Source organism: Pelophylax lessonae (assembly GCF_965119305.1).
Source record: "Pelophylax lessonae genome assembly, chromosome: 1".
Lineage (NCBI taxonomy): Eukaryota > Metazoa > Chordata > Amphibia > Anura > Ranidae > Pelophylax > Pelophylax lessonae.
The window spans coordinates 76,995,538-77,105,278 of record NC_138768.1 but is presented as its reverse complement, the minus strand read 5'-3'; the positions used below and the strand labels follow the sequence as shown (position 1 = coordinate 77,105,278).

Here is a 109,741-nt window from a genome sequence, read left to right as displayed (position 1 = left end):
TCCTCACACTCTCTCCCAGCTCTGTGCCCGGCCGATTGCCGGCACTTGCCTTCTGGTTCCCTTCCCTGCGAGCGCTGCGACGCAGGGGGGTGGAACCGGCGGCAAATTCAAACGTGTAAATACACAAATTACATGATACAAAGCTATGATCCTAACGGATTACACTGTATCATGCCATTACAGCACAGGATTGCACCTGGTGACTTTTCCAGTGCCCTGCCTGTGCTTTTCCAGTTCTTTGTGCCTGGAAAATTTTGAGCGACCATGGCCTCCAAAAATCGTTCTTTTTGCGCAAAAGCACCTTTAGACGAACTGGAAAACAGCGACAGCGAAACAGAGTTACTTGAAGAACTGAGCGATAGCGAGTCGTGAGAAAATTTGTCATCAGGTACGGAAAGTGACGACAGCGATGATTCTGATGTCTCTTTCTGGCACATAGCTTGTGGAATTAGGAAAGTATATCAAATGATTCTTCAGAATTTCCAACGGAGCTATGTGCCAGAAAGAGACATCAGAATCGTCGCTGTCGTCACTTTCTGTAGCTGATGACGAATTTTCCCACGAATCGCTATCACTCAGTTCTTCAAGTAACTCAGTTTTGCTGTCACTGTTTTCCAGTTTGTCTAAAAGCGCTTTTGCGCAAAAAGAACGCTTTTTGGACGCCATGGTTGTTCTCAATTTTCCAGGCACAAAGAACTGGAAAAGCACAGGCAGGGCACTGAAAAAGTCACCAGGTGAAATCCTGTGGTGAAATGGCATGGTACAGTGTAATCCGTTAGGATCACAGCTTTGTATCATGTCATTTAGTGTATTTACATTTTTTAAATTGCCGACGGTTCCACCCCCCTGCGTCACAACGCTCGTAAGGAATGGAACCGGAAGACAGGTGTCGGCATCGGCCGAGCACACAGCGGGAGGACGGCGGGGGATCGCAGGGGAAGGTGAGATTTAAAATGTAAAACAACAGATTTCCATGCAAACAATGTACCGCTTTTAGCACAGATATCTGGACATGGTCTGATTAAAGGAGGGAGGTTAAAGGAGCAGTATCCATTTTTATTTTCTTTTTAGGTTAACAAATGCTTTAAGTGCATGGATTAATTAAAATCTCAGCGTAGTGTCATATATGTTAGAGGCAATAGGAAAAAACCATAGTGCAGATTGCCCATACAATATATTTATTAAGCGTAAAAATACCACTCACAATTCAGAAGTCAAATTGAGGCATATTTTATTGCTATCCTCTGCTTGCACAGCTTCACTTGGCTCTGACCAGCATGATTGCGTCACCGCCCACCTCATAAGTAGCGCCAATGGACTTTCTCAAAGGTCTAGGGTAGCCTAGCCCTTTTTTATTCCAACCTGGCCTGGAAGTTTTTAAGTGACGTCATGACTTCTCTCCTGTCCTCCAAGGCCTTAGAGTATTAACTCTTTGGATCGCCTATAGGAGCAGCCTTCCGCACTGTTTGATCGTTTCTTGGGGGGAATCCCACCGGTTTTTTCTCTGGCTTACCATTTCCGCTGGTTAGCCCAAGAAATTATCCGCTACGGAAACCGTTCTAGAGACTCATGAGCAGCTCAGACCAATTTCATGAGAAAACCGGTTGCCTCCTGAAAAAAATGGAACCAGGGTTATGTCTGATATCTTCAGCCATAACCCTGGTAAGCCACTTGCAAACCACAATGTATATATATATATATGTATTGTGGTCAACAAGTGGTTAAAGTGGTGCACACAGAATCTGGTAAGGGGAATCGGTGGGGTAACAAATAGCAATAGAAATCGAATAAAGATTCTAACCTTTCCTCTTTTCATACAAAGCTGTGGCTAGTTTTGGGCTAGTTGGGCTTTAACTCTACAACTAGAAAAATAAAAAGTTGTTTCAATTTAATTAGTGGAAATAGCAGTTCTCCTAGGCTAGCCATACATTGATAGCTCATCTAACAGATTTCTCCATCCACGCTATATAGCCAGGATGCATGAGTCCCTTCTGCTGGCTAGATGGGTCACCCACAAAGAGAATTCTGTCCAAAATTCATGCAAGGTTTTGCCAGCTTTACTCCCATCTAGTAGCCATTTAAGGTTCTCTTAACCACATCTCTACTGCTATATTGTAAAAGAATGGCATGACATGCCATTTATTAATTCTTTTCTCAGGAACCTGCACAGTATTGCACCCAGGATCAGGGGATCGTGAGCGCAATGTCAAGCTTCTGCACACTCTCCCCCTTCAGCTTTGCGCCCATTCCTCCATATGGGCTTTCAGCCACAAAGCTGGAGGAAGAGTGAATGGACAACAAGGGGACTCATTATCACCTTAGCAGCCTGTTAGGAACTACAAACCATCTGCAGCAGTGGCAGACGGGACTTGTAATCTATTTATTCACATATTGCTGCACTTTTAAAATGTGACAGTGGGTGCCAGAAGAGGGTCCCCTGCCCGCTGTCACAGCGGGATATCAGGGGGTGGAGAGGGGGGATTTCTGCATTGTTACATGTTACACCCTATATACGTGTTTAACATGTTACCAAAGGTGAACTTATTCTTTAAATGTCAGCAGGTAAAATGCTGAGCTATTTAGAGCAGTGGTTTTCCATAACCTTTCATGCACCAAAAGTGAAAAAAAAAAATACACAATAAAGGTATGAGAATGCACACAATAAAGGTATGAGAATGCACACAATAAAGGTATGAGAATGCACACAATAAAGGTATGAGAATGCAAAATATGTATTGAAATGCTGGAAGGATCTGGATGGGACTGGGTGTCACTGTGGAGGTATGGGGTTCTGGATGGAGTTAGGGGACTCTGTAGCAGACCAGGTGGCCCTGTAAAGAATTAGGTTTCTGAAGGAAGCTGGGGGCAAATGTGGGAGTTGGGGTCTCCTTGGGAGGCTTGGGGCTTCACAGAGCACTATGGGAGACTGTGGGACCTTACTGAGCCTGGAGGACACTGTTGCAGGTTTGGGGGCTCTATGGGTGTGTCTGGATGCTCTGCAGCAAGCTATGGGGTACAGCAGGGTGTTGGGTTTCACTGTGATAGGCTGTGGGCGCTGAGAGCTCTCAGGGGGTCTAGTGACACTTTGGGAGGTTGCAGGGCATTATGGGAACTGGAGGGCACTGTGGGAGGTTAGAGGTTATTCAGCTGGCTGGAATGCCCAGATTGAGGGAGACTGCAGCCCAGCCGCAGTCATAGCATGGTGGTTGAGAACCATTGATCGAAAGAACCTGTCATTTTGCCTTGGGGGTTCATTATAAGGAACAGCACTCAATCAGCTCAGAGCAATGCAGTAAAGTCTTAAAAGCCCAAAAAAAAAAAAAAAAAAGGCAGAGAGATTACTAACCCTGCTCTGCATTACACTGAATCTAACTGAACAACTGCTCAGTGATGGTAAAGGCAGCGTTACCTCTATGGGCTGTGATTGTAGGCATAATGACAAGGTTTCTTGTACATACATATATCTATCAGTTTATATACAATATTCTCTATTATACTTTTTACCTTGCTGATTGGGATTTGTTCAACCAATTAATGTGACTCTTTTAACTCACTATTGTATTTATTTGTCCAGAATTTCTGTGATTTTTGGTAATTGCTTTTTTATTGTGATCTGTCTATGTTTATGAAATAAAATTGCCAACTGTCAATAAAAATCCCAGTGAGAATGGTCTCTATCACTGTGCAAGCAGTAGCATTCTGATATCTTAAGAACAGCATTAATATATGGCCAGAGCTCATGCAATATCTGTGTGACTTTTATATTATTATATATATTCCTGTTACAACAGCCTCCCTTGGAGGATACATAGGGAATAATCTTATGAACAAGTGGAAATCAGCCTTCTGCTGACCATACACCTTACAACTTGATTGTACAATTTCCTTAACCTCCTCCCATCAGTGTAATGCACATATGTCAGCATGGGAGATGCTCCTTAATGATGGCTTTATGCATTTATCGTCAGCTGCCTGCACTGTTGTGACAACAGTCGCCAAGCTGTCACCATTTACAGTCAGGGGCAGCTGTCAGTATGAGGGCCCACTAGCGTTACAGGAGGAAGTGCTGTCCTTTTCCCAAGGGCCATGTTTGTGCAGTCTACTCTCTTCCCTTCCATCTTGGATGAGTTTAGTGGCCACAGCAGGAGTGAGAAATATCACAGGTCCTTGGGAAAAGGACGGCGCTCCATCCTGTGCTCTGGGGGTGCAGGTCTCAACAGCTGTAAAAAGACAGAATTTAGCCATGTAAAGCAGTAGCATTTTTTCCAGCATGCTTTTGTTATCGCAAATATGGTGCCCAGGTGTGTTACTAGAGGAGAGGTCCCTGACTCCTACCACCGATTGCCCCAACGTGGTCTATCTGTAACCACTGTAGCAGGTTAACTGATGCAACTCTGTAAAATTGTTGTATATACCAGATTTTTTAGGAAGCGGGCACACAAATGGCCATAAAAACACAGTTTTTACGCTACCATTGAGCTGAGACACCATGACATGTCACAATTGGTGGAGGATGCGGGAATCAAATGGTGGTGGAGTTCTAGATCCTCGCATACCAAAAAAACATGAGTTTTCTCCACACCAGATATAGTTTTTAGGGCTTTCCTACCCACTTTCATTTAAACGAACATCAAGAACTTTAGTACCTTTGTTTGGTCCACTTGACTATGAAACAGGTCCCAGTGTTTATGCACAGACGCTGCACCTCAGCTTTCTTTTACAGCTTGCTAGTTGTTCTTTCTGGCCCTCATTGGACTTTCTCTCAGGCTTGGGCCATGATGCATAGCAGCACCTCACACGGCTCCCTTCACACACACTGACCTCCATCTCTGACTCTACTATGAAGCCAGCACACACCTGAGCCATTAGTGTGCCTGCTTCCTACAAAATCTGCCATAAACCACCATTTTATAGAGTATCATGGGGTCACCCTGCTACACCACACATTTACCACTCACGGAATCCCTCCATCCTACTCACAGCCTTTCCCTATGTTGGGGAACCCCAACTTTCTTCCTGGATTGCAAGACAGGACATTTTCCTTGCTTTAGTCTGCAATCCCCCCAATTTCTTAGCCTTGGCTAACCCTCGAAGAAATGTTGCTTGACTGTTTGACTGGCAATAGCTTTGCCATGTTGAAGATATGAAAATCATGGAAGACCTGAAAGGTACCTTTAAGGGCAGAAACTCTAATGTATATACCACCTGGACTGGTTCTAATGGATAGACTTCCCCTTTACTAAGGATTACAAACAACTCCTCTATTTCCACCCAGCCTTTCACATCTTGGAGGACTAAGAACTCTACAGATGCCCCACTGCCAGACATCCTCCGGGTCTAACTTCATATCCCACCCTCTTCCCTACACCACCTCTCCCTTATAGGTCCCAAACTGTACATATCACCCCCCTTCTGCATACAGTGACATTAACAAGCAAATGTTTTGTATGTTATGTTTTATTATCACTGTCCATATCTATCAAAGTGCATAAGACACATAAGAGGATATATAAACATTTTACATAATATAGGTTATAGAAAATAGAATCAAGCAATTTAATACAATTTTAAACAAATGCATTTCATACTTTTAGGTATACATTACATTCATGATACGGTATAGCGTGTGGTTATACAACAAAATACTATTTTTATGCAATCCAGCATTACTAAGAATATATAAATTAAAACAAAAGTTGTAGCCATATTCTAAGGTCAGAGTCATTGAGTTTCTTATTTGCTACAATGTATTTAAAGGTTTAGTCTGCTAGTGCGACTTGTCATGCAACTTTGGACACATCAAGTCACACAAGCCGCAGCCTGTTGATTTCAATGATACCTGTTCCAATCCATGTGACTTAAAGTCTCAGCGGCTTTGAAAAGATTCCTGCACTACTTTGATGTAACTTGAGTGCCAGAGAGTATAAAGTCACACTCCAAAGTCGCACTGGAAATCGTGCATCTTTGGAGTCACACTAGTGTGAACGAAACCTAAAGACATTTAAAAAAAAAAAAAATCGCTGTGCATTACAGCATCCTCAGTACATTATTATTCAGGCCACTGTTGTATAAGGCTGAGTTCACCCTACTGTGATCTGATTTTGATTCGACTTTCAAGGCGATTACGTATTGCAACTTGGTTGCATTTTGGATGGGCTTTTCATATTTTTGGGTCCAAAATCATGCTGGAATCACAGCAAAGTAGTGCAGGAACCTTTTCCAAAATAGGCACCATTGAAAACAATGTGATTTCTTTTGTCATGTAATTCTGTGTGACTCAAATCACATCTGAAATCGCATCAGGCCTGTGTGAATGGGACCTAAGAGAATGCTTTCATTTCAAGCTGCTTTTTTCTTCAATGCCCTCCCCTGTTCATCCTGAAGATGGCTACGTTCCCTATCCATGCCTGTGAATTCCCCTCTTTCTCGCAGCTCAGCATTCTGCGAGAGTTGAATTGAAAGGACTGCACATGTGTGGGAAGGGAACAGAGCCCAGTGCGTGTTTGTTAGTTGCCTGGGCCACGCATTCAACACTCTGCAGGACGGAGAAGGAAGGGCAATAGAATAAGTTTGGAAATTAAGCAATATTTTACAAGGAAGAGTTCTGCCTATTAATGTACTGAGGATGCTCTAATGCAGAGTCTCCAAACTTTTCAAACACTGGGCCAGTTAACTACCCTTCAAACTTAAGGGGGGCCAGACTGTGGCCAGGGGGAGTAGAAAATGCCCTGGCATCAGTGGGAAGAAACAATACCATAGGCTTGGTGGTCAGTGGGAGTAAAAAAAGTTGCATCATTGGTGTCATTGGGAGGAATAGTGCCCCATAATTGGTGTCAGTGGGAGAATTAGTTCCCCATCTCTGGTGTCAGTGAGAGGAAAAGCACCCCATTCTTGGTGTCAGTGGGAGGAATAGTGCCCCATCAGTTGGGTCAGCGGGAGAATTAGTTCCCCATCTTTGGTGTCAGTGAGAGGAATAGCACCCCATTGTTGGTGTCAGTGGGAGGATTTGCACCCCATTGTTTGTGTTAGTGGGAGGAATAGTGCCCCGTCTTTGGTGTCAGTGGGAGGAATAGTGCCCCATCATTGGGGTCAGCGGGAGAATTAGTTCCCCATCTTTGGTGTCAGTGAGAGGAATAGCACCCCATTCTTGGTGTCAGTGGGAGGAATAGTGCCCCATCATTGGGGTCAGCGGGAGAATTAGTTCCCCATCTTTGGTGTCAGTGAGAGGAATAGCACCCCATTGTTGGTGTCAGTGGGAGGATTTGCACCCCATTGTTGGTGTCAGTGGGAGGAATAGTGCCCCATCATTGGTGTCAATGGAACGAATAGTGCTTCGTATTAGTGGAAGGAATAGTGCCCCATGGGCAAGATAAAAGCAGGCAAAGGGCCACATTTGGCCTATGGCCCACAGTTTGGAGACCCCTGCTGTATTGCAAAGAAATATTTTTAGAAAACGTATTTAAAGGTGAACTAACCCTTTAAAAGAAACATGCAGCTTTTCCCCTTTTGCACACAGAATGGGGGTTTCTCTTCATTGTGAAAGTACAGTATGTGTGAGGGGGCAATCCATTCCAAAAAACTCTCCCTCTCCCTTAAATCCTGAGCAGCAATAAATGTATAAAGCAGCGATTGTTTTGTGAAAAATCTACAGCTTTGATAAATGTCATTGCTGTTGACTGTAGCAGCTTTTGTGTATGTAGGTGGTTGAAGCTCTCAGTTTGTACAAAATATGCCACAATGGCATAGAAAATATGGCTACGTACCATAAATCCGTCAGTTACACTATTGCACAGAATTAAGTGGTGTTGGTTCCTTTATGGATGACAAACCACGGAGGAACCAAACTCTCACCCTACCCTTTGTGGTAGGGTTTACTTTATGTTCTCTACTTTTCTTACAAATAACAAGACTTTCTGTAATGTTGAAAATGTTTAACCACTCATCTAAGTAGGCTCTTTAGTTAAAACAAGTGCCAGGAACATAACCCAGCAAGATCTCTGCTATTACCCTTGGCCACAAAAGCTTTGAATCTATTCTTTGATTTTGTTTCTTTGTTCCCATGGCCTGCCTTTCAATAGCTAAGTCCTGCCAACTGATATGGATCTGTCCAATAACAGTGTCTTTAAAGAAGAACCCCAGGTATGGATATTTTTAAATAGTTACATTGGTCCACCAATGTAACTATGCATATAGCATACATGTGAGATCCCAACTGAAGTGGGAAATAACTGTAGTAGGCACCCTGACTAGAGTGATCCCCATTAGCTTCTGGGTCTTATGCCATGCAGCTGGTCCTGTAGCATTGCAAGAAGAGATAGCCCGGTCACCGCACACCTCCCCCGGCCTGAGTGGTTAGCAGGTAAAAGCAGACCACAACTTCAACATGTTTTGCCTCGCCCTCGGGGCTTAATCATGAAGATTTTTGCAGTATGCTTTGAATCTGGACAGACCTTTCCTTAGCCTGCACCCTCACTAGCCAGCGGCATCCAAATTATCAGGCCTTGACAGCCTGAGGGGGGACCCTTAAGCATTTATCATGGTTTGCAGTATTGTAAACACAGAAGGTTGGCCTCTGAGCACATGTACCATTCAGGGAATTATTTGCATTTTCTCAAAAAGTGCAAAGCATTCTTTGATGGAACAAGGTGGAGAGTGACATTACTGTCCAACTCCCACCTCTGCAAAGCAGAGCAAAGCATTCTCTAAATGGCCCCCATGACCAGCAGCTGTGCTCATGGCAGCCGCCTGGAAAGAGACCCTGAAGCTAGTGGAGATTATTGTAGTAGCAACAAATACTAGTAGCAGTGATACTACTACTGTTGTAGGCAACTACATTGATTTCTAGAGGGATCCCACAGGTATGGTACATGCATAGTTACACTGGTCCAAGCTGGACCAATGTAACTATGTAAAATATCCATACCTGTGGAATTCCTCTTTAAAGTGGTGTTCTAGCTGTAAAAAAAAAAAAATTCAAAGTCAGCAGCTACAAATACTGTAGCTGCTGGCGTTTAATATATAGAAACTTAACTGCCCAGGGAGCTCACAATGTCAGTACCCCAGCCGATTTTCGGATCGGCTGCGGGGTGCTGCCACCACCATTCACTCTAAGGGAAACCGGCAATAAAGCCTTTCGGCTTCACAGCCAGTTCCCTACTATGCATGCGCGAGGCGCTGCGCATTCTCATAGGCTCGGTGGTGGGGGAAGGAGAACGGGGATGGACCTTCAGAGGGAAAGCGCTGCGGCACTGTCTTCCGTGGGTGGGGAAGGGTACCTGTCAAAAACAGGTACCCATTCCCCCCTCTCCCCTGAAAGATGCCAAATGTGGCATCGGAGGGGGGGGGGGGGGGAGCAGATGAGCGTAAGTTTCACTTTTGGGTGGAACTCTGCTTTAACGTGGCACTGCCTGTCACATTGCCCATGCAGGGACATTGCCCATGCAGCTGTTACTAAAATACTTAGTGTCAACCAGTGTTGGACACTAAAGGGAGCAATGGCACCATTCTCTTGATCATGTGACAGGGTTTGGGGCTTGCGATCAGTTACTAGAGCCAAGCACTGTCACAGGGAAGGAGGTCACATACTCTCCAATCCCTGGATGTACAATGTATTGTTGCTAACTGTCCTAGAGGCAGGAGCAATAAGTATTTGGCTTGCACTGAACATTTAGCTGTTAGTGCAAATTAAAAAGTATAATGGACAGAACTCAACTGTGTTGTCACTTTGCCCTAAAATCATCAAGTTGTCTCTGTAATGGAATCACATGGACAGGGAGAAGGCAGTTAGTGGAGTTTGGCCATAGAATCGGACATACGGTCCCTCTGAACAAAACTAAACCAGAACTGAGAGGGGCTCCAAACACAGTCCACACACTAGGTCAGACCACCTGATGCGTTCCACCCTGTTTTGGCTTATCCTACCTCCACAATTTAGCCCAATTGGGGTAAAATGCATCAGTGGTGCATGGCCTACAGTGGGTACTGTGTTTGGAGACAGCTAAATTGATTAGACTCAACAGTTTGACTTCTTTGGAGTGTGGTTCTATTTTTTATTCTTGCTATGCTTGCTTAGCTGGATGAATTCTCATAGACCAGCACCTGACGCGGTGGAGGCAAGAACTATTACAAATCATAGAAGGTGACTGAATACGATTTTTTAGCCAATAAAAGTAGTATCAGGCACCTTGTAGAATATGCACTTAGGCAGCTGGAAATGGCTGTTTGAGCCTTCATCTTAAATCAGACAGAGTGATTGATCGGGAAGGCACTGCCATATATGCTCTACTACAGAGGAAACTAACAACATGTTCACTTTGGCACCTTGGGATGAATGATTACAGATAGGGCTCAGGCTTAAAAGATAACTATACTTGTAGTATAATTATACTATAAAAGGTCCCTCTGCCTCTACTGACAACCCCCCCCCCCCCAGCACTCTTCCCAAGTCCTATACTTATCTGCCCTAGTTCTATCCTATCTGTGCAGAGGGAGCTGCACAGCCTGTTCACTGAAAGTCTCTTAGCCATGCTCTACTTCTTCAGATGTGAACCACATTCTCCCTTCTTTCCTGTGGAAAGACCATATATTCCAACACTGGATGATCTTTCCATGGGTAGGAATAGAGATTGTAGAGCACATGAGTGGAAGAAGAAGAGCGCGGCCAAAATACTTTTTGGAGTCCTGGCAGGTTCCAATGGCCTGAACAGTGAAAATCTTAGAGGAGCAAGACATGGGAAGGGCGCTGGGGAAGGGAGATGGTGAGATACTTTAAAAGGAAAGCTGTAAGAATGATACAGGTATCCTTTAAAACAACTTTCCACCCTAAAAAAATTGACCTGAGAAATTTAAAGCACTAAACAGCCTTCTGGGTGTGTAAGTTTTCCTGGAGAAACTGCTTACGTTCAATACTTCAGAAGTATACATCTATAGAAAATATTAAAGCAACAAACCTATCACAGTCTGTTATAGTGGGAGAGGTGATATAGGTTGTTCAAGAGACTAGATATTATTGGACTATTTTATGGTGCTATTGGGTGTCTTAAAGGCAGACATGGCAATGTACATGGAAATATCTTCCCAGCATAAACCTCTCAATGCGTTGTTTTGCTGCTTCATTGGGTAGGAATAAACAGGAAAGTTCTCTGTTCCAGCCCCATGGGTTTCAGGGCTGTCATTTGGAAAGATGCATGTGGAGCTGGAGTCAGTAGATGGCAACAAAATATTCTCAAGGATTGCAGGCTTCTCCACTGAATTGATCTCACAAATTCCATTAGCAGCCATGTGATCTGAGGGTTCGCTGCACTGTCCACTATGGCTCATGAGAGAGGAAGACTCTTTGTTGTCCACTGCTGGAGATGAGATGTTATTACCACCACTTGTATCAAGTTCCTTTTCTAATTGGGTATCTGTCATGCTGACTTGAAAATTGTCTTCTGTCCTCACTTGTGCTTTCATATAGTCTACTTTATTAATATGATAATTGTCGAAGAAGTCAGGATTAAAGCTTATCTGGATGTACTGCAAGATACAAAAAAATGTAATACTGTAAAAACACCATTACAACTGAAAATGTACTTGATCTCAAGTGAACAATAGTTATGTACAATTTATTTACTGGAATATCTAGGAAGAACTGAGGGCAATATGAAGAGACCTTGTCACCACCTTGCAGAGTTTTTCCCGTTCCATAAACAGTTTCTTAATGTACCTTTGAACTTGCTAGAAAGTATGACTGCAGGAAGAGTTGGTTCTCTAGCACAAACCTGAACAGTCAGGTCCATAAATATTGGGACATCGACACAATTCTAATCTTCGTGGCTCTATACATCACCACAATGGATTTGAAATGAAACAAACAAGATGTGCTTTAACTGCAGACTTTCAGCTTTAATTTGAGGATATTTACATCCAAATCAGGTGAACGGTGTAGGAATTACAACAGTTTGTATATGTGCCTCCCACTTTTTAAGGGACCAAAAGTAATGGGACAGATTAACAATCATAAATCAAACTTTCACTTTTTAATACTTGGTTGCAAATCCTTTGCAGTCAATTACAGCCTGAAGTCTGAAACGCATAGACATCACCAGACGCTGGGTTCCATCCCTGGTGATGCTCTGCCAGGCCTCTACTGCAACAGTCTTCAGTTCCTGCTTGTTCTTGGGGCATTTTCCCTTCAGTTTTGTCTTCAGCAAGTGAAATGCATGCTCAATTGGATTCAGGTCAGGTGATTGACTTGGCCATTGCATAAAATTCCACTTCTTTCCCTTAAAAATGATTTGGTTGCTTTCGCAGTATGCTTCGGGTCATTGTCCATCTGCACTGTGAAGCGGCGTCCAATGAGTTCTGAAGCATTTGGCTCAATATGAGCAGATAATATTGCCCGAAACACTTCAGAATTCCTCCTGCTGCATTTGTCAGCAGTCACATCATCAATAAATGCAAGAGAACCAGTTCCATTGGCAGCCATACATGCCCACGCCATGACACTACCACCACCATGCTTCACTGATGAGGTGGTATGCTTTGGATCATGAGCAGTTCCTTTCCTTCTCCATACTCTTCTCTTCCTATCACTCTGGTACAAGTTGATCTTGGTCTCATCTGTCCATAGGATGTTGTTCCAGAACTGTGAAGGCTTTTTTAGATGTTGTTTGGCAAACTCTAATCTGACCTTCCTGTTTTTGGGGCTCACCAATGGTTTACATCTTGTGGTGAACCCTCTGTATTCACTCTGGTGAAGTCTTCTCTTGATTGTTGACTTTGACACACATACACCTACCTCCTGGAGAGTGTTCTTGATCTGGCCAACTGTTGTGAAGGGTGTTTTCTTGACCAGGGAAAGAATTCTTCGGTCATCCACCACAGTTGTTTTCCGTGGTCTTCCGGGTCTTTTGGTGTTGCTGAGCTCATCGGTGCATTCTTTCTTTTTAAGGATGTTCCAAACAGTTGATTTGGCCACACCTAATGTTTTTGCTATCTCTCTGATTGGTTTGTTTTGTTTTTTCAGCCTAATGATGGCTTGCTTCATTGATAGTGACAGCTCTTTGGATCTCATATTGAGAGTTGACAGCAACAGATTCCAAATGCAAATAGCACACTTGAAATGAATTCTGGACCTTTTATCTGTTCCTTGTAAATGGGATAATGAGGGAATAACACACACCTGGCCATGGAACAGCTGAGTAGCCAATTGTCCCATTACTTTTGGTCCCTTAAAAAGTGGGAGGCACATATACAAACTGTTGTAATTCCTACACCTTTCACCTGATTTGGTTGTAAATACCCTAAAATTAAAGCTGAAAGTCTGCAGTTAAAGCACATCTTGTTTGTTTCATTTCAAATCCATTGTGGTGGTGTATAGAGCCAAAAAGATTAGAATTTTGTCGATGTCCCAATATTTATGGACCTGACTGTATGTCATAGCCCTCTCCTCTTTTGGAACTGTCTAATTACTATCTGTGATGGTCCAGCCTCCCCGCATCTCCCAACATAACTTTTTATGTAACAGCTATGGGAGGTGCAGAAATACTATAGAGTGTTAATTGAGGGACACCTCTGAGCCCCATGGAGCTGCTGACATATCCAAGATGGCGGCGCCCAACATCAGTCTCAGGCTTTTTTGATGTTTTCCTAAAGGAGGCTTGGACAGGTAAATGGCATGCATAAATCACATAACTGCATATATAATATTTTGGAAAGATTGTTGGTAAAGGGAGCAGTCTGGAGACAGGGCCTCTTTAGAAATACTGATAATATGGATGAGTTCTTGCAGGGCAAAGAAACAGGTTAACTTTGATGCAGACATTCACAGACTTATATATATCCTTCACTCTCCTGCTACTCAGTTCAGGGCTCTAATAAAGGGGTCTAATAAAGCAAAACCATTGTTTTGCCAGGAATAAGCAAAGCAAAGGTTTGCTTTACTGGATACTGCAATCTTTATTGGTCATTGATGGGTTGAATGACATTTTATTGTAGTTTATAGAAACCTCAGTGGTGGTGAGCCATTCCTGCTTCTATTCTGTGTCTTCATCATCTTCCATAAGGCCATAACAAGGGTGCCACCCTCCTGACTTAAATATGTATTCTACTCAATGACAAATACATCCGGGAGTGTTACACAGCCTATAGTTGTCAAAGGTTCCTGTCGTGAGGATGTATGGAGGTTGCCATTGCTGACCTCTCTTTCTGACTTTCCTTATCTGTATGCTTGTTTCAAGTCAGTGTTCCAAAGGGCTGAAGCCAAAGACAGCCAGATAATAGCATTTTCAGAATAAGGTCAGCTAGGATTTTAATTTCTATGTCTTGGCTTTTAGTAAAGCTGAGTATATACTAGTAGAATTTTCACATGCTCAGTTTGGTGTGTATTTTTTTTTTTCTTGGGAGGGTGATCAGCACAGGGCCAATCAGCACTGCCCAGAAAGAGGGTTAGGGTCCTGCATCCTCATAGGACAATCAATGGAGAATGAAAACTCCTCCTACACGCTTTAACCAGACACTGATAGAAGTCACAAGACTGCTATATACTGCTGATGAGAAAAGGTATTTTGCAGTTTATTTTTACTAAAACTATTGCATTTCCATGTTCTGTGTACTGTGGGAGACCAGATATAGTGAATGCAGTGTCCTAGGTTTAGTAACACTTTAAAAGCAAACCAAATCTTTAACTACTTTTGAAAGACATTTAAATGTTCTGAGAATTTTCATACTACTTTTCCTAATAATTTTCATATGAATTTTAATTCAAAATTTTACTACTGTATATCCATCTTTACTATACAGGTTTGGGCACTCTGTGTAGTAAGCCTCATTCACCACTGCCCACACACATGGTGTAAATGTGAGATCTAGCTGTTGGTTTGCCATCCAAGCCTTGCTCTTGAGTGTGGGCAGCAGCCCCTGGAGTAAATGAAGCCTGCAAACAATGTTTGCAGACTTTATTTATAAATACATTGTCATAATGTATTTTCACATTGCTTACAGTATGTGCAGATTAAAAACTTCTCCAAACTGCACCTCCTGCACATGATGTCATGAAGGTTCTACAGTTCTGTTGTTCAATTTATCCACACATTTCCAGAGGTAGACCGAGGACGAAAAAAAAAAAACAAGAAGAAAAGCTATTACAATCTGCACACTTTTGATGATGCCTGCTGTCCTAGGTACTGGTCAGCAACAGCTTATAATAAAGTCTCTATTTTTACTGCTATTACTATGGCTACTATTGCTGTCACATTCAATAATATACTTCCCTCTGTTATCACTATTCTTACAATACTATTACTGCTCTAATAGGAAGGGTGAAATAGAGTGGTCGGCTGCTTTGGTGGTTTAAAGGGTATAATGGAGACAGAATGACTCCTTACAGTTCTGGAGGTTCCTTTCAACTATCTTGGACCTGTTCAAAAATATTGTCACTTTCTCTTTTAATATATTTTACCAAATAAAAAAAAAAAAATAAAAATAGGGAGAAAAATGACAATAAACTTTTCCAGCAAGCATGTAGAAATGATGGTGAAATATAAAAAAAAAAAAAAAAAAATCAAAACAAACAAAAAAAACACACAAATACATAGTACCTTAAAAGTAATAAATTAAATGACTATAAATACACCCCAAAAATTCTAATTTCTCCTAAGCAGCTCAATGAGCAAAACTGAGCGCCTTCACTTTGGTGAATTCAGTTTCACCAAAATTACTCCACATTCTTCATTAAATTCAATGGTATAGAGGCATATCAATTTATAGGGAGAAATAATCAGTTTTAAAGGGATACAATTAAAAAAATACATAAATAAATTAAAGCAATTGTTATTTTTGAGCATTGATGGTACCTTTGTTGGTGATATACATAATTTCTCCAGTGCTTTTTTGTGGTCTGGAAGCTCTGGCCAAATGAACGGCTTTATTCTGTGAAAATAACATTAATTTCACTGTGTTTACATGAGGATAATAATATTAAACTGCAGTGCAACAAAAGCCAATAATTCATTTGGTGTATATCAAAGTTAATATTTAAAATGCATCTAAACCGAAGAACAAAAATGTAATCTTTAAATGTTAAGGCTGCTTTAGTTTTCATGTTTTAGTCTTTTTTTTCTGGTGATCCTGCCAGTAACACTTTTCCTTTCCCACTGTGAAAACCCTCACTCACTGTAATATATATATACACAGTATCTCACACTATTGTAAATATTTTATTATATCTTTTCATTTGGCCACACTGAATAAATGACACTTTGCTACAATGGTAAATTTGCTGTCCTCTCAAAATAACTCAACACACAGCCATTAAGGTCTAAACCGCTGGCAACAAAAGTGAGTACACCCCTAAGTGAAAATGTCCAAATTGGGCCCAAAGTGTCAATATTTTGTATAGCCACCATTATTTTCCAGCACTGCCTTAACCCTCTTAGGCATGGAGTTTACCAGAGCTTCACAGGTTGCCACTGGAGTCCTCTTCCACTTCTCCATGACGACATCACGGAGATGGTGGATGTTAGAGACCTTGCACTCCTCCACCTTCCGTTTGAGGATGCCCCCCAGATGCTCAATAGGGTTTAGGTCTGGAGACATGCTTGGCCAGTCCATCATCTTTACCCTCAGCTTCTTTAGCAAGACAGTGGTCCTCTTGGAGGTGTGTTTGGGGTCGTTATCATGTTCCAATTCTGCCCTGCGGCCCAGTCTCCGAAGGGAGGGGATCCTGCTCTGCTTCAGTATGTCACAGAACATGTTGTTATTCATGGTTCCCTCAATGAACTTATCCAAACTCCTTGAACGTCTGGTCTACAACCGACTTGCTGAGAATAGCCTCCTTGATGCCCTTCAGTCTGGATTTCGGCCTCAACACTCCACTGAAACTGCTCTCCTAAAACTGACAAACGATCTACTAAATGCCAAAACCAATGGACACTACTCTGTACTCCTACACCTGGACCTTTCTGCTGCCTTTGATACCGTTGACCATCCCCTCCTCCTTAAAAAACTCTACGCCTTTGGTCTCCGTGACTGTACTCTTCACTGGTTATCTTCCTACTTATTCAACCACACCTTTAGCGTTACTTACAATTCTACTTCCTCCTCTCCTCTTCCTTTTTCTGTTGGGGTCCCCCAAGGCTCTGTTCTTGGACCTCTCCTATTTTCAATCTCCACGTCCTCTCTAGGTCAGCTGATAGCCTCCCACGGCTTCCAATACCATCTCTACGCTGACGATACTCAAATCTATTTATCCACCCCTCAGCTCTCTCCCTCAGTCTCCTCACGTATCACTAATCTACTATCTGATATATCAGTCTGGATGTCACACCATTACCTCAAACTCAATCCGTCCAAAACCGAGCTTATGATCTTTCCTCCACCACGTGCCCCTTCCCCTGATCTCTCTATCAATATTGATGGCATTACTATCAGCCCATTCCCGCATGCCAAGGTCCTAGGTGTTGTTCTGGACTCTGAACTCTCTTTTAAGCCCCACATCCAATCACTGTCCAAATCTTGCCGCCTCAACCTCCGCAACATCTCCAAAATACACCCCTTTCTAACCAAAAACACAACAAAGCTCCTAGTTCACTCCCTGGTCATCTCACGCCTCGACTACTGCAATTCCCTTCTCGTTGGCCTACCTCTACACAGGCTTTCCCCCCTCCAATCCATCATGAATGCTGCCGCCAGGCTCATCCACCTCACCAATTGCTCAGTGTCCGCTGCTCCTCTTTGTCAAGCCCTCCACTGGCTTCCGCTCACTCAACGAATTAAATTCAAAATACTAACAGCATCTTACAAAGCAATCCACAACTTAGCGCCCAGCTACATCACTAGCCTCGTCTCAAAACACCAACCGAATTGCTCTCTTCGTTCCTCTCAAAACCTCCTGCTCTCTAGCTCCCTCATCACCTCCTCCCATGCTCATCTCCAGGACTTTACCAGAGCCTCACCAATCCTATGTAACTCCTTACCCTTATCTCTCCGATTATCTCCTACTCCATTAGCTTTTAGACGATCTCTGAAAACCCTCCTCTTCAGAGAAGCCTATCCTACCCACACCTGACAACTGTACCTCCATTTTCTCCATCAGCTCATCCCCCACAGCTATTGCCTTTTGTTTCACTTGACCCCCCTTCTAAGATTGTAAGCTCTAACGAGCAGGGCGCTCTAAATCCTCCTGTATTGAAATGTACTGTAACTGTATTGTCTTCCCTCATATTGTAAAGCATTGAGCAAACTGTCGGCGCTATATAAATCCTGTATAATAAATCCTGTATAATAATGAACTGTAGCTCCCCAGTGCCAGCAGCACTCATGCAGCCCCAGACCATGATACCCCCACTACCATGCTTAAATGCAGACAAGACACACTTGTCTTTGTACTCCTCATCTGGCTGCCACACACGCTTGACACCATCTGAACCAAATAAGTTTATCTTGGTCTCATCAGATCACAGGACATGGTTCCAGTAATCTTTAGCAAACTGTTTGTGGGCTTTCTTGTACATCATCTTTAGAAGAGGCTTCCCTCTGGGACAACAGCCATCCAGACCAATTTTATGCTGTGTGCGGAGTATGGTCTGAGCACTGACAGGCTGACCCCCCAACCTTTTAACCTCTGCAGCAATGCTGGCAGCACTCATACATCTATTTCTCAAAGACACCCTCCGGATATGACGCTGAGCATGTGCACTCAAATTCTATTGGTGACCATGGTGAGGCCTGTTCTGAGTGGAAACTGTCCTGTTAAATCTCTGTATGGTCTTGGCCACCGCGCTGTAGCTCAGTTTCAGGGTCTTGGCAATCTTCTTATAGTCTAGGCCATCTTTATGTAGAGCAACAATTCTTTTTTTTTCAGATCCTCAGAGAGTTCTTTGCCATGATTTGCCATGTTGAACTTCCAGTGACCAGTATGAGAGAGTGAGAGCGATAACACCAAGTTTAACACACCTGCTCTCCCATTCACATAACACATGATAAGCGCCACTTGCAGTGGTGAAAATACCTGCCTGCATGTGACATATATAAAATTCCCATTAAACACCTTCTTGAAAAGGAATGAAGTAAATGGGTGCTGCAGCTACTTCCAGGTGGAAACCAGTACCATAAGCCAATGTATATGTCACCAGCACACCAAGGATCATTGAAAAAATGTACAAAAGTTTATCAAGTGATTGCATCGCAGTTGTAAAGTGCAACGTTTCGAGGTCAAGCAGGACCCCTTCATCAGGCATTACACGCCTAATAAAGAGGTCTGATGTGGCCTTGAAATGTCAGTACTCCTTTGTGTGCTGGTGACATATACTTTGCCTTCTATATAACACACTCTTCAGTTGTGTAATCTGACCTCTATTTCACGGGGAATCTGTTATCTAAGCCTCTAGAAAGGTGCATTATTCTCATGCTATATTTCATATTTACTAAAATAAAGATTTCCCTCAATTTCATTCGCACTTCCAGTTTTCGCTATGGTACAGGAAGTGGAGTGAAATCTCCCCAGTGGGTCACAGGTAGCAAAAGAAGATTGACTATCTAAAATGAAAAAAAAAAACGTTTTGCCTTTAGTTTTACTTTAAGCATTACAATGAAGAGCCTCATGTATCAAAGTGTCACTTCAGGGCTGGGGGGGGGGGGGGGGAGTTCTTTCTGAGCCACCAAATCCAAAGCTGTCACAGAAGTATACAGCTGGAATCTAAAAGGTTGGGTCTAATTAGCAGCAATAAAGGTAAATTCTTTGTACTATTACGATGTTGCATGAGGCCCTTGAAGGTTATCATCTTACAAATACACTGAACATTATTCTTTAATATGCTTACCTGTCTTTCCAGTACAGCTTAGTCAATACGATGACAAAAATGAAAATGACAATTACAGCGCAGCAGCATAAAATCAATACGAGAAGATCTTCTAATTCTACTTCACCTGGAAAATAGAATCCACAAATAGACACGTGAATTGATCTCTGCCCTATGCCTATTGCCCTATGTTTCCACTATGTTGTCACTCTAAAAACCCCACTAGTAATACTACACTATAACTAAAAAAAGCATGCCTTTTTGCCGAACAATACATTTGGTTTGTGGTAAAATGATCAGTTTTGAGCCTTCACCATCTGCTGATTATTTCTCAGCTCTGCTGCTCAGGTCTCTGCACTGCACACCTGCCCTATTCCAGGAAGCACCTAGTAATACTGCTGGACCCTAAACTGGCCTGATCAGCAGATTATTCTTTCTGCTCATGCCCTGGATTCAGGTCTATGCCCTGGATTATTTCTGCAAACTGTTTGGTCTGAGTTAGTGCTTATCTGTGCTTATCCAAATAATTGGCCTCCTAGCTCTGCTATTGTGCGATTCTGCTACTTTCTTTTGTAGGGATTAGTGTTCTCAGTTGGGGATTATGGCGCAGGGCAGCGGAAATTTGATAATAGCGGAACCAGTCCGCAGGGTTTAGGTGTAGCTCAGAGGACAGCTAAGCTGGAGTTTTCAGGGTATTGTTGGTATATAGGTCGTCTATCATTATGGGTTTAATTGTGGACCAGGTCTCTAGGTGTATGTCAGGGATAATTTGGGAGAGGCTAGATAGGGGAAGCTGTATGACGGATGTTGGTGTTAATGTCCATGTGGCCCTTGTTAGTTTCTGCCATGTGGTAGCCGAAGCTCTGATTGTTGGAGATAAGAAGGAGGATATGTGTTCGTCACATTTCCTGCTACAGAGCCAATTGGATAGGGTGCGGAATGGGATAGATTCTTGTTCCAGCTGCCCCCAGGAGGTATTTGGAATCGGCTGGAACCAATCTTTCAGTTGGGATATTATGGTTGCTCGATAATAATCCTCTAGATCGGGTATCTGCTACTTTCTTTTATTTGTCCTGATCATCTGTCTGAGGATTTACAGTGCTCTAGTCTCTGTTTGTTAGCTGTCATCACTTGTGATATAGTGGGTCTGCCAAACTCCATGACATGTAGGAGGATGACTTACACATGTGACTGAATCATTCGTACATACAAGCTATACTGTATATAGCTATGAGAGCGAGGTATCTGCCTATTTATAAATTGCTAAAAAGAAACATGCGTTAGGCAGCACTATATACAGTACCTCACAAAAGTGAGTACACCCCTCACATTTCTAGCAAAAAATACAGATTTTAACTTGTAAGCAACAAGTGTCAGAAAAAAGGCTTAGTCTTTACGTGGTTAAACTGCCCTCACTTACAGATGGAAGTTCAGTCCTTTGATCTAAAAGAACAAAATTATACATTGTAAAACATGTTTATAGTTACGGTATCTCACAAAAGTGAGTACACCCCTCACATTTTTGTAAATATTTTATTATAGGTTTTCATGTGACAACACTGAAGAAATTACACTTTGCTACAATGTAAAGTAGTGAATGTACAGCTTGTATAACAGTGTAAATTTGCTGTCCCCTCAAAGTAACTCAACACACAGACATTAATGTCTTAACCGCTGGCAACAAAAGTGAATACACCTCTTGGGCATGGAGTTCACCAGAGCTTCACAGGTTGCCACTGGAGTCCTGTTCTATTCCTCCATGAAGACATCACAGAGCTGGTGAATGTTAGAGATCTTGCGCTCCTCCACCTTCCATTTGAGGATGCCCCACAGATGCTAAATAGGGTTTAGGTCTGGAGACATGCATGGTTAGTCCATCACTTTTACCCTCAGCTTCTTTAGCAAGGAAGTGGTCTTCTTGGAGGTGTGTTTGGGATCGTTATCATGTTGGAATACTGCTCTGCGGCCTAGCTTCCGAAGGGAGAGGAACATGCTCTGCTTCAGTATGTCACAGTACATGTTGGCATTCATGGTTCCCTCAATGAACTGTAGCTCCCCAGTGTCGGCAGCACTCATGCAGCCCCAGGCCATAACACTCCCACCACCATGCTTGACTGTAGGCAAGACACACTTGTCTTTGTACTCCTCACCTGGTTACCGCCACACACGCTTGACACCTTCTGAACCAAATAAGTTTATCTTGGTCTCATCAGACCATAGGACATGGTTCCAGTAATACATGTCCTTAGTCTGCTTGTGTTCAGCAAACTGTTTGTGGGCTTTCTTTTGCATCATCTTTAGAAGAGGGTTCCTTCTGGGACGCGAGCCATGCAGACCAAGTTGATGCATATGGTCTGAGCACTGACAGGCTGACCCCCCAGCCCTTCAACCTCTGCAGCAATGCTGGCAGCACTTATACGTCTATTTCCCAAAGACAACCTCTGGATATGACGCTGAGCACGTGCACTCAACTTCTTTGGTCAATCATGGCGAGGCCTGTTCTAAGTGGAATCTGTTCTGTTAAACCGCTGTATGGTCTTGGCCACCATGCTGCAGCTCAGTTTCAGGGTCTTGGAAATCTTCTTAAAGCCTAGGCCATCTTTATGTAGAGCAACAATTCTTTTTTAGATCCTCAGAGCGTTCTTTGCCATGAGGTGCTATGTTGAACTTCCAGTGACCAGTATGAGAGAGTGAGAGCGATAACACAAAATTTACACACCTGCTACCCATTCACACCTGAGACCTTGTAACACTGAGTCACAGGAAAATGGCTAATTGGGCCCAATTTGGACATTTTCACTTAGGGGTGTACTCACTTTTGTTGCCAGTGGTTTAGACATTAATGACTGTGTGTTGAGTTATTTTGAGGGGACAGCAAATTTACACTGTTAGGCCTCTTTCACACGGAGCGGACCGTATTGCGATCCGCTCTGGCACTTTTTTTTTTTTTAACGGACACGGTTGACACTTGTGTCATCCGGTCCGTATGTCCGCATATCATCCCATCCGTTTGCGGATGATATAGGGACATAATGTATGTCTATGGGATTGCGGATGTCAGCGGATGAAACCGCTGACATCCGATTTTGCGTCCTTTCCGTTTTTTAAACGGAAGAAAAAATAGGGTTCTGTTCCGTACCAAAAAACGGAACAGAACTGAAAGGACGCAAATCGGATGTCAGCAGATGGTCATCCGCTGACATCCGCAATCCCATTGATATGCATTATGTCTCTATATCACCTGCAAACGGATGGGGTGATATACAGACATACGAAACGCCTGTGTGAAAGAGGCCTTATACAAGCTGTACACTCACTACTTTACATTGTAGCAAAGTGTCATTTCTTCAGTGTTGTCACTTGAAAATATATAATAAAATATTTACAAAAATGTGAGGGGTGTACTCACTTTTGTGAGATACTATATATATATATATATATATATATATATATATATTTTTTTTTTTTTTTATTAAATTACTTACCTACCTGCACCATTTCTAAACGACTTCAAGTGGAGAGGGATTTCAAACACACTGCTGGGTGCTATAGCAAATAGGAGTGTGCTTAAATCTGTAGAGCGGCCGATGGGCTTTTATGAGAAAGTTAAAAAAGTACTATAAAAAAATAAAACAACACACATGCGGTGGGTGCGCCCTACTATGAAAGTGACAATTGTCAACACATGCTATATATACTTGTGTGAATGCAATATGTGTGAGAGCAATGACACATCAGATTAGAGTTGCTACTTCTCCCATTCAAATATTGAACTTGGTACAAACACAACCCAATTCCAAATTTATCAGCCACATGCTTTATTCCATGTCTGTAACCCAATAAGTGCACTCTAACTCCATAAACATGCACCCCCAAAACACAGTTGTCAATAGCTGTTCCCAGGTTTCTTTCACACATTTTAAAAAGGAAAGCCCATTGTTCCCAGACAACGACAAGTTCTCTTACCTTCATTATCATTCTTCTCTTTGGATTCAATGGTACCGAAGTAGACTATTTCACTCCAGTGACTCCAAGAACCGTCATAGAAAACTCCATTTGCCTTCGATCGAACCTTTGATTCATATGTTGTAGAATATTCTAAATTTCTCTTTGGAATTTGTATGTAGTCATCCCTCCAACACTAAATGGAGAATAATACATTCCAGTTAAAGAGTTCCACTGACCACTGTTTACATTTTTAAATGGTCACATAACCCCCTTTTGATTTAACACATTTCAAACCGTCCTATAGAAATGTTACTGTTACAGAGCGGCATATACTGTACGTGATCCGACACTTCAGGGTAGGGGGCGCGCATGCGCACAGGCAGCAGCTCGCTTCCACTGTCATTATACACAGGTCAATATACATACTCGATTACTGCCGGCACCCGCCAATCATCAGGGAGAGAGACAGAAATACAATATGCCTATGTAAACAAGGCAGATCGCCATTCCGATGGGGGTAAGGGATGGAGTTTGTGTCCCTGCAAAGCAGAGAATAAATTCCATCTTTTCCCCTAGTAAAAGCACCTCACACAGTACACAAAAACACTGGTTAGGCACACAGTAACACTTTGATCACCCCTGATGTCATTAGTACAATGACAGTGCATATTTTTTGCACTGATCACCGTATTAGTGTCACTGCTTCCCAAAAAGTGTCAAAAGTGTCACTTAGTGTAATAATGTTCGCCGCAATATTGCAGTCCCACTATAAGTCACTGATCACCGCCATTACTAGAAAAAATTGATTAATTAATAAAAAAATCCCATAGTTTGTAGACGATATAGCTTTTGCGCAAACCAATAAGTATACTCTTATTGGGATTTTCTTTTTACCAAAAACATGTAGCAGAATACATATTGGCCTAAACTAATGAAGAAATTTGATTTTTTGAGGGTTTTTTTTATGTTGGCTATGTTTTATAGCAGAAAGTAAAAAAATATTGTTTTTTTTTTTGTTTTTTTTTCAAAATAGTCTTTTTTTTGTTTATATCGCAAAAAATAAAAAACACAGAGGTGATCAAATACCACCGAAAGAAAGCTCTATTTGTGGGAAAAATTGACATAATGTTATTTGGGTACAGCTTCGCACGACCGTGCATATGTTAGTTAACCACTTTACCTCCGGCCACTGTGCTGCTACTGCGGCACAGTGGCTCGTTATCGTCCAGGACTCCTCCTCGCGCGCCGCCGGAGGCGCGCTCCCGCTGTTTTCATTCACAGCGGGAGTCGGGCCAGGGGAGGAGCGGATGCGATCGCCGCCGCTCTTCCCCGATCGTTTGGGAATCTAGTTTGGAGATCCGCCCGCTTGTGTAAACAGAGCGGGCGGATCTCCTAAGTGACAGGGAGTGACAGATCGGAGTGTTCAGCATTGCTGAACATCCGATCTGTCACTGGCTCACTCAGTCACCTCCCCCCCCACACGTTAGTAAGCACCAGGCATACATTAACCCCTCCCTCTCCAATAAAATTAACCCCTTCCCTGCCAGTGTCATTTTTACAGTAACAGTGCATATTTATAGCACTGATTACTGCAGTAATGTCACTGGTACCCCCAAAAGTGTCAAAAATGTCAGTCAAGGGTCCGATCTGTCCGCAGCAATGTCGCAGTCCCGCAAAAAAATCGCAGATTGCCGCCATTACTTGTTTAAAAAAAAAACACCAAAAATGACAGAAATTTTTCCCTTAGTTAGTAAACGCAATAACTTTTGCGCAAACCAATCAAAATATGCTTATTGTGATTTTTTTACCAAACATAGGTAGAAGAAAACAAATTGGCCAAAAAATTGAAAATAATTTGATTTTTACATTTTTTGGGAGGAATTTCATATAAAAAAATGTTAAAAATATTGTTATTTTTTCAAAATAAACGCTATTTTTTTGTTTATAGCGCAAAAAGTAAAAATCGCACAGGTGATCAAATACCACCAAAAGAAAGCTCTATTTGTGGTAAAAAAAGGACGTAAATTTTGTTTGGGTACGGCGTCGCACGACCACGCAATTGTCAGTTAAAGTCGCACAGTGCCGAATCGCAAAAAGTGGCCTGGACGTAAGACAGCAAAATCCTCCGGTGGTAAAGTGGTTAAAGTAACGCATGCCGTATCGCAAAAAATAGTCTGGTCATGAGGGGGGTGAACCTTCCTGAGGTCAAGTGGTTAAAGTACATCTAAAATCCCAATTTGTTTTTCCTATTTTGGATAGCATAGAGAATTGTTAAAGCAGTTGTATCCTCATAAACAAAAAAAAAAACCCCTGTAGGAGAAAGGCATAATGAGCTAGTATGCATTGCATACTAGCTCATTATGAAATACTTACTTTAAAACGAAGCCTGGACACCGCTGAAGGAGCCATCAAAGTCATTAAAGTAATGCAGCGCCAAATCGCAAAATAGGGCCTGGTCATTAAGGGGGCAAATCCTTCCGGTCTTAAAGTGGTTAATAAAGGATTAGATAGTTATATCCGAAGTGGGATGTTGACCATTTCTTTATTTCTTGAATAGCAAAAAGAAAAGGTCCACATGAAAGTTAAAGAGTGACTCCACTTTTGTTTAGGGAAAAAAACACTCCCCTCTGGGTGATCAATTTATATTGCAGGGATTTCTAACAAACTTTGTTGCAAATTCTTATCTTTTGTGTTCAAAGCTATTAAAAGGGAAACTGTGGTCTATCAGAATGTTTACGATTTTGGTATATACTTATATACATTTATTATTGCCATGTTAAATTCATATGTATATAAGACACCGCATATGATTATTTTATATTTTTATGTGCTTTCAGCTGGGGGGGGGGGGGGGTTGGGGGGGGGGCTCTTAGCTTTTTTCACATGTTTTCAGTGTTTCTTACTTGCTCTGTAAAAAGCCATGCTGTCTATAGAGCTCACTTGTCAGTGTGTTAATCAATAGGTGAATCAGAGCAAGCTCCCAACAGAGATTTCATTGTTGATAGGGTGTTTGAAAATGAAACAGCTTCTGTTATGCTCTCTCTTTTGAAAACCCATGAGGTCTTGGCAATTCAAGGGTTCAAATATGGTCACGTCTGCAAAAGCACCTGTGAACTTTATTTTAAAAAGACAGTGCGGGCTATTCTCTCTTTAGCAGAAGTGATAGAGGAACTTCTATAAAGCTACCTATCCCTTCCATAGACTGGCACGCAACCTTCCTTCCAACTTCCCCCCTTGTGGTTCCTGGGACTCACCTTGCACCTTTGTGGATCTCTGCAGAGAAGGAGCCTAATGTAAAAATGTGTTGTAATGTATTAAAAAGCTTGCAAACCATCCACAAGGTTTTTGTTAGCCATGGATCGTGTGATTTAGATTTCCAGCATTTTGAACACATGCAGGAGTTTGTAGGCAGGGCCATCTAAATGTGGGCATTCACAGGTACCACTATCAGGCCTCGTTGCCCTTCTCTCTTGATAGTGTGTGTCTCCGCTCCCAAAGGGACCCATTACGTGTACCCCTACCAGCATTTATACAGTTTCATACCCCACACTCAACCACATTTTCTTCTTGGTCGAACTGGTTAATTGTTCCTTAGATAGGCTACAAGTAGTAACAGTACTGGTAGGCAAGTCCAATGCATTTGCAAGACTTTACTTTCCAATTTCAGGGCATGCAACGACAGCACATACAGTACATTTATGACTTCAGTGCATCCAATTCTAACACATAGAATTTCAAAGCACGGTATGTTCTGTACTTAGCTTCTCTCCCTGTTGCTTGACTGCGGTCAGCACTTTTCCCAGTCTGGCACACTGCAAGTCCTGTTTCCAACTTCAGTCCTACTCAGGGTTTGAGGATCTCACCAGGTATTCCCCAGTCGGAGAATACCAGACACAGGAGTTTCATATCTTAGCAGGAAGGGCCCCACTAAGTCTCATGGGGGCCAACTATGGAGAGGAGCTCCTATCTCCTTGCACTATCCACCCCAACTCTTTCCACCCTGCAACTCACTCACTAAATATTATCCAAGGGATGGCGTTACCTAGTGGCTAAATTTGTAAAGATGCTAACACTCCTTTAGAAGCTCAGACACAGTAATTTATGTTTAAACACTTAAGCTTGGAGTTTGCATGTTCTCCCTGTGCCTGCGTGGGTTTCTTCCGGGTACTCCGGTTTCCTCCCACACTCCAAAGACATGATGGTAGGTTAATTGGATCCTGTATAAAAAAAAAAAAATTGGCCCTACTGTGTATGTATGTGAATTAGGGACCTTAGATTGTAAGCTCCTTGAGGGCAGGGACTGATGTGAATGTACAATGTATATGTAAAGCGCTGAGTAAATTGACAGCGCTATATAAGTACCTGAAATAAAATAAAATAAAATAAATAAGCTACTTAGGTGTGTTCTGTATGCCAAGGAATTTAAGTAGTCAGAAGAAACTTATGCCCCATCTGTGGTTCCCGGGCTCTCCCTCTCTTCCTACGAGCCTGGGACCACAGCAAACAGCTTTAAGATGGCGAGCTGAGGACACTAAGCAACATTCGTTCCATAATGTCCTCTGCAGTGTATGGACCAGAAAGTGCTGTCTTCTGAGTAGGGCCAGTGCTAGAATGATTTGCACCCTAGGCAAGACCATTTACTTGCGCCCCCCCCCCACAAGAAAAAAAAAATAGAAAATAATTCTCTTGCTGTCACACAAGACTGCTGCTATTGTATATATATATATATATATATATATATATATATATATATATGTATATATATATATATATATATATATATATATATATATATATATATATATATATATATATATATATATATATATATTATATTTACAGATGATATACAATATTGGGAAAAGGCCTGGGCTGGGGATCACACAAAACTGCTGCTTATATAACAATTTACTGCTGATATAAAATATTGGGGATCACACAAGCCTGCTGCTTTTGTATATATATTATATTTACTGCTGATATATAATATTGGGGATTGGATCACACAAGACTGCTGCTTTTGTATATATTATATTTACTGCTGATATTATATTAGCAGTAAATATAATATATACAAAAGCAGCAGTCTTTTGTTATCTGATCCCCAATATTATATATCAGCAGTAAATATAATATACTGTATACAAAAGCAGCAGGCTTGTGTGATCCCCAATATTATATATCAGCAGTAAACTGTAATATAAGCAGCAGTCCTGTGTGATCCCCAGCCCAGGCCTTTTCCCAATATTATATATCAGCAGTAAATAAAATATATACAAAAGCAGCAGTCTTGTGTTATCTGATCCCCAATATTGCTGTGCCCAGCAATGCAGCCTGACCAGTGCCCAGCAATATTAAAAAAATAAATAAATAAAGCACCCCTATCACCCCTTGCACACATGTACATACACAAATGTGAAAAATCATTGTAAACATTGATTATGCCACACATATTGTGTACAGTGAGAGAAAATTCTAAGTCCCTCATTTATGTTTATTTCTAAACCAATATGCAGTAAAGGCATTTAAATTATTGCCTATTGATAATTTTGGGTACTGCAGTTGTATGGCTTAACATGTTTGTATTTATTTACTAAACAAAACCTTATTTATTACTTTGTACAAAAAATGGGCATTTTATTACGTTTGTGTTCACTAAAATAATATTAGTAGATTTTTTCCTGAAAATATAGATTTTGATGAACATATATCTTATGACATTAAAAAAAAAAATAATTAGCTAGCAATTATTTATTCTAAAGAGCCTCTGCTTTTTGAAAATATATGTGCTGGGGGATTTAAGTAATTTTGTAGCCACAAATGTAGATTTGAATATGTGTGCACAAGAAATTAAACATTTGCTCTGGAGGTAAAGTGGTTAATAATGATAATTAACAGGTATTTTTGGTTCTCAAAAATAATATGATTTATGTGGAGTAAATGTTAATGACAGGTCCTTTAACATTTCTTTTAATATTTTAGTTTTAACACTTACCATCTTGTACTTTTCATGACTAATTTCACTCCACATATTCCTCATTCCACATATCTGCAAAAAATAGTACATAAGACATATTTATTCATTCAAATAAAAAAAAATAAAAATAAAATATATATATATATATTTATATATATATTTATATTTCTATTTTGATAGTTTTACATTTATTTTAAAATGGAAATGCCCTTTTTGAGAGTTGTTAACAAAACAGGTGTTCTCATTGGAAGTTTTATCCACTGTTTCTGTGAAGTCAAAATTTTAGATTTTCACTTTTTCTTTAGTCTGGAGAACATAGGGAGCCGTGAGATACTCCATGAATAGGGTTGAGCGAACACGGACTGTATTGTTCGGGAGCGTACCGGACTTTTGGGTGTTCGGTACCCGGACACGGACCCGAACATTTTACTGTATATTCGGGATACAGTCCGTTGTTCGGTAATTTTATTTCATGTTTTGGCGCAGTTTTAATGTTTTGGCGCGGTTTTAATGGCGCAGTTTCAACAGCTGCAGGGCAGCCAATTAACAGGCGTTTAAGTAGTGTGCCCTTAGAAGCCATCACAGCCATGCCTACTAATGGCATGGCTGTGATTGGCCAGTGCAGCATGTGACCCAGCCTCTATATAAGCTGGAGTCACGTAACGCCGCACGTCACTCTGCTCTAACTACTGTAGGGACAGGTTCATGATGCTGCTGATTTGAGGGAGAGATATGAGATTATTGTAGGGGCAGGCTGGAGATTGCTTTCAGGGAAAGAATAGGACACAGGACAGAAGAATCTTCTTTAATTAGACAGTGATCTACATCGATTTTATAGTGTGGGGGAGCAGTGCACAATCTTTTTGCTCTGACCTAAGCCCAGTGAGGAGGAGGGAGAGAAAAAAAAACTTTTATCAGTCTGTTAGGTGGGCGGCGTGTGGCGTGCATCGGCCATTTAATGCAAGCATATGTGACTGCTTAATCTGGATTTAAAAAAAAAATGTTTTTTCCTTCATATTTTACTGTGACATACAGCGTTTAGACACTGCTGTTCTAATCTACTATTCAAAAAGCACCAATTTAAGGGAAAAATTATTATTTTTCAGTTTTTTATTCATACTTTACTGTGACATACAGCGTTTAGACACTGCTGTTTTAATCTGCTATTAAAAAATCACCAATTTAAGGGAAAAATTATTATTTTTCAGTTTTTAGGGAAAAATTATTGTTTTTCAGTTTTTCATTCAAATGGGTTTTTATTGAATAGCGGAATAGAGCAAGCTCAGTGCATATGTGTCTGCTTAATCTGGATTTAAAAAAAAATATATGTTTCTCCCTTCATATTTTTCTGTGACATATAGCGTTTAGACACTGCTGTTCTAATCTGCTATTCAAAAATCACCAATTTAAGGGAAAAAAAATAATTTTTCAGTTTTTCATTAATATGTTACTGTGACATACAGTCTTTACACACAGTGCTGTTCTAATCTGCTATTCAAAAATCACCAATTTAACCACTTAAGCCCCGGAAGATTTTACCCCCTTCCTGACCAGGGGGTATTTTGCGATTCGGCACTGCGTAATTTTAACGGACAATTGCGCGGTCGTGCAATGCTGTATCTAAACGAATTTGGCGTCCTTTTTTTCCCACAAACAGAGCTTTCTTTTAGTGGTATTTGATCACCTGTGCGATTTTTTGATCACGCGCTATAAACAAAAAAAGAGCGTACATTTTTCAAAAATAGCAATTTTTTCACATTTTTTTATATGAAATTCCCCCCCAAAAAAATGTAAAAATCAAAATTTTTTAACATTTTCGGCCAATTTGTTTTATGCTACCTATGTTTGGTAAAAAAAATCGCAAAAAGTGTATTTTGATTGGTTTGCGCAAAAGTTATCGCGTTTACTAACAAAGGGAAAGATTTTTGTCATTTTTGTTGTTTTTTTTTTAACGCGTAATGGCGGCGATCTGCGATTTTTTTTGCGGTACTGCGACATTGCGGCGGACAGATCGGACCCTTGACTGACATTTTTGCCACTTTTGGGGTTACCAGTGACATTTCTACAGTAATCAGTGCTATACATATGCACTGTTACTGTAAAAATACACTGGCAGTGAAGGGGTTAACTTTTTTTGAAAGGGAGGGGCTATGTGTGTCCCTAGGGGCGTGCTTTCTACTGTGATTGGCTGTGGCTTCAGATGTATGAAGAGTGATCAACGGTTCTACATAGTAGAACCGTATGATCATCCTTCATACACAGGGGAGAATGACAGGCAGCTTGTTTACACAAGCTGCCTGACTTTCTCCCTCTCCCCCGCCGATCGCAGAGTGACCGGCGGACATCGGGTCCGCCGGTCACATGCGCGGGGGGGTCTATGACCACACGAGAGCGGGAGCGCGCCTCCGGCGGTGCGCGCTCGCTCCCTAGACCCTCACAAGCTAGTGACGTAGCCCTACGTCACTTTGCCTGTGAGGGGCTGACCGCCGACGTAGATAGTCATGCGGCGGTCGGCAAGTGGTTAAAGGGAATTTTTTTTTTCATTTTTTCCTTTATATGTTACTGTGAGATAAAGCCTTTAGACACTGCTGTGTTCTAATCTGCTCTTCAAAAATCACCAATTAAAGGGAAAAATAAAAAATTTTCATTCATACGTTACTATGAGATACACCCTTTGGATACTGTTGTTCTATTCCGCTATTCAATAAACACCCATTTAGGGAAAAAAAATTAAATTCCGGCCTAGTCTTCATATTTTACTGTGAGATACACCCATTGGCTACTGTTGTTCTATTCCGCTTTTCAATAAAAACCCATTTAGGGAAAAAAATTTAATTGTGGCCTTGTCTGCATATTTTATTGTGAGATACACCCGTTGGATACTGTTGTTCTATTCCGCTATTCAATAAACACCCATTTAGGGAAACAAAATTGGATTTTTGTAAGATCTTACCGTAAAATCCTTTTCTCTTAGCTCATTGACAGACGTAGTCCTCTTTGATTCACATCAATTGGGTTATGCTGCCTCCGCAGGAGTAGGACTAGGCAGAAAGAAAAACGTTCTGGCTCCACCCTAGGGGCAGTCCCAGAGGGTATATCCTCTTCCTGTCTGCTACAGGGAATCAGTTCTGTTATACAGCAGTGTCAGAGAATTTAACCCAACCCAACTCAGTGATAGAGGGGCGGGTACTACGTCTGTCAATGAGCTAAGAAAAAAGGATTTTACGGTAAGATCTTACAAAAATCCAATTTTCTCTGTCGCTCATTGACAGACGTAGTCCTCTTTGATTCACATCAATTGGGACATCCAGAAGCAGTGCCACAAATGAGGGGTGGGATTGACAGAAATCAAAATCCAATCTAGAAGGCCCAACCGGAGCCAACCAGAAGTATCAAAGGACTTATCGAGCAAACAGATGAGACCTACCCAACAAACCATCGAGGTAGACCAACAGTCTCCTCAAACAGCGGCCTGCAGGAACCTTGCGGCCAGAAGAGGCATCTGACGATGCCATCACATAAACCTTATACAATATTGTAAAGATATGAACCGACGACCAAACAGTCGCCTTGAAAACCTGAACCACTGACGCCTGAAGGCGGAAGGTCCAGGAAACTCTAAGCGCCCGAGTAGAATGCGCCTTAACAGGGAACGGGGATCCCGACCCTTAGATAGAATAAGCCTATACCACCGTCTGTCTGATCCATCTAAAGATGGTCGCGGCAGAAACAGGCAACCCCTTCTTAGGGCCATCCGTGATCACAAACAGTGAATCCGTCTTACAAAATGAATCCGTAGTATTCAAATATATCCTGATCGCCCGAACTACATCCAAGGAATGCAACGCAATTCTCGAGGATGATAGGGCTTAGGACATAGGAAAGACAATACAATGTCCTCATTCAAATGAAACTTTGAAACCACCTTAGGAAGGAAGGATGGATTCGGATGAAGAACAACCTTATCCCTATGAACCACCAGATCTGGGGAACAACAGGATAATGCAGCCAGTTCTGACACCCTGCGTGCAGAAGTGATAGCCACCAAGAAGGCCACCTTCTGGGATAAAGTAAGCAAGGGAATCTCCCTGATATTTTCAAAAGGAGGCTTCTGAAGAACCGACAGCACCAAATTAAGATCCCAGGATGGTAACGGCGCGCGCACTGGCGGAGCCAGGTGTCGCACCCCCTGGATGAAATTCCGCACCAAGGAATGAGTAGCCAAAACCTTCTGAAGAAGATAGCTAATGCTGAAAACAGACCCTTGATAACACTCAAGGCCAGCTTCTGTTCAACTCCCTGTTGCAGAAAGCCAATATTCGGGCTACCGAATAAAGACGTGGAGGGAACCCAAGGGATTCACACCACGCAATATAAGACTTCCATGTACGATGATACATCTTTCTGGAAGTCGCTTTCCTTGCTTTAACTAGAGTAGGAATAACTGAAGCTGACAATCCCTTGTCCTTCAGCACCTGGGTCTCAATAACCAGGCCGTTAAAGCCAGCGATCGTAAAGCAGGATGGAAGATCGGTCCCTGCGACAGCAGATCCTCCGTAAGAGGAAGTCGCCAAGGAACGTCTGTGACCAGCCTGACCAGGTCGGCGTACCAGGCCGACTAGGCCAGTCCTGATCTACCAGGATAATCGGAATTCCCTCCACCTCTATCCTGCGAAGAAGCTTCGGCAGTAACTTGAGAGGAGGGAAGTAGCTGATACTGCCCCCACGGGGCGATCAGCATGTCTGCGGTGTCTGCTAGAAGATCGTGGGAACAAACCACAAACCTCCGCACTTTCCTGTTGAGCTGAGATGCCAACAGCTCCCATTCGGAGTGCCCCAACGGAGGCACAGTTGGTGGAATATCCCTGGATGAAGAGATCATACCCCTTGATCCAGAATCTGACGGCTGAGATAATCTGCCTGCCAATTCATCCCCGGAATGAATACCGCAGAGAGAGCTGGAACATTAGTTCCGCCCTATGAAGAATGCTGGCCACTTCTATGGCCGCCAGGACACTCCTGGTGCCCCTTTGATGATTGACATAAGCCACTGCTGTGGCATTGTCCGACTGGATCTGAACCGGGCTGCCCTGGAGCTGCTCGGTCCAGTGAATCAGACAAAGTCTGATCGCTCTCAGTTTCAATACATTTATCGGTAACCTAGACTCTTCCAGGGACCAAAGCCCCTGAGCCGAGAATTTCTCCTCACCCGGATAGACTGGCATCCGTGGTGATAAGCGTCCAAATATTGGTAGGAATGACTTCCCCTGGCTGAGCATCGGAGACCGAAACCGCCAGACCAGGGACTCCCTGGTCCGCTCGCTCAGCCGGATCCGATTGTCCAGGGAATCTGGATTTCGGTTACACTTGAGAAGAATCTCTCCTAGAAGGATTCGGGTATGGGACTGGGCAACTGGTACTGCTTCAAAGGAAGCCACCATCAAACCCAGAACCCTCATGCAAGCCTTGATGTGTCTAAAATTAGACCCAAATATTCCAGCCTTCTGGTGGGAACCAAAGATAACTTCTGCAGGTTCACCAGCCACCCGAACTCTTGCAAAGAGGTCATGGTGATCTCTAAGTTTAGTAATAGAGTCTGCGGAGACTCCACACGGAGCAGAAGATCGTCTAGGTGACCTAGAATCGATATGTCTCATTGTCGTAACAACGTCAAGACTGGGGCCCACACCTTTGTGAAGACCCGGAGAGTCGAGGCGAGACCAAGGAGTAACGCCAGAAACTGATAATGGTACTCTTTCTACGGAAAAACGCAGGAAACGCTGATGTCCTGCATAAATAAGAAAAGTGAAGATAGGCATCCTAGATGTCTATGGACGCCAGAAAATCCCCCTGATGCAGGGAGGCCGCCTGACAAAAAAGATTAAGTGCTCTTAAGTCCAGAATTGGACGCACTTTGCCCTCTTTTCTGGGTATTGTGAAAAGGTTCGAATAGAACCCTTGAAATGCTCTGTCCAAGGAATGTGGACCACCACTCCTTGTTGCATTAAATCCGTGACTGCCCCCCGTAAGCTCTTAAGCGATCCGGGGATAGTCGAATATTGGAAGGAAGAATCGCACTGGGAGAGATTGACATACAATCTTGCCAGCGCCCCATAAAAAAACCTCCCGAAGGAGTTTTGGAGGACTTTGCTTTTTTTTTTTTTTCGTGGGCTGAAAAAACTTTTATGAGCGGAAAAAGAAGGCCCCCGTCTCTGACGGGATCCTTTACCCTTATTCCTCTAGTGAGATCCTTAATAATCTCATCTAAATTGGCTCCAAGATAGGCGCACACCCTGAAAAGGGAGATTTAACCAAAGCTTCCTTGGAGCCTTGGTCTGCCGACCAATATCTTAGTCACAGTGTACGCCTGAGGACCACTGCTGAAAACTGATGCTCGCTCCAATAGTGGAGTGGCGTCTAGTGCAATGTCGCAGACAAACTGTAACTCTCGTATCATCTGTTCCACCAGATCTGATACCGCCTGGGGGATATCTCTCCCCTCTAAGCCACTTGGTCCATTCTAGACCAATAGCAATTACTGGTCTGAAAGCTGACCCAATTAGGGAAAAGATGGCGCGATCATCTTTAAAGGACGGAGCATCCTCCAATAGGATAACCATAGCTTTGTTCAATCTGGAGATTGAAAAATCCACCACAGATGGTACTATCCATCTCTTGAGGAATAATTCCTCGAACGAATAACGCCTATTAATGCGTTTAGGAAATAGTAGGGGCTCGTCTTGGATGACCCCATTCCTACTTAGTTACCTTACCGAAACACTTGGGTAAGGGAAATACTTTTACCATGTTGGTGCGTTTATTAGTACCAAATGGGATCTCAGTATCAGCTACTTCTGATGGTGTATCCGAACATATACAATTAATGCGTTACTAACGCTTCCTCTCGGGCTATGGTAGATGCCGAAACATCTTCCTCATTGTCTGAAGAGACGGTACCTGAGTCACAAACCCCAGATGAGGTACCTGCAACTGCAGGAATAGGCTCAGGCTGAAGTTTCAGATGAAAAATGGGGATAGGCGGGGGTCGCTTCCTTGCGCCCTGTCCCTGACAAGCCAATTCCACCCGGGATAGACAAAAGATTTCCAAAAACTGCTGACAATGACTCACTATTAAGTGGGGAACTGGAGGGTCCTGCAGCCACTTCGAGGGGATCAGGTGGAGGTACATGTGAGGCAGGGTCCATGTTAATCCAGGACACTTTGCTAGTAAAAAAAAAAAATTTTTTTTTTTTTTTTTATAAATAAAAAAATACTCTTTTTTTTTTTTTAAAAATACCTTTTTTAATTCACCAGCGCAATAGCGCCCCTCAGCGTACCTGCTTTGGACCCCCACAGAGAGAGAGAGACCCCAAGGGCTCACCACCAGATGCAAAGAAGTTTCTTATTAAAACTGCTGTCAGCGTTGTCTTGTGCAGACTGGGAAGTCTTGCACTAGGATTCCCGGGTGAAAGGAAGTGGCTCCGCCCCCTGTGTACGCCTTCCGGCGTTCCCAGCTGCTCCTCGAGGTTTGCTGGGCACATCAAACATGGCCGCCCCCATGCAGGAGACAATAGGCTACGAAAAAATGGCAGCTTGCGTGACCTGCGGGCGGCTTGTGTAGACCATGCAGACATGCGGTCTACAACAAAATGGCGGCAGACTGTCGATCTAGCGTGGCTCCTCCAGTACAGCGCCTGCATGCTTGAAAACAGCTGATGGCGGCCTGTCAGCCTGCGGGAGTATGGCGATCTAAGGTAGGCTATACCTCTTATGTGTTCTATAGCAAATCAAACTCGGCTTCCTTGCTAGAGAACCCAAGGCTTGCTGAAGTATCAGCTCCCAAACCAAGCCTGCTAGAGTGTCAGCTCCTAAACCAAGGTTGCTAGAGTGTCAGCTCCCAAACCGAGGTTTGTTTAAAGTGTTAGCTCCCAAACCAAGCCTGCTGGAGTGTCAGCTCCCAAACCAGATCACACTATCACAGGGGATATGTGAACATGTCATAGGCTACAAGGGGGAACTTTAATGTCAGAAAGGATCCGACCATACACAGAGGGGCCCGTATCCCAAAGACCCCACAGGGGGGAAGGGGGAACATTTACTCACCATACCGGACTGACAGGCACCCTCTCTTCACAATACCCTCTCCACCGAAGTGGGGGGCTGTCGACCAATCCGGACGCCTTGACTCTCTCGTTCCTGTCGTCCAAGCGAGACGTTTAACTCGCAAGGTCAGTCCCTCCAATGGGACTCTGTCGCGGCCGACCCAGCGCAGAGCTATGGTCTGCACGCGCTCTTAGGCTGAACCGGGGTGACCACTGGATCTCAACATCCAGCCCCTCGCCCGGTCCCGCATACTTACTTGAATGTGTCGCGGCCGACCAAGCGTGATGCTATGGTCTGCGCGCGCTCGTAGGCCGGCTGGGGTGACCACTGGATCTCAACATCCAGCCCGTTGCCCAGATCCGGCGTAATTTGCTTGAAGATCTCACAGGAAAAAAACTGGAGAAACTACCTAAAAAAAAAAATATTTTTTCTAAAAAATCTTGCCAGGACCAAAGATCCCAGCAAGGAACTTAGGTCCTTACTCCTGACTAGACAGAAAAAAACTGATTCCCTGTAGCAGACAGGAAGAGGATATACCCTCTGGGACTGCCCCTAGGGTGGAGCCAGAACGTTTTTCTTTCTGCCTAGTCCTACTCCTGCGGAGGCAGCATAACCCAATTGATGTGAATCAAAGAGGACTACGTCTGTCAATGAGCGACAGAGAAAATTTAATTGCGGCCTAGTCTGCATATTTCACTGTGAGATACACCCATTGGATACTGTTGTTCTATTCCGCTATTCAATAAACACCCAATTAGGGAAAAAATATTAAATTGCGGCCTAGTCTGTATCTGTACGTGTGACATACACCCTTTTAGATACTGTTGTTCTATTCTGCTATTCATTAAGCACCCATTTAGGGGAAAGAAAGATATTAAATTGCGGCTTAGTCTGTATCTGCACGTGTGAGATACACCCTTTTAGATACTGTTGTTCTATTCTGCTATTCCATTCACACCCATTTAGGGAAAAAATATTAAATTGCAGCTTAGTCTGTATCTGTACATGTGAGATACACCCTTTTAGATACTGTTGTTCTATTCCGCTATTCAATAAACACCCATTTAGGGGAAAATTAATAATTTTGCAGCGTTTGCTGATTATGTTACTGTGAGATACACCCTTTAAATTTGTTTGGCGCATCTCCTTCCACCACCGAGGATTGCAGGGCGCTTCAGTTTGCCTCCTGTTGCTAGCTCCTCCTACTCCGCTTCCTCATCCTCTACCGCCTCCGCATCCGGAGCAGTGATCATTTCCAAGGCTTTCAGGGCAGTCATTCACAAGTGGCTCCGAGGGTGGGTTCCTGCACCCACAAACGCCAGGTACACAATTGTCCAGTAAGGGCACAGTTCTGGAGGATGACAAGGTGGAGGATGAGGTGGAGGAGATGTAGGAGGAGGAGGAACCATGTTCACAGCAGGGTGGCACCCAGGCCAGCTCGTGGCCATCACTGGTGCGTGGCTGGGGTGATACAGAGGACACGGATGATACACGTCCCAAAGAGGACAGCCTTTCGTTGCCTCTGGGCAGCCTGGCACACATGAGCGATTACATGCTGCAGTGTCTCCGCAACGACCGCCGAGTTGCCCACATTCTAACTTGTGCTGATTATTGGGTGGCAAGACTCCTGACGGGGACATAGGCTTTCCATGGTCTGCCTAGCCAGAAGGCCTGGCAGACCCCGTTCTTCATGGTAGCTGAAGCCACCTCGAATACTAGGTCAGGGGGGCTCTCCCGAAGAGAGACCCCCCCAGGGCAGAGGAGGAAGGAACCTGAGGGCCACACATCTAACCTTCCAAGCCCCCATCACTCCAGCAGTTTTGCATAGCCGCCACCCAACCTTGGTCAGGCCGGATGACAGCACAGTGCCCCCACTGGATAACTGATAACAACAGATACCACACTTGATCTTAGGCAAAAGGTCGAGAAGCAATGCTGGTGGCATTCCCACCTGACAGCGGGGGCACAGTGGAAGCACAAGGCGAAGGCAGAGGATGAGGAGGAGGTCGCCAACGCAGCCAGGGCACCGCCAGCACCTCAGAAGGCAGGGTTAGCATGTATGAAATGTGGAAAAGCTTTGTCAGCACGCCACAACAACCAGGACCACCAGCTGTTTTTTTTTAAGCCTGTGGTGTGTTAACACGCTCAGACTATCACCCGGTGGGTGCATAAAGAAGTGCACATCAAAAAAGTGAAACACAAAAAGTGCACAGGGTGTACACATGGTCCCTGACCCTGATCCCCTGGGGCGCAAGGCTCCTGACAGGGACTGGGGTACTTACACTGGCTAACCTGGCCGAAACCAGGCAGCCCCGTTCTTTAGAAGGTCTGCTGAAACAGACCACCCCAAGTATTAGGTGGGGCTCTCCCGAAGAGAGACCCCATGAGAGAGGGCGAATCAAGCCAGAAGGCCATATCCACCCCCTCCCAAGACTTTCAGGGACAGGCCCAAGGACCTACACCCTACTAATCACGCTGTGCAAAATAAAGTGTACCGCCACAATAAAAAACACAAAATGTGAGACACAAAACACATAGAAGTGGGGAAAGGGACAGTGGAGAAGTTCAAGGTTAGTGCCACGTTGCAATACTATGGCAGGCCCTTCGGCCAGGAATAAAAAATTCCTCTGGTCCTGACTCCTGACCAAAAGGCCTGGCCCTAGAGGCAGGTCTGAAAAACTTGTGTAGGAAGTGCAGTGTCCTTAGTGCCATACTCATAGTGTTGCCATCCACCATGAATTATGGCACCCCTGGACTGCCACTCCAGGGGCACATACACCACAGGCTTTTCAGAATCCTGGTCCCTGGCAAGACCAGTGCAGCCCCGTCCCTACCAGAAGGCCTCAGAACTTAGACAGCTTTGGGAGAGTCCAGGGACACATACCTTTTCCAAGGCCAGACTCAACCCAGGAGGGGGAAACCCCCCCCCCCACCGCCATCACCGTTCCTTACCATATACCATATACAGTTCCTTACCATTCCTTACGTACTATACAAGTACTGAATGACGGGTCTGCCCCCTTCAACTTCTGGGTCTCCAAATTGGGCACATGGCCTGAGCTTGCCCTTTACACCTTGGAAGTGCTGGCCTGCCCTGCAGCCAGTGTATTATCTGAACGTGTATTTAGCACGGCTGGGGGCGTTATCACAGACAAGCGCAGCCGCCTGTCCAGAGCCAATGTGGACAAGCTCACGTTCATTAAAATGAACCACACATGGATCCCACAGGACTTGTCTGTACCTTGTGCAGAATAGACATGTATACCGGCCTTACCCAGCCATTGCTGTATTTTTGATCTTTCTCACTCTTTTGGGGTGTACCCTAATTTAAAAAGAAATAAAATTAAAAACAAAAACCAGTGTTGGCTACCTTGTCCTCCTCCATCGCCGCTTCCACCTACACCGCCACATCCACCGCCACCTCAACCTCCTACTCCATATGGGCCTAGTCCTCCTAGATCAAGATGATTATTTTTTATTTTTATGTTTTTTATGTTATTTTAAGTTTATTTCCCTATCCACATTTGTTTGCAGAGCACTTGCCATGCTCTTAACAAGATTTTGCTGCCATTTTCAGCCCTATTTTTTTTTTTAGAGCCATTTTAGTGCTCAAAAGTTCGGGTCACCATTGACTTCAATGGAATTCAGGATCGGGGTCAAGTTCGGGTTAAGTCCAGGTCACGAACCCAGACTTTTTTTTCAAGTTCGGCCGGACCCGCCGAACCCGGACATCCAGGTGTTTGCTCAACTCTATCCATGAATGCTGAGAAATAAACTGAGGATGCTCTTCACTGTAAAAACGAATTTTCAGGACAGTCCCTCCAGCAAAGAATGTGAAAATGAACAGCATCAGGACACTTTTAGCAATGACCTAGGCAAGCACTTGTATTGATAGCTAGGCATATCAGAAGCAACAGTTACTACGATCCTCCACTTAGGCATGTACTCTCAATGTCCCTTAGATGCCTCACTCCAACATCTAACAGACAATTCCTCAGTGAATCTCCCAGACTGGATCCCCAGTGAAATCTCTTGTTTAGCTTCAGAGATTTTAGCAGGACGGGCTCCCAAGCTTTACTACAGCTGGGACCTCGATGAGCACAGCTGGAATTTTAAGCTGGGCTACTTAGAAGAGCCTGTCAGGCTGGGAACTAGAACAGGTATGCCCCAGGTTCCGAACTATTTATTCACTCCCTAGCTACCTTTTAGGCACCCTTCCCCCAGGGATTGGCTGAAGATACATAAATATTTAGGTTGCTGATCTCCCTCTACCCACCTACTATATTCTGGAATCCTCCAGCAAACAGGGGGAAGCAATCAAACATGCAACCTGCAAAGCACAGAACAGCCCAAAGCAATCACAAACTGCTCCACTGGTTACAATGGAGCCAAACAAGAACTAAATTTACCTAGCTTTCCTAGAAACCTGTCTAGGAGAGTACTATCTCTACTACATTGATTTCCATCTTGATTGTGTCCCAGTGGTAGAGCTGCACGATTAATCATTAATAGATTGTGATCTCGATTTGACCCCCCACACGATCTTAATCTGGGGCTGATTATCATTGTAAATTTCCCCTGTCAGAAGAAGAGCAGCTTATTGGCTTTTATTTCCTCAGACAGTGACAGCGCTGAGGAAAGGAAATGCTGATAACCGACATACGTTTACATGTGATCAGCTGTGATTGGACACATTGTCCAAGGGAAGTTACCAAGAGGTAATAGTTCTGTGTGACAGGAAACAAAGGGTGTACATCCTTTTTTCTAGTAACGACTGCTGATCTGCTGGATGGCCAAATGTTCCATAACCTGTCATGCTCATAAATCACTATACAGCCCTAGCTTGCCATTATACTACCCTAGTTCACCCCTATACTACTCTAGTCTGCCCCTATATTACCTTAGTCTTCCCCTATACTACCCTAGTCTGCCCCTATACTACCCTAGTCTGCCCCCATACTACCCTAGCCCGATCCTATATTGCCCTAGCCTGTCTATATGCTACAATAGACTGTCCATATACTGCCCTAACCTGCCCCTATACAGCCCTATCCCAGTGGCATATCATCCATGGGTGTAACGTGTTCACTGTACATGAGCCTTAAGGGGTGGCGGGGGCCCACTGTGCTGACACAAACATGCACCCATGGATACCCTAGTGCGCCAAGATGGGGGAGTGGTAACACTGTGGTATGTCAAATAATTTTGCATATAGACAAGGTGCTGTTGCATGTAAATATGAATTCCTGATACATTCAATGTTCGTTTTAATTATCATGATTCATGATATCAAATAATGGATGTGGGGGACTTTTGGTGGTTGTGATTTTTTTGTTTTGGCAGGGGGGGTGGGGGCAGCATTTTATTTTTGGACCCAGGCAGGTACAATGTCTTGGGCCAGCCCTGCACCTTGGTGAATATGAAGTCTGTTAGTAACAAAGATGAGTGCAAAGTCTGAATTCAGTTCTTGAAGTCACATATAAGGACTGAATTCACAAAGCTCTACACAAGAATAAGAATCTTTGTTTTTAGCCATGTGACTGTGTTTTTCAAACGTCATTGGGCTAAAAATAATTGTCACTTTTTTAAACTAAAGCTTCTTGTGCTTGATTTTTTTTTTTGTGAATTGCACCTATAGTTATATTGTGCAGCATGTGTCAACAGGCTTTTACATAGCCATACATATTTGGAATGTAAAACCCACTTGAAACAGGAGAAAAGCCAAGGTCAACTGCACCTGTTAATAAATTCTGTTTTACAAAACATTTTTTTTAACATTTTCGAACAAGAAGAACAAAAAGGAAGTAACTGTAAAATATGAGGTACAGAACTAGTATAATACTCATGGGACATAACAAAGTGGGACAAGTCAAAGTAGTATAGGTAATACCAGTAAATAGTACATTGACAAAACAAAATCATGGAGTAGGTGTATAAAAGTATGAGTAACGCAAAGTAAAATGTGAAGGTATAAGAAAGAAAAGCCCTAAAGGGAATTTTTCTTCTGTTAGTCTGCAAGTGGTTTACCCGGACAGAAGGAAGGTAATTGAAATCTAGTTACGAAATGAAGCCATGCGAGCCAAAAGTATTGTAAAGGGATGTAGAAAAGGAAAGAAAGAGAGGTAAAAGAAAAGAGAGAAGAAAGAGAAGGAAAAGGGATAGAAGAAGAATGTGAGAAAAAAAAAAACAGGGAGGTGGGGGGGGACGGAAAGGTCAAGGTGGGGCTGAAGAATAAGTAAATCTGTGTGGTCCAATGTTGGTGACAAAGTATTTGGTTACCGCCTGTGATTAGAGGAAGAGGAGGAAGTGCTCAAAAGTAAGGTGTTCCATATAGTCAAGTCATGGGTCGTCCCAAATTTTAAGTTAATTAGTGTTGGTATCATTGAGAATGGAGATACATTTTTCATGGTACACAGGAGGCGTTGTTTGACTTCAGCAAAGGGTTTGGATGGTGGATTCCAGGCTTTAGCCAGGGTATGCAGGGGCCACCAGGAAGACATTTGCCACCAGCGTCCCTTGAAGTTTATTTAGACATGAAATGGGCTTGTGTGAGAGAGCTCCCCAAGGGTTTTGTGCAAGTGTAATGTGAAGGATTGAACTCCTTCACATTAGATTATATACCTTTTATAGATTATAGACCTTGGACCAGAAACGAGAGGCTATAGGATAAGTCCACCTGAAAAATAAGTTGTGAATGACCTCAGAAGAATCTCATTCTAAATGTCAAACTGATGCTTTTGACACAAGCACTTAGCCCAGGGATGTCAAAACTATGGCCCTCCAACTGTTCAGGAACTACAATTCCCATGAGGCATTGTAAATCTCTGACATTCACAGACATAACTAGGCATGTTGGGAATTGTAGTTCCTGAACAGCTGGAGGGCCATCGACACATGCCATAAAATCTGTTTCTAATAAGAATTTTCCATTAACCACTTATGTTTTGCCATAGTGACCCCACAGTTGCCTATTACGGCTGTTGCCTATTTTTTACCAGTCCTGGAAGCTGAAGATCCACCTAATATTGAATTCTGGCATTAAATATTCTCCTGTAGATATAATTTGATTCTATACATATATGATAGTAGATAGAGACAACTGTGGGAGAGGGATTGGTGTTTTTTTTCACAATGGGACAAGGGGGTCCTTATTTATTGGACAATGGATACAGCAGAACATTTACACCAGCAACACATTTTTAATAAAAGTCCATGATTTAGTACTTTAAGTTTAAAATGCAAAAAGTTCTACTTACTGGCCAGTCGGTACCTTCTTTATGGATGACAACTTCATGAATCAATTTATCCTTTAAGTGTTCTCTTCCTGTATAAGGTGTCGTAATATTAAAAATATATTCCTCTGTTTGGTTATTATAATAGATGAATAGACTGGGGGGATCAGGCATCACTGTGTTCACAAAAGAAAAAAAAAGTATCATGAGTTACTCTACAAATACTGATAATACAATCTAACTTAACAGGAGATTCCAATTCTGGACAAGTCCCTAAGGCTGCATTCACACTTGAGCGTAGCGTTTTCGCGTGTTTTTTACCACAATTTTACCGCAATTTTCAGGCGTTTTTTTCAGGTGTTTTTGGAGGCAGGCATTGACATCTATCAAAAACGCTGGTAATCAGCCCAAAAAGAAGCTCATGTACTTTTTTCAGCTACAGGCGTTTTGCAAAATGCTCAGATGTGAACAGGGGCCATTTAAATTAATGGGGTTTTACTTTTTGGGGGCGTTTTGGAACGTTTCTTTTTAGCGTTTTTGGAGCTGAGAAAACGCTCAAAAACGCCCAGGTGTGAATGGAGCCTAAAGGCCCATTTACACTTGCTTCGACTACCACATCAACATGGTTTTTTTGATGTGTTTTTTTTAAGCTTCTGTAATGCTTCTTTTTGATGCTTTAACTGCTCAGCAACTGCCCCACCTACATCTACTGCCGCAGGGCGTCCTCTGTGCGCTGGATCACATATCTAGTACGTTATCAGCGCTTCCAGGTAAGGCACACGTGCAAGCCCCCGCCTCCCTGGCTTTGCTGTGCTTTGTTACAGAGATTTGTTACAGCGGGTAAACAACACAGAGCTCTATACACTGACAGGCGATCTTGCTGTTTTTTTTTATTCCCTGCAAAGCAGGAAAAAAAAAACCAACAAGATTGCTTAATAAAAGCAACACATATTAAACACATTATACATTGTTAGGCACACAATTAACCCCTTGATCACCCCTAGTGTCATTAGTACAGTGACAGTGTATAGTATTAGCACTTATCACTGTTTTAGTGTAATATTGGTGTCAGTGTATCAGTTAGTGTACCCCCCAGCCAGCGTCAGTTAATGTTAGATTGTCCACCACACTATCCCAGTCCCACTATAAGTCGCTGGTCACTGCCTTTGCTAGTATAAAAAGAAATAAATGCAAATTCCAGTATATACACCATAGTTTCACGCAAACCAAATAATATACACGTATTGGGATTTTTTTTTTTTGTTACCAAAGACATGTAGCAGAATACATTTTGGCCTAAATTCATTAAGAAATTTGACTTTTGTTTTCAAATGTATTATGTTTTATATAAGTATGATGTGTATATAGGGCACTGGCGCTACTCTATATAGGGACGTGAGCTATAAGGATTGAGTTTAACACAACTGAACAAAACTCCAGTAGTGTTAAAAAAGTGACTAGTGCTAAAATATATATGTGTCCCCATGTTTTGAATGCATGTGCATGCTAACCATATGTTCAAACAATAATCAATAGTAAAGCAAAACCAATGAATAAAAAATAAATAATAAATAATAAAATATATAATCAGTGCTTAGTGGTCAACCTTCCACCTAAGAGATGAATAAATGTGCTGGACAATATAATAATTGCCTCTAACAAATGTGAAGTGTTTAGGTGCACACTCTTATACAGTACAGTGATACCAACAAAATTAATATTGTGCAAAAAATATAAAAAACAGTATATAAAATTGTGCCAGAAAATATATATATGGTAAAGTGCCAAGTGCAAAAAAGTCCCCACTGAAGAAATATATATATAGTCCAATGGTATATATGTGCCAAACAGTGGTATTCAGTGTTTATAATCCTATGCCAAATTGTATAAGGTGCTCAGTGCTTCCTCAATTCTTGCCGTGCTCAATAACGATGCTCTGCTCTCCCTATGATGTTGCACTCACCACAACTACTTCCCCATGAAGGGGTATTGAGTCTTTAACAGCAGGTAGGTTCCTGGGTCCCCGTGTGCTTTCCTCTGGATGTTGTAATGGATAATGTACACCTCCTATCCCCTATGGGGGTACTGTTCCTCTAGACAGTAGCCTGGTGACTGGGTCCCCGTAGATCTCAACCGAATGTTATACCGTATGAAAAGACAATTGACATCCTATAGTGTACCTCTGAATAAACTTTTATTGTAAAAAATATATCCACTCACAGTTTAAGCAGCATACAGCAAGCAAGAAACAGCGTTCGTGCCGGATTTCCAGGTCCCGGGTGTGTTTCACGGGCTAAAACCACACTACCGGAAGTGACGAAATGACGCACAGTTCCCACCCTACCCGTTTCGTCAGTCTGATGTCATCAGCAGCGGCACCATTCTGTCTCTCTTTCTGGTTATTTATACCCTGCTCGTAACGAGGCAACCCCTTTATCACATGACTGGCAGCCATGTTAGATTTTAAATCTCATACATTAAATACGTTGCCATAAACAAAACCTCCTGTATGTTGCTAGGGTCTCCGATCTCATGACCCGCGGCCATATTGGATGCTCAGGAGAAATAATTTCTGGTGTCCCGTATTACTCTAGAAATATGAACAGGGTCTGCAGACGTCACTAGCATGTAGTGTATCACATTTAAAATACCTTTATTAAATACATAAAATCACGTCAATATGCTAGCCCATAAAATATAGAAGTTGCATAAATAATAACTAGTGAATAATATTAAAGTTTATACATAAAAAATGGATATATAAAAATATATAATATTAAATCTGATATAAAAAAGTGTAAAATATAGAATATAGATGTTAGGGACACACGCGCCTACCTGATGATACATGTTAATGATGAAAGCTCACATGTGTATTCCCTATTAGGTAAATATGAAGGTACATGATGAAGTCATATATAAAATTACTATAAAATTACTATGAAAGGGACTAGTGGATCTGGAGGGTGTATCCCTGTATATTACTAGTCTGGAGGGACAACTCATATATTCTGGCCAGGTGGCTTATAAAGGTGTGTTTGTCCTAGCATTTAAAGTGGAAGGGGGATTGTTTTAAGGTGGATGTTCCCTATGCATATAGTCCTTAATCCCTTTAATAAGCCTATGTTGTAAAATTAAAACACACAAAATTATGTGTATAACCTACTGTGTCTAACTAGAAGTAATAGAAATACTAATAGGAGGGCATTACAACTGGGCGTATTATATTTATATGGTATAAAATGAAAATGAAAACACACCAAACTGTGTATATAAACTGCTGTGTCTAAAATAGATAAATATTCAGAGGAAGGCATTACAACTGGGTTTGGGTTCATGGTCCATATTGCTATGGGTCAATATCTCTTGCTATCAGAAGGATACTTCATAGTGTCCCATGCGTGATCTAGGAGGTACTGAGTGCTGTACAGCCATTTATGGGTTGCTTAAGAAGCAGTTGAGATCTATATTGATGTTAAGTCCTTCTGATTGGAGGTTATTCAGTAGAAAATCCATTTAGTTTTGTTTTGTGATACCTTAATCCTTTTTTTGTTCCTCTCCAGTGGTCTTTGATTCTGTCAATCCCATAAAAGGTCATTACCCCTGGGTCTCTTGCGTGGGTTTCCCTAAAGTGTCTTGACACACTATGTTTGAGGAAACCTTTCTTGATGTTGTTGATATGTTCCTGTATCCTCTCGTGCAAGGGCCTTGTGGTTCTGCCCACATATTGTAATTTACATGGGCATTCCAAAACATAGGTTATGTGGGTGCTTTTACAGGGGAGGAGTTTCCTGATTTTAAATTCTTTACCCGTTACTGTAGATCTGAAGGAGTTTTTCCTCCGTGGTTGCTTTCTGCTTCTTTTACAGGCTAGGTATGTTTGAGACCTATAGAAACCTTTTATTTCTGGGCATATGTTGATTACTCTTGGGGGGTCAACCACATTGTGGACCAATTTGTTCCTAAGGTTGGGCGCTTTCCTATAGATGAATCTGGGGCCTTTTGGTAAAATCTTTTTCAGAGTTTGGTCTGATTTGAGTATACCCCAATGTTTTCTAATAACCTTTTCAAACTCTTTGTACTGTCTGCTGACACCTGTGACAAACGCTAGTTCCATTCCATTGTCACTTTCTTTCTTCCTATTTGTTAGTAGAGGATCTCTTTCCATATTTCCTATCTTTCTTTTCAGGTTTTCAAGTTCCCTCTTGTCGTATCCCTTTACAAGGAATCTTTCAATGAGGATGTTAGCCTATTCGTCATAGTCTCTGGGATTGCTACAATTTCTTTTAATCCTTAGTAGCTGTCCCTTGGGAATATTTCCAATCCATTTCGGATGGTGACAGCTGTTTGTTGGAATATTTCCATTACTATTGGTTTGTGTGAAAAATGTTTTTGTTCCTATTTTATTGTCTGCTTTATATAGATGGAGATCCAAATAGTTGACTACCCTGTGGTTCCACTCTCCTGTGAAGGTTATGCCATATCTATTGTGATTAATATCACCCATGAATTCTTCAAAAGACTCCATTGTTCCATTCCAGATGAGTATTATATTGTCTATATAGCGACGGTAGAATTTTAACTCATGTCTAGGATTGTGGTAAATCTGTTCTTCCTCCCACTTACTCATGAACATGTTGGCTTTGCTTGGGGCGTATTTGGCTCCCATTACCACGCCCTTAGTTTGTACATAATAGTTCCCCTTGTACCTTGTACGTTGTGGTTAGAAATTCTGCCTTGCAACACTGGATTTGGGTGTTCGAATCCCTGAACTACCTACAACTTTCTCTGTGGTTCTATATAACAAGCAACAATAATAATCTCCCCCCCCCCCCCCAAAAAAAATTAATAAAAATAAAATGTATATGTTTGAAATAATATATTATTTCTGGTACAAGGGGAGCTATTATGTACAAACCAAGGGCATGGCAATGGGAGCCAAATAAGCCCCAAATGTAGCCAACATGTTCATGAGAAAGTGGGAGGAAGAACAGATTTATCACAATCCAAGGCATGAGTTAAAATTCTACCGTCGCTACACGGTATAATACTCATCTGGAATGGAACAACTGAGTCTCTTAAAGAATTCATGGATGACATTAATCACAATAGATATGGCATAACCTTCCAAGGAGAGTGGAACCACAGGGAAGTCAACTGTTTGGATCTCTCTCTTTTCTTTTTTCCTCTCCCCGTCCCCTTCCCTTCCTTTCTTCTTTTCCTTCCCCTCTTCCTTTGGTGCGCCTTCCCTCCTTTTTTTTTTTTTTCCTGTTTTTCTTTTTCTCCCAATTCTTTGTTCCTTTTGTGTTGTTTTCTCCTTCTTCTTGCCTTTTTCTTCTTTTTTCTCCTTCCCCCCCCCTTTTTTTTTTTCCTGCTTCTTTTCTCTTTCTGGTGTCAGGCTTTAGCACCTTAAGCCCTGCTCCAGACCTCTTCAGGTTATCCCGTTTCAGTATCTCCATCTATATAAAGCAGACAATAGAATAGGAACAAAAACATTTTTCAAACAAACCGATAGAAATGAAAATATTCCAACAAACAGCTATCACCATCCGAAATGGATTGGAAATATTCCCAAGGGACAGCTACTAAGGATCAAAAGAAATTGTAGCAATCCCAAAGACTATGACGAACAGGCTAACATCCTCATTGAAAGATTCCTTGAAAAGGGATACGACAAGAGGGAACTTTAAAACCTGAAAAGGAAGATAGGAAATATGGAAACAGATCCTCTACTAACAAATAGGAAGAAAGAAAATGACAATGGAATGGAACTAGCGTTTGTCACAGGTTTCAGCAGACAGTAAAAAGAGTTTGAAAAAGTTATTAGAAAACATTGGGGTATACTCAAATCAGACCAAACTCTGAAAAGGATTTTACCAAAAGGCCCCAGATTCATCTATAGGAAGCGCCCAACCTTAGGAACAAATTGGTCCACAATGTGGTTGACCCTCCAAGAGTAATAAACATATGCCCAGAAATAAAAGGTTTCTATAGGTCTCAAACATGCCTACCCTGTAAAGGAAGCAGAAAGCAACCACTGAGGAAAAACTCCTTCAGATCTACAGTAACGGGTAAAGGGAACACCTCCTGTAAAAGCACCCACGTAACCTATGTTTTGGGATGCCCATGTAAATTATAATACGTAGGCAGACCCACAAGGCCCTTGCACGTGAGGATACAGAAACTTATCAACAACATCAAGAAAGGTTTCCTCAAACATAGTGTGTCAAGACACTTTAGGGAAACCCACGCAAGAGACCCAGGGGTAATGACCTTTTATGGGATTGACAGAATCAAAGACCACTGGAGAGGAACAAATAAAAGGATCAAGGTATCACAAAACAAAACTAAATGGATTTTCCTACTGAATACCCTCCAACCAGAAGGACTTAACATCGATATAGATCTCAACTGTTCCTTAAGCAACCCATAAATGGCTGTACAGCGCTCAGTACCTCCTAGATCACGCATGGGACACTATGAAGTGTCCAGTGTTATATATTTTCTGGCACAATTTTATATACTGTTTTTTATATTTTTTGTACAATATTTATTTTGTTGGTATCACTGTACTGTATAAGAGTGTGCATCTAAACACTTCACATTTGTTAGAGGCAATTATTATATTGTCTAGCACATTTATTCATCTCTTAGGTGGAAGGTTGACCACTAAGCACTGGTTATATATTTTATTATTTATTATTTATTTTTTATTCATTGGTTTTGCTTTACTATTGATTATTGTTTGAACATTTGGTTAGCATGCACTTGCATTCAAAACAAGGGGACACATATATATTTCAGCACTAGTCACTTTTTTAACACTACTGGGGTTTTGTTCAGTTATGTTGAACTCAAACCTTATAGCTCACGTCCCTATATAGAGTAGTCCCTATATAGCGCCAGTGCCCTATATACACCATACTTATCTGCTATACTTCCCAAACTGAGGGAAGTAGACGGGGCCAGTAGCAACTCTAATACCAACTACAAGATATATTTTCCATTGCTTGGGATACCAAACAATCGCTTATGTTTTATAGCAGAAAGTAAAAAATATTTTGTTTTGTTTTTTTTTCAAAATTTTCAGGTTTTTTTTTGTTTAAATAATAAAGGCCCTTTTCTTTTATCCTGAGAGGTTTCATTTTGACTGATTGTCTTTTTATTTATTTTAAAGAGATGCGATTGCTGAACACAGAGATGAGTCATCAAGGCTACTGCAGGCTGGGGACACAGTGGTAACACTATAATTTTTTATAAAGCACATGTAGGCCCACTCACTAAATTGCACCATGAGGTCAATTCACTAAGAGTTAATTAATGGCAAATAAAATGTGGTAAAATAGCGCTTGTGTTAAATCAGTTTTTAAAGTGCAATTCACTAAGAATTTTGTGTTAAATAACAAACGTGGTGTTTTTTCATGCAATAATTTATCGCATTGAGCTGGTTGCTAAGGAGTGGGCCGGGAAGCCAGCCGCCACATCCTTGACATGGGATGACTCATCAGCTGTCAGCGGGTCAGCGGCTGTAAAAACAGCATACTAGCAATTAAACATTATTTCATAAAAAACAAGTAGGGCCCCCCCTTCAGTGCTTACCAGGCACTTCCGGTCTGGTATGGATTTTAAGGAGAAACCCATAGCAAAGTAATAAAAAAAAATCCATACCATACCCTTCTCAGCATGCAGCCCAGCAGGTCGGGGGGGGGGGGAGGAGCAGCGAGCGAACGCCCCCCCTCTCCTGAACGATACTAGGCCACATGCCCTCAACATTGCGCGGGGGGGTGGGAACAGCACATGGGGACAAGGACCGCTTCCCTATAACCCTGGGTTGCTGTTGTGGGGGTCTACGGGCTAGGGGCTTATCAGAATCTGGAGGCCCCCTTTAACAGACCCCCTCCCCCATGTGACTAAGTATGGGGTACATAGCACCCCTTTCCATTCACCAAAAAAGTGTAAAAGTAATTAAAGACAGTAAAAAAGTTTTTGACAATTCCTTTATTAAAAAAAAAATAACTGTCCCCAATGATCAATCATCAATCACGACACCCACTGCCTCCACCATACTTTAAAAAAGGAGAAAAAAAAATGATTAGCCTGCGACGAACGCTCCCACAATCGGCCTGCTCCACCGTTTGACAGTTCTTAAATAGGTAATAGGTGGAGCCACCCAGTGACATCACCTTGTGGCACCACCCCTTTGTGACCCAGCATACACCGGTTGGTGACATCACAAGGGGGCAGTGCCAGCAGGTGACATCACCAAGAGGCCCCACACCTTATCTAAGCTTACAGAGCTTTTGGAAAAAAGAGAAGAAGAATTGCTGAAAATCAGCCATATCTTCAGTGTGCTAGGGCGGGACTTTTCAGGGTACAATAAGCCAAGTGTATACACATTGAATCAAAAAGACATATATAAAAAGTAATTTATTTTATTAACATGTCAAACAATTTAATATAAAAAGAGGAACATTAAGTAATAATATGTCCATCTAGACAACAAGATACAGCAAACACATGTCATTAAAATGTCATATCTCCAAACAAAAAGGGGTTAACAAACCACAATAGTGTGCGTTGCTGATAGGAGAAACCGTAGATGGCAACACTTTTCACCTATTTTAAGTACTGATATTCCTCTACATGTTTCACAGGACAAAGCCTGCTTCCTCAGGAGGGTATATATAACAGTTACTCTTAAAAACACAAAACCACGGTTTAATAAAGGAATAGAGGGATATCAGTATTCAAAATAGGTGAAAAGTGTTGCCATCTACGATATGGCTGATTTTCAGCACTTCTTTGTCTCTTTTTTCCATTATTATATGAGATGTTGGTACTAGTATTCATACTTACCTTTTGAGCTCTCCTTCTCCTGTTCTTACAGAGCTTTTATTTTTCCTTTTTCAAGTCTGGTGGTGCATTGGGGTGGGGGGTCAGGCTGTTTTTTTTATTTTTTTTTATACATTTTAATTGCCGGCATGTTTTTTTTCTATTCAGCTGTCAGTGGGGGAACTGGCTGACAGCTGATGAGTCATCTGTTTTTAGGAATGCAGTAGCCAGCTTCCTTAACAACCAGCTATTGCGAGGGGACCCCCATGCAGCAATTTAATAATCACCAATGCTGAGTGGGTTAGCATTACTACTACTACTATTACTACTACTGACCTACCACTGACCACCAATGCTGGGGAGGGAGGTTATTTTTACAGCTAGCCACTGACCACCAACGTTCAAGAGGGGGGGGGGGGGCGGTTTGGTGGTAATTGTAACATCCTGCGACTGACCGCCAATACTGGGGAGAAAGGTTATTTGTAAAGCTAGCCACTAACCATCAATGCTGGGAGGGGGACATTTTCACAGCTAGCCACTGACCACCAGTGCAGGGGAGGGAGGTTATTTTTACAGCTAGCCACTGACCACCAATGTTCAAGAGGGGGGGGGGGGTTGTGGTAATTGTTACAGCCTGCCACTTACCATACCACCAATGCTGGGGAGGAAGGTTATTTGTAAAGCTAGCCACTAACCATCAATGTTGGGGAGGGAGACATTTTCACGGCTAGCCACTGATCACCAGTGCTGGAAGGGTGGTTATTTTTACAGCTAACCACTGACCACCAATGTTCAGGGGGGTAGGGAGGGTGGGGTTTAGAGGTAATTGTTACAGCCTGCCACTGACCAACAATGTGGGACATTAAAAGCCAGCCACTGAATATTAATGCTGAGAGTTATTTTTACAGCCTGCTACTGAAGGTTTTGGCTGTTCTACAATGGCCTTGCCCCAGTGGTCTCCGTTGCATTCACCATTTCCTTGGGTTTGCCAACTACTATCGTAAATTTATCATTAACTTTTCCTCTTTGGCCAAACCTATCTCAGATCTGCACAAGAAGGGCAGCGATTCCCACAATTGGACACCTGCTGCCATCCAAGCTTTCGAGACCCTCAATTCTGCTTTCGCTTAGGCTCCCATTCTGTCTCATCCCAATCCTGGTTTGCCCTTTGTCCTAGAAGTGGATGCATCTTAGACAGGAGTAAGCGCCCTCCTGTCTCAGCGTCGGACACCTGATGGACCCTTACTTCCTTGTACTCCAAGAAGCTGTCTCCAGCTGAATGCAATTAAGAGATTGGAGACAGAGAGCTTTTGCCCATTATTCTGGCTCTCAAAGAGTGGAGACACTTGCTCGAAGGTTCTGTGGTTCTAGTTCCCATTCTCACTGATCATAAGAATCTGACGTATCTCTCAGAGGCCAAGAGGCTCACACCCTGTCAGGCCAGATGGGCCTTATTCTTGTCTTGTTTTAACTATGTGGTCTCCTATTTGCCCAGCACCAAGAATGTTAAGGCTGATGCCTTGTCTCACCAGTATTCTTAATTTTCCAGGAAGGACTCCGTGCGGACACCGGTCATACCTTCAGATCATATCCTGGCTGCCATCCACACCAACTTAACCTCTCCTCTTGGGGAACAGATCTTAGCTGCCCAACCTGATGCTCCCAATGAGAGACCTGCTGGCAAAAAGTTTTGTACCTGAGGGGTTACGCATCAGACTGTTGCGCACATACCACAATTCCAAGACTGACGGTCATCCTGGTAAGAACCAGATGTCTTGGGCTATTTCCTGTCAGTTCTGGTGGCCATCTCTCCGTAATGATGTTGCTGCATATGTGGCTGCTTGTTCAGTCTGTGCCCAGAACAAATCTCCTAAGCACCTTCCCTTGGGCCTACTGCATCCCATTCCCAATGGGGAGCATCCCTGGTCTCACCTGGCCATAGATTTTATTGTGGTTGTCAACCAGTTCTCCAAAATGTGCCACTGTGTTCTGTTTAAAGCGCATGCCTACCGCTCAGGAGCTTGCCTCGGTGTTTGCCAGGGAGGTCTTCCGTTTACACGGGTTGCCTAAGGAGATTGCCTTGGACCATGGGAGCCAGTTTGTCTCCAGGATCTGGTGTGCCTTTTGCTCACAGTTGGGTATTCGACTCTGCTTCTCCTTGGCTTACCATCCGCTGTCCAATGGTGCCCCTGAGCGTTAAAACCAAGCTCTGGAGCAATTTCTCTGCTGCTATATCTGACCATCAGGACAATTGGGTTGATCTGCTACCCTGGATGGAGTTTGCCAGGAACTCTGCCATCAACTCCTCTTCCGGAATGTCTCTATTCATGGCCAATTATGAGTAGCAACCTGCTTTGTTGCCCGAGTCGTTCTCGCCAAAGGACATCCCGGCTGTGGAGGATCATCTTCGTGCCCTTCGTTCCTCTTGGGTGCAGATTCAAGAGTCTTTACTGGTCTCTGCACATCGTCAGAAATGCATCCCCATGTGTTCTGGTTTCCTGGCACCCTGACAGAAGCAGGCTGATATAATACAAACCCGATTCCAAAAAAGTTGGGACACTGTACAAATTGTGAATAAAAACAGAATGCAATGATGTGGAAGTTCCAAATTGCAATATTTTATTCAGAATATAACATAGATGACATATCAAATGTTTAAACTGAGAAAATGTATAATTTTAAGGGAAAAATAAGTTGATTTTAAATTTCATGGCATCAACACATCTCAAAAAAGTTGGGACAAGGCCCGGTTTACCACTGTGTGGCATCCCCTATTCTTTTTATAACAGTCTGCAAATGTCTGGGGGCTGAGGAGACAAATTGCTTAAGTTTAGGAATAGGGATGTTGTCCCATTCTTGTCTAATACAGGCTTCTAGTTGCTCAACTGTCTTAGGTCTTCTTTGTCGCATCTTCCTCTTTATGATGCGCCAAATGTTTTCTATGGATGAAAGATCTGAACTTCAGGCTGGCCATTTCAGTACCTGGTCCTTCTTCTACGCAGCCATGATGTTGTAATTGATGCAGTATGTGGTCTTGCATTGTCATGTTGGAAAATGCAATGTCTTCCCTGAAAGAGACGACGTCTGGATGGGAGCATATGTTGTTCTAGAACTTGGATATATCTTTCAGCATTGATGGTGCCTTTCAAGATGTGTAAGCTGCCCGTGCCACACGCACTCATGCAACCCCATGCCATCAGAGATGCAGGCTTCTGAACTGAGAACTGATAACAACTTGGGTTGTCCTTGTCCTCTTTAGTCCGGATTACATGGCGTCCCAGTTTTCCAAAAAGAACTTCAAATTCAAAGCTACTCACTTGGGGGGGAACCTCTGGGTGAATCTAAGATGGAAAAGGACCTGGGGGTACTGGTAGACAACAGGCTTGGCAGTGGCATGCAATGGCAAGCAAAGCCAACAGAATACTGGGATGTATAAAAAAGGGGATTCACTCCAGAAATTAAAGAGATTATTCTCCCTCTCTACAACACTCTGGTCCGGCCACATCTGGAGTATGCTGTCCAGTTCTGGGCACCAGTGCTCAGGAAGGATGTGCAGGAACTGGAAAGAGTCCAGAGAAGGGCAACAAAAATAATTAGGGGAATGGAGGACATCAGCTATGAGGAAAGACTACAAGCACTGAACGTATTCTCTCTGGAGAAGAGACGATTGAGGGGGGATATGATATCAATGGTACAAATACTGTACTGGCGACCCTAGCATAAAGGAACAAACTATTCAGAGAAAGGGAATACACGTTTCCACTCACTATAAACTAGAGGAAAGGCGGTTTAACCTTAAAGTACGTAGGGGTTCTTCACTGTCAGAGCAGTAAGGATGTGGAATTCTCTTCCGCAAACAGTCGTATCAGCAGGGAGCATTGATAGTTTCAAAAAACTATTAGATGGGCACCTTAAAGACCACAACATACAGGGGTATACAATGTACGGTTAACAGCAAACACACACACATCATAGGTTGTACTGGATGGACTGATGTCTTTTTTCAACCTCACTAACTATGTAACTATGTAAAAATTTTATTTCGTCTGACCACAGAACAGTTTTCCACTTTGCCACAGTCCATTTTAAATGAGCCTTGGCCCAGAGAAAACACCTGTGCTTCTGGATCATGTTTACTGATAAGCACTGATGAGGTGGTACCGATAGGCAGCACTGAGGTTGCACTGACAGGTGGCACTGATGGGCACTGATAGGCAGCACTGAGGTGGCACTGATGGGCACTGACAGGTGGCATTGATGGACACTGATCAGGTGGCACTCCACGTCCACAGCGGCGGTAAGGAATGGGCGAGCGACCAAGCCTGCAACCTCAAGCCCAGCTGTCAAACTGGGAAGATGATGTCGGAGGTGGGCGGGCAGTGAGAGAAAGCCGCGCTTATCAGAGCACCGACTGCCAGAGTAGGGAACTAGTTCGCAGAAAGGAGCGTGTAGGAGCAGGCTGCAAAGCCGTGGCCTCAATTTTGGCCAGCCCGACCAAAGTTCGCGCACCCATGGGGGGGGGGGGTGGGGGGTGGCAGGACACGTAAGAGGAATCCAGATGGCTGCTGTGGTGTAGCTGGGTGCAGGGCAATGCTAGGTGTTGGTGGGCTGGGAGAGTAGAGCCAGTGGTGGCAGAGTAATAGATCTTCATGGTGGGTAAATAGAGCAGGTGGTAGCAGAGTTAAGGATCATGGTGGTGGGGTGGGAAAGAAGAGCCAGTGGTGGCAGAGAGATAGATCGTGGTGGGGGGGGGGGCAGGGGAGTAGAGCCCGTGGTCACATAGTGATGGATCGTGGTGGTGGGGGGTGGGGGAGTAGAGCCCGTGGTGGCAGAGTGATGGATCATGGTGGTGGGGGGGGGGGTGGAGAAGGAGAGCTGGTGGTGGCAGAGAGATGGGATCATAGTGATGGGGGAGTAGAGCCCGTGGTGGCAGAGTGATGGATCGTGGTGGTGGGGTGTGGGTTGTGGGGTGGGGGAGTGATGGAACAGGAACAATAGTCCAAGGTTTTCCATTAACATGATGAGGGGAGGACAATGTGGCCGTCCAGGGCCCCTAGGGGGCCTGTACTACGATGACCTCAGGAACTAAAGTGAAAGCAGTGCAGACAAGTTCCTGTATGAACCCCTCACAGCTGAGTACCTGACCTCCCCCTCAACTAGTGAATGACTATAAGTCCCAGCATGAACCCGTGAGATCTAAGGGGTCACATTCTTAGATCTCAGGGTCTCATGTTGGGACGTATAGTCCTTCACTAGTTGAGGGGCTGTCATGTCCTCAGCTCTGATGGGTTCATGCTGGGTTTAGTAGTCCTTCACTTTGGGGGGTCATATTCTTAGATCTCAGGGGCTCATGTTGGATCTTGTAGTCCTTCACTAGTTAGGAGGGGGTGTCACATCCTCAGCTGTGAGCAGGTTAATGCTGGGACTTACAGTCCTTCACTTTTGGGAGGGTCATACCCCCAAAAGTGATGGATTACAAATTCCAGCACGAAACCCCGAGATCTAAGGATAAGACCCCCCCCACAAAAAAAGTGAAGGACTACTAGTCCCAGCATGAACCCCTTAGATCTCACAGGTTCATGCTGGGGCCTGTGGTCCCTAACTATTTGGGGGGTGTCACATCCTCAGCTCTGAGGGGTTCATGCTGGGTCATGTAGTCCTTCACTTTTGGAGCAGTCACATCCCCCAAAAGTGAAAGACTACCAGTCCCAACATGAACCCCTCCTCTGTGTATGGGTCCCTTTACAGTGACAGGCTCCCTATTACACATATGATCTATCCCTGGTGCTCAGTTAGCCTCACCTTAGACAAGACAATAGCTCTCGAGTCCTGGCAGTTCTCTTTCTTCTCCCTTCCCTCTGACCATGCCGCCTGAGATGATGGAGGAGATAGGTGGAGCTTAACCACTCGGGACGGAGCAGCGGAGGAGGAGGAAGGTAAATCCTCCTTCTTTCTAAATGCTGGGGCCTCAGGCTCGCTCTGCCTTAGGTCGGGTGATGTGACATTACTGGTTGCTAGACGCCAGGTGGCCCTAGCAACCAGTGAGCAGTAGCGGAACAATGTAAAACGGGCCTCGGCTGCCCGAGATGAGGGACACACTAATGCATGGTTACTTAATCTCATCTGTGAGTAAAGCAGTGATGGCTGCAGCGGCCTTTTTTGGGGGCATCAGATCGGCCTGGGGGAGCAATTGGCACTCTGCCCCCTGGCCCAGTCCGCCCCTGGTTTTTGGCTTACTCCAGAACCTTTTCCATATAACGATCTGCAGGGACACTAGGCTGGCCCTATTATACTGTTCAATCCCCGGCCTATATGCATTACAGGAGAAATTGGCCACATATCCCTTTATCTCAGCTAAATGAGCCATAGCCCATGCATGGAAGACTCCAGGGGGTGAGGATGCGCCTGACCGCAATGATGCTTCATGAACAAATGTCTAGTATTGTGAATGATTCTCGAGATATGAGAAAAGAGGATCTCTTATGAGTTCCCTTCACTCCAACCAGTCTGTTCAGGTGTTGTTTGACCACTCCTCTCAGGGCCTCTGAGTCCGAACAACCCCCCTCCCTACCCCTTCCCCCTTCTCTGTGCTCTTTTCTTTTTTCCCCCACTTATTCTTTCTAATCTCACGCAGTCCCTGACCGGTGAGGTTGGTTGCAGGAGGGGCCTACCCCCAGGTGACTGTAAGTAGATTTTAGGGTCATGGCATTTTTGCATCTCCAGTGTTTTATTAACATCCCCATGTTCCAGAATCCCTTTATCTGAACTGATATATATATATATATATATATATATATATGTATATATATATATATATATACTGTATATATATATATATATATATATATATATATATATATATATACTGTATATATATGTATATTTACTCTTTATAGTTTTTTTGTAATAATTATCTATGATTTAGCCCCTGCGTGGGGGGCAATTGCTATGCTTACTTGATTTTTTTTGTTGTTCATTTTCAAAACAATAAACAAATTGAAACAAAAATATGTATTCATGAACAAAGTATTCTAGTGCTACTGATTGATATAAAACAATCAATAATCTTCGAACCCTGGCCAATCGATTCGGTTTGATTGAATATGATTGAAACTGAGCCTAAATTGATCAGAAGAAAAAGGTAAGGCTACAGTATTTCTTTGTTTGCCAATTCAATCATTTTGATCACATGTCACAAAGATCAGATTTAAAAAAGGGTAGAGGCCTCCTGAATGCCTCCAAGCTGCTGATCTACCGCCCTCGGAAAAGTGTTATACCATAGATCCCACTCAGAGGAGAAGCAGAGACTGACGCATATGGAAATATAACCTAAGAAATATTTTATTACCATCTATCAGCACCTGTCTACACCGCACACCTGATGTAGAAATTACATCTTACCTATATGGAATATATTAGAATAATTCCTACAGTTTAAGTTCGATCCCCGGATACAAGCTTTGTGTTCAGCGTATACCTGGTCAATTTTAAAGGTTTCATTTTCTTTCCGTTTCACACACTTATTGGCTGCACTGTAAATACAAAATATATTCTCTGTTATAATATATCAATAATAATATATTCAATCACTAAAAGCATGGCATTTACTAAATTAAATATTTCTTTTTTTACATAAGAGTGCTGAACTTTGAGATGCCTCATTGGCCAGAGAAGTTCCAGCACTAGACTATTGAATGGCACAACGTTTGGCTTAGTATGGAAGATAGGGCCTTAAAATGTACAAGAACAAAAGTATATATATTGCAGCTTAAAAATCCTTAAGCTGCATGCACACTATACAATTATCTTTAGATTTTTTCCTTACAATTTACCAAAACCATATAATATGAGGTCAAACCTAAACACTTTAAATTTGTATGCAATCGTCTGTTGGTTGGAATGTGCCTAGACTGCACACGAATTCTGTCGTCCGACAGAATTATACTTCAGAAGTGATGTCATGTGTTGGATTGCTTTCTTTGTGTTCTTTCATCTCTGAGCATGCCCAGTCTTGCTCATAAGATTTTTCCCTGTCGAAATCTGTACTGACTGCACGAAAATCGGTCGTGTTTTGACGGTGGACAAAAATTTTATAGCCTGCACACCAGAATTTTTTCGGCCGAAAAGTCGGAGTCGGTTGTCGAGAGCACCATACTAACAAGCCGAAAATCGGCAGATCGGTCGTCGGACTAAAATTCCCTGCCGAATTTCGACTCGTGTGTACAGGCCTTAAGTCTAAAGGAAATCAAACAACAAAAGTTGTATAGTATCCAGCCTTAGATATGGTGTTTTGGTCTTTTTTTCTTCAGTCTTATTTTCACCTGGTGATCCAACCAGTAACACTCTTCCTGTCCTAGGGTGACAACGCTCACTGCTGTGCTGTATCTATGGAAGAGCAGCATTGTCACCCTAGAACAGGACTACAGAACACCTCCCCATAACTTCATCTCTATAACATTGACAGGAGATACAGTGCATCCGGAAAGAATTTACACCGCTTCACTTTTTCCAAATTTTGTTATATTACAGCCTTATTCCAAAATGGATTAAATTCATTATTTTCGTCAACATTTTACAAACAATACCCCATGATGACAATGTGAAAGAAGTTTGTAAAAAATCTTTGCAAATTTATTAAAAAAAAAAAAAATCCCATGTACATACAGTAAGTATTCACAGCCTTTGCCATGGCGCTTAAAATTGAGCTCAGGTATATCCTGTTTCCACTGATCATCCTTGAGATATTTCTAATACTTAATTGGAGTCCACCTGTGGTAAATTCAGTTGATTGGACATGATTTGCAAAGGCACACAATCCTGTCTATATACGGTTCCACAGTTAACAGTGCATGTCAGACCACAAACTAAGCCATGAAGTCCAAGGAATTGTATTTAGACCTCCGAGACAGGATTGTATCAAGGCACAGATTTAGGGAAAGTTATGGAAAAATTTCTGCAGCATTGAAGGTCCCAATGAGCACAGTGGCCTCCATCATTTATAAATAGAAGAAGTTTGGAACCCCCAGGACTCTTCCTAGAGCAGGCCGCCCAGTCAAACTGTGCAAATGGGGGGGGGGGGCATTAGTCAGGGAGGTGACCCATAACCCGATAGTCACTCTGACACAGCTCCAGCATTTTTCTGTGGAGAGAGGAGAACCTTCCAGAAGAACCAACCAACTCTTCAGCACTGTATAGTAGAGTGGCCAGATGCAAGCCACTCCTTAGTAAAAGGCACATGATAGCCTGCCTAGAGTTTGCAAAAGGCACCTGAAGGACTCTCAGACCATAAGAAACAAAATTCTCAATTCTTATATAACAAAAATTGAGCTCTTTGGCCTGAATGGCAAGTGTCATGTCTGGAAGAAACCAGGCTCATCACCTGGCCAATACCATCCCTACAGTGAAGCATGGTGGGGGCAGCATCATGCTCTGAGTGAAAGTTCATCTTCCAACAGAACAACGACCCTAAGCACACAGCCAAGATAACAAAGAAGTGGCTACGGGACAACTCTGTAAATGTCCTTGAGTTGCCCAGCTAGAACCCAGACTTTTTTTATTTTTCGTAACGTCATATTTATTGAGTTTTAAAAGAAGTACATACAACTAACACAAACACAGCCTTGCAGGGCCAAAAATACACAAAAACAATGAAAACCAACCATCTCAACAACCCCAAAACCACCCCCTCCCCCCCTCTCTCAGGCAACCCCACAAACAAGGTCTATGCAGTTAAAGCAAAATAGAGCAGGTCTAAAGGTAAAAGAAAATAAAAGTCCCTCAATGTCAAATGCACAAATCTTACCCATCCAGTTTAATGACACAGGAGGATAAAAGCTATAGCTGTGTGAGAACCACTAATGGAACATAGAGGGGGATAGCAAACAGACAGCTGGCCCGATGGGGGCAAAGTCCAGAGGGCAGAGGTCCGACACGCAAGGAGTACCTAGCCAGGTCAGTCTAGGTAGCCGTTACAGGACTCAAGTCAAGCCTGCCAGACCTTCTCAAATTTTGTTGGGCTTTATACAGCAGCAATGCACTGTTGATCAATCCCTTCCAGTAAGGGAGCTAGGGCGTAGCAGGTTTTTTCCAGTACAGGATCAAAGCCTTTCTAGCATAATAGAGCAATAGGGACAACAGCGTGCGCTAAACCATCTACCAAGCTTAATAAACAGACCGCTACCGTCATCAGGACCTGTATGGAAATTACCACTGAAATACAGTGGAGTATGTCCCTCCAGTAATCTCCAACCAGGGGACTGGACCAGAACACATGCCCGAAATCAGCCGGAGAGCAAGTGCAGCGCCAGCACTCGGCTGACGCCCCCGGGTAGATTCTGGCCAGTTTGGCAGGCGTGTAGTAGATCCTGTGTAAGAATTTAAAGTGGATTAGTCTGTCCCGCACCGACACCAAGTGGTTGAACGGAACTGTCCAGAGATCATCCCACTCCTCACCCCCGAGGTCGGGAACATCCGCGACCCACTGTTGTCTACACCTAACCACTGAAGGGGGGGAAATGGGGAAGAGTTATTTATAGAGTTCCGAAAAAGTCTTCTGTAAGGAGTCATCCAGAGAGACTCTCAAGGCTTGACACTTTGAGCACCACGTCTAGAACCCAGACTTTAACCTGACTGAACTTCTCTGGAGAGATCTGAAAATGGCTGTGCACTGATGCTCCCCATACAACCTGATGGAGCTTGAGAGGTCCTGGGAAGAAGAATGGGAAAAACTGCCCAAAAATAGGTGTGCCAGGCTTGTAGCATCATACCAAAAAAGACTTGAGGCTGTAGTTGGTGCCATAGGTGCTTTAACAAATTATTGGGCAAAGGCTGTGAATACTTATGTACATGGGATTTTTTTTTTTCATTTTTTTTTTTTTTTTATAAATTTGCAAAGATTTCAAACAAACTTCTTTCATGTTGTCATTATGGGGTATTGTTTGTAGAATTTTGAGGAAAATAATGAATGTAATCCATTTTGGAATAAGGCTGTAACATAACAAAAGGTGGAAAAAGTGAAGAGCTGTGAATACTTTCGGGATGCACTGTAATCCTCAGAGACACCTGGAAACAATGTAACTGATATGAATGTAGCACAGGCAGAGAACACAGGAGGTTACAAGTTTTATGGCAGTATCAACAAGTGTTTTATTTTATTGCATTTTAAAAAACGTTCAATATTATATTTAAGACCCCTTTCACACTGTCTGTTTTTCAGACAGATCCAACTGGACTCCATTCTCCTCTATGGAGCGAAGGATGTAAACAGACTGGTGTCTATTTAAACCCGCCTACCTCCAACCGGATCCAGCAAAAACAAATAGAACGGGATCTGTTCTGCTACATCTGGCTGAATCAGATCGAAGGGCAGTTGGGTGTAAATGGACAGGTGTCTGTTTACATCCAACTGCCCATAGAGGAGAGCGGGCTGTGTCTGTGTCTGCATAAGTGGAGCAGACACGGACCTGTGATCTACTCCACTCAGCTCAGTAGGGGATCAGTGGACAGATAGCTGAGCACATGTAAAAGGGGCCTAAAAGATAAAAAAAAAAAAAAAAACAAGAGAAAAGAGAAGTTTATTGTTAGGGCCCTTTCGCATGTCCATATATCATCCTATTTTTTTTCCGGATGATATACGGACATAATGTATGTCAATGGCATTGCGGATGTCAGCGGATGACCATCCGCTGACATCCAATTTTCGTCCTTTCAGTTCTGTTCCGTTTTTTGGAACGGAACAGAACCCTATTTTTGTTCCGTTTAAAAAACGGAACGGATGCAAAATCGGTGTCATCCGCTGACATCCGCAATGCCCATAGACATACATTACGTATGTCCGCATATCATCCGCAAACGGATGGGATGATATGTGGACATACGGAGCGGCTGACACAAGTGTCATCCGCTCCGTGAAAAAAAAAAAAAAAGTGCCGGAGCGGATCGCAATGCGGTCCGCTCCATGTGAAAGAGGCCTTAGAGTTTACATACACTTTAATATTGACTTGGGCAGAAGTCAATGCCCCATATACTGACATTTATTGGGTATTAAAATATAACTAAGGCCCCATTCAGATGGGCGGACTGCGCCAGCGGATCCGTCTGCTCAGCGGAGAATCTGTCCGCTGATCCCCAGGGAGTAGGTGGATGGCAGGTCCTCTGCATAAGCGGACACGGACACAGCCTGCTTTCCTCTATGGCCAGTCAGATGGAAACGGACCAGCTTCCCGTTTCCATCCGACTGTCATCCAATTCGATCTGCCAGATGGATGGGGAACTTATTCCCCATCTGTCTGTTTTTAGCAGATCGGGTGTTGGCAGGTGTCAACAGACACATATCCATTGACATCCTCTGCTCTATAGAGGACAATGAATGGTCCGATTGGGTCTAGCTAAAAAACTGACAGGTGGACCCGATCGGTCCGCCCGTGTGTCTGGGCTCCCATTAGGGTTATTCCCTCTCTCTATTTGTTCTATTTACCGCTATCACCAAAAGTGAAAGAAATTCCCAAATTTCGGGTTGTTATCAGAACAGGAAAAGGGGGGAAATTCTCCAATGGGGACACTCGTTCAGGTGACAACCAGGGATTCCATCACTTTGGAGGGATTTCCTTTCACTTCTTGTTTTGGCTAAGGGTCAGGAAGTGAAGATAATCCATTCCAATGGGTCGCAGGGGGTAGAAAAATAAATATTCCTGACAGCGGTTATAGCCCCCTCCTCACTCTATCTGAAAAAAAAAAAAAAAAACAGGTTTTGCCCTTAGTTCTTCATAGTCCACATAACTGGAGGCTTGGTAGGGGTTAGTTCTTTATGTATGTATTTTATTAATAAAAAGTGTCTCTCTTTCTAATCTAAAAAAATTGAAGGCTTGCATATGTCATTCCAAATTTTAAAAAGGAACATATTTAAAAAAAATCTAATATAGTAATTTATTTAAAAAAACGAATGTATCTAAAAAAAAATATTTAAAAGACTTCACGTTTCCTTTTTTTGCATTGCTTCTGTTCATGTTTCATTGATTATACTTTTTGCACCTAGACTGAGAGCTACCATCAAGGCGTGGTGTGATATACTGGGTGTATTTCTTGTAAAATGACTTATATTTTTATCTCTAGTAGGACTGACATTATATTTATCTGGTATTTTTCACTTTCTTGTGGTGGATCACAGTAATTGACTGAAGGCTCATTGCGGGCAGCACCTTGGTCTAAATGAATGTGGTCATGGTTCATGATATTAATCATTGAAGCGCTGTCTCTGTTCATGTGTCAGTTGTTTTTTGTGGGTGGGTGGTGGGTGGATGAGAACAACAGCATGGTGCTCAATGATTTGTCCTGTATGGGGATGTCATTACACAAGTGTACATCAGCATAAACCTTTTGAAAACACTAACAATGAACTTCTCTCATTTGCTCTCTTTTAGTGCTCTCATGCACAATTTAACTCTTTACTCTCTGGCTCAGTCAATGAACAGTCTAGGGGAAGTAGTTTTTGTGGTTTTATTTAAATTAGGGATGGGAGAAGGGAAGAGTGGGATACCCCAACTTGAACTATTCACAGGAGATGAGGACTCCTGTCTGAAAATGCAGTCAGGCTGCTGATTCACCGTGCTACTTAGATGAATTTAGGATTAAGTCTATATGTAGAGGATTTGCTTGGATGAATTATCTTCAGGATACACACCTAGTACCCCCTTTCACTCCACCTGCTGACATCTGTCCTCTGACTATCCCACACCGGGGTAGCCCCCCCTCAGGTCAGGCCCCTAGACACGATCCCCTGTACTCACGATACTGTTTTTTGAGGGTCTCCAGTGTTGCTACCCCTTCAGTCAGCTCTCATAGACCTCTGGGCTCAGCTCCTTCCTTCTAGTCCCCAGGCCGACTGCCTGTGACCGCGTGCCACTGCTACAGAGGAGGAGGCAGCTGTCGCCCTCTCTCCGGGACTCTGTTCACCAGCTAAAGACCCCACAGCACATGTGCTCCTGGCTTTTATACCACACCCCACAACGCACCGAGACAATCAGTCTGTGCCAATCACTGGGGCCAAAGCCTGTGCACCCATTGGTCAGATTTCCTCCACTGTCCAATATGCCTCCCTATTTGACCAGTGTGAAACACTCCCTAGACCAGATGAATCACACACTGAGCACCATGAGAAGACCTAACTCACAGAGCCTGCTCTCTGGTAGGCAGAAAGCAATATAGATTTGCCTGCTGCTCCTCTGATATGCAGACAGAGCCAAAAACTATACTCTCTCACTTTCACCTACCATGGAGGGTGCTATATTTGGCTATAGGACAAACTGGGAAGCTGACAGGAGTTATAACCCTTCCTTACTTTATCTAAAAAAGTTCTGCCTTTTAGTTCTACTATAGCCTTCACAGTTTTCGCCTAGGTGCGTATTACATCAGCTTGGCCCAAACTACTTTCCCCCTCCCGCACCCTCCTGAGATATGTCACATGTCCCAGGATGCTACGGGACCTGTCCCACAGCACTGCCCTGCCCCTCATGCATGTGCAGTGGGGAGCCAGGTGTGAGGCTTCAGGAGGTCACAGCCAGGAACCATATCCAAGATGGCGGCAATAGAGAGCTGAAGCCCAGCAAAAAATCGTCTCTAAAGAACACCTACAAGCTGGTAAATTATGTTTCTTAAAAGTCAGCTGCTGAAATTTTTTTACAATTCAAGAAAAGTTCTTCTTTAAATATGTTTTTGTATGGGTTCAATAAGTGAAAAATATACCTGTTGATCCTACCGGAACTCTTAACAAGCCTTTTGGATCTATAGTACTGAGCCCACCAATCTTACCTCTCACTCACGGTCACTTGTAGCTGAAGTGGAACTTCACCCAAAAGAGGAAGTTCCGCTCTTCCTCCCCCTCCACCCCCTCCTTTACATTTTGAACATTATTTTTTTGGAGGGGAGCAGGTACCAGGTTTTGACCGGTACCTGATTTTGACAAGTACCCGCTCCCCCACTTGGGCCCTCTCCTTCCCCAGCAGCCTTTTGGGACACATCACAGGTCCCAGAAAACTGTTGGACCAATCAGAAAGTTCAGCACGACTTGCGCAAGTACAATTGGAAGCCGGCTGTGAAGACGCAAGCTGTCACCACCGGTTTCCCTTAGTGAGTATGCCACCACATGCACCCGAAGCCGATTGAAGAATCGACTTGGGTGAGGACATCACTGGATCCATAGGCAGGTAAGTGTCCTGATATTAAAAGTCAGCAGTTACAATATTTGTAGCTGCTGACTTTTAACTTTTGGGGGGACTGGAGCTCTACTTTGAATCAATCTAAAACTATCTAAACTAAAATCTAAAACACCAGAACAAGCCCCTATTCTTGTTACAATGACACCAGTAGAGATATCTACTATAATAAAGTACAAGTGTCTCTGTGTCCAGTCCCTGTGTCCGTGGGATTGCGCTACTGCGCATGTTCCCCACGGACAGCCGTTGGGACTTGGAGTGCAGAGACTTCGGGCGGCCGGTGTCATGTCGGATAAGGCCTCCCGTCGAAGAATGCATCCAACTTACTGACGTCACTCCAGCTGACTGCTCCGATCAGCTGTGCTGGCAGTGACGATACTGACATGCGCAGTATGATGGATGCACTATCCGACGATAGATAGAGAGCGGAGGAGAGAGAATCTATTGTCAGATTCTGCCTCGCTCTCTGTTCTATCTATGGGGATGGATTGGATAACAGAGTATTCATTCTTATATGAGAAATGGTGGGAATATTGTCTAATTATCAAAAACACAGCTCTTATCGGGGCACATTAAAGGGGAGTGTTTCCCGATAAGAGCTGTGTTTGTGTTCTCTAATCAGACAATATTCCCGCCATTTCTCATATAAGAATGAATACTCTGTAATCCAATCCGTCCCCATAGATAGAACAGAGAACGAGGCACACTAGGCAAAGCAAATCTGCGACTGTAGAAACGCTGTTAAAGGGACATTGCCTGATTGAAATCTACCACTGTAAGTGCATTACTGTAAAAAAAAAAAAAAAAATAGAAAGACTGCAGACGCAAAACACGCCTGAATGAAATCTGCGACTGTAGGTGCATTACTGTAAAATAAATTGCAGAACATAGACACGCTATTAAAGGGACATTTATAAGCAAACTGACTTTAGTAGCAAAGTACGTCTTGCTGGAACAAGTCTGTTTTTACAAAAGTTTGACCACATATGTTCTAGCGCCCGTTAATTTAACAGGATTAATGTCTAGTAGCTAATAAAATCCTAACAAAGGCTCTATCCCCTTGCTACTTTAGATGAACTCTATTGTGTCCTAGTTGTTTGACCTTATAATAATAGACAAAGATTTAATATTCCCTTACCATATGTTGAAGTAGATGATGTCTGTGGTCTCATAAGGCCTTTCCGTAACAATGCAAGTTAATGTGTTTTCATCCAAACGTACCTTGGAAAAGCACTCAAACTTTGCAGAAGTCTTCATTTCATGTTCAAGGTCATCATCATCTTAAAGGAAATGAACACATTCTTTGTCATCATTAGAAGCATAATTCTGAAGTAAGATGAAGCTGGATTTATTTTTTTATTTAGTTTGGATTTCAAAATAAATGTGTTGACTTTTTAATGAATACTCATATAGCACCTTCCTAGATGGGTGCTAGGTCAGGTAAATTTAGTCACTGGCTCACTGTAATCAGTTGAGTTACATGTGATTATTTTGGTCTGTCTGTTCTGTGTTTCACCGGTTACAGGATTGACTGCTTCCCCCTGTCTGCCTGGAAAGGTTCTGGAAGGTAGTGGGCTGGGGAAGTTTAATCAACAGCTGAACAGAGTTGTATAAAGTACTCGAAACCCATACTCGAGTAAAAGTACAAGTACTCGATAAAAAAGTGACTTTAGTAGAAGTGGAAGTGCTCGATCAAAAAGTGACTTGAGTAGAAGTACTAAAGTATTCAACATTTTTTGTACTTAAGTATTGCAAGTAGTTTTTTTTTTTTAATTTTGCTACTCAAGTACTGAAAGTAAAAGTAACAGTAGTTTTGAAGAAAAAAAATTGCTACTCAAGTACTGAAAGTAAAAGTACAAGTACTGTGTTATGTAGTTATTAAAGAAAGAAGTAAAAAAATTTGAACATCATATTGTTTTTTATTATTTCAAATGCAGCTTTTATTTATACATACAGTGGCTTTTATTTTCGTATGCGCTGATAATACACATGTTGTGAGCTTCATGAAACCTGCCATCTACTGTTCTGGCAGTGGTCATTTTTATAATTGTAACGAGTAACTATGCAGCACAAAAAAAAATATCGGGGTAGAAGTATTGAAATCAGCCTTTCGGTACTTAAGTACAGTAGTGAAGTAGTTCTACTTAGTTACTATACATCTCTGCAGCTGAATATTTATGCAGCCTTGGCCATTCCCTGGGAAGTTGCATAAATATTCTGACAGCAGAGGGGTCTTCGTCCTAGAGGAGGAGATCCAGACCTGGAGGGCTGCTGCCCTCCAAGGCAGACTTGCCTTGAGTCTGCTGTTCTTTGAGGTCCCATCTAGGCTAGCTAGCTGACTGAGGGATTTTCATCTGGGGATCTGGTCTAGTATCACTGGAAACAGTGTCTGGAAGATATTGGAAGGAGGCATCCATTATCTAGGTTTAACCACTTGACCTCCAGAAGATTTACCTCCCTCTTCATGACCAAGCCATTGTTTACAATATAGCACTGCATTATCTTAACTGACAATTGCACGTCTGTGCGACACCCAAATAAAATTGATGCCCTTTTTTCCCCATAAATAGAGCTTTATTTTGGTGGTATTTAATCACCTCTGTGTTTTTATTTTTTGCGCTATAGACAAAAAAAGACCAACAATTTTGAAAGAAAAACAATATTTTTTACTTTCTACTAGAAAACATATCCATTTACAAAATCGAATTTCTTCATAAATTTAGGTCAATCTGTACTCTGCTACATATTTTTGGTAAAAAAAAATCCCAACAATCGTATATTGATTAGTTTGCAAAAAAGGTATAACGTTTACAAATTTGGGATATTTTTATTTACTAGTAATGGTGGCGATCAGGGACTTATAGAGGGACTGCGATATTATGGCAGACATTCTGACACTTAACTGACACTTTTGACACTTTTGGGGACCAGTGACTCTGATACAGCGATCAGTGCTAAAAAAAATATGCACTGTCACTGTACTAATGACACTGGCTGAGAAGGGGTTAACATCAGGGGCGATCAAAGGGTTAACTGTGTGCCTAGCCAGTGTTTTAATACAGTGTATGTGGTGCTTTTACTAGGGGAAGAGATGGAGTTTATTCCCTGATTTGCAGGGACACAAATTCCATCCCTTCCCTCCTGTCAGAATGGTGATCTTCCTTGTTTTACGTAGGCAGATTGCCGTTCTGACTCTCTGCCTAACATTCGGCAGGTGCCAGGGGACATCAGGTATCCTGCACCCACCAATCGGCTTTTGCTGTGTGTAATCACAGTGGAAGTTAGCTGCTGGTGGTGTGCATCTGCGCCCCCTACCTGGAAGTGTGGAATCAAGGGTATATACGTAGTCCGGTGTACTGGTGCTGCCCTGTAGCAGTAAAACTGCTATGGGGCAGACCTGAATCAGTTAAAACCAGTAAATCTGATGCACTTTCCTATCTATTTACTAATGCTAGCAGCATAAAGATTACAAATAGTCAGTGTTGATTGAGAGAGTGAAGTTCTGCTTTAACCACTGTATATATACACATCGGCAAGCTGGCTCTCCCAGGCAAAACCACATATCGGTACGTCATTTGCCCGGGAGGGGGTAGGGGGCGAGCGCGCGCCGCCGCCGGCGCTCCCGCCCCCTTTCGTCAGCAGGGAAGTTGGCGCGTGTGTCAGGTGGGTCCGATTGCTGCCTGACATTCTCGATCTCTCCCCGCTGACAGAGAAGGACGGTCGGCTGATGTAAACACAGCCATCCGTCCTTCTCCCTCGGATGATCATAGAGGCTATGTGATCCTGCTATATAGTATCGCATGTCTGATGATCTCACAAGCCCAACCCCCCAACAGTTAGAATCACTCCCCTAGGCTTACATTTAACCCCTTGATCACCAACAATGTTAACCCCTTTCCTGCCAGTGTCATTATTACAGTAACAGTGCATATTTTTAGCACTGATTACTGTAGTAATGTCACTGGTACCCCCAAAAGTGTCAAAAATGTCAGTTAGGGGTCTGATCTGTCCGCCAAAATTCGCAGTCGTGCAAAAAAAAAAAAAAACCACAATAAAAATTACATAAATCTTTTCCGTAGTTAGTAAACGCAATAACTTTTGTGCAAAGCAATCAAAATAGAAAATACGCTTATTGCAATTTTTTTTTTTTTTTACCAAAAAAATGCAGCAGAAAACAAATTGGCCTAAAATGTTAAAAAAAAAAAAAATTTTTTGGAGAATGTTATATAGCAGAATGTGAAAAATATTGTTTTTGTTTTGCAAAATTGTCACTCTTTTTTTGTTTATAGCGCAAAAAATAAAATTTGCACAGGTGATCAAATACCACCAAAAGAAAGCTCTGTTTGTGGGAAAAAAAGACGTCAATTGTATTTGGGTACACGACCGCGCAATTATCCGTTAAAGTAACGCAGTGCCGAATCGCAAAATAGGGCCTGGTCATTAAGGGGGGAAATCCTCCGATCTGAAAGTGGTTAATGGCCCTGTAGTTTATACCCTCTAAACTTGTCATAGATTGGTGATCCTCTATACCCCTGCTGGGTTGATCACCTCTAAAATATACAAATTGTTTTTCACAAATTGAGGTTGTCACATATATCAACACATGTAAACAAATACTTTTATCACGCTCTAGATAGCCAGGATGTTAGAGAAATCTCGTTCTTTTTGGCTCCTCTAATCAGTGGAGCAGCTATTCATTTCTGTGGGCTGTCCTGGATCTTATAATTTGCAGGTTGGATTGCTTTGCCCTGCATTCTAGAGGTTTCTAGAGCACAGGAAGATTTAGATGGGCAGCCTGAATATGTAATATGCTACAGCCAATCCTTAGGGAGGTGTGCCCTGTAGGTGGCTGGAGAGGGACATAAATAGTCTGAGGCCTGGAGCAGCCCTGGTCTAGTCCTGCTAGAAGAGTCCCCAGCCTCAGGGTCTCAGCCCCTCTGTGGAAAATTGCTGGAGTTTGCCACATGTTCATCGATGTCCCAGCTGTGACTTAGCTGGGGGGGGGGGGGGATGTCTATTTCTAAATCCTTCTGGAGCTAAGGATCTGGTCTGCGTTTTTTAAAATTTGTTTTGGTATGTAAGGGAAAGAAACTGCATTTAGCAAAAAAAAAAAAAAACACCTAAAAATCTAGGATCTAGGAAGTATAAACACCCCCAAAATGACCCCTTATTATAATCTATTATTATTGTACAGGTTATAGAAAGAGTAAGGAGGAGGTGGAGGGTTTAATATCCAAGTCATATACCGTGGGAGGATGGAGATGAGGGGGTCAGTGAGTAGGATAAGAGACAAAGGGGTACTACAGAAACAAGATGGAGTGGAGATTTGAAGTCGATGAGAGGGTGAGAGGGTGAAAGTGTTAAAAACCACCTCATAATCGAAACAACCAATTGACCTCCAGAAGGTTTTACCCGCTTCATGATCACGTAATTGCCCGGTCAAGCAAAACTGTACCCAAATGAAATTGAATTTTTTTATTTTTTTTACATAAAGTAGAGCTTTCTTTTGGTTGTATTTGAGATTTTGGTCCATATTGACATGATGGCATCACACAGTGGCTGCAGATTTGTCGGCTGCACATCCATGATGTGAATCTCCTGTTCCACCAAATCCCAAAGGTACTCTATTGGATTGAAATCTGGTGACTGCTGAGGCCATTGGAGTACAGTGACCTCATTGTCATGTTCAATAAACCAGTGGTGGGATGATTTGAGCCTTGTGACATGGAGCATTATCCTGCTGGAAGGAGCCATCAGAAGATGGGGACACTTTAGTCATAAAGGGATGGACATGGTCAGCAACAATACTCAGGTAGGCTATGGCATTTAAACAATGCTCAATTGGTACTAAGGGGCCCAAAGTGTGCCAAGAAAATATCCCCCACACCATTACACCACCAGCAGCAGCCTGAACCATTGATACAAGGCAGGATGGATCCATGCTTTCATCCTACCATCTAAATGTCACAGCTGAAATTGAGACTCATCAGACCAGGCAACGTTTTTCCAATCTTCTATTGCCCAATTTTGGTGATGTTATGCAAATCTTAGACTTTCTCAGAGAATAGGTGCAGGAGGCCCTCCCTTCTGAGTCCTCCCTTGTCTCCCCCCCCTACCGTCCCTTGGTTCCATTGACCTACCCACCTTATCATTTTGTGGTGTTAAATAATTTGTATGGAATTTGTTATTGTCTAATAACAAGAAAAGCAGCAAAATAGATTCCTTGGACCCAGCAACAATAGATCCCCCCAGCAACAATAGACCCCACCCCAGCAACAATAGTTCCCCATACATAACAATAGACCCTCCACACAGCAACAATGGACCACACACAACAAAATACCACCCCCAACAACAAAATATCCACCCCAGAAACACTAGACCCCCAGCAGCAACAACAGATCCCCAAGCAGCCAGCATCAATAGACCCTCCAACAGCAACAACAGATGTTCAAGAAGCCAGCCAGCAACAATACACCTCTCCCTCAACAGCAACATAAGACCCCACAAGCAACATAAAAATACCCCACCAGCAACAATAGACCCTCACACAAAAACAGATCCCCGCCAGTGGCAATAGACCCCCTTGGAGCAAGCATCAATAGATCCTCCAGCACACCCCACACCCCTTGCTATTGCTTTCATTCAGTCTCCCCTTTCTGCTCTGACCTCAGACATCAACACAGCATTTTCATCCACACAACTGCCACTCACTGGATATTGTCTCCTTTTTGGACCATTCTCTGTAAATCCTAGAGATGGTTGTGCGTGAAAATCCCAGTAGATCAGCAGTTTTTGAAATACTCAGACCAGCCCGTCTGGCACCAACAACCATTCCACATTCAAAGTCACTTAAATCCTCTTTCTTCCTCATTCTGATGCTCGGTTTGAACTTCAGCAAGTCATCTTCACCACATCTAGATGCCTAAATTCATTGAGTTGCTGCCATGTGATTGGCTGATTAACAGTTTGTGTTACTAAGCAATTGAACAGATGTACCTAATAAAGTGGCCGGTGAGTGTATATTTTATGGAAGCAGAGGCCCTGTGGAATAAAATGTTGTCACACAATATTTGCGCAACTTAATGCATATTTTCAGAAAATAAATACAAAAAAATTATTTTAAAATCACACAAAATAGAGTACCCAAATTTTGGGGTATAATATAAAAGATGGGGCTGTGTCAATAAACACATTCCAAATATGTAAAGCCTAAAATTGTGCATGATTTTACCAGAGTATTGGGTGTGTGCAGACGTGCGTGTTTAATATTTCTTTTTTTTTTTCGTTTTGTTTTCTATATGACTGAATGGTCTCTTATGACTCCATAGGAGTTTTTCACCGTCATACCCAAAATTGTTGGGTTAGAGTAAATTGTTACTGTGTTTGCTCTGTGAAAAACAATGTAATACTTTGCTGTGTACATTAAAAAAATACAAGTTGGAAGACTAACCCATGCCTGAGTTCGCTTTTGAGACAAAAAAAATGATTTGACAAAATTGTGCATGCCCATGAAAAGGCAAAAACTACGAAATTGTCCATCGTTGATGCTTTAAAAAAAAAAACCTTTACATGTTATCCATTTAAAGCGGTAGTATCCCGCTTTTTGACACTTTTACCTACAGGTAAGCCTATAATAAGGCTTACTTGTAGGTACAAATAATATCTCCTAAACCGGCACGGTTTAGGAGATATTTACAGTGCATGCAGCCGCTCGCGCGAGCGGCGCATGCGCTCTGAAGGTCCGGGGGGACCTTCAATTAACTTGCCGGGAGCTTGCCGGAAAAATCACTCCCGCGCATCGCGGCTCCGGCCAATCAGCGCGCTGGAGCCGTCTCTTCCGGCCAATCAGCGCGCCGGAGCCGCCGAACCCGGAAGAGACGACGAGGGATCATGGCAGCGCCCGCATCGATGTCCGGGGGTCCGTGTCGGGGCTTCGTTTTAAGGTAAGTTAAACATAATGGGCTAGTATGCGATGCATACTAGCTCATTATGCCTTTGTCTTGCAGGTTTTTTTTTTTTTTTTATAGGGTTTACAACCGCTTTAATATTAACAGCGAATGAATATCTTGGAATTATTGCTCACACTCCGATGTTTGCGGCAATATTTTATGTGTGACGCAATTGCTGTTTATAAACACTTGCGTACTCTATGGGTCCTTTTATACGGGCGCTCCCATCAGATCCGCCTCTCAGTTTTTTTAGGCGGATCTAATCAGATCCTCCATGCATCCCTATGGGGCAGCGGATGTCAGCGGAGACATGTCCGCTGACACCCGCTGCCATCCACATCCGATCCTGTCCGTGAAATCTGGACGGATGGAAACCCTATTTTTCCATCCATCCAGGGGATCGGATGGGATCGGATGAGAGTAGACAGGCGGTCCACTCTCATTCGATTCCCCATAGAGAGCAGCGGGGCTCTGACACCTCCCTCTCCGCACACAGTGCGGAGACGGAGCTGTCATCTGCATGCTCAGCGGGGATTGGCGGATCGATCCCCGCTGAGCAGAGAACGGTCCACAACGGAAAGCGGACCATGTGAAAGGACCCTATGGCATTCAAATTGGTCGTTTTTCATTTTTATTTATTTTATTATTATTATTTAAATTTTTTTTTTTTTTGTTTAACTTTTTTGCAAAAACATGTGTGTCCATGTACACATAGGCTTTTAGGATCATTTAGGAGCTGCTGAGGTTATGGGAGGTTCAACCTCCCTCTCCCAAACACGGAAGAATCACGTTCAGGATAGGATATTTAGCCGCGATACACTGGTGGCTCATCTTTCTGAGCTGCTGGTTATCGCAACTGTAGTGAGACAATCACTGATAATTTTTTTTGGTGATTTTTTCTAACCTATTTATCCTTTGCAAACTGCTACTATATTATCAATACATTCTTACAAACATACACTGTTATTTTTAATCGCATTAACTGTGGCAGGCAGCCTCTCCTGCGCGAACCGACGTAGCCCTACGTCTGTCGCGCGCGCGGTGCTGGGGGGCGAGCGTGCACCACCGCCGGTGCTTTCCTGCCCCCCATTAGGCAGCAGGGATGCTGATGCACGGAGGCCGGCGACCTATATTGCCACCGAGCACCCGCGATCGCTCCCCGCTGAGAGAGAAGGACGGTCAGCTGTTGTAAACACAGCCGACCGTTCTTCTCTCTGAAATGATCACAGAGCGCCTGTGATCCTTCTATATAGGATCACAGGTCTCTGTGGTCAATTCACAAGCCCCTCCCCCATACAGTCAGAAAACACTCCTCTAGGCTCACACTTAACCCTTCGATCACCCCTAGGTTAACCCCTTCCCCGCCATTGTCATTATTACAATAACAGTGCATATTTTTAGCACTGATTACTGTAGTAATGTCACTGGTCCCCCAAAAGTGACCCCCAAAAGTGTCAAAAACGTCAGTTAGGTGTCTGATCTGTCCACCGCAATGTCACAGTCCCGCTAAAAATCGCAGATCGCCGCCATTAATAGTAAAATAAATAAATAAATATGTTATAAATCTTTCCCCTATTTTGTAGTAGCGATAACTTTTGCGCAAACCAATCAAAATACCCTTATTGCAATTTTTTTTAACCAAAATACAAATTGGCCTAAAAGGATGAAAATTTTTGATTTTGAAATGTTTTATTTTTTTTTTGGAAATGTTATATAGCAGAATGTGAAAATATTTTTTTTTTTTAAAATGTCGGTCTTTTTTTGTTTATAGCGCAAAAAGCAAAAACCGCAGAGGTGATCAAATACCACCAAAAGAAAGCTCTATTTGTAAGAAAAAAAGTACATCAATTTTTTTGGGGTACAGTGTCGCATGACCGTGCAATTGTCCGTTAAATAATGCAGTGCCGAATCGCAAAAAAATTGCCTGGTCATTAAGGGGGCAAATCCTTCCGGTCCAGAACTGGTGAACTAAGATCTCCCACTACCTTGATCTCCATTCCTTCAGGAGCATCCATATGTATTGGACTTATTAACATTACAGGAATCAATATTCAATGATTTTTAGCTGTTTGCTTATTGTGCTTTTTTAATCCCTCAGCACGCTTCTCTACAATACTGCAAGTATGATACCATTATTGGTGCCTCTGATTCTAAATTACTTTAATTACACTTTATAGATTATTCAACATCTCGTTATTTTTGGGACACCTCCTGGCCTTTATTTGAGGACCGTTGTTAGACCATATGAATTTGTTGGATGGCTGAGATGTCTTCACCACAGAGCACTACATGTTACCATCTTATTATCCTGGCATGTTCATCGTAGATGTTTTATTTGGTTTTTAACATACACTGCTTTTTTTTGTCTATCATAAAACATCCTCATGTTTGGTATGTACTATAATACTTATTATTTGATGTAGAAATGTAGCTTTTTACTGAATGGAATATTATGATTATAATAACTTAAGTTCCTTGTTCTTGTTAATAACAACCTTGTAATCATGGGCGTTCGCAGAACTTTTTTCAGGGGGGAGCAATATTTTAAGGTCACCCATGCCCCGCCCCTTTTCAACAATGTTATGAAGGGGAGGGGCTTAGTCATACTTATTTTGAGTATTTATTTTTAAAGTGCAAACCGCAGCATTTATTTTTAAAGCATTTGTTAACCTAAAAAAAAATAAAAAATTGATCCTGTTCCCTTAGGCTCGGTTCACACTATTGCGATGCGGGAAGGCTGCGAATTCGCAGCCTGTTCCCGCATCGCACACGCACCCCCGGCAGTTCACACTGCCATATGCGATCCGCTGGGGGTGTCAATGTAATCTTAACGACACCCCCAGTTTGATCGCATATCGCAGTGCGATCGTGCAGTTCGCACAGGATCGGATCGCACAAGTGTGAACCGCTGTGCGATCCGATCCTGATGCGGCAGCAAAAATGCCTCCTGTGCGTCTTTGCTGCGGGTGCGGTGCGAATTTAGCCATACAAACTGTATGGCTAAACTCGCACCGCACAGCTGATCGCATTTCATGTCGGAGCAGTGCGCTCCGACATGACATGCGAACCCGGCACACGCAGAAGTGTGAACCGGGTCTTAAAGCATGTTATTATTATTATTTCAGGTACTTATATAGCGCTGTCAATTTACGCAGCGCTTTACATATACATTGTACATTCACATCAGTCCCTGCCTTCAAGGAGCTTACAATCTAAGTTATACAGCACAGTGCTTTGCTGTGTAATTTGGCCCCTTCTACCACCTAAAATACCTGGCTGATCCCACCATGATCTGTCCTCCCATCTGTAAACTGACCACTCTATACCATAGCGGCTGAACCCTAACACTGTGGTCAGTTTACGTGCCTCTGTCATCGGTAACTCATCTGTCCTCCTCTGTGCTCTCTCCCCCCTCCCTGTCTGCTCCTGTGTCAGCGCCCGCCCCCTCCCCTCCTGCTGCTGTAGTTTTATTTAAAGTTTCATAGCTTATCTACAGTCTGTTTAACAATCATGTGTGCCCCTGTGTATGTGTTTTTTAAAAAATAAGTCGTTCTTTACAAGTTTTCAGAGTGTAAATCGCCGCTCACGTGACCTGCCGCCTCTCTCCTCCCCTCCTCCTCCCCTCCTGACTGACATCAGTGAGGAATCCTTGGCCCTCACCCGCTGCAGGCAGCTGTCAGGCAGGGAGAGGAGATTGCCGCCGGTCACGTAAGCGGCGCTTGGCTCTCTGAAAACTGGTAAAGAACGGCTTATTTTTTAAGATACAGACACAGGGAACACAGGATTACTAAACAGACCAAACAGGATGGTATAAAGTGGTTTACCAACCACTTGAAAGTGGAAGTTGAGATTCCAGGGGGGGCATTTGCCCCCCCGCCCATACCTGCGGATGCCCATGCTTGTAATCTCCACCATCACTTACACCCATGAAGAAAGGTGGTGGGCACCTGAAACACGTAGGGTACTGGAGGAGCACATACCTTCAAGAAAGAGGCTGTAACATTTTTTGATAGGACAACTTTCATAGCCACGATTTTTTATGATTGTCACTGTATTTGTATGTTTGTATACTACTATTATGCGATATGCAAATTTTACATCGAATAAATAAAAATTATACAATTTGGTTAGTGGTTGCCTTTATAATCCCAAATATCAAAGGGGGAATTTTGTTTACTATATCCTCAAGGGATGATGGCCACCTCTATCCAGGACCTCAAATGATTGGATATATTTCTTAGAATCGGGATAGGAATGTTTTGACCTGCCCGCAAAACAGGCAAAATCGTGGTAGAATTACGGCGCTATTTTGCAGCGTTTTGCGTTTTCCCGTGGCTGGTGGTCAAAGTAGTTCAAGTGTACATGGATCCTTAGACTTACAATGTCTTTCTTGCAACTAATCAAGCACAGAATGTGCTTTTAGGGCTACAGAAGAATGAAACTGAAACCAGAAGTCATTAAATGCTTGTTGCTTCTGATATCATTCATTGCAGAGGTGATTGGAGAACATATGTTCCCTGAGTTCCTCCCACTCTCCATCTTGAAGTGAGTTACCGTGATCTTGGCCCCCCTGAATGGGAGGGGGTCGCGCCATTCACAATGTAGTAAAGGTGATCAGACAGCTCTGGAGCCTACCAGATAATTTCTACTGAAAAACAGAGAGCTGGCTTTAAAATTTTTGCTGCCAGAGCCGTTTTTGCATTTTTTTGCACACATGTTTAAAATATCATTGTAGCCCTGACGATTACACAAAGCCCCCAGACATTTTATATTTTCTAAAAGCAGACACCCTAGAGAATAAAATGAATGCAAAATATCAGTAAAAAACACAATAAAGGGAATTTTAGGGCAAACAAACGCAATAAACTACCCACATTTCTGGTAAGATATAAAAGATGAGGATGCACCGAGTAAATAGATACCCAACATGTCAAACCTTTAATTTGTGTGCACCTGCGAAATGGCAACAAACATCAGTACCCTATATTTTCTATAGGTGACGTTTCAAAATCTCTTCTGTTAGAATTGTTGCTCTCACTCTGGCGTGCGCGGCAATATGTAACATACGAATCATAATTGTCGTTTTCACGCCTAGGCACCCCCAATGTGAAGGTGGGGGCCTCAAAATTTTTTTGGGGGGGGGGATTTCTGTGCATGGGTGTAACTTTTTGACTTAACTTTTTTTTTTCATCACAAAGGGGCCAAAATTCCCCTATGTAATGATTTTTAGGTGGTTTAGGAGGAGGTCTTAGGAGGTCTAAAAGAACCCGCATGTCTCCTCTGGGCTCCACTGAATGTTTTGCAATGCAGATCGCATTGCAAAACATTGCTTCCTGGCTAACCTAGCCAGGTACATGAAGAAGCTGACCCACAAGTGAAGTCATAGATGTCGCTTTCTGGGTCACAGCAAGAAGGGGAGGAGAGTGGACGCGGATCCACTCTTCTCCTTCACCTCCATCCGCGGGCAATCGCCATGTTGGTCCCTGGACCGCAGGGGCGCCATTACAGGGTGTGCGTGGAGGCAACTGGGTGATGTACGGACCTGGCAGAAAAAGGGTTTAAAAAAAATACCAAGTTCAGGGATGCTGAGCTTGTTTAAAAAAAGATGTACAACCAAAGCTCGTTTGGCTGTACATCTCCAATGGATCACAGGAGTGCAGTTCGTTTTGCACTCCTGTGACCCGTTTTTAGCAGACAGCGGGCTGATATCTGCTCTCTGCTGACATCATATGAGTCAGTCCAGGCAATGCATCATCCCGACAATGGAAAATGGGATCCGCCAGATCCCTGAACCGACACCTGGCTCAGTCTCACAGTGAGCCGCTGAGAGTCTGAGCCGGCCGCTCCCCACCTCTCCACAGCCCAGCGCTCCGATGAGCAAGGAGGGGGCAGTGCAGAGAGCGGTGACTGACAGTCAGCAGTTCTCTGCTCGGGGAGCTGTCAGAACCAAGCAATCAGCGGTGTTCCATTGCTCGGTTCTCAGTGTTAGCGGTGCTGGGGGACAGATGCTGCATCCACCCAGGTAAGCATAATTCTGGAAAAAACAAAACAAAAAAAAAAACATACTTCTCTTAGCCCCCGTTCACACTGGGGCGACCTGTCAGGAGACCTGGTCGCCTGACAGGTCGCCGTAGGTCGCCTTCCACAGAGAAGCTGTGGACCCGTTCTAATAGGAGCGACACAAGTCGCTCCGACTTAGAAAAAGGGTCCGGAGCTTCTTTGGGGCGACCCGGAGCGACCTGCATTGACTTCAATGTTATGAAGTCCGTGCCGGCCGCTCCTAGGTCGCAGTGCGAGCAGCGCGCCGCGACCTGTGAGGTCGCCCCGGGAAGTAGCGTCGCCCCAGTGTGAACGGGGCCTTAACTATTCAAAGTCCTCGCCGTTTATAAACAGGACGGCAAATGTTTTAAGTGTCTCCAAAGCCAACACTTTTTTTTAAGCTTTGGATAGAGTATTAAATAGTTAGAATCCCTGTCAAGTTTTATTGATTTATTTTTGCTGTGTTTGTCTCTTTGGGGAGATCTCCCTTGACTTCCTGTCTCAAGACACAATAGGAAGCGAGTGGCGATTTATTCAAAGGGAAATTCTCTTCTAGACAGTTTGGACCTCTATTCCTGTTCTGGTGACAACTCAAAATGAATATAGCTCTTTATTTAGCAATACATTATTTAATGCACTTTTTAAATGCAAGCAATGTAAGGATCTGCTTTTTATTTCGTATCAGCCTCCTGCAGTCTCTGTACTGCAGAGCTCAGTGCGGGAAACAAGCAGCACAAGAAGCCAACCCTGTGCCAAGTGTGCCTGGGCACAACCTAATCATCCTGTATGGTGCAGATTCCCCCAGTTTAGAGCCCTGATATTTCCCCAAAGCCCCCTATCAAGGCTCCTAAAAAATTGTAAAAAAATAAAAATAAATATATAATAATAGAAGAATCAAGTAAAAAATAATAAAAAATAAAGTAATAAAAAAAAAAACTACTGACACCGTTCACTGCCTTACTAATACCATTATCTGCCCTACTGACACCAATATCTGCCTTACTGATACCATTATCGGCCTTACTGACACCAACATCTTCCTTACTGACACCAATATCTGCCTTACCGACTCCGTTCACTGCTCTACTGACACTGTCAATATGTATACACATGCACACACACGCATATGTGTTTGAGCTTTAGGGTGCACACCCTAATGCAAAAGGCTAGGCACACCTATGCTGCTTCCTCTTCCTTCACCATCCAGTCACAGGCTGGGGGAGGGACAACACCTGTAAGTGTTACTTACCTGCAGCAGAGCACAATCAGGTCACCTCCTCTGCCAGGCAGGCCTGTGCTGTATGACACAGCAGTGTAAAGCTAAGAACTGGATGAACAGAAAAACAACTCTCTTGCCTGAATAATGTATTTCAAAAAGTGGTCACCTCCTCCACCTATAACTGGTCTTAACAGCGAGGAGCACCCATTATAATTATAACCCATGTCAGTTTTTATTGCTGTCTGTGCCCCAGTCAGGGAGATTCACCCACTCAATTTTTCCTGTTTACCATTATCATTGAAAGTGAAGGTAAAGGAAAATTCCAAATATTAGGTTGTCCCAGAAAAGTAATAGAGGAGAAATCTTCCAATGGGGTCACTAGTTCTGGTGACCTGGGGGTCCCCAAGGGATTCCCTTAATTGGCAGGGATTTCCTCTCACTTCCTGTTTGGCTATGGAACAGGAAGTGAAGGTAAATTGCCGTAATGGGACACAGATGGCAAAAAAAAAAAAAAACCCTCCCTTGCTCTAATCAAAATGAAATAGAAAGTTTTGCCTATAGCTCTACTTTAAGCTAATACACACATTTATGTCATGAATTTGCAATGTGAGCCAGATGTCTGGCTAAGAATGGAGAGCGAGAGAAACACTGGCTGCAGCTGCTCTCTGTAGCTGCTGCCCTGCAGTGCTTGAACATGAAGAGTTCTATAGACTGAGTCAGGCAGCAAAGAGAAGAGAATCTCTACTATAATCAAAGCTTTTTAACTGCATTTTCCAGAGAGAGATTGCCAGAAGGAGGGGAAATTGTTGCATTTCCTCAGGCTGTACAAGACACAGCTTCCTCTTGCAACGAGGGAGCCTGGAGAGTGCACATTGCTGTCCATTGTGCACCACCTCTGCTGCCTAACGGCACTCTAAGCAGGAGGCAGAGTGTTGAGTCCAGGTGTGCCAACAGCCAGTGTCACCTGAGAGCAGAGCAGAAAGTGGAGTAATCACTGTGTGTAACCAAATGGTGAGCTACAATATCCCTAGGACTAGTGCATACCTCCTAACTTTTTGAGATGTGAACGAGGGACACCTATTTGAAAAATGATGTAGGCATAGGACACACCCTGCCACGCCCCCTTAGAGGAGAATTATACAAACAAAAAGATTAGTTAAACCCACAAGTACTTTTTTTAACCACTATTTTTCATTTATATTGTATTTTGACATTTACAAATGCAGCAATTTAGAAATTGGATGAAAGGTTTAGCACTGGGAAACACTTTTTTTAAGATAAATAGTGCATTACAACTATATAGATTAGACCAAAAAGAGGGACAAATAAGGAGGAAAGATGGACAGAGGGGCATTGTTCCAAAATCAGGGACAGTCCCCCGAAATCAGGGACAGTTGGAAGTTATGCTAGTGAGCTGCTGCTGTAGGGATTCACTATCTGCTGCTAGACAGACTGAGCCCTTTAGGAACTGACTATATAGCCATCTAGTAGCCTTACCGTTGACTGTAGGCTTGACTGGGATTATTCTCATGTTCACCAAAGGTACAATTGTGCCGCAACGCTAGCCGGCTGAAAAGTTAGGACTAAAGACTGCCCCTTTACAGCTGCTATACAGAGACCTTTACCTATTGCTTATGCTAAGAGGTACCTATCAGGGGAGATTGCACCATTTCCTAGCCATTCTCCTAGAGTGCATGCTAGACTAGTTAGTGTATTATTATTCTCATTGTAGGTAATGCCTATACGCATTGTTTATTGTTGACTTTGCTAATTCATGCGTTAATCCCAGTCTAGTGGTACAGACTCTATTCTAAGTTTTCTTGGCATAATAGGCACACTGTCTAGCAGATTATGTCTGAACCTACCTTCTGTATACTCATTTATGCCCAAACCACCATTTATTCCTACCCGTACAAATACATTGAAATAATTTACCACTAAACATTCTTGTGTCTATTTCCTGGTACTAACTCACAACCAAGTTATAGGTATCTACACTTTGTGTTATTATAAGTGCTTGCAGTAACTTTTACTTATCCAGGTGTTTGTCAGAAGGGCTGAGGTTGTTCATTGAGTTGAGAACCCTCAAATTACAAGCAGCTCATTTGGGGGTAGCATTAAAGTTATACAGCAAGAAATTATAGGGTATATTTCCTCATAAGAAATCAGTAGGTAGTAATATCTAATATGTTTTTTTTTACATACTGTAGGTGACCACTGATATTTGAGGCACATCAGATATTTGTATACTACATACAGGTCAGTATGACACTGGTGGCCGGCCTATGGGAGACAAACGTGTGTGCTGGTAGGGCACAGTGCTGAAGCGCTGATCCCGCCAAACTTTATTGAAATGCCACAAATGGTTTTGGGATGTGGTGGTTTCTGCCGCAGCCCACTGCACTGAGAAAAAGTACTTCATGCAGATGCATGTTAGATGTGCAACGCCGTGGTGTGAGCTGACATCAAAGGAAACAAGGTCATTACTTTGTCTTTGAGCTGGGAATGCACTGGACAACATTGCCCAGCACATCCCAATAAAAACTGGTGTGACTGGGCCCTGAAGGTTGCATTTTACCACCAACCAGATCAAAGTTTTTTGCACTGCTTGTACAAACTTCTAACAACTTTGTAGATTTAACAGCTAGTTGTCTGCCTGATGGGATATAGATATACTGTATGTAGCACCCTCCTAGATCAGTACAGGCTGTTGCGTAAATTTAGTCTAACTCCTCTGTGAACAGTGGAGCAAAGGTTGATTATTCTGGCCTGCTCAGTGTCTCACAGGCTGCCGCTCTAATTACTTCCCCTAGTAATCTAGAGGGTGCTAGAATCATAGTGGGAGCAAGACCAGTAGTAGAGTAAGAGTAAGCAACCTGAATATTTATAAGGAATCCAGGCAATCGCTGGGGGATGTGCCCAGAAGGTGGCTGAAAAAAACATAAATAGTCTGAAGCAGGAGATAGAGTTTCTGGGTCCACTTCCTGCTTTAGGAGACCCCTGGGGCAGAATCACTGGGAGTGCCATCTAGGAGACATTGAGGTCCCAGCTAAAATCTTATCTGGGGAGCTTATTTGCAAAGTTTAGTCCTGGAGTCTGGAGAAGCTCACACCAGAAGGAAAAAGTGTCTAGTTGTCCTGTAGTGGTGTGAGTCAGCATCTCTCTTACTGAAGAGTGTCCAGTGGCCCAAAGGGAAAATGAGCCTGTGGCAATGTGAGTAGGTGACCCAAGTGCGGGATATTAGTGACTGTACAGGCATACCCCACTTTTAAGTACACAATGGGACCAGAGCATGTATGTAAAACGAAAATGTACTTAAAGTGAAGCAATGCCTTTTTTCATTTCTCAATGCATATAAATACACTAGCTCCATAGGAAATCTTGGTTAGCTTGACATGGCACTGCTCCCAAACCATAAGTGACAAGGACACCAAGCTTGGGAAGCATGTTAAGGGGATCCAGGACTATGACATGGTAGATTACCTAGGCAAGCTGGCCAGCCACAAATATGATATGGTGTAGTCCTTGGTCCCCTCTTGGTGCTCCCTAAGTTTGGTAACCCTGTCACTTATGGTTTGGGAGTAGTGCCATGTCAAGCTGACCAAGATTTCCCATAGACGCCAATGTTAAAAACCAGGAGTAGTGCCAAGCCAAGCTGACCAGGCTGTGTCTGTACTCGCGAGTGTATGTAAAGTGAGTGTACTTAAAACGGGGTATGCCTGTATTTAGCTCTTAGTCTTTTGGAAGAAGTCATAGTCACCCGTCAGCTGTAGAGGTTTGATGGGACTTTTGTACAGCAGCTCAGTGAGACCTGGCTGTATGTGCTTTAAAGTGGAACTACACTTTATCTGAGCACCACAAACCAAAAACACTATTTAATTTTTAATATGCAAAGCAACCCCCCCCCATCTATTCCCCCATCCATTCCCCCATCCATCTGTGTATATATGGTCTTATAAAAGACCAAATACAGCGCTTGCTAAAACCAGTGACTACCAATGTCTGTGTCACTCTCTCTGTAGTAAGTACAATACCAGTGTGAACATCCCAAATTATTTCAACATGTATTCATCAAAAAAAGGGCATCAAAAGAAATTCCATCTGATGAATAATTGTGCAAATTAATGCATGGTGAATAAACATATAAATATAAAACAGATCCAAATGTGAGTGGAGGAATATAAAATTACTAATATATATATATATATATATATATATACATAAGTAGTCAAAAAATAAAAAATAGTCCCAAAAATATAAAGTGACTTCAGTGCTCAAAAGTAGTGATGAATGTCCTTGGTGACAAATAAATCTTCAAATTCAAAAGTGCAAGTGCCCTGGCATGGTTTGCCGTGACATCAATTCCCTTGTGAATAGATAAACTGGATCACTTACCAGATTGAGTGGGCTCTATATGCCGTATGGCACTAGAACCATTCTCGCTTGAAAAGCCCCCTGGGCTTAATAGATATCCCCTTTGGGTGGTCTTAAGAACTGCAGATGGTTCCTCTAGGCTCCGGGTGCTCGGTCAGTGGTAATATATAAAGGAGAAAAAAGGCTCCAGATAGTGTAATATGGCTTAAGAGAATCCTTTATTTCCCATTTAATCGGGTGAAATAACTTTAAAAGTTTTAAACCATCACTGATGGTCTAGCGGTGCGGGCTGCTCGTCCTCCTCACAGAGCGGCAGGCTTACTTCCGGCTTGCGCTCCACCTAGACGTGACATAATGACGCTGTGAGGTCCAAACTGATGCGTTTCGTCAAACTCTGAGGACGTCACCGGAACTCTCTACGTCACGTCAAGGTGGAGCGCAAGCCGGAAGTAAGCCCGTCGCTCTGTGAGGAGGACGAGCAGCCCGCACCGCTAGACCACCAGTGATGTTTTAAAACTTTTAAAGTTACTTCACCCGATTTAATGGGAAATAAAGGATTCTCTTAAGCCATATTACACTATCTGGAGCCTTTTTTCTCCTTTATATATTACCACTGACCGAGCACCCCTTGAGCCTTGAGGAACCATCTGCAGTTCGTAAGACCACCCAAAGGGGATATCTATTAAGCCCAGGGGGCTTTTCAAGCGAGAATGGTTCTAGTGCCATACGGCATATAGAGCCCACTCAATCTGGTAAGTGATCCACTTTATCTATTCACAAGGGAATTGATGTCACGGCAAACCATGCCAGAGCACTTGCACTTTTGAATTTGAAGATTTATTTGTCACCAAGGACATTCATCACTACTTTTGAGCACTGAAGTCACTTTATATTTTTGGGACTATTTTTTGACTACTTATGTATATATATATATATATATATATATATATATATATATATATTTTAGTAATTTTATATTCCTCCACTCACATTTGGATCTGTTTTATATTAATATGTTCATTCACCATGCATTAATTTGCACAATTATTTATCAGATGGAATTTCTTTTGATGCCCTTTTTTTTGATGAATACATGTTGAAATAATTTGGGATGTTCACACTGGTATTGTACTTACTACAGAGAGAGTGACACAGACATTGGTAGTCACTGGTTTTAGCAAGCACTGTATTTGGTCTTTTATAAGACCATATACTGTATATTCAATACCCTTTTATTCATACAGCAGCTGCAATTTATATTGTTTTTAGGCTAATATTTTTAATAAAAACATCCACTAATATTTTAAATCTATATTAATACTCTTGCAGTTCCATTGGCACGAGGAATATACTTTGTATATATTTTTTATATCCCCATCCATCTGTGTCTCAATGCTTTACTATGTTGAGAAATCACATTGAAAAACACCGCCATAGCATTTCTTTCCATGGCCATCTTGAGTAAGGGCAGATGATTCATGTAGTATTACTGGAATCTCCCTGTCCTTAGCTCAGGCATACAAGCAGGAGAGGGTGTCCTTAGCTGAAAAAAGCCCCTCCTCCTCTACTGAAGACTCCTGGGTTATATGACATCATTTGCCTAGGCATGGAAACTAGGAGGTTACTGAATACAAAAAAAAAGTACAAGTAAATATGATATACATTCTTATGCATTTCCTAATGCTACCAGAATGAGGATTACAAATAGTCAATGTTGATTGAGAGAGTGAAGTTCCACTTTGACTGGGGAAAAGGAATCAAGCTCACTTAGAGGGTGTATTACATATAGCAGATTTTTTTGGTAGGCTCATACACTACAGTTTTTGGCAATGGAGATTGGGAAAACAGATTGTAATGTGTGTGGCCAGATAGGCTATAAACAATGTTCTCACCTGGCGTGTCGGTAGAATCTCCACTTTGCCCCAGAGAAGAGCCCGCCAGCAGAAAGAGAACTCCGACAGCTGAGATGTGCATCGCTCACAATGACAGGATGAATGATGCTTCTAATGATCTGCTAGCAGTAAGCACTTATAACTAACCACAGTCAGGAAGAAACCTAAATAACACCAATGAGAGCGAAGAGTGAGGAAGGAAACTGCACAGATACAGAGATGAGTGTATTGTGACAGATTCACATATTATAGTACTCTGACTGTTGTTCACACACTTTTTTACTTACCTTGTTTAAGCATTGATGAAGAACCATAGCACAGACCTGACCACCTAATGTCCATGTCCCATTCCCCAGTACAGTTCTGGGTTTTAGGCTACCCACAGACAAGGTCTCTTTTTAAAGTGGTAGTAAACCGCGGCTGTTGTAAGAAAAAAAAAACCCCACCTGCGAAGCAATGGCACAATGTGCTAGTATGAATCACCTACTAACACATTATGAAATACTCACCTTGGAATGAAGCCCTCCAGTGCTGTGCTGTCACCGCTGAGAGGGTTGACATCTTCCCAAGATTCTTCTTCCGGGTTCACGCGCTCCAGCCATGTGATTGGCTTGAGCCGCGGTGACGTCACTCGGGACCCCTTGGTTCAGGCCCAAAGCTCTGAAGTTTCAGCAATGTTTGCCGGACCTTCAGAGCACATGTGCCAGCAGAGTTGTATAAAGTACTCAAAACCCATACTTGAGTAAAAGTACAAGTGCTCGATCAAAAAGTGACTTGAGTAGAAGTGGAAGTGCTCGATCAAAAAGTGACTTGAGTAGAAGTACTAAAGTATTCAACATTTTTTGTACTTAAGTATTGCAAGTAGTTTTTTTTTTAAATTTTGCTACTCAAGTACTGAAAGTAAAAGTACCAGTAGTTTTGAAAAAAAAAAATTGCTACTCAAGTACTGAAAGTAAAAGTACAAGTACTGTGTTATGTAGTTATTAAAGAAAGAAGTCAAAAGTTTGAACATCATATTGTTTTTTATTATTTCAAATGCTGCTTTTATTTATGCATACAGTAGCATTTATTTTCGTATGCGCTGATAATACACATGTTTTGAGCTTCATGAAACCTGCCATCTACTGTTCTGGCAGTGGTAATTTTTATAATAGTAACGAGTAACTATGCAGCACAAAAAAAAAAATATCGGAGTAGAAGTATTGAAATCATCGAAAAAATGTAGTGAAGTAAAAGTGGAAGTAGGAGAAAAAAATTCTACTCTAGGAAAGTACAGATACCGCCTTTCGGTACTTAAGTACAGTAGTGAAGTAGTTCTACTTAGTTACTATACATCTCTGATTATAGGTAGGTAAAAGTGACCAAGCAAGGTTTACTACCGCTTTAAAGTGATTGTAAAGGATACATTTTTATTTTTTTTAAATATCAAATATGTTATACTTACCTGCTCTGTGCAGTTGGTTTTGAACAGAGCAGCCCAGATCCTCCTCTTCTCAGGTCCCCCGCTTGCATTCCTGGCTCCTTCCCCTGCTTGTTTTGGGGGCACTCGTGCCTGCTCACTCCCAAGCCAGCTATTTGTGTCTCCCTTCTCATTGGCTGTGCTTGACAGCAGTGGGAACCAATGGCTCCTGCTTCTGTCCTTAAACCAATAAAGAGGGAGAGAGCTACTGCTCTCGTGCACAGCGCTGGATCGAGATCGGGCTCAGTATAGGGCAAGCGCTGCACATAGAAGATTTTTTTTACCCTAACCTCTTGCCAACCCACCACAGTGTATGGGGGGCTCTTACAGGCAACATAACGTACCTGTATATTGGGGCTTTCTTCCAGGGCCGCTTGTGCGTGCACACACAGAAACCTGACCTGTCATTCGCTGCAGCACAAGCCGATCAGCAGGTCCCGTCCAATCATTTTTGGCCAGGACCTGCCGATCGGCTCAGTAAGACCCCGTTCACACTGGGGCAACCTGTCAGGCGACCTGGTCACCTGACAGGTCACCGTAGGTCACCTGCCATAGAGAAGCTGTGGACCCGTTCTAATAGGAGCCACACAAGTCGCTCCGACTTAGAAAAAGGGTCCAGAGCTTCTTTGGGGAGACCTGGAGCGACCTGCATTGACTTCAATGTTATGAAGTCCGTGCCGGCCGCTCCGAGGTCGCGGTGCGAGCTGCGCGCCGCGACCTGTGAGGTCGCCCCCCGGCAAGTTGGATCGCCCCAGTGTGAACGGGGTCTTAATGACAGAGGAGAGCCCTGTGTTTGTAAACAACACAGTGCTCTCTGCAGACACCAGCAATAAGCATTTTTTTTCTCTCCCTGTAAAAACTGGTTAATGCTTAGTGAAAGTAGCACACAATACACACTTTACACCCAGTTAACCCCTTGAATGTCCCTAAATGTTAACCCCTTCTCAGCCAGTACATTAGTACAGTTATAGTGTTTACTATTAGCACTGATCTCTGTATCAGTTTCACTGGTGACCAATTAGTCAGTTCCCACCCAGTGTCAGTTAGTGTCAGAGTGTCAGTTAGTGTCAGATTGTCCGCCGCACTATCGCAGCCCTATTAATAGTCTCTGATCAAAATACACCATCAACCAAGTGTGGAGGGAAACACATTTTGAGCAAATCCATAAGGCCTTCATATCTGCTTTTTTCCCCAAAGCGAAAACGACTAAGGCAATTTGCCCCCACTGCAATCTCCCCAATCCAACATTAGCACATAGATTCTGGCATTGCCCCAAGATAGACGCCTTCTGGGACAAAGGGACACACTCCGCAACGTTGGTCACAGGTTCCCACCTGACAAAGTCACCACACCTCATGGACCCATTTATGCTTTTTATCAGCAAAGAGAGCCATTCTAAAAGCTTGGATTCTCCCCACTCCTCCTTTCATCTCCACAGTGATAAAATAACTGAAATCACTCCTCTATAAAGAACAATTGGACACTATTCTCCAACACTTTACCTCCACGAAGAAATTCTTCACCAGGTGGCGAGCCTTCATAGAACATACACTCTCTTCAACAGAAATCAAAACATTAATGTCGCCCTTCCAATATACGGACTGGTATCTAGGGTGCATCTGTGGCACAAATCCTAGGTAAACTGAAGGTCTGAGACACTTCCAACTACCCTCTAATCAAGTTCAACCAACTCTTATGGACGTATCAGCGGACATTTCACAAGTTTTCCTCCTACTTATAGGAATAATTCTAAGTAGACCAGCCCAGAGTTGTTTATTATTGTTGCGCTCTTTGTTCAGTTTGATGCTCTCCTCCCGTACCATGCGAGACCATCATCCCTTTCCTCTTCTCCCCCCCTTCTCCTACCCCTCCCCCCCTCTTTTAATACATTACATATGCCTTTGTGGTCATGTTTCTCAGCATCTCTTTCATAGCATAATGCTACGTATATGTATAATACGAATACCGCCCCCCGCTTCCTTCCACCCCCTTTTGCTTTTTGTTGTCATCACTTTCGTACTGTTTCATTTACCGTGTTCTTTTGTATGACAAACACTCAATGAAAATATTATTAAAAAAAAAAAAGGCTCTGATTACTGCCAATACTAGTATTAAAAAAAATAATTAGATAAAAAATTTGAATATATGTAATAGTTTGTAGACACTATAACGTTCATGCAAACCAATCAATATACATTTATTGGCATTTTATTTTACCAAAGACATGTAGCAGAACACATTTTCTGTTGGATATGTTTTATAGCAGAAAGTTTTTTTTTTTCAAAATTTTCGGTCTTTTTTTGTCTATATTGCCCCAAAAAAATGACGTAAATTCCATTTGGGTACAATGTTGCATGATTGTGTAAGTACCAGTTAAAGTAGTGCAGTGCTTAATAGCAAAAATGGCCTGGTCATGTAGGGTATTATGCTTCCAGAGCTCAAGTGGTTAACGTAGTTGTAAACACTTACATATACCCAGTGAGGTGATTGGTCTCAAGTGATACACAGAGATGAAACAAATCCTCCTACATAAGTTATACCTGGTTATCTACAGCGATCTTTCTCCTACATCAATCAAAGTGCTAAATTTACACAGGATCTCTCAGCTCTGAAAAGCAGGGGGCGGAGAGCTGAAGGTACATCAGTGAGAAGAGCTCTGAGAGCTGATTGGAGGGAAAGGACGCACCCTCCTTTATTCAGCACGCAGGAAGAGAGCTGAGGCTGTCAATTAGATGGAGCTCCGTCCCCTGTCACCATTTTTATCTTGGTGTCAGGAAAACTTGTCAGAAGTGAGTCATGCTGATAGCAGTGAACAACGCAGCAGATAGAAATGGAACTTAGTGCTCTGGACTGAGACAAGTACACACTATGAAGGGATATGCTTTGTTCATATTTCATGTCTGAGGTTTACAACCACTTTAACCACTTACCGCATATCAACGTACCGGTACGTCGGGTAACTTTGCGGGGTTATACCGGGATGATGCCTCTAGCTAGAGGCATCATCCCGGTACCGTGGTTTAAAGCCAACGGTCGGCTTTCCGTCGGTAACGTCCGATGCGGCTCGGGAGCCGCTCGATCGTTACCCGGGTGAGCGGGAGGGGACGTCCCCCCCTCCCGCCGCCTTCCGTGGCTTTGCTCGGGGCTCCCGTCCCACCGGGAGCCCCGAGCACCCAGCCGGCACATCCGCCGGCTGGATGGAGTCCCGATGAATGCCGGAAACAGCATCGATCGGGTCTCCGATGACGTAACCCGGAGGCGGCGTCCATGACGTCACTTCCGGGTTACTGTGCTGCAAAAGGCGGCAGATTTGAAAAACGGCTGTATGCAAAAATGCAGTTTGCGGCGTTTTGCATACAGGGAAGTGTAGTGGACGGGTCTAGGGTCTTTTAGACCCTCGATCCCTCCATAAAGTGTACCTGTAATAAAGTTAAAAAAAAAAGAAAAAATAAATAGGAAAAAAAAAAAATTTAGCTGCCCCCGTCACCGTTAGCTCGCGCACAAATAAAAACGTATACGCAAGTCGAGCCGCGAATGAAATCGCTGTTCAAACCACACATGTGAGGTATCGCCGCGATCGCCAGAGCGTGGGCAATAATTAAAAAAAAAGAGCTACAATCTACCTCTAAACTGGTAACCGTTAAATAAATTTAAAGCGTCGCAGATTGAGATCTCTATTGACCGTAGTTTGTCGCCATCCCACGGGGGGGGGGGGCAATTTTAAACCGTAACATGTTGGGTATCTATTTACTCAGCGTGACATCATCTTTCACAATATACAAAAAAATGGGCTAACTTTACTGTTTAGTATTTTTTAAATACAGTGAAATGGGATTTTTCAAATTTTTTTCCAAAAAAATGGCGTTTTAAAGACCGCTGCGCAAATACAGCGTGACAAGAAATTTTGCAATGACCGACATTTTATTCTCCAGAGTCTTTGCTAAAAAATATATATATATAATGTTTGGGGGTTCTAAGTAGTTTTCTAGGAAAAAATACTGGTTTTAACTTGTAAACAAAAAGTGTCCGAAATAGGGCTGGGGCTTAAGTGGTTAAGGCAGAGAATGCATTAAGGTAAAAAACCTTTTGTCTTTAGAACCACTTCTAAGTAGTGTAGCAGGATTGCCAGCTGTTTTGCTGGATATGGGTCCCCCTGGGCCACCGGGTGCAACAAAAGTACCCTTGTGCACAGGGGCAGACTGGCAACTTTCGGCCCAGGGGGCAAGTACAAACCAGAGGCCCATGGTGCAGCGACTCATCCCCCCTCCCACTCTCCCTCTTCCCGTCCTCCTCCTGACCCCCATTCCAAGCTGAATCCCTGCTCCAGATACTCTGTACTTATCGGCTGAATCCGGGTTCCCAACCTGGCCAGCAGGGGGTGGTTGGGGGAAGCTGGGACAGCTCGGTTGGGGCTGGCCTGGGGAGAAGAGTCTCCAGTGGGGAATGGAACTGGCTGCAGCTCAGACACAGTTTACACCATCCATGCTGAGTGGCCTGCGCTTTGTCCCTGTCTTCATCCCGCACTCAGGTCAGCGGTGGGGACTTTTTACTTTTCTTTACCAGGAATCTTTTAGGCATGTCTGTGGCAAAAGCAATGCAGCCTTTTTTACGGGGCATCAGAGCGGCCCAGGGGGCAATCGCCCCCCTGACCCCTGGCCCAGTCCTCCCCTGCTTGTGCATATTTCTCCAAGTGTGACCGCTGAGACAATGATCAGTCCAGTATCTTTGGTTTTTTTAGGTTTATTTGAGAACTTGGATGGGAAAAGGGAATGAGTGGGACACTGCTTTGGCTCAACTATGCACAATTTGCTAGGGACAACTGAAAATGCTTCTTGGCGCTGACTTGACGCTGACTAAATGCCGGTCAACGCTGGTTGACGCTGGTTAACGCTGGCTTGCTGCCTGTTAACTCCAAACTGACCTTGGACTGCTTTCTCACTTAAAGAAGTCCTCCTTGCTGAGATAGATATGTATGCTGCTTCTGCGCTGCTAAACACTTCAGCGCCCACACCGGCACCCTCTTCCTCTCATTTATCTTCAGGGCTTCAACACTGGCACCCCCTTTCTCTAAACCTTCTCCTCAGGTTAGCTGGCTCCTGGATCCCCTTGACCTTCTGGAGTGGTCCCCTCTCCTAGGCAGACCCCTGGGCACTCTCAAGTACTCACGATACTGTTTTTCCCCAAAACTTCTGCCCAGCAGCTCCACTCGGTCCACAGCACTCTGAATCACTCTCTGCAGCCTAGCTCAACCTTCGCCCTCTAGGCCGACTGCCCAGGACACTCTAGCTGGCAATGGCAGGAGGAGAGACAGCTGTCACCAAAGACGCTGCATCATATGCTCCCCTCAGACTTATATCCTCTCCCAGGATGCTTTGCGGCAGATTCTGCCCTCTGAGATGGATACAAGCCTTGGTGGGCTATTGGTCAGGTTTCCTCCACTGTCCAATAAGAATCCTCATTTGACACAGTGGGGAGACTCCCCTGACTCAACAGACACCCTGGGAAGCAGATGACAGCCTAACAAAATGACCAGGCCCCCCTGATATGCAGACAGGGCCACCCATATGCTTTTTCCTAGCACCTACCTAGGAAGGTGCTACAGTAGTATTAAACCCTCTGTGTTTTTTTAGCTTAACACATTGCTTACAATCGGATAAACAACCCCCTGTAAACTATTTGTAGAAATTCTTTCCTCTGCTCCGTTCCATTGTTCTTTACTGTGTTGTGATGCCGAGGACAGCATCTGTAAAAGAGAGGGGTAGTGTAGGCAGGTGCAGTCTATTTTCTCCACTGCAGGTGGCACTCATCTGTAGCGGCAATGCAGGTGGAGAATCTCCTCAGTCACAGAGAGGCAGCATCCGAATGGTTGCTGGCATCCCATGTGACCTTGACGGCCATCTTGGGTGAGGTTCTTGAGACAGATGTTGTTGGCATGCTACCACTACTCATCACTGTACATTCTGTGAGAGCGTGATGATGGATTTACTTCACGCCGGGATTGTTGTGCATTGCTAAACTTCAACTTCAATACAGTTATGTTTTCTGCAACTGGACTTTGAGTGTTTACTGCTGCCTGCACCACGCTGCACCTCCCCACATACCCAACATATTTTGCCACAATTTAATGGCTTCATCAGGGTTTTAAGTGCTTAAAGTGGAAAGCAACCCTCTACTTTAACACTCCCTACCCTCAAGTCGAATTGCAGGATTTTTTTTGTTTTCTCTTTTCTTTCTTTTGTTAAACTTTTTTTTTTATTTTAATCTCTGACCCCTGCTGCTATTCTGGCCTAAGCCAAAATGACATGTACCTGGTCTTACAGCCTCCTGGGATACCTAAATCACATCCCCCAGGAGAACGCAGAATCAGGACACAGAGCGGCCAGGGGAGGGGCCAGAGGATGGGCTGGAGGGCAGATCCAATGTGTCATCGGAGCTGGCTTCTACACCCAGAAGAAGCAGCCAATTGAAGAGGACTAAGATGATGGTGCAGGACTGTGTGGCACCTGGACAGCGAATCACAGCAGGAAAACACTGAATTCGCTGTAGAGGTGAGTATGTGCTTTAAAGAGCATTACAGGTTAGTGGAAAAAAAAAAACATGGGGGGGGGGGGGGTCTTGAGAGATGAGTATGCTTTAAGAAAAGTTCATTGTACAGATATTGCAGTCAATATATCCATAGATGTAAGATAGCAGTCAGGCAAAATATGTTTTACAATTTTACTGTACAACCCCCTCTACATCTACCAACTGCTATGTAGCGCCAGGGTCTATCCAGTTACAAATTAAAAGAATTGTTTATAAAAGGCCCTCACATTACTTAATTTTGGAGGGTTTTACAAAAATGGTACAATCAGATTGTAACGCATGATTCGTTTAATAAAGATTGTAAAAAAAAAACGTTCATACAATTTTGAACTTCAATGATAGGCCTACCCATGGGGTGAGTTCTTTTGGGCTACGTTAGGCAATTGGTTTCAGGGTCACTCTACACACACACAAACATGGTGTCTTCTTCATCAAGGCTTTAATATAAGCCTCTGCTCCCAGAGTGGGCTCCACACATGCACTTAACTTAACTCTTGAATTTCCATACCTCTGTGCAGTATGGGGAATCTCTGCGGTGCAATCTGCTCCCATTGCTATGGGAGACAGACCACTGGCAGAAGGAGTGCCGCCAACATCTCCCTCGCTGCTTGAAGTCATTCTGACTGTAACAGGTACACGCTATCAGCAGGCTGCTTGTTAAATGTCCGTTACTCTAGGTAACCACTTTTGTTCTTCACATTACTTCATTTCTTGCGAATACCTTTATACCCAAATGTGTAAGACCCACTGGTTGACTATGTGTGTGTTTGAGTTACTTATTGTACACCCCTATAGTAACTTAAGACCAGGCAGGGACAACGTTTCAATACTTTACTTAGCAAAAGTGCAAAAAACAGACATTTCACAGTCCAACAGGAAAACATGATACTTTACTAATTCCCTATCTATAAACTGAGCACTGGCCCAGTATACCTGAACAGGTGTAGTCCTGTAAATAAAGTTCTTCAGAGGCATTTCCTGGAAATGGTGTATTCAGGGCAAACACCAAGTTGCATGTCTCTACATATGAGCAGTGGTGAATGACATTCTCCTGCTCCTCTGTGTCTCTTTCTCCGTCTCAATCCCCCACAGGTCTACATCTCTCCAGAACTCTCTCCCACAGATCCGGGAGACTCTAACACTCTCAGCGCACATCAGTGAAGGAAAAACATTTATTTATTTTCAAAATTTACTCGCAGAAAATAAGAAAAACTTTTATTTTTTCAAACTTTTCTGTCTTTTTTCTTTATTTTTTGGAAGAAATAAAAAACCCAGCGATGATTAAACACCTCAATACTGGGCACTTAAACCCCCTTCCTTCCCAGACCAATTTTTAGCTTTTAGCACTGTTGCATTTTGAATGACAATTGCGCAGTCATGCAACACTGTACCTAAACCAAATTTGTGTCATTTTTTCCCCACAAATAGAGCTTTCTTTTTGTGGTATTTGATCACCGCCAGGTTTTTTCTTTTTTGGTGCACAAATAAAAAAAGACCGAAAAGTTTTAAAAAAAAAAAATTTTTTTGTTTAGGTTATAAAATTTTGTAAATAGATATGTTTTTTCCTGCACTGATGAGCACTGATGACGCCGCACTGACAGGCACTGATGAGGAGACACTGATGGGGTGGCACTGATGGGGTGGCATTGATATGCAGCACTGATGGGCACTGATAGGTAGCACTGATATGCAGCACTGATGGGCACTGATAGATAGCACTGATATGCAGCATGGGCGGCACTGATCGGCACTGATGGGGGGCACTGATGGGCACTGATAGGCAGCACTGGTGGGCAATAATGGGCACTGGTGGGCGGCACTGATAGATGGCAATAACGGGCACTGGTGGGCAGCACTGATAGATGGCATTGGTGGGCAGCACTAATAGGGGGCACCACTGGCAGGCTCTCTGAGCCCTGTTTTCCATCCCTGGTGGCCATGGTGGGCATCCCTGGTGGTCATGGGTGGGCATCCCTGGTGGCTCTAGTGGCACCCCCTCCCCCCAGGGCTGCACTGGTAATCAATCATCTGATTACTAGCACAGACCCCCCTGTGATCAGTGAGTAATTAGAAATACTCACTGATCACCCCGGCTGCAGTATCGATCCTCTGCTCTTCTCCTCACTGACAGGATCTGTCAGGAGGAGAAGAGATCGAAGCCGTTACAACGGCTGTATTGACATTACATGACGGCTGTGATTGGACACAGCCGTCATGTGATCAGGAGGGCCAATCACAGGGCCCTCCTGCCGAGGCTTGTTGCTCTGTGTCCTAGGGACACAGGCACATCGAGATCGCGCCACTGCGCGTGCCCGCGGCGGCGCGATCTCTCTCCTTCTGAAGGACGTTCCGGAACGTCCGATCAGAAGGAGGAGACTCCCACCCAGCCGTATTTTTACAATGGCCCGGGTGGGAGGTGGTTAAATACCACCAAAAGAAAGCTCTATTTGTGTGAAAAAAATTATAAAAATGTCATATGGGTATAGTGTAGCATGACCGCGCAATTGTCATTCAAAGCGTGAGAGAGCTGAAAGCTGAAAATTGGCCTGGGCAGGAAGGGGGTGAAAGTGCCCGGAAGGCAAGTGGTTATTTCAGATAATTGCAAAATGAAAAAAAGGTGTGACCAGGGAGTGGGACAAGCAAATAAAATTCTAGGATGCATCACTAGAGGGATCACCAGCAGAAGGAAGGAGGTTCTCGTTCCTCTATATATGAGCATGCACATGTGGAGACTCTGACAGGACTCCATACAGGTCCCGGCAGACACAGGGGACACCCACGTATCTGGACAGTATGAAGGGCAAGAACACAGTAGAAAAAAAATGGAAAAAAAGAATAAAACTGCAAGAGCCTTTTAGCTGGCCCTTTACCTGCCAGAGTTATTTTTGCATTTTTTGCAAAAATCATATTAGGCCTGAAGATTACATACCACCCCCAAACATTATATATTTTCTGAAAGCAGAATACCTAGAGAACAAAATAGTGGCAGTTCCAATTTTTTATGTCACACAATATTGGTGCAACAGTTGTGAAACACAAAATTTGAGTACAAATTACACTAAAGTGAAGTTTAGGACACATAAACACAATGTATTATTAATTTTTTTATAAATTATAAATAAAAGACTTAAGATACCCAACAGGTCAAGCCTTAATATTACATGGGCATGTGAAACAGTGACAAACATCGGTACCCTATATTTTTTATAGGTGACGTTTTTAAAGCCCCTATAGGTCAATTATTTCTCATAACAATTATTGCTCTCCCTCCTACGTGAGCAGTTATATGTAACAAGTGTAGCCCAGTTGGTGCCTGCATTTATGTATGTACATGCATGTATGTGGGAATAGGGGGGCCTCAAAAAAATTTTTTTTGGGGGGGGGGGGGGGGAATGAGTATTAAGTGCTTGAGTGTAACTTTCATTTTTTTTAACGCTTTTTATTCTATCACATAGAAGCCAGCCAATAAGCATGCAGAGCCTGAAAAAACATGGCGGGGACATATGCTGGAGGTTTTTTATTGGTAAAAGGATCTGACAAACATCTGACAGTCGGCTGTAGCCACCAGGAGCAGTGCTGTATTTTGGCCTAGGCCAATAAGGCCCAGGCCTAGGGCAGCACTTTGCAGGGGGGCAGCAAAAAAAGCTGAGACTCTTTTGGCCACTGGTTGCTAGAGCCACCTCTCCCACCTCTCTCTCTCTCTCTCCCTCTCTCTCACCCCTCCTTTGTCTCTCACCTCTCTCTCTCGCTCACCCCCCTCTCTCTCAGCCCCTCCTCTCTCATCCCCCCTCTCTCTCACCCCCTCTCTTTCTTTCTCTCTCACCCCCCCCTCTGTTATCCCTCCCTCTCTCTCTCTCTCTCACCCCCCCCTTTCTCTCTCATCCCCTCTCTTTCTTTCTCTCTCATCCCCCCACTCTCTTATCCCCCCTCTCCCTCTTATCCCTCCCTCTCTCTCTCTCTAACCCCCCCCCCTCTCTCTCTCAGGGGTTCATGCTGGGACTTGGAGTCCTTTAATTTTGGAGGGAGTCACATCCGTTAAAAAGGAAGGAGTGGGGCAAATTTACATAGGAGTCGGAAGGGGGGCGCCCTATTTTAGTCTTAGCCTAGGGCAGCACAAAACCAAAATACACCACTGACCAGGAGTGTGTGTGAAACCCCCTCACTGCAACTGACGTAGTTTCTACGTCGATGACAGTGAAAGGATGAATATTACTTTACGTTTTGATTGAGTATACTTACAAAAGGAAAAAAAATAAATAAATAAACCCTGCTATCAGCTTCTAATTTTACAAAAAGTAATGGCTCCAAGATTGTTTTAAGTTTTGATTGAGTATACTTACAACAGGAAAAAAATGAAAAAACAAAAAAAACAAAAAATAAATAAAAAAACATAAATCATGAAAAAAAAATGTGTGTATATATATATATATATATAGCTAAAGTGTATATAAAATTATAGAAGGGGGGCTATTATTAGATTTGTAATGCTATTTATTTCTAAATGTGTGGTTCACCACTTGTTACATATGAGTGTTGCACGCCAGTTAACGTCTGGGTGTCCCTGGTCAAAACTGGCTTATAGTTTAATTTCTGTAGAGCTCAGTTTTGTACAGCTGTTGCTAAGTGATATATTTCCAATTAATCAGACATACAAATCTTTTTTGTTTCTAAGCTACTAACTGACGTGACCTATGACTTATTGCAGTTCCAGGTACAGATCAAAAAAACTACATGCCAAAGTCTTTTTTCTTTTTGAACTTTGTGGGCTCACTTGAATCATATGGTTTGTTTTAAAATAAAAAGGGGAAGTATAATGCATAAAATTTAGGTGATTTTCTTTTTGAACCACATCATTTGAATAACTTATTTTGGTATTCAACCTACAGACAGCATCATTTTTTTCCTTAGTCATAAGAAACAAATTAGCAATGGGGGCGGTTGAGAACAGGCAGAGACAGTTACACCGGTAGTACAATCTTGTTGCTGCAAAATTCCAGAAATTACAGGAAGGCGGTTGGTCGTTTTGCCAAACAACCGGGGACAGGCAGACCATTTGCACAGAAAGTACAAATGCACGTGGGCCCTCCAGAACTTAGTGGCCCATTTATGAAAATGTGCAGGGCTTTTTTTCAGCGGGAACGCGGGGGAACGCAGTCCCGTCACCTCCAGAACTGAATGTATGTAATAGTAAGGGGTGCTGGGGTGTGCTGCAGGGTCTATTGATCCTTGCTGTGAGGGGATCTACTCTAACTGGAGGGGATATATTTTAGCAAGGGAGTCTATTGTTGCTGGTGGGGGATTTATTGTTGGTGGGGATGGGTTCTATGTTGCTGGGGGTCAGTTTTTGCTGGGAGAGATCTACTGTTGAGGGAAGGGTAGATTGATGCTAGCTGTAGGGAGATATGTTGTTGCTGCCGTAGTCTATTGTTCCTGGGGGGGGGGGGGATTTGCGGTCCATTGTTAGGAGGATCTATTGTTGCTGGCTGCGGGGGATCTATTTTACTACCTTTCTTGTTATTGTTAGACATAACCTTTTGGAGCTAAACAAAGTACAGGTAGACAGTCTGTTGTTTCACTGAACACTGCTTTTGTTTGGAGCAGGAACTCGTTTATTCCTTTTGAGGCATAGACAAAAACATGAACTCACAAATGTAACACTGCCATCTAGTGGTCATACAATGTAATAGGCACACAGTAATGACATACAGTGGTTGTTGCTGATTAAATACAAACCTTGCATGCTAACACCCCCACTCAACAACTACTATCTATGTCAATCCCATTTCTGATCTAAGATCCACAAATCTGGTTCTAGCTAGTGGCTTTGTCAAAGCATCAGCAATCATTTTTTCCGACTCACAATACACAAGTACAATCACTTTCTGATCAACTAAGTCATGAATGTAATGATGTCTGACATCGATGTGCTTGGTTCTTCCATTAATTTTCTCACTTGTTGCAAGCTTAATGCAAGCCTGATTGTCCTCAAATAAGATGGTAGGTTCTGATGTTGCTTCTTTAAGATCCTTGAGTAATTGCTGTAACCACACAACTTCTTGACTGGCATAAGCTGCAGATATGTATTCAGCTTCTGTAGAGGACAATGCCACTGACATCTGTTTCTTGCTGGACCATGATATAGGACTGTCTCCCAATTTTAATAAGTAACCACTTGTGGATTTGCGTGTGCTGTGATCACCTGCCCAATCGGAGTCCACATATCCTACGAGGTTTAAACTACCACTTGCTGACAGTTTCAAATTTAAGTCTTTTGTCTGTTTCAGATATCTCATAACTCTTTTGATCGCATTCCAGTCTCTTTCACGTGGTTTATCAACTCGCCTGCAAAGAAGAGACATGCTGGCTGCAATGTCTGGACGTGTAGTGGTTGCAATGTAGAGAAGTGCCCCCACTGCTTGTCTGTATTGTTCATTGGATGTGAGAAGATCATCTTCTCCTTCTAACTTTGGATAGACTGTATCCATAGGTGTGCTTGCTCCTTTCGCCTCTGTCATGTTGAATTGCTGAAGAATAGATTCAATTTTTGCACTCTGATTCAACAGGAAACTTCCATCTTTCTCACGCTGGATGTCAATTCCAAGATAATATGTCACTTCACCTAGATCTTTAGTTTCAAAGTGCTTGTTGAGTACTCCTGTTAACTTTGCAATTTCATTGTTGTTTTTGTGAGCAATGAAATGATCAGGTCATCTACATAAATTAGCAGATACATCCACTCAGTGTCTACTTGTTTAGCATATAGGCACGGATCAGCTTTGCTTCTTGTAAATCCTTCATTTAGTAGAACTTGATTAATCTTCAGGTTCCATGCTCGAGCTGATTGTTTAAGACCATAAAGAGATTTATTCAACTTGCAGACAAGATGCTCTTGTCCCTTTTTCAAATATCCTTCTGGCTGTGACATGTAAATTTCTTCTTCAATATCACCATTAAGAAAAGCTGTCTTAATATTGTGATGTTTCACAATCATTGTACGTAGTGTTGAGCGAACACGGACTGTATTATTCGTGTTCGTACCGAATAATTGGATTTTTTTTACCCGAACACGGACACGGACACTTTACTGTATGTTCGGGTAAAAATCCGTGTTCGGTCGTTTTATTTCCGGGTTTTGCATGCTTTGGCGCTCTTTTCATGGCGGGCTTTCAACAGCCAATCAACAATCGTTTAACTGGTGTGCCTTAAGCCATCCCAGCCATGCCTGCAAATGTCTTAGTAGCTGTGATTGGCCGTCTGAAGCATGTGACCAAGTCTTTATAAGTTCGAGGCAGCCGCCGCAGCAGCGTCATTCTGCTGCTTAGCTAAGGGACAGAGCACACATCAATGTGCTGGCTGCTGATTAGGGAAAGATAGGCAGGAAAAAACCATTTGTGTCCGGATAGAATTGAGGGACAGGTCGGAGTGTTTAGGCAGGGCGAGTTGTAGGCATTTTAGGGATAGAGTCTGCTGAATTATAGGGTCAGTGTCTTCTACAAACTACAATCGATATTGCTGTGTGGGGGGTGGGGTGAATCTGCACTCAATCCTGATCTACGATCTCTTCTCAATCCTGTTAGGGACAGAGTCTGCTGAATTTTAGGGAAACTGTGTTCTACAAACTACAATCGATATTGCTGTGTGGTGTGGGATTGGAGATAGGCAGGTGTCAGTGATCCACATCCATTTTTCTGTGTGTGAGCTGCAGTGAACACAATCTTTTTGGGCTGCAGTGAACACAATCTTTTTGGGCTGCAGTGAACACAATCTTTTTGGGCTGCAGTGAACACAATCTTTTTGGGCTGCAGTGAACACAATCTTTTTGGGGTGCAGTGAACAAAATCTTTTTGGGGTGCAGTGAACACAATCCTTTTTGGTGTGCAGTGAACACAATCTTTGTGGGGTGAAGTGAACAAAATCCTTTGTGGGGTGCAGTGAACACAATCTTTTTTGGGGTGCAGTGAACAAAATCCTTTTTGGGGTGCAGTGAACAACATCCTTTTTGGGGTGCAGTGAACACAATCTTTTTGGGGTGCAGTGAACAAAATCCTTTGTGGGGTGCAGTGAACACAATCTTTTTGGGGTGCAGTGAACACAATCTTTTTGGGGTGGAGTGAACAACATCCTTTTTGGGGTGCAGTGAACAAAATCCTTTTTGGGGTGCAGTGAACAAAATCATTTTTGGGGTGCAGTGAACACAATCTTTTTGGGGTGCAGTGAACACAATCTTTGTGGGGTGCAGTGAACACAATCTTTTTGGGGTGGAGTGAACAACATCCTTTTTGGGGTGCAGTGAACAACATCCTTTTTGGGGTGCAGTGAACACAATCTTTTTGGGGTGCAGTGAACACAATCTTTGTGGGGTACAGTGAACAGAATCTTTGTGGGGTGCAGTGAACACAATCTTTGGGGGGTACAGTGAACACAATCTTTTTGGGGTGCAGTGAACACAATCTTTGTGGGGTGCAGTGAACACAATCTTTTTGGGGTGGAGTGAACAAAATCATTTTTGGGGTGCAGTGAACAACATCCTTTTTGGGGTGCAGTGATCAAAATCCTTTTTGGGGTGCAGTGAACACAATCTTTTTGGGGTGCAGTGAACAAAATCCTTTGTGGGGTGCAGTGAACAGAATCTTTGTGGGGTGCAGTGAACACAATCTTTGGGGGGGTACAGTGAACACAATCTTTTTGGGGTGCAGTGAACACAATCTTTGTGGGGTACAGTGAACAGAATCTTTGTGGGGTGCAGTGAACACAATCTTTGGGGGGTACAGTGAACACAATCTTTTTGGGGTGCAGTGAACACAATCTTTGGGGGGTACAGTGAACACAATCTTTTTGGGGTGCAGTGAACACAATCTTTGTGGGGTGCAGTGAACACAATCTTTGGGGGGGTACAGTGAACACAATCTTTTTGGGGTGCAGTGAACAACATCCTTTTAGGGTGCAGTGAACACAATCTTTGTGGGGTGCAGTGAACAACATCCTTTTAGGGTGCAGTGAACACAATCTTTGTGGGGTACAGTGAACAGAATCTTTGTGGGGTGCAGTGAACACAATCTTTGGGGGGTACAGTGAACACAATCTTTGTGAGGTGCAGTGAACACAATCTTTGTGGGGTGCAGTGAACACAATCATTGTGGGGTGCAGTGAACTCAATCTTTGTGGGGTACAGTGAACACAATCTCATACTTCTGAAGATTTGAGGGTGCTGCCTGTTCCATACTCCCCCTACTCCTCATCTAGCCTTTTAGGGGTACAAACAATAGTAATTGGGGCCTAGTGTGGTTGTGTACGTGTGATATACATACACTTTTTTTGGATCATATTTTCTATTCCGCTATTTAATCAAAAACCTTTGGGGATCAGTTAAATTGGGGGATAGTCTGTGTTGGTACGTGTGAGAGAGATCCACCTTTCCAAGTTGTTGGGGTTCATCTCATACTTCTGAAGGTTTGAGGGTGCTGCCTGTTCCATACTCCCCCTACTCCTAGCCTTTTAGGGGTACAAACAATAGTAATTGGGGCCTTATAACGTGAAAGATTCATTGGGGGTGCCACAAGGGGGGACTTTTCAATTGGGGTGCTTAAGTATTCCTTAATATATAGAGTAAGACTAGAGAGAATTTATTTTTAGTAAAAAAACATGAAAAAGATTTTATTCTGAAACAACAGTAAAAAGTATACTGTAATTATAAGGATTACAATATACTGTACAAAACTGAACTGAATTGTGTTAAAAACATATACAGTAAACAGCCATACAGTATCATACAAATATATATATATACTCTCCTAACACAAGGGTAGATGGTATATATACTTTATACCCAGTTGCATCCACAATGGATGGTCTTTGTGCAGGAGGCGTAGTGGCCCACAGCCATTAACCCAACATGTTTCGCGGCACTGCCGCCGCTTCTTCAGGGGTATCTTTGAGGGTGTCACATAGATATATTTGTCATGAAAATAACGACTTAAGTGGAAAAAAAAATAAAAAATAAAAAAGAAAAAAGAGAAATCAATACAAAATCATTTATAGTGACTTATGCAGTTAATGATATAATGTTACAACATATAGAGGTCATAACTATAGTAAACAGATATTGCATGGTGTCCATGATAGAGAGGCAGCAAAAATAATACACATCGTCATACCTGTTAAACATGCATTAGAGCACGCTGCAATGGGAAATACGACCACAAGGCTTAGGGGGAAACCCCCGGGGGGCGAACACGGGAGACCGACCACAAATAGGGCACAAAAAGTACTGCTGAAGAAAGATGAGGTCTGGAAATTCAAAGTAAAAAGGATATATTTTCAGTTCCATATACATCCATCTGGAGTCTCACCTGACAAGGGGAAAGGGAAATGGCATCTGATAATGTCAGATTGAGCCAAAGCCCTTGGAACTAAAATATTCAAAAAAGAAGAGAAGACTGAAGAGATAACTCTTACCTCAATATTGCCCAGCCATGAAAAAAGGGACGGGGACTGGGTGAGATGATGTTGCTATGTGTGGTAGATCAAAAATAAAAGATCCACAAGAGTGCTTCCTAAAAAAAGGCAGAAATACAATAGTATATATATATAGTATATATCAACCAATGGGGTTAATGTGAGGTGTTCAATCAATATATGTATCGTATCGTCAAAAGAGTAAAGCTGGTGAATTTGACCCTAGGGTCAACACCTCTTAAGTCAATATATATAAATATGTGAGCGTTGCCCAATGGCACATACATCTAAGAATCCATAAGTACATTGAATAATAGACCATAGGGGAGATCAATAGTAAAATAAAGTATGTGCGATAAATGTACATCGTCAATGAGGAAATAAGCCAATACAATAGGCTCACCCATCGTTGATAGTACTGCAAATTAGGAGGTACAATGATCGGAGCAAAAATCCCCAGCGTTACCTGATAAGAAGACACGGGTCACATCCAGTCCCCGCAGATCGCGGTGGTGGACGCCGAGTTGCCGCTATTTGTATAGACAGGTAACTCCACCCGGATGACGTATAGGACGTACGTCCTGACGAACATCCGGGCTGACGTCAGGGATGCGCGCGCAACTCGCGCATGCGCATCAGCCGAGGGCCCGCCAACATCCCCGAACCGCTTGCCGAAGCCATAGA

The 109,741-nt window shown here is 43.1% G+C and overlaps 1 protein-coding gene across 1 annotated transcript; it reads right to left on the bottom strand.

Annotated features, from left to right (window-relative positions):
• Positions 1–10,921: 10,921 nt before the first annotated feature.
• Positions 10,922–90,678, bottom strand: IL7R (interleukin 7 receptor). The gene is made up of 9 exons (XM_082242975.1): positions 90,559–90,678; positions 70,221–70,362; positions 61,275–61,405; positions 45,066–45,217; positions 29,725–29,778; positions 23,748–23,922; positions 19,803–19,908; positions 15,837–15,912; positions 10,922–11,517 (listed from the first exon to the last, which is right to left on the bottom strand). The coding sequence occupies exons 1-9, from the start codon at positions 90,638–90,640 to the stop codon at positions 11,014–11,016; spliced, it is 1,422 nt and encodes a 473-aa protein (XP_082099101.1). The 5' UTR covers positions 90,641–90,678; the 3' UTR covers positions 10,922–11,013.
• Positions 90,679–109,741: the final 19,063 nt, after the last annotated feature.

What these genes read in the sequence shown, in the direction of transcription:
- IL7R (XM_082242975.1), bottom strand. Translation starts at nt 90,640, where the DNA reads ATGCACATCTCAGCTGTCGGAGTTCTCTTTCTGCTGGCGGGCTCTTCT. An exon ending in ATCATCTACTTCAACATATG is followed by an intron (nt 61,406 to 70,220) that starts GTAAGGGAATAT and finishes TTGTATTTACAG; the next exon opens with TGCAGCCAATAAGTGTGTGA. An exon ending in AAGCTGTACTGGAAAGACAG is followed by an intron (nt 15,913 to 19,802) that starts GTAAGCATATTA and finishes TTATTTTCACAG; the next exon opens with AATAAAGCCGTTCATTTGGC.